At 42.0% G+C, this 144,179-nt stretch overlaps 1 protein-coding gene across 1 annotated transcript; it reads left to right on the top strand.

Moving 5' to 3' along the window:
- Window positions 1–32,112: 32,112 nt before the first annotated feature.
- FLRT2 (fibronectin leucine rich transmembrane protein 2) lies at window positions 32,113–139,754 on the top strand. Its single transcript, XM_086318901.1, has 2 exons — window positions 32,113–32,509; window positions 132,301–139,754. Exon 2 carries the CDS (start codon window positions 132,663–132,665, stop codon window positions 134,643–134,645), a length of 1,983 nt encoding a protein of 660 aa, XP_086175027.1. The 5' UTR covers window positions 32,113–32,509; window positions 132,301–132,662; the 3' UTR covers window positions 134,646–139,754.
- Window positions 139,755–144,179: the final 4,425 nt, after the last annotated feature.

Raw genomic sequence — 144,179 nt, 5'->3', positions numbered from 1 at the left:
CATTTTTTTTATTAAACAAATAATTGAAAACCAGCAGACTTGCAAAGGAATTTGTTACTTAGTTCTTAGTTATTCATTTTCCTGTTATCATTGCTTGGTATCTGGCGTATCTCACACAAAACCAGGCAAAACCCTTGAGACTCTTTTATAACATGGAAGAGTGGCTACTGTGAATGGAGAGGTTGGAAAATCCCATCTCGTGCTGGTTAATCTCAGGGAAATATGCAGATGAAGTAGACTGTCTAGACACTGCTATCTGTAGAACTCTCCAGTCCCTCTTATCTGCCGTGGAAGTCTGCAAGTCCCCAAGGGGCACAGCCTGGTTCAAGACCACTGCTCTAATAGACACCACTAAAGTCGTTACATCCATGGTTTTCACCACTGGCATGAAGTGGTGAAAAGGCGGGCATGAAATGTGTGCAATTGTGTCCCATAAATAGAACTTGGAGCAGTCACTTACCTAGTTGTATCTTAAAATTCTAGCACTCATCAATATATACTATCTTCTCTCCTTGTTATTCACAGACAAGCCAGAAACCTCTAAATTTCTCTGCTTTTTAAAACATTCCCAATTTCTCAGCTTTCAAAGACATAGTTGTTCTTTGAGAATACCCTCTGAAGAAATGCAGTGCCATGCTTCCAGTCCTTTTGAAAAAGAACAAGAAGCCTTGGGTTCCATGACAATACACTAACCTAGCCTTTTAAAAATGCACGGCTATTGAAAGAACGGATTAATTAACACTTCTAGAGGAGGTTATATTCACAAGGTAGAGCCCTCAACAGAGGTGGCTTCCGGCCTAAATAGGAGCGATAAGTTGCTAATTAGCTTTGCCTATTATTTGCAGGAAGAAGTTTATTCTGTATATGAGAATAAAGCATATATTTGAGCTACCTAAATAATTAAGAAACTTGATACATTGCAACTTGCTAAAAATAAGGATGGAATAATAGAAACACCTGAATAATTTCATTCTCTAAAAGAACTTTGTGTTCCGCCTTTTTTTTTTCCTCTGTAGCTACCTTTTTCTATGTCCAAAAATTGAAGGAGGGGTAAACCACAATACAGGATTTCTCTTTGTTATGTAGCATTTTCCCAGGGACTTCTTTCTTCCTGCCGAGCACCCCTTCACCTATAAAAGCAAAAATAAAATTGATTTCATTCAATTTCTTCTAAATCCAGTAATGTAGTTCCAGAAGATGGGAAAACCAAGGTCAAAGCAGTCTGGGTTTGCAGCCCTACAATGGTAGAGTTAGCTCTGGCTGACTTTGTTTTTATAGGTCTACCATAAATTTCCAGACTGGCCTTTCTATGTCTATATTTCTGTATTGGCACTTCAAGGCTAAAATCTCTGATCCCCATTAGATCTCTTGTTCCTAAAGAAAGCATTGAGCTGGTTGCTTTTCCTTTTTATTTTCAATGGCAACTTCTGCTTTTGAGAATCTTGGTTTACATTCCTGAAATGTAATTCATAGGAAACCCTAGACCATACTGTTGACAAATGGGTCTAGAATCCTGAGACCCATGTATTCTGAGGTTGGCTTCATTTCAGGGGAAAGTTGACCTAAGTGTGGGCCAGACAAGCACAGTTTCAGATAATATTTATAATGGCACGTGATATTATCTCTGTTGTACACATGTGAAACCTGAAGGCGAGAGATATAGCAGATAATGAGGGTTATAAGGCTGGTAAAATGCAGAGCTGGGCTTGCTGAATCCAAATTCAACGGTCTTCCTCATATTGTTGCCATTGTTGTTTAGTTTCTAAGTCATGTCCAACTCTTTGGGAACCCCACGGACTATAGCCTGCTAGGCTCCTCTGTCCCTGGGGCTTCCCAGGAAAGAATACTGGAGTAGGTTCCTGTTTCCTTCTCCAGGGGATCTTCCCGACCCAGGGATCGAGCCCACATCTTCTGCATTGGCAGGCAGGTTCTCTACCACTGAGCCACCAGGGAAGCCCACTGTGTTACAACAGCCCTTTACCTCCTGAGAGGAGAACTCCGGGAGAACAGCATGTACCTAGCTCCAGGTAAGCAGATACTTTCTTAGTATTAAAAAGTAGCACGTGACAATAATAGTTTGAAATTCTCCAAAGGCATATAATCAATCAAGTAAATCAACTATTGACATATTCATTCAGTTCAGTTCAGTCGCTCAGTTCATGTCTGACTCTTTGCGACCCCATGAATCGCAGCACGCCAGGCCTCCCTGTCCATCACCAACTCCCGGAGTTCACTCAGACTCATGTCCATCGAGTCAGTGACGCCATCCAGCCGTCTCATCCTCTGTTGTCCGCTTTTCCTCCTGCCCCCAATCCCTCCCAGCATCAGAGTCTTTTCCAATGAGTCAACTCCTCGCATGAGGTGGCCAAAGTACTGGAGTTTCAGCTTTAGCATCATTCCTTCCAAAGAACACCCAGGGCTGATCTCCTTTATAATGGACTGGCTGGATCTCCTTGCAGTCCATGGGACTCTCAAGAGTCTTCTCCAACACCACACTTCAAAAGCATCAATTCTTTGGTGCTCAGCTTTCTTCACAGTCCAACTCTCACATCCATACATGACCACAGGAAAAACCATAGCCTTGACTAGACGAACCTCTGTTGGCAAAGTAACGTCTCTGCTTTTGAATATGCTATCTAGGTTGGTCATAACTTTCCTTCCAAGGAGTAAGCATCTTTTAATTTCATGGCTACAATCACCATCTACAGTGATTTTGGAGCCCAGAAAAATAAAGTCTGACACTGTTTCCAGTTTCCCCATCTATTTCCCATGAAGTGATGGGACCAGATGCCATCATCTTTGTCTTCTGAATGTTGAGCTTTAAGCCAACTTTGTCACTCTCCTCTTTCACTTTCATCAAGAGGCTTTTTAGTTCCTCTTCACTTTATGCCATAAGGGTGGTGTCATCTGCATATCTGAGGTTATTGATATTTCTCCAGGCAATCTTGATTCCAGCTTATGCTTCTTTCAGCCCAGTGTTTCTCATGATGTACTCTGCATATAAGTTAAATGAGCAGGGTGACAGAATACAGCCTTGACATACTCCTTTTCCTGTTTGGAAACAGTCTGTTGTTCCATGCCCAGTTCTAACTGTTGCCTCCTGACCTGCATACAGGTTTCTCAAGAGGCAGGTCAGGTGGTCTGGTATTCCCCTCTCTTGACATATTCATTACCCATCCTCAATGAATACAGTTTAAGCACCTACACATATGGCAATTACATACATTTGAATTGGAGTGACTGTAGGTAACAACCCATACAAACATTTCATAAATATTCATTTTTTTAGGATCCACAATAATAAAAAAGCAGAAGTGCCATGCTTATATCAGTGAATGCTACATTATTGTTATATAGCAGAAGTGTATATTATAATATCTAAAAGTGTCCCATAAATAACACACATTTGAAATGCTCCAAAGAATTATACAAACCATCACTTATTCTTCACCCACCTCCCCACCCTCATCTCAGTTTCTCTGTAGCATCCAGCAGTTCTGTTGTCTCCTCCAACCTCATGAGCATGTGCTCAGTCACCCAGTCATGTTCAACTCTTTGTGACCCCAAGGACTGGAGTCCACCAGTTTCCTCTGTCCCAAAGTCCAGACAGAATAAAAGCAGAAAATTCTCCAACACAGGAGGTGGTTCATTCTTAAAATAAACATCTAGCTGTACTTTTTTCTTCCTAATTATATATATAATATATAATAAATGCATACAAAAGATATATATATATATACAAAATTAAAATCTCTCCCTTCCCTCTACTTCTCTCTCCACGTCCACCCTCATTTCTAGATTTCCCTTAATGGCACCAGCCTGGAATTTTTCCCTAACCTCCAGACCTAAATATCCAACTTAGCCTGTGTGTGTGCTAAGTATGTCCAAATTCAGTGTGTCATTTCAGTGTGCCCAACTTTTCGTAATACCATGGTCTGTAGCCTGCCAGGCTTTCTGTCCATGGGATCCTCCAAGCAAGAATACTGGAGTACGTTGCCAACCCTCCCCCAGGGATCTTCCTGACCCAGGGATCAAACCTGTGCCTCATGCACCTCCTGCATCGGCAGGCAGGTTGTTTACCACTAGTGCCACCTGGGAAGCCCCGGCTGTAAAACATCTGCACCTAAATGTTTAACAGGCAACTCGGATTTAACATATCCCAAACTGAGCTTCTAATAAACCACCACCCCTCAACTACTGTATGCCTCCTACAGTTTTTCTGTCTCAATTAATAAAAACTCATTTCTGCTGAAGCCAATTATATTTTATCCACAGCCCAAATCCTGTCCATTAGCAAATCTCTTGATTTTCCAGTGTCTGGGGAGGCCCACTTTCCAGCTTACAGACGGCCATTTTATCATCACATACAGAAAAGGAAATAATCCAAGTTCTCTTGCATGTCTTCTCAGAAGATCACTAATCCCATTCATGAAGGCTCTACCTTTAGTATCTCCCAAAGGCCCCATCTCCAAAGTCCCTTACATTGGGAATCAGCCTTCAACATATGAATCTGCAGGAGGACACAAATATTTAGTTGGCAGCACATCCATATATGACCATTCTTCTAAGGGGACATGGGCTTCCCAGGTGGCGCTAGTGGTAAAGAACCCACCCGCCAATGCAGGAGATGTGAGAACCGTGGGTTTGATCCCTAGATTGGGAAGATCCCCTGGAGCAGGGCATAGCAACCCACTCCAGCATTCTTGCCTGGAGAATCCCATGGACAGAGGAGCCTGGCGGGGTATACAGTTCATAGAGTCACAAAGAGTCGAACACGACTGAAGTGACTTAGGACCTCTCTTATCCACACAGCTCTAAAGAACTGGCGAAGGAAGCCATATTTTATTCTGCATAAGCAGGATGTGCTTCTTGGACCTAAATGTAATTTAGACCAAGAATGAGCACAACTCAAGGGCAGTTATATCCACCATCTTATTAACTAATATCTCATCATGGCAACTTTGTTCTACAAAGTGAGGTGAATCAGTAAGAATCTTCTCCCTCAGCAACTGGTTTTAAGAAGCTTAGAGACAGCAGCCAGATAGAAGTAAGGCAGAGAATGACCCAGAGATGGCAGTGGGCACCATGGAGGGCCACAAGGGCAGCAAAGATGGGAGGGAACAGACAGCAACATGCAAATGCAGAGGAAGTTAGTTTCCAGGGAAATGAAACTAGGGCCAAAGAGAGCAGAAGCTGTGATGGTGAAACAAGGGGCTTCCTAAACATACCTGTCTGTCAGTTATTGTTTTTAAGGTGACTTGAACAGATCTTTTTGTTGTTGTTCAGTCACTAAGTTATGTCCGACTCTGCGACTCTGTAGACTGCAGCATGCCAGGCTTCGCTATCCTTTACCATTTCCCAGAGTTTGCCCAACTCATGTCCACTGAGTCAGTGATGTCATCTTAACAATGCAAATAAACTAACAAATTTATCAGCTAAGTGCACAATGAGGTTATATTTATCTTAACTACGAAAAAACTGTATCTTACTCATGCATTTGAGCAAATGTTTCGGGTTTTTGATTTCTTGTGTTTTGAGCAAATGTTTGTTAATCAGGTGGATTTGCTTGAGGCCGTTGACAAACAACGATGCACAGAACCACAGTTAAACGCCGGCACGTTTCAGTCAGTTAGAGACAACAGTGTTCTGTTGAGTGACATTTTTTTAAAACAAGTACATTTAATGAAACTATGCTCTGCAGGTGATCTCATCTGTTTAAAATCTAGTGGAGCTCAGAATTACGCAGCCATAACTTAAGTTGAAGTGGAAGTAATAAGTATAGCACCTTTTGGTCTTTCCTTTTGTTCTTAATTTTCAAATGCACCAAGCTGAAGATCAACCATAACAAGGAAAGATGGAAGGTGATTTGGGGAGAGTGACTGAAAGCTCCATTTTGATTGGTGACGCTGATTTTGTGGCATCTTTTGTGTGAAGGGGACAAAGGAAAAATGATACTAGAGACATTAATCACACAAAAGCTGTCACTAGAGAGGGACACAACCCACAATTTTACCATCAAAATGAAATCCATAATCAGGAGAAAAGGGAATTGCTTCTCTGTGGGACTCCGCCCCTGATAACTAATTAATTAGATGCCAAGTGCTAAATACTAGAGCCAAGGCAAACTAAGAGTCTATTTTCTCTGTTTCTAACAAAGGCATTTATCAATGATATATCTTCAATTCTTCAATTTTTCTTTCTTTTTTTTTTTTTTTGGTTGGTTTGAGTTTTGAAATAAATCATTTTTAACTCTAGAAATTAAAATGCCCAAGTCTTGGGTATAAATGTGCTAGTTGAAATTGTTAAAATAGTATTTGTTCTATACATCTTTGAAACAGCATGGTGTGCTGCTTAGAAAATTCTAAACATTTGTTGTTACCTTGAATCGAAATTCAAAGAAGTTTCAGGCCAAGAGAAACAAGTTTAATCTACAGGCCAAATTGACATGAATTTCTGTATACACATGGTTTACATTTCCTGCTGAGAGTGACAAAGGAAGTAGAATATGAAAAAGAATGGAATAAAAAAGTAATGCTTGGACTTCAGACTTCAAATCCATTAAAAGATAGGTTTTAGGGAGGTGGTTGGTTTATCTGAATTTTTTTTCTTCTTTCTATTTCTATCCTGGTTATTAACTAAATTAGAGTTATTACCCAAAGAATAGAGGTCCTAGAATTAGGCCCAGAGGGAATGTAGGGGGAGCAGCTTTTGTGTATGAATTTCTGCTGTTCTGTTCAAAGCAAGCCATTCAGGCTTTCAACACTTTATTTTATCAATGTTTCAGGAGAAACAACCAAAAAAGAAAATAGGATTAATAGTGTGTGTGCCTAAGGGAGGGTGTGGGTAGGGTAGTTGGAATGTGAGTGGTCTGAAAGCAAAGACAGAGGCACTGGTAGAATTTATACTTGGTGGTTTCTAGGGAAGTAAATGTTAGACCTAGTGAGATGATGCCACATCTAGTGCATACAACTCAGAACCTAATTTCATAAATCTGCAAATCAATTGCCATAACTACTCTGTACAGGGACTCACACTTTCTTTGATTCCTGTGCTCTCTAGATCTTGAGCTAAATTAAAGCCTTTCAATCAAAAACATTAGTCGTTTCTCACTGAATACAAATCATTTCAACCCTCTTAGGCACAAGCCACTAATTTTTTAAATATTTATTTAATTATTTGGCTGCATTGGATTTTAGGGCAGCATGCAAACTCTGGTTACAGCATGTGGGTTCTATAGTTCCCTGACCAGGGATCGAACCTGGGCCCCTCACATTGGGACTGCAGAGTCTTAGCCACTAGACCACCAAAAAAGTACTGCTCTTTTATTGAGGATCTGCCATGTAACAGCTATCCTGTGCAAGGCTTTCTGGAAGATGCAGTGTTTGCAAGGCCTATGTTCTGATCTGAAAGAGGTTTGTAATCTACAAGCCAATTTGTAATCTACAAGCCAACTTGAAGACAGATCTAACAGCAAGAAGTGAAGAGGGGAACAGGGGTTGGCATGGGATACATTGTGATGTTGACTTAAAAAAAAAAGAAATTCCCTCATTATTGACACCTTGGTGAATTATGTAAGGTAGTTCATATGTAAGTGCATATGTGATATTATGATGATAAAATATAAGTTAATCCTATCCATGTTTACAGTACTTACTAGAAAAGCTAAAAATAGCATTTTTTAAATTATAAAAAGAAGCAAAAAACTGTTCCATATTAGTTGATGCTAGCCAATTTTCCTTGATATGCCACCTTCTGTAAAGGTCTCCAATATTGTTTAGTGTTAATGATATGGCCATGGATTAAGAGTGAATTAGCATCACTTAGAAAAAAAATATTTTTTAAATTATGAAAGTACAACACATTTATAGGAGAATTGGAAAATACAGAACAAAGTTACATATAATTCTACTATATAGTGCAATTAAATTTTTAAGTAGATAAATTAAGATTTTTGGTTGGAATTTCAATATCAAACTCTCAAAAATTAATAGAATGAGTAGACAGAAAAGTAGAAAGATACGGTAGATCTGAAAAACACTATGAACCAATTCAGCATAATTCAGATTTATACAATTGTCACACAACATCTGGGTACAAATTTATTCAAGTTCCCGTAGACTATAAACCAGGAGACACTGGCACATATTCAGGGACTTAAAACCAGGTGCAAAAATGTCATGGTCCAAAGGTATTGAAATCATACAGAGTCTATTCTCTTATCACTGCGGAATTACGTTAGAGATCAGTAACTCTGAATCTTTTTTTATTGCTCCCTTCTCAGCTTCCAAGAGACCATCAACTGCTTGACTTGCCATTGAAATATTCCCAAGGTTTAAGGTGAATATCTTATTAAAATTTATTTTTCTTTATAACATACTACATAGTGGCATATTCAAATAGACTAAAAATACACCTGCAACATTACTTGGCAGAACGTGGAAGTTTTACATTGTTTTTATGGCATTTAATGAATACTTCCTGTTTGGGTACAAAAATAGCATTTGTGTTTTAAAATGTATGAAGACAGCATTTGAGCTTACGATGCCAGTTCATTCATTAAGGGCACTGTAGCATCGTAATAAATGGCCATTTTTTCAAAGATGTTTTTAATACATTTATTTGTTTCCACAACAAGATTAAAAGCCTAATCTTACACTTAGAATCAGGAAACCTAAATGTGCTGTTCACTATGCTGCTGACCTGCTTTCTGACATTGGGCAAATCACATCAAACTCTTTAATGATCTCATATTTCTTCATAAAAACAGCAACAACAACCATAAAAGTTAAACATTTATTGAATGCTTACTCCACACCAGATGCTCCATGTCTTAACTGATTTAATCTTCACTAAACTCTAATGAGGTCAGCACTGTCATAATCCTCATTTACCAATGAAGAGACTAAAGCACAGAGAGGCCAAGTGTCCCCCAGTTAATAAGTGATGGAGTCAGGATGTGAGCAGTTTGGCTTGAGAGCTCTTGCTTTCAACCAGACCCCTGAAAACAAAAGTCGTGAATAAGCCACTGATGTACTTCCACCTCTTGCTTTAATCTTACTCTCCTCTTTCTTTCATCTTATTCTCTTCTCCTTCTGGTTCTCTCCTGTAACCTTTGGCTCTAGACAGATGAAATTCGTTCTGTTCCCCATATATCTTCTCATGTTTGCAGGCTGTGGATTTTCACTAAGATTTGTCTCCCTGACTCGAAAGGACACTGCTAACTGTTCTAAATGCCCTGCTAACCCGTCAAGAACAAGACATTCCTAGCAATAATCAACTAGAAGATAAATGCTCTTTATAACAACACCATAACTTTTAGCTACCAACTAACCAAAATCAGAATCATAGGAGGAATTCCAGAATCACAGGAGAAATCATAGGAGAAATATACAGAATCACAGGGAAAAATTTGGAATAAAAAATGATAAACTGTTTATACAGAGGAGGCAATATATCAAGATGATGATGTCAATTCTTCCCAAATTTTTCTACAAATTCAAAGGAAACAGTAAAAGCCTTTGGTCAATGTTTTCAGAAAATTGATAAAATGCCTTCTAATGTTAACACATAATAATAATGGTCTCTGTGTAAGTATGTCAGTTTTGAAAAAACAGAACCAAGGCTGAGTTAGGTTGAATTACTTCACCAAGTATTAAGATATATTATATTGTTATAATAAGACAAACATTACAGTGCAGGAACAAAAATGTCAATGAAACAGAAAGTATAGCTTATAAATAGTCCTATTTATACAAAAAACCTGTGTCGTGCAATGAAATGTGTGATAAGGATGGTATTTCAAAGCAAAGAGGACAGAATAGGCTGTTTACTACATGGGGTTTAGAAGATAGTCTCCCTCTATGGAGAAAAACTTGATACAGTTTTTTACCTTACACAAAATGCAAAACCACACTCCATAAAGATAAAAAACAAGGCAATGTGATTGTTACCAGAAGAAAATGTTCATGAATATCTTTGTATTTCTCAATTTAGCAAAGATGAGAAAAACATCTTAAGAATTTGTATCTAGTAAAAGACAAGGTAAACATTTAAGTTAACAGACAGATAAGAGACTGGAGAAAGGTATGTTAAATATCTAAAATAAACACACTATTGCTATCTTTAAGATATAAAGAAATCCACACTTTAATGAAAGACAGAAATCTAAATGTTTGAAAATTTCCAAAATAGGAAATTCTTTAAAAAGCAAGTTCAAATACTAACTCTAAACAGAGAGATCAAAACTCATTAGGAAGTCATCAGATAAATTAATATTATAATAAATAATGATGTTACTTTATATTCATTCAAACTGCAAAATTTAGTAAGTATTGATAATATGTGTAGTGATGCACGGGTAGGTGCAGAAACCACAACAGCCAATCTGGAAAGCAGCCTATTAACACGCGACTAAATAAACTGAGTCTAGGACACAACTGAAGTGACTTAGCAGCAGCATACCCTATGAAATGTAGCCTCCCTGGTCCTTCCCAGAGTTCTTTTTATGACATCATTTGAGGTCATGATTTGGGAGACTTAACTAGGAAAATGCACATCAAAATGTCAAGGAAGCATGCTGTGGGTTACTATATATTGGAAATAATAAACAGACATCTATACCAATCTTTTTGCCATTAACTTGTGTTTAAATTAAAATTACATCTGTACATCTGCTCTGTGTGTGTGTGTGTATGTGTGTGCGTGCGCTCAGTCACTGAGGCGTGTCCGACTCTTTGCAACCCCGTGGACTGGTTGTAACCTACTAGGCTTCTCTGTCCATGAACTGTTCCAGGCAAGAATACTGGAGCAGGTTGTCATTTCGTATTCCACGGGATCTTCCTGAGCCAGGGATTGAACCTGCGTCTCTTGCATCTCCTGCATTGGCAGGCAGTTTCTTTCTTCTTTTTTTTTTTAATCTTATTTTATTTTTAAAACTTTACAATATTGTATTGGTTTTGCCAAATATTGAAATGAATCCGCCACGGGTATACATTACCACTGACCCTCCTGGAAGTCTGTGTTTCTGCTGGTGCAAAATCAAATGAAAAGTGCCTTATTGTCAAATCTCACTGATTTGACAGTGAGAAATGTCAAATGTCGGCCTGAATTTGGAGAGTCAAGTTAGAGGAGTAAAAAGCATTTTTAAGCTTTATTATTTTATACTTGATTTTAATCTTTCTTTTAAAATTACAAACTGCTTAATGCCTCTTGACCAATGTTTCCTTATTCGTGGATTGTAGACTTTCTAATGGATCTTAACTTTAGATTCTTTCTGGGTCCAAAATATATAATGTTAAACAAAGCCAAGTGACATGGTGTCTATTGTCATTTTAATTAAATACCAGAAGCCCATGTACAGAAGTGTACAGAAGTTCCCATGTATGAATGCTCAGTCACTAAGTCCTGTCCAAATCTTTGCAGCTCCATAGATTGTAGCCCACCAGGTTCCTCTGTCTATGGGATTTTCCAGACAAGAATACTGCAGTGGTCGTCCTTTCCTCCTCCAGGTGATCTTCCCCACCCAGGGATCGAATCCTTGTCTCCTGTATCTTCTGCAATGGCAAGCAGATCCTTTACCACTGAGCCACCTGGGAAGGCACAGAAGTCCTTTGCATGTACCAGTTTCCCCTGAATTAGCCAACTTTTTTTAAAAGCAGGAAGTCAAGTGAGAAAGGTTGCTCTCTAATTTTCAGCTCAATATTTGAGATTCATGATTCAGGAAAGAATCTGATTATTCAGATAAGTTTCAGATAAAGAACCAAACATTTGAATGCATTTGAACATCTTAAATTCATCCCCCGCCTCTAAAGTGGGAGTTGGGTATTTGTGAATAAAGCATAGAAATTGCCAATGCAGATGAAGAAAGTAGACACACATCAAGGTTAATGATAAGTAATGTCATTTAGCAATTTTTATAAATAAAATTACAAATAGCATCATCATTATTTTGCTCGGGGACAGTTAGAAAATTATAAACAATCATCTTGTTATGGAGCCAGGAAAATTAAAGACAGAGAGTGCCAAAAGTAGTTCATACTCATTTACAAATCATCTCAGATTCGTAAGTGACTCAAAACAAAAAAAAAGACTGTGGTGCAAATGCAGAAAGACGCCTGCACGCCAGGCTCAGATGCTTATACAGATGACAGTTCAATGCAGACCAACAAAATGTAATTATGACGGTGATGAGTCTTCATGCCACAAGACAACTCTTTGTAAGAAATGAAAGATGAGGTTTTTTTTTTCCTTAAAGGATAAAAAAAAAAATTAAAAAAAATCTCTGGAGACAAATCACTCTGTACCATTAATGAAAGAGAAACAGAAAGAAGACAAATCAGTGTAGTTAACGAGTCTTAATGGCTCAATTGTGTATTCACGTCACCAAACCTGCAGACTTGTGAGAACAGAAGACAAAAGACAACTTCTGCACAACAAAATTCTACATGTGAGAAATACACTTCTAAGGTCTGGGTAACCTTTGAATGGGAGAATCCATTCTGCCAGCTCTCAGATTTGACTGATAAATCTAAAATTAGAAAAGAATAATGCTCATAAGATTTCCCAAATAACAGTATGCCTTGAATGTGTTATTTACTTTTTTTTAAAATGTTTTTTTCTTTTTTTTTTTCCCTGTCAACTACAATCAAACCCTCACAGGACAAGTAAGAGCAATTGAATTAGGTTGAATTCAGAGGCTACTTGGTGGCCATGGGACAGAGAACAGGGTAAGGCAAACATGTGATCTAGAACAGTGGTTCCGACTTCAGGTAATTTTCCCTCCAGGAGGTGTTTTTGATGCCACGACTGGGAGGAAGGTAAGGGTCCTGCTGGTATCTAGTAGGTAAGAGGCCGGGATGGGGATAAACATTGTCCAATGCACAGAACAAACAGCCATCCAGTCCAAAATGTCAGTAGCACAATAGTGATCTCTGAGCTATATTTTAAATAAGAATTTGAGGGACTTCTCTGGTTGTCCAGTGGTTAAGACTCCCTGCTCTCTATCCAGGGAGCACAGGCTCAATCCCTGGTCAGAGAACTAAGAACCCGCATTCCACATGACTGGCTTAAAAATAAATAAATATGTATTTTTGATGACAGAGATAAAGAAAAAGACTACCCTTGCCTGAGGGAATGATTTAATCCAAAGCAGAAATATGCAAACATGAATGAGAATGTTGGGGATTGCTGAATGACAACCAGGAAGACTGGGGATGAGGAAAGGCAGATTCATTCTGCAGATGCCCAATGTTTGCAAAATAATACTCTCTACCTTGCCACTACAACTGACAAAAATAAATTTCAGAGGAAACCTCAGGCTTTGAACTCAATAGTCAAGGGTCTGAATTTATTTTATAGCTAAAGTAAAACCACTTAGGGTTTTTGAACTCAGGGATGACATGATCAAACGTGTAATTTTAGAAAGATAGTTTTGGTGGCAGAAAATCAGGTGTCTTGAAGGTAGAAGTTTGAGTGAGGAAACTGACCAAGTAATTGGAGAATTTCCCAAAATGTGTTCTCAGTGTTTGTTAAAAAGTGTCATTGGTTTAAAGTTTTCCATGGTTAGATAATTTTGGGAAATGCTTGGTTAAAATACATCAGACAGGATTCTCTACTATAGCACTTAGAATCTTTTCTTAGCTATTACACATCTTTGCTCTTCACAATGAGCTATAGTATGTAGAAATGTCCAAGTATATTCGCCTAAGGAATATTGTTCATGGCATATACAACAGAAATCATATTCCAAAGATCACTTCATAGAAATGTAAGGTACTAAGGGCTTCCCTGGTGTCTCAGTTGGTAAAGAATCGCCTGAAATGTAGGAAACCTGAGTTCAATCCCTAGGTCGGGAAGATCCCCTGGAGAAGGAAATGGCAATCCACTCCAGTGTTTTTGCCTGAAAAATCCCATGGACAGAGGAAACTAGCAAGCTATATTGTCAATGTGGTTGCAAGAAATGGACATGAGTTATCATCAGCTAAACCACCACCACCAAAATCAGCAAAAAAAAAAAAAAAATTAAAGTCAACAGATTCATCTAATTATCTATATTTTGATAATACAATTAAATGTTTAGACTTTCAGCTTAAGACATTGAGCACAGAATAAACATATTTTTGCACATCAAGATAGGCCTGGAGCTAGGAAGTCAGGAACTCTAAGAGAAGGCTAGATTAGGGATGACAGTGCTTTGAATTAAACTGATGTGCTGAGATATCACTTTACCTACAAAGGTCCATACATTTAAAGCTATGGTTTTTCCTGTGGTCATGTATGGATGTGAGACTTGGACTATAAACAAAGCTGAGTGCCGAAGACTTTATGCTTTTGAATTGGTGTTGGAGAAGACTCTTGAGAGTCCCTAGGACTGCAAGGAGATGCCACCAGTCAATTCTAAAGAAGATCAGTCCTGAGTGTTCTTTGGAAGGACTGATGCTAAAGCTGAAACTCCAATACTTTGGCCACCTCATGCAAATAATTGACTCATTGGAAAAGACCCTGATGCTGGGAGGGACTGGGGGCAGGAGGAGAAGGGGACGACAGAGGATAAGATGGCTGGATGGCATCACCAACTCAATGGACATGAGTTTGAGCAAGCTCCAGGAGATAATGAAGGACAGGAAAGCCTGGCGTGCGGAAATCCATGGGGTTGAGAGTTGGACATGACTGAATGACTGAACAACAAGAGGTGTGGAAACTGACCAATGACTGTAGCCGTCTCAAACGTGGGCTTATGAAGGATTCTGAGACTCATTGGGAATCAGTGAGGATAGAATGAATGTAGTGAAAACTTCTGGAAGGAAGGACGTAATCAGCAGTCCTCGTGTCGTGTTTGTTACATGTGAATCAGAAAGTAGTTAACTCAACATGATTCGTGTCATGGTTTAAAAAAATTTTAGCTTGTGAAAATCTTCTTCAAAGGAAACCTCACCTAGAAATGTAAATAAACAGAATACATAAAAGCAAAACTGTCTAAGGGATGTCTAGAAACTCCACCCACTCTCTTCTCCGTCCCGACCTTCCTCCCCGTTGAGATCACTACCCACAAGAGTTTCTAGAGCTAATTAACTAGTTGAGTAAGATAAGGCTGAAAGTGAAGTGAAAGTGAAGTCACTCAGTTGTGTCCAACTCTTTGTGACCCCATGGACAGTAGCCCACCAGGCTCCACCGTCCATGGGATTTTCCAGGCAAGAATACTGGAGTGGGTTGCCATTTCCTTCTCCAAAGATAAGGTTAGCAGATGCTAAAGGAAGCTACCTGCTATAGACACAAATACTTCTGCCTTATCAAGGGAAATATTAATATTTCTGTCATTTAATATTTCAAAGGAAATATTAAAATTTTCCTTTATATTATACATTTAGTTCCTATTTGTTCTCTATTATGGAGAAGGAAATGGCAACCCACTCCAGTTCTCTATTAATACTCAGTGAAGATTTGAGAATTTCCAGACTAATTCAGTTTTACCAGTAGACAATCAAAAGGAGGGACTTTGGTTTACATGGAGACATTAAGGTAAAAGGTCAGAGTTTACAGCTGAGGGACTCAGTGGGTTTTAGGAAGTAAATTGGCAGCAATAGTTGAAAGTGGGAAAACCCAAGAGAAAGATTTATCCGTGTCAGGCACAGTCAGCCATCTCTCTCCTTAACTATTACCCTTGCTGAACCCTAAAGGTTTTGAGATTTATTAAATTACTGGGAAATGAGTTCTTTGCAGCTTCTGTTGGTAACTTAAAGGTTTGTCATGTAAACTCACAGTGAAGTGCAAAGCACAAGGACAATATATTTTAAAACCATATTTTGTTCTGGAATCAACAGAAAAGTTCTACAAGAATAATGTGTAATTTTCACAAGCATTAGATGGCTAATGAATTTAGGAGATATCTGTTTTTAAGAAGATTAGATGTGGAACAGAAGCAAACTGATACTTTGAAGTTGGACGTCCATTGATGGGCTTTATTTGATCCTTGCATAAGATTCTTGTCAACTAAAGCATCTTAACGTTGTCTTTTCCAGTTTCAAACTCTGAAGGGTCACAGCTAGGAGAGCCTCCTATTCAGCTTTGCATCCCCAATGTCAATCACAGATGTCTGGTTCCTGTGGAGTAGTTACTATTTGCTGAGGTTAAGTAATTGCTTTTGTAAGTATCTCAGTCATGTTCAATAGTAATCGGGGTGCCACATCTGAGAGACTCAAAAAGGAAGAAGACTGAAAAACTCCACTCTTGTTTTTGGAGACCTAGTAGATATCTCTGAGGGCATAAGCTCTATGTTTAAGAAGGTGCAAGGTCTGGGGCAAACCTGCAGACTATGCTTTCTGATAGCTTCTGAGCAATGGGTCTAGCGATAGCTATGCATTTTCATTTATAGATTGGTATAATTAGCAAAGCTGACATGAATGAGGTGATTTTTGCTGCATTAAAAATTCCAACCTATTGTAATATCAATTAATAAGCATATTTTAAGTAGTGAATCTCTGAACATTATCCAATGCCTTTGGTCATAATTTCCTGAGATAGGACTTAAAAAGAAATTAAGCATTGATTTTTGCATTTTGAATTCTCTAAAATGTATTCCATGTACTGTGGCTATGAACTTTTGAAGAGTTACAGTCTTGGTCACCTACTGTGGATTTGTTTCAGCCAAAGGTAATAAGTTTTTACAACTAATTGTAAATATCGCCTTTCAGTGGTTTTAATGAACCTAATAAAGAAATATGGTAATTTGCCTGCTCTCTGCAGACACTTAGCTGTGAGAAAATTAAATTAGGATTAAGCCATATTAACCTTCATTACTTAGTCAGAGTAATGGATATTTCAGTGTAACTTAAGACAATAAAACAATGCTATAGATGAATCTTTAGAAATTTTAAATTCAGTGTATGTGATAGTCTTTATAGCTATATTTTAGATGTGATAGAACTGAAATATTCTTTACACTTTGAATACAATGAAGCACCATCAAGGAAAGATCCACCCTCAGTCTAACAATGTACTTGGTAGAAAGCTAGCACTTTTTCTTCCTTTAATAAACAAAACAGCAACAAAACAAAAAATCTATTCCTTGTTTTATTAAAATGAACCACATATTTAAAGAGAAAAGCTCCAGAATGAATTATGAGACTGATGTACTTATTTCCACATGATGGACAATATAACTAGGAGGATCTTTCAGTTCAGTTCAATTCAGTCACCCAGTCGTGTTCAACTCTTTGTGACCCCATGAACCACAGCATGCCAGGACTCCCTGTCCATCATCAACTCCAGGAGTTTACCCAAACTCATGTCCATTGAGTCTGTGATGCCATCCAACCGTCTCATCCTCTGTTGTCCCCTTCTTCTCCTGCCTTCAATCTTTCCCAGCATCAGGGAATCTTCAAATGAGTCAGTTCTTTGCATCAAGTGGCCAAAGTATCTTTAGAAGTTGATAAAAGTTTTTGAAAATGTAGGTCTTAGGATCTGCTTTTTGGAACATATATATATATGTGTGTGTGTGTGTGTGTGTGTGTGCATACACACACATATATACCTATATACATGTATACACTGAAAGTTTTTAAATGTCATGAGATCCAATTTGTGCCTTTGCTACTCAACTGAGCCATAGAAAATGTGTAAACAAATGAACATGTGTGTTTCAATAAAGCTTTATTTACAAAACAAGGCAGCTGGCAGAAGTTGACCCACAGGCCACAGTTTGCATAACTGCTGAAGTAAAATTGCAAAAGTTGCTCACTGGCTGGAAATAAGGGAAAGGAGGATGCCAATGAAACATTTCCTTTTCATGTACATTGAGCCACATCAATGTGCTTCTTAGATCTTGTACACAGGCTCTGAATAAACAACTTTCAATTGTAATCCTCCAGGTTCTTTTTCTGGACAAGTTAAATGAAACCTTATCTGCAGACATCTGGATATAGTCAGGGCTTGTCATGCTGGAATTAAGAACTTGGGATGGCATCAACCCTGCTGTCACTGGCTTTTGACATTTGTATCAATGCTTTCCTTTAAAATGGTGGCATTTAGACAGTTCTGGGAGGGGTTCTCAAGATCTAAAGCACACTGACATGACTCAACATACATGTAAAGGAAATGTTTCATTGCTTGGTGGTGGTTTCCATGCCAGAAGTCTCTAGACATTGAAGACACTGACACCCAGTTTCCAAAGAATGGGGATTGGGGAGGTGGCAAGGAGGAGGAGTCCAGGCTGGATATCTGGATCTTGGATGCTAAAACCAATGAAATGTTGATGTTCCCAGTTATATTTGCCAAGAGTTTAAAAGCTACATCTTCTTGCATTGATGGTCTAACTGTGATTGCCCAAGAGGAGCATGCCAAAAAGGAGGGGTGAGGGGATTTCCTTTACTCATGATATATAATATCTCCCAAATGTCTTGCAGAACCAGCAATTAGGAGTTGCCAAAATATCTTAACTTCACATTATAGTGCAGCCTCACTGACTTCATGCTCATCTGCAGAACATATAGGATGGAAGCAAAAATGGTGATGGAGAGGGTAAGAAAAATAAAATGGCATGAAAATCTTAAGTCTTTAAGGTAACAACGGTGACATTAGATGGGATACTGATAACATTCCAATCTTGAAGAAAGATGAATTACAGAGGAAATCACTCCCAAAAGGAAAGAAGTGGAATACAAAATATAAGTAATGTAACTTTTTAAGGAGAAAAGGCAGACTCTTCACTGGTCTTATCTCTTAAGAATGAGATATTGCACCATCTGCTCCCCAAACAGTTATTTCATCTCACTCTGGATTTCTCCTTGGTCTCCTCCCTACGTTTCTCTGAATTTTCAGATTGGCTCTCTTCCTATGAGTCACATCCTTTCTTTAACTGTTTCCATATTTATTCCCCTCTCGGCAGCTTATGTATGACTCTTTGTTAAGCTTTTCAAAATATTGCATGTTCCTGCGTCATAATACTTTGCCAGTATCTAGCACCTATTATTCTTAGAACTCATTGGTGTTCAAATGCTGTCTTCCTAACTCCTATGTTTAAAAATGATTATTCATTTTACAGGTATAAACTTGCATCACAGTTTTTTACAAATATAGTTACTAGCTTACACTCTGATTTTACAGTGCTTAATTTAACTCATGTTTGTATGGCCATTGAATGATATCTTCCAAATTGTAATCACTTCTACTGCGTCATTGCCTTCTTCTACAATATCCTACATGATATGTAATTTCATATGCCTCTAACCAATTTTTTGTCATCCACTGGTAGTTCTCTCTGATACATTGACTGAGCCAATATCTTGTTGTCCCCTATCCCTTATTTCTAGCCAGTGACCAAACTCTTGTAATTTTGCCTCAGCAGGGGCACTCTAGTTCTGCAAACTGTGGCCGTGGGTCAGTTCCTGCCAGCTTCCTTGTTTTGCAAATAAAGCTTTATTGAAGCACACATGTTCATTTGTTGGCATGCTGTCTATGGCACGGTCGAACAGCAAAGGCACAAACTGGATCTTATGATTTATTTAAAAACCTTCAATGACTCCCTATTCCCTTCAGTATAAAACTCAACTTTTTAAACACAAGTTGCAAGCCCTGTTATTAAATTCTTTCTCTTCTGTTTTTCCTCTCCTTGACAATAGATATCCCAAGCAAAGTAAGCAGCTTCATATTTCTGCCACATTTCATACCCTATCAGAAAGCATGCTTGACTCCAAAAGACTGAGTTAGGTGCTTACTTATTCTATGCTCTTACACAGAACATCACGTTTCCCCTGGCTAGCACTGAACACAATTGCACTGTAATTCCACTGACTTGTCTGAATCCTCTGCAATAATCTACTTCTTGCCACTGTTGCCAGGATCAAATGAAGTGCCTGGCACACAGTAGGGCTTCAGAAGTATTTAATAACCTAAGCAATAAAACAAGGACGCCGTGCAGATACTTACCAAAAAAAAAAAAAATCTATGACAGGAAGCTTGTAAAAGTCAAAGAGAACAACCAAATTTAGAGCAATGCAGAAAATATCCAAGAGTAATAGAAAGAATATAGACTCTTTTTTTGTTGAGAAATTAGCTACATTTGTACAGGTAATATTCTATGAGAAAGTATGATGGAATAACTCAACATATTTACTGGGTTATAATATACAAGGACCAGCAGAAAATTCCATAGTTGTAATTCACAATGCTCAGCCATTATTCTAAGCATGTTGACATTATTACATCCATTTATCTTGTTATTAATGATTCTAACTTACCCTCTGCAAATTATTATTACTCTTAATAATTGTTTAGTTTGAATCTCACTATTTTGAAATAATGCAAAGTGTTAATATGAAAGGGAAAAAACATTTAGAAGTCAGAGAAGGAGAAATATTAGGAGCACTGATGACGACGAAAATCGCTGTTATAGGGAAAGTAAATACATGCTTCATTTTTCATAAACATTTTATTAATTATGGGAATATCTTCTATCTTGAGCTGTGCTTATAGACGATCTTAGATCCAGCCAAATGCTCTTTCCTTATGCAAAATGTCACCCTAATGTAAGGCTCATAAAGTTTTCCATGTTACCTATAATGAGGGATAATGTCTTGCTTATTATGTAGACTCCAGCATTTGCCTCATTAAACCAGTGTCTAACCACCATAGTCATGGCTTTTCCTGGGATATGAATGAATAGTGGGCATCAAAGGCAAGAAAATGAGCCAGAACTAAGTGTTTTTACTCAACTTACTGTATTTGGATCTCCAAAACAAGTTGGAAACTGGGACTTCAATGAATCCTTCCTCGACTAAATTGTAAAGCTAATAGTATTAAAATATACATTTCTATGTATTTCTTTGGGTTTCCCTGATGAATCAGTGGTAAAGAATGCACCTGCCAATCCAGGAGATGTATGTTCTCAGTCTCTGGGTACAGAAGATCCCCTGGAGAAGGACCTGTCCACCCACTCTAGTATTCTTGCCTGGGCAATCCCATGGACAGAGGAGCCTGGTGGGATGCAGTCTATGGGGTTGCAAATGAGTCAGACACAACTTAGCATCTAAACAACAGCGTTTCTGTACCAGTTTCACACAAAGAACTATTTAGATGATCTTGTTTGCATTAATTCTGTTGGGTTTTTGCTTTCACAGCTAAAAAGAACTACATTCCAATGGATAGATATGCTTTAAAACATTTCTGTGAAGGAAATTATTAATAAAATATTAATTAATAAAGAAACCATAAAATCTTTAGAAACAAGAGGATTTTACAGACTTTGGAAGCTAAGTGTAACCAAAATATAATAAGGAACTTTGAGTGGATGAGTCCTGGAACATACCTCAGTGTTCTCTGATTCATAGTCCCAAAGGTGATCTGAGTTTCTATATTGTTCATAGTCACTCATTTATTTGAAGAAAAGACTTTCCCAATAGACTATATAAATCTGTAAGAAATGGCACTTGCCTTTTAATCTTACCCAAAGTATCTGTAAGAAGGATGGTCAGCATTCTTTTTCTAACTGTAGCTTTGTGACATGAGTTTTCAAAGGCAATAATAATGTGGAATATTATGGGATCCGCATAAATGATTTGACTTATCCCGAGGAAGGAAAGCCCCCTACTGTTCCCAATGGTGATGTGACGAGCACAAGCCATGCTTGTACTGTTTGAATACATATCCCCTTACTCCTGCCTGGTGGGGTTCAGAGTCACCCACCAGGCAGGGTTAACTAATGACTGAAACGAAACCCAGCTATTTGAGGAAATCTCAAAGGCTTCCTGGAGCTAGGTTGGAAAGATGTCCCTTGCAAAGGGCTGTGCTTTATGCTTTTGCACTGTTTACAGAACTTACAGCACAATGGAGCATGATTAATGAGGCTCTCCAAGCACCAGGCCAAGCATAGGACTTTGTACTTGTCACAGCTGAGGATCAGCCCTTTATTCCCCTTATAACCTAAGAAGTGCAAACCAGAAACTGATCATTTCCTAGAGGAGTGACCCTGGGTTTCATCTCCAAGCAAACCAAGGGGTTAAAGAGAAGACATTCTCATTTTCTCTTAAGAATGATGCCTTAACTTAAGGAAATGCTTTTTCTCTGAGATACTCTTACATTTATCATTTTATTCTATGCTTACAAAATGATGTAAAGCAAGTTTGCCAGAAATTATTATCACCTATGAGATGAGACATCTGGGCCTTATGAAAATTGAGTGGTTTTCCTAAATACTCAGCTAGTTGGAAACATATTTGATACCAGAACTCAGCCTGGTTCTAATCCAAATATGCTGCAACCCGCTCTTAGACTTAAACACCTCCTATGAGGCATTGGCAAAGAATCTGGCCCATTAAGAAACATTCTTAATACCTTCAAAACCTAGGCTTTTCCTAGAGCCTGAGAGTGCAAAATGTAAAATAAATAAATAAATAAATGTGATTCAGAGCCATGATAAAATATTTTAAATATTTCTCATTGCATCCATTCAAGAAGTCGATCTCAAAACCCTCAGACTTGTGTTTCTCTCCCTTCAAAGCTCAGACCTCATTACATGTGCTCATCCTCACCTCCCTTCCAGCTGGGACGCTGTTGTGAACGGGTGATGGATGGCCCACAGGTCTGGGGATCTAGTCACAGTTCTAACCTCCTTCACTCTATCAACAGCTTCCTGAGGCCTGAAAAACAAGGTCTTCCTGGCTGTAAAAAAAGGCCATTAGAGAGAGTACACAGACTCAACTTCACCACATCTGGTGGGCAAACTCCTGTTTGAGCAAAATGAAGGCAGAATACCCGTCAGGGCCCGTTTTCAAGTGAGAGCAACTACGTCAGCTGTCCTGAAGCTCCCCACGTGAAGATTATCTGTCCTTTGGATCCTTTTGTATTATTCGGGGTAGATTATTTTTCCTGAGCATGTTCATCAGCAGTACCTGGAAAAGCATGATGACAATTTATCCCAGTGTAATGCACGTGGCGTGCTCTTGTCCAATTTTCTTCTTTTTTCTTTGTGTTTCCTTTCTTTCCCTTCCTATATCTATATATATATCCACCCCCACCCGCCCCCCAGTAATCCTCCTAGTAAAATGACAGGTGTATCTATTCCAGACATTACAGTGGAACCCATGGAGAAACACTTTCAGCGGTTTTGCTTATTTATTTTCTGGTTGAGCACAGGTCTGGAGCTGTCACCATTTGAGAAAAGAGAGACTCTTGATCTGAGCTACTTGATGGACAAGATGTTGTCTTTATTTTCTTTTATTTTTTTCTTCCCTTTGGCAGCTGATACTGTGTCTGACTTTCTTCTTAACCCATCTGTCTTATGCTTTCTTGTTTTGCCAGAAAAAAAGAAAAATTTGACATCTCCACAAAATGATATTTATGTTGCTGCAACTGGACAGAGAGAAACAAGATTCTTGATTGACGAATATCTGAAGGAATTTAGCTGTTAAAGAGATATGTTAAACTAATTGGTAATTCTATTGTGGAAGATAGGTTTTTATTAATAGAAAATCATGTTTCCTTAAACCATAGTAAACAAATGTATTATGGGTTGTGAAAATAGAATCTTTTGGCAGAGGAGTCTGTAAGCAGAGAACTTAATACAAAGAAGAAAATTTGTTTTTCCACAGTGATTCATAGACATTTTTCAAATGTTAGTTGTTGTTTTGTTTTTTTTTTCCCAGAGAAGGGAGTGGAGAGGATATATCACTCAGCATTTTGTTTTTTCTACTTCTGAATTTTATGGACCACATGCATAGATTTACTCAGATTGCAAATGACTTGCTGTTTTAAAGAAGGAAGGAGAATGAATTATTGAAGCTTGACTATTAGTTCGCTATTTCTAATACCATCATGTTCTTTATTTATCACTCGAGATAATTCAAGTCCTATTTATTGGTGATGTTTGAGGATCTAACAAGAATATTTATAAGATTAAATATTCATGGATGTTGACATCAACCCTCTTAGCTTTTAAAAAATAATTTTATTGAGACATATTTGCATACCACATAATTCACTCTTTTCAAGTGTACGATTCATTGATTATTTTCAGTAAATTTACCAAGTTATGCATCTCTTAACAATGAATCAGTTGTGCATTTACTGCCAATCTCCATTTCTTCTTCTTTTTTTAAATCTTAATTTAATCTAATTTACTTGGCCGCACTGCACAGCAAGTGGGATCTTAGTTCCCTGACCAGGGGTTGAACCCACGCCCCCTGCAGTGGAAGGGCAGAATCTTAAGCACTGGACCACCCGTGAAGTCCCCAATTTCTTCCTCCTTCCTCCAGTTCCTCTTCATTCTGGAAACTACTAATCTGCTCTCTGCATTCATCAAATTTGCCTCTTCTCTCTATTCATTATAAATTAAAACATGGAATAGGAGATCTCTTGAGTATGGCTTATTTTACTGAGCAAGATATTTTTGAGGTTCACTCATTCATTAGTATGTATCCCCACTTGGTTCTTTTTATTGCCAAACTGTGTTCTATGGCTTGGACGTGCCACAGTCGGGCTATCCATTCACCAGCTGATGGACATGCTAGTTGCTTCCAGTTTGGGGTTATTGCAAGTCATGCTGCTAAGGACAGTCATGTGAAAGTGTTTGTGTGAACCTATGTTTTCATTTCTCTTGGGTGGATATAACTCAGAGTGGAACTTCTGGGTCACATGGTACATTTATGTTTAACTTTTTAAGAAACCGTCACACGAAACTGTTCTCTAAAATGGCTGTCCTATTTTACATTCCCATCAGCAATGTATGAGACTTCCAAATTATCTGCTTGTTCACCAACTGCTTATTGTGGGGTTTGGGGCTTGTTTTTTAGGTCACACCTTGAGGAGCGTGGCATTTTAGTTCCCCAAACAAGGATGAAATCCACACTCTCTGCATTGGAAGAATGGAGTTTTAACTACTGGACTGACAGTGAAGAATTGGAATGGGGGTAGGTTGCTTTTTTTTTTTTTTTTTGCTGTTATAGTGGGAGTGAAACGGTATCTCACTGTGGTTATGATTTGAAATTCCTTAATGATTTGAGGATTCTTTAGCTTTTATAAGTTTACTCCTGCAATTTTAAGTCTGTCTGCTTAGGACAGATATGTGAGGAATACACTGTGTCTTTAAAGGAATCTGGCTTTTAAATCATAGGGAAATTTTTTAATAATCTTTGATTTTATCCAAAGTGACAAGAAAAAAAGTTTCCTGCTTATGAGAGAATATAGCATACAGTTGGGCTGGACTAGGGGCTAAACTCTGAACAGGCTTCTCGAGACCTGAAATGTATCAATAGGTGCTTCTCTGGTTCTGTGACCTGGGACATGGGTGGGAGGTGGGGAATTCTCTTATGCAAATAGTTAATTTAGAAATGCTGTGAGGGATAAAGGGTTAAGCAATGAAGGTATTCTTTATGCTGACTGCTTGACTTTCCACCAAGTTGATAATCTTTATTCTTGTATCTGTTGCACTTAATAATCTAATGCTGTAACAGTTATAAAGCACTAAAGTGAAAGGGAAAAGAAATCCCACTATATAAATGTGAAAATACATCAGAATCCCTAAAAATAAAAATTAATACATTATCCAAGAACAGAAGAATTTAGGTCTTTCTGTGGTTTGACATCATGTCTGGGGTTTACTAAACATCTCATCAAAATGCCAAGGAATGGGAAGACCTTTCAAACTCAAGCTCTTAATGACTTCTTTGGAGAAACTAACCTCATGGCCTTTGAAGGCAGGAGGAGAAGGGGACGACAGAGGATGAGATGGTTGGATGGCATCACTGACTTGATGGACATGCGTGTGAGCAAGCTTCGGGAGTTGATGATGGATAGGGAAGCCTGGCGTGCTGCAGTCCATGGGGTCGCAAAGAGTCGGACACGGCTGCGCGTCTGAACTGAACTGAACTGAACTGAACCTCATGGCCTCTGTGCTGTTGTTGAGTTGCCAAGTCCTGCCCATCTCTCTGCAACGCCATGGACTGCAGCAGGCCAGGCTTCCCACTCCTTCACGATCTCCTGCAGTTTCCTTATTGAGTCGGGAATGCCATCCAACCACCTCATCTTCTGTCACCCTCTTCTTTCACCTTCAATCTCTCCCGGCATCAGGATCTTTTTATGACCTTTGTCTACCTACAAAACGGACTGGTGAACCACGATGGCTCTTCAGTTTTTAGGAAGTAGAATTTATCTTCTGTCCCTGTACTATTGATAAATAGTAAAAACCAAATTCTGATAAATTTACTTACATTCATGATACATGATTTTTTAGTTTTATCTGTGACAAAGTATTTCTTTAAATTTGTTTATGATCAAGTTTTATTGTTAATTTTATATTTCAAGAATGTTTTAAGTGGAAAAGTGGAAACATGAAATCCAAGTTGTTCCAACTGAATAAGCAGATGAGATGACTAAACCCAGAAAGTCAAGAACTGAAATAATCCAGCCATAAAATGTGTGTGGTGGGGGGAATGACTAAACAAAAGAATCATTTGAAAAACTTTAGTTTACCTCTATTAGTTAAGTGGGGAAACTAACAACTCTGAAAGAAAATTGGCCAACAGAATTTTATGGAAACATTTTAATGATACAGTGCAAAGATAAGCTAAGAATTTCCTAGGCTGAGAAAGTTTATTTTCTGAGTAGTTCAACTCAGTAGCAAACAGTCGTACCAGAAAGTATTGTTTAGAACAACTTTACGAAAACTTAGCAGTTCTCTATGTTGAAGCTCGGAGACAAGGCTACCAGAAAAGCAAAAATTACAACACAAGTAAAACTCATGGCTTAAGGCTATACAGAGTAAAATATGAAGTGTAAAATGAAGCGTTAATTTTGTCAGACTCTTTACTACCCCATGGATTGTAGCCACCAGGGTCTTCTCTCCATGCGATTCTCCAGGCAAGAATACTGGAGTGGGTTGCCATTTCCTCCTCCAGGGGATCTTCCCGACCCAGGGATCAAACTCCTGTCTCCTGCATCTCCTGCATTGGCAGGTGGCTTCTTTACTACTGAGTCACCTGGGAAATCTGGAGGCTTAGAGTATCATCTTACAAATCCAAGTTCAGGGCTGTTGCAACTATACAGAAAACTTAAGCAATAAGATATTTGTTCTCATAAAGACCCTCAGTCTTAAAAACTGTCTCTGACCTTCTAAAGAATGCAATTTTATTTTTCTAATATGTTACCAGACTGTAGGAAGTACACATATACGTGCATGCATGTATATGTACAGTGTACCGGGAAATTATATGTAAGAAAATACAAATGTATGCAAATATATATTCCAATCAGAATCCTATATACTCATTCAGTTAAGTTTGTTTTCTCAGATTAAACTAGCACCTCTGCCTTCATCAAGACTACTGTCAGATATGGAAGGCTGGGGAACATTTTCCACAATGGTTGTGACCAGGTTTGAATAAATCCCTGAGTAGATCTTTCATCTCTTCTTAAAATGGCTTATATCTTTACATCACTCCTGTAGCATTGCTAAAAGGGCGTCTCCCTCACTCTATCCCAGCGTTGTTGGAGAGTGTTTGCTTCAGGGTGTTTGCCAGCTTCCCTTTGGAACTGAGAGCAACTGCTTAACAAATGGCAGGTCTTTGTAAGAGGAAATCTCTGTGGTTTAATGTACTTTTGTTTCCAGTCAGTATGCACCTTCTGTTTTTGTTCACTTATAATCATCTTGTAACCCACATGGAAAGTCAAAGAAACCAAGGCTTGGAGAAATGGATAGTCAATCAATTACTTCCACACTGCTTTTTCAATTCTTGGCCCAAAGAGTTTTCCATGAGACACGAGAGTCGAGTTGGTGCCTGGGACTGCTGTATGCAGACAGCTGGATATAAAAGAAAGACAGAGAATCCCCTCTAAAATCAAGACCTTGTCAAAAGATCTTCCTCATCACTTGCATGAGGTCTTCCCTCGAGAGAGAATCTCTTTCAGGACACTGAAGTACTTTGCATATACCTCAATTGTTATATTTACCTCATGAGTGTATAATTATTTGGCAATGTGTCTCTACCAGACTGAAAGTTTTGACAAGTTTGGAACTGAGTCTACTCAGCATATACCTGCTATCTGTTTTGTTTTCTACAGACGTCTGTAGGATGAATAGACGAACTATATACTGTAGTGTGGTGTTCCAAAGTCAGAAAGATGTTCGTTTTATTAATGTCACTGAATCACAAAAACTAAGCCACACTCATAAAATATGTGTCACACACTGCTGTGCTGTTCTGTGCTTAGCTGCTTAGTCATGTCCAACTCTTTGCAACCCCATGGACTATAGCCCACCAGTCTCTTCTGTCCACGGGATTCTACAGGCCAGAATACTGGAGTGGGTAGCCGTTCTCTTCTCCAGGGGATCTTTCCAACCTAGGGATCAAACCCAGTTCTCCCACATTGCAGGCAGATTTCTTACCATCTGAGTCACCAGGGAAGCCCAAGAACACTGGAGTGGGTAGTCTATCCCTTCTCCAGCGGAAATTCCTGACCCAGGAATGGAACCAGGGTCTCCTGCATTGCAGGTAGATTCTTTACCAGCTGAGCTACCAGGGAAGCTGCCACAAGTTAGGAGTATTTTATATTCATGAAAAAAACGGAAAGTCACTTTTTTTGCAGTATGCGAATCATGGATTTCCTTATGTTGGTTCTCAACATAGGAGAAAGAATGCATTTCTGTCTACCTGCTGGAAGAACTAACTCATAAAGTCAACACAGGTATTCTGAGTATTTACCGGGAAAATAGAAACCTAATACCAACTCAATTTTTGAGACAACTAGATCTAATCCAGAGACCAATATGAAGATAGCTACTGTCACTCTGAGGGAGAATGAAATGAACACCATACTATCAGAAAACCATGAAAGAAAGATAAAAGTAAGAAGTCTTGAGTGTCATCTTTCCATAGGGAAGTTGGCATTCTTAACCAACCACACGTGGCAGCGAGGATTGAAAAGGAAAGGGACGTTAGAAAAGAATAGGATTTGGAGAATGACTAAATTTGGAAAGATGGGTTAAAAATACGTTCCCAAGAGGAGATGGTTGAACACTTTTCTAAGGACATAGACACAGGAAGAATTTTTCCTGGGAGATAATTCCTGGGTGAATTTGATATTTGGGGTGTTGATGAGCCCCCTGCATACTTTTTTTGCCCTTTCAAAAATTCTAAATTCATGAGAGTGGGCAGGAACTAGTAATTTATTTCCAAACAACAGAGCATGGAAATGAACAAATAATCCTATCGTGGGGAAATCTTGCACACAATCTCTTAAGGAGTAGTGACTTTTTCATCAGTGATGTCATGATGATATCTTCTCCCCCCTGATGTGATGAGAATGACATTCCACCTCCATGGTATTCATTCCCCAAAGCCATAGAGTCTAGTCTGGGGTCTGGTCATGAGAAAACATCAAACAAACCCAAACTGAGAGATGAAATACCTGACTTACTCATTCAACACTCTCAGGGGCATGAAAAACAATGAAAGACTGAGCAACTGGCACAGACCACAGGAGATGGGATTGCTGAGGGCAGCTTGGTACCCTAGCTGAGATTCTGAAACAAAGGACATTAGTGGAAAGACTGACGGAATAGGAATGAAGTCTTGAGTTTAGTTAGTAGCAATGCAGCAGTGTTGGTTCTTCCTTTTGATAAATGGGCCAAGGTGATCTAAGACGATAACATCAGAGGAAACTACCTTTAGCTTGATGTAACTTTCCTATGTTCTGAAGGCTGACACTGTGTGATGTAATGATAGTACTGTTACCAACAACAGCAACTGAAATTTCTGAAGCACTTTCACAAACACTGACTCATGATTTGACAGTATTATAAGGCTGGTAGAACAGGTGTTGTGATGTCCATTTCATAAGACAGTGGCTTGAAGCTGAATTTACCCAGGATCAAAATTTTTAGTGCCTTTGGGCTTAAACCATGATCTTATGAATCCAAATTCTATGTTATCTTTACTTTAACAGAGTATCAGAAAGAAAAGTCAATGCACAGGTGCAGGGGGGAGGGGAATAAGAAACATGGAGAGGAGGCACTAACGGATTTGAAACCATTAAGTTTCAATTGAAAACTCTCCTGGAGATTGAAGTCCTAAGCACAATTAACAGCCATTCTGGTTTTTGAAGCTCACAAATTTGCTTTTTGCTTCTCTCCATCTCAATACTCATGTATTAGTGATAGTTTCTCTATAAAATATAAATATAAAATATAAAAATAACCTAATTATCACAGTTTTGTTAGTCTGCAAAACTACTATACTCTGGAGCCCCTGAACCACATTAACTTTTTTTTTTTTTTTGCTTCCTCTGGCCTCACCATCATACTTTTCTAGAGCTGACTCATGGGTCATGTGCCTAAGAAATTTCATATATTTGGTGTGGTATTTTCCATACTTCATTTTCCTTGTCTGGATTAAACAGCACCAGCAGTCTTTAATGGGAGTATGTTCACAGGACAGTCTCTTATACTTTAGAAACAGCAGTCATCTATATGCAAATTCTGGACATCTGCAAGCATCCCCTCTCCCTTTCTCAGTCACATTCATTTTCCAGTAGCATACATCAGAAAGTAAAACCTGAACAGGGTTCCGTTTTGCCTTGAAACAAAAATGCATCCTTAAAGATGAAATAATTATACTGTCATATCACACTGAGGTTTCCAAAGAACCTCGAGCGGATACTTATGTACACTCTCACACACGAAGATGGCTGTTTAAAAGCAGGTAGATGAATATTCTTCCTAAACTGTGGTCTCCCTAGTTGCTGCTGCAGCCTGAGGAGTTATTCCTATGCTTTGCTGCCACCTTGGCAAACTAGAAGGATTTACAACGGAATTCTGTACCCAGCGGGCTGGAAACAGGGTTCCCATTGACGAGGCGGGGTGGCCTGGCTCAGAGAGGCGGTTGAAACGGCCTTTATGCAGCAGAGAGAATCTGGGAACATCTATCCTCCGGTGGATTTCCTCTATTTATAATAACTCGGGTTCGGCAAGATTCAAGTGTTCTTCTCTGAATGGCTTTTAAAGGCTCGGTCTCTCTTAGTTCGAAATGGAGATGGGGAAGGAAGGAGTCGGTTGGGGACGTCTGAGTGTGCGCTCTGAGTGGCCCTTTGGGGGCCGACGCTGACAGCGAGGCGCTCTGTTCTCCGTTTTCTCTCGTCTAACCTTCCATTCCGCCTCCATGGGATGACTCGCCTCCAACTTCAGTTAACTTCTTGGGAGTCCGGAGCACTTACTGGAAGATGTTTACAAAATGCGAAGCATCTGGGTGGCCAAGGCGGAGGCTCATATTCCCTTTTTATCGCTTCCAAAGAAACTGGGGAAATAAGCATTAAAATCCAGGTTCTCAAATTTGACTGCTTTCCACGTCGGGACTCATATATTTTTTGCTTCGTCATTCTCTTCCGTGTTTGCCTTGTTGATTCCATTTTAAGGCGCGGGCTCTCTTGTGTCTCCCCGCCACCCCCACCCCCCACCTCTTTCCCCATTCAGGCCTCAAAAATCCCTCACCACCCCCTCGCCCCCACCTTCCAATCTCTTAATCTTATTTGAATATGTTGTGGTCTCTGGGCTGCTGCAGACACTGGGTGACTGGGAGACCCTTGCGGCTTCGTTTCAATTTGGCGTGAGTGGGTACAAGCCTTCTACAATTCGTCTCGCACACGCCAGTTAAAAAGCCAGAGTCAGAAGGAGCAGAGAGTTCCACAACTTCAAAGCACGGTCTAGGAAAGGAAATAATCCGGGGGTCCCGAGTAGGAGAGGGGAGGGGGCAGGAAAAAAAAGGGGGGGGGAATAAAACCCAACTTCGCTGGCAACTCCAATAAATCTAGTAACTGTTGGCAAAAAAAAAAAAAAAAAAAAAAATTAGATTCCGAGGGAGGGCTGGGTCTGGTCCGGATGAAACGCTAGGGCTCCTTCCCATGCCGGAGACGGGCGCTGGAAGCCTGCCACTGGCGTTCTGCCACGCGAGTGCCCCCAGACAGGAACACACCCACTGGAAACGCACGTGAACAAAGCTCGCTGCCCGGGAGCCGCCGCCTGCGGTTTGCTCGTGGATCACAGCTTCTCCAGGGAGGAGAGCAGGGCGTGCACAGGGTTAAGTTAGCTCCCTCCCCGGGAGGAGGGACAGGCGGCGGAGGGGGAAGGCAGCTCTCAGTCTCAGGCTGGGTACCTACGAGTTAGTTGTACGTTCGAAACCCTTCGCCGTCGCTTGCGAGGGTGGCATCTTCCAGTCCTACCGCGGAGGAACCGGGGAGCCGGGAGAGCATTCCAGCGGCCGCGCGGTCCCTGCCCCGGGGGGATGGTCTTTGGCCTGCGGTCCCGCGCGTCCAGAAGCCGAGACGCGTCAGCTCCGCGCCCGCCGCCGCGTCCACCCAGCCCGGGGATCGGGTTGGCAGTTCTCAACGATGGGCAGGAGGGACCTTGGCGGCGACCCCTAAAATAATACCATGCCCCGGGAGCCCCGCTGCTGTGGAGCCAGCTCCTTCCCTTCCCACCTCCCCGACCCTGTCGGATTCGGATGAGCGCAGTGCGAGGAGCTGCGGCCGCCAGGTAAAGGGGCTGAGGTGCCAGGTGGACTTTGCCAGAACCGACCTGGCTGCCGCTCTGCCAACACCACGCGGTCTCTTAAGGGGGATTGTTATTATTATTATTTAATCCGCTGGGGGTGATCTTTGGGATAGGATGCTTTAAGCTTTATCTTTCATCCGCCGAAAGAACAGACTGCTTAACTATCCCCCGATTTCAGAGAAGAGAAATCTAGCTGCAGGTCGAACCTCCCTCCTCTAAGGAGTTTTATAACTGAGCTCTGGGTCAAGACGCAAGTGAGCTAGTCCCCCCGGAGCATCGATCCTAAATTGGGGTTTCTAGATCCACTAACCTTGCCTGAATACAACCTCTCATTTCGCCAGGATGAACGTTAACTTCTGAGAGAGCAACGCTCCCTTAGGCCCCCACCCCTGCGCACGCTCCGTCTGCTGGTACTGTCACCAGCGTTACCATCAAGCCGTTGCATCTAAAACCACCAGCTTGCCCCCTGCCCGCAACCGGGGATCCTTGAGTGGCTAACAAGATGCGGAGGGCGCTGGTTCCTTTTCCTTCGAGTTGGGCCATAAGTTACTCCCCCACGCCACCCCCACACACACCTAAGCAAGTCTTTTCTCCAGCCGTGCTGGACTTCAGCGGTCTGGCACTGAGTTCCCTCCAGCGCGTCTTCTAGGCGCGCCAGTGGGGACGGCGAAGGCGGGAGCAGCCCACCGGGCTGAACTGGGATTGTGTTCCCGACTCCGGCTGCGCGGGGCGCGGGGAGGGGAGCGGTTAACGCCTCCCAGCACTGGGTTGAGAGGCGAATCGGACAGCGAGGAGCTCGCGAGTGGAGCCTTGCCAGCCGCCACCGCGCCCCAGGCTGGAAAGATGCCTCCTCCGCCACGCCGACCGGTCTCGGGCTTGTCCCCGCGCTTTCAGCGCCGGCGCGGTCACTTCTCATTTGTAATCAGGCCCAAGATCAAGGTTGTGGGTTGAGGTCGGGACAATAACCAAGGAAAGGAAGTATCCGGAGAGGGTGCCTGGGACGGGCTGAACCCACACTTGATGTCCGGTAAACTCCTGGAGCGCCTGAGGCTCCGGCCGGCGGCGGCGGCGGGTGGAGGAGGAGGCCACCGCTGCTGTGGTCCCTGGGGCTTTGATGCTGGCACCTCCCAGCAAGATGGCACTCACTGTCAGCCTTGGTTCACTTAACTCCCCCAGCCAACCCCCAACCCAGGCTGTGTATGAATCACACACTGAGTTTGGGGGAGGAAAGCGGCTTTGTCATCTGTAAGGCAAACGCATTTTACGGGGCCACCTTCTCAGAAGGCAACGCGGGAGCAGCGGCCCACGGGCACGACCTGGGGTCGTGTGTGCGTGTGTGTGTGTGTGTGTAAGCGCGAGTGCCAGCGTGCGTCTCGAGCATGCGTCTGGGTGGATCTCGGCGCGGCTTGTGCTTGCGAGGCACATTGGGCCTTCCTCCAAGTCTGCTTAACTCGATGGAGGCGCTCACCAAACGTGAAGGCGGTAGACACAACAGGGATGCGAAGGAAATAAAAACAATTAGGAAAGTGGTGCCAAGTGACTCAGACTCCGAACTGAGGACGGGGAAATCAAACCCGGGTTGGCGGTGGTCACCGCCCCTGCCTAACTCTTCTGCCGCGATAGCCGAGCGGGTCCCTCGGGAGCTGTTCCTGGGCCGCCTTCTAGCTCGCGGGCTGCTTCCCGCCCGGCCCCACCGACGGCGCGTCTCGGCGCAGCCCGGCGCTTGGCGCGAACTCGTTCTCCCTCTTCTGTTCAGCTTGAGCCTCTCTCCAGACTTGTTAAAACATGACAGCAACTTACTGGAGGCAGGAGGAACCTTAATGAAGTGAGAGGAGAGAAGCAAAAGCTTCCCTTCCCCCTTTTTCCAAGAGAGACGTGGACCTGGTTTTCTTACATTCCTCTTTAACCTTTGCAAAGAGATCGCCGAGTGGAAACTGAGCCTGTGTGCAAATCAAGCTCCCCCCGCCCCCCGCCCCGTTGTCAAACCTGTTCCCTAAACCATGTGTCTGAAAGTGGTTGTTTCTTGTCATCTGTGGGGGCAAATGAACGAGCTCTTTCCAGCGGCCAGGGTGTAACGAGAAAATGGGGGTGTTTGAATTAATTATATTAAACTTTGGATTATTTTCCGGTTAAATTATTTAAGAAGATCCGGGATCAGGGAACTAGGGGTGGGGTAGGGGGCAACTCACCAAGGTTGCCTGCATTTGAAATTACGCCATCTTGGTTGAAAGATGTATTTTTTTACCCTCTAATCTCCCGTTTCGATCATTCCTCAGCGTCTAAATCCTAGATCAGCTGGTTTTAGAAGGACCACGCCGGGCGGGCAAGGCGGGGAGTGGGGGGGAATCAACTTTCGGCCGTTCCGACGGTGGCCACATCCTTCAGAGCTGGGGTAGGAGGGTGCAGGGAAGAAAGTGAGTCGGGAGGGAGGGCGCCGTCCGGGCGGCACCCGCGGGGTTGGCCCCGGCGCTCGCCGTGCCACGCGCTCCAGGGAGGACAGGGTTAACGGCCGCGGCTGACTTTGCCTCTTGGAAAGCTTGGGGTTGCAGCCGCGCCTCCCGAGCATTCTTTAAACCAGAAATGTGGGAGGGACTCCGAGAGGGAGGGCGGAGGGGAGGGAGGGAGGTAGGGAGAGAAAGAGGACTCGAGGAGGGGAGCGCGCCAGAGCGCCGGGGACCGAGGCAGAGGAGGAGCGCGGCAGCGGCGGAGGCGATCCCGCGAATTCCTTCCAGTAAACACCTCCTGGGGGTGTCCGGAGGGCTGGGGGTGGGCGCCGCGGCGCCTACATTAGCCCGGCCGGGCTGCGCCCAGGCGGCAGTCGGGTCGGAGCCGCCGCCGGACTCAGCGCCCCGCGCGCCCCGCGCTGCGCCCCGCGCCCGGCTCTGCGCGTTCGGCTCCCCGGCGTCGGAGGCGCGCCCGCCCGCCCGCTCGGCTCTCCGGCCACCCTCCCCCGGGCTCCTCCGTCTCCGAGGAGCCCCGGGCGCTGCGGGGCCGCTCTCCGCCGCGGTGCCCCGCTCCCCCGCCTGCTTGCGGGGCGCGTGGGCTCGGCGGAGGTGGAGAGGGGGAGGCAGGCGGGGAGAAGAGGCGGGGGCCGCGGCGGCCGGAGCCCAGAGGAAAGTGGCATGCCCGAGCCCTGGAGGCGGAGGTGGCGGAGGCGGCCGCGGGGAGACGATGCCGCGGCTCCGTAGGGGAGGAAGGCGAGAGCGAGCCAGGCGAGCCGGGCGCCCGGGCGCCCGCCGGCTGCGGGGAGACGCGTGTCGCTCCGAGGGTCCGGCCTCCGCACCCCCGCGCCCCGACGCTGCGGGCGACAGGGCCGGGCTCCGGCAGCCGCCGCCGTCGCCGCCGCCGCCGTCGCCACCTGGAGGACGGAGCAAAAGTTTGGATTTGGGGAAGGACGCGGCGCCGAGCGGAATTCCTACCGGGGCCGCCAGGAGACCTCCAAAACCTTCGCAGGTAACGCTTACCCCCCGACCCTCTCCTTCCCGGCAGGTCCGCGGGGCTCCCGCTCCCTCCCTCAGCGCTTTTTCAGACGCTCGCCCGATCCGCGGAAAGTCAGATCCAGGCGAAGTTCTAGATCCCCGAGAGTGGGCACCCAGCGCGGGGAGGTCTCCTGGAACGTGGGCGAGATCTCTGGCGCTTCTTCGCGCCGGGTGGGCAGCTGGGCTGGGAGGCCAGCCTCCCCTGAGGACGGGTGGGAGCCCTTGGCCCCAGATGGTGCCTCATTTTGGAGCCCGGAGGACATTTACAATCTTTCTTCAATGGCTTTTAGTATTCTCCAGTCCAGGGAAATGCTGCGTAGATTTCACTCAGTCCCATCTTCACCCTCCTACTCTCTCACCCCAATTTAGTATCTTTTAAAAACGGTACGAGCCCATCCTCATTCGCTTGCCCGGTTGAGCTGATGCCAGAAAGCTACTTGGCAGGGAGGGGGCGAGGTGCGACAATACGAAGCAAAGGGAACATGTATTTTTCACCCTTTCGCATACCCGGAGCCCTGCCTCCCTCCTTCCATTCACCTTCTGGCGTCATAAAATAGGAACTTTGGAAGGCTCATTTTGATTGCAGAAAGGTGAGAGGAACCATGTTAGCCGTTGTTGGTGTGGATATGCAGTGATCGTCCGCCCGGGTGTGTGAGTGTGTGTGGAGGGTGAGTGGCGTTGCAGAGAGGCCGATTTTCCTCGGTGGCCTGATGCACAGTGGCGTGGAGGGTAGTGAGTGGTCGCGTGTGTGCTCCGAGCCGCGGGAAGCGGACTCACGTTTCCTGAGCTGCAACCTCTCTTATGCCGGTCAAACAGCTCCTGCGTCTCACCCTGAGAGCAAAAAGGGTCCAGACCCAACTCCCCGACGTCCCTTTTCCCCTAGTCGAGTTTCCAGTTTCCAAGCATCTCGGCGTTTGTTGTTCCATCATCTTTATTATGATCCTTATTTATTCACCTGGAAAACTCCTCCTGCCTTCTCTTGTAAATGGAAAACAGTCTCCGAGAGCTCTTGATTAATTTTAGTGGAGGGAATCTCTTGTAAAGCTTCCAGTAAGCTAATCAAGTACAAGGCACAAATCCGTGTAAATGCTCTCGCAGAAGTGCAAGGTGCTGATTAGATTTCTTTACATGCTGCATTTGGTATGCAAAGCCTTTTCTAAATGGGAGCTCTTGCTCCCCCCTCAGCTGGGAGACTCTTTAAACACCCAGGGTCAGGGAGCTTTGGGGCTAGTCCACTGGCTCACAGGATTCTTGATAAATTTATTATGCCTAACTTCTCCCAGCCAAAAGCTAATATGATGGCGACCTTCTTTCTCCCGCCGATATTGTCTATGGACTTCAGCTGTATGACCTTATTACATCTCCAGCTAAAAGATGACCCCCCCACCCCCAAACATTTTGAGATAGATAGAATGCAGGTTGGCATGTGTCTGGGGATGTATTTGGTCCTTGCAGTATGAATCAGTATGAAATGTACAATTTTAGGTTAGTATCTGAAGTGTTAGCCCTGGGCTATTTTTTTTTTTTTTTTAATCACTGAGCAACATGCCAGATGCGTAAGATTGACAGGCCACCATATTAGATGAGAATCAGTCTTTGACTGAAGAGTCTTTCAGGCATGCCATGAAAAGTTGCTTATTCGCCTATAATGTCACTAGTCCCCCAGTACAAGTTTTCTGCCTCCCCTCATCAGAAGCCCCACATCAGAAGTGCAGGAGAGGGTTAAACCATTTATGGATTATTAATAATCACATGAGTGACCATGCAACACGATATTGTCATGCTGAATTGCAAGTGTCTGTGACTGGAGGAGGTTGGAAAATGCATTTTCAAGCATCACTCCATGTCTTATGGCAGTAGGCACAAGAAATTGGAAAAAGAATTGAGCTATCTGCACTGTAGCAGACCTATTAACAAACCTAGCATGGAAGAAATGCTGGTTTTTGTTTGTTGGTTGGTTGGTTTAAGATGCCTGTGTCTTAATACTTCAGTAGCTTCATTGCAGTTTTAGAAATTCCTGGGGACGCTTTTAACACCAGAAAGTAGATTTCCAAATGATACCCTGCTGGGCTGCCTCAGGTTCCCCCAAACAGGCATCGCTGTTCCTGTATGCCGGGTTTCAGATACTATGATCTTATCCGGGTTTGCCTTTGACCGCCTGGATCTAATTTGAACCTCCTTTGATACCATTACATTTATATTCTGGCCTGCTGGAGAGTTTGATTTGGGATTTAGACACATCTCCCGAAAGCAACTTTATATCTTCCAAGTCTGAAGCTTGGTTTCAAGAAAGGCTTAAGCATGTAGAAGTGCAGAAGCCTTATTCTGTAGAGACCCCGTGTGAACATCTCCTCTTCCTGACTCTTCAGCTTTATGCTCTGCAAGGAAGAATTGCCACTTCCACGGTCCCCAGTGTCTGAAGTTAAAAAACAGCAAGGGTGCCTGGCGGCTCTCTTTTGGTTTTGCTCTGCTTAGAGGATGCAACAAAGGTCAAGGTGATGTGATTTCATGTCCATTCAGGTCAGACCTTTCTGGATAACTGTCTTTCAGTATTTTTAATTTCTATTCAAGTTCATTTTTCACTAGATTACTTTAATAACTTTGTGGTTTCTGCCACAGCGATTCAAATCCAGGCCATTAGTGACCTCTATCTGTGAAAAGTGAAAACTCATTGTTTTCCTTTCTTCTCATCGGAATCTACAGATTACATGGGTGTGTTGGGGCAGGGGTGGGGGGTGGTGAGTAACAGCTCTGTAGTTCTCAGTTTTTAGATTTTCCGACTTGATTTTTCTGTTGCACAGTTCAGTATGGGTAATGATATTTAACAACAGTAATAAAAATGTTACAGGCTAATAGGCTACTAAATGGTTATTCCATATAGCATCGACAATGTGATCAATGTAAATAAAACACCAGTGCTGTCCATTGCCAATAAAAGAATTGTACAGTTAGGTAGACTAATGTTTAGAGACTCACAAACTGCTGGATGTAAGTGAAGTTTTATTGCCCCGGAGTGCTTACATAACAAGGGAAACTTGAGACAAGCTCAGAACATATATGTGGGAACTAGGCTTCATAGTAGCAGTGCGTGTATGTCTTTAAATTCAGCGGTGCTTCTGCTGTGAACTTATGGTCCAAATCAAGGGCGAGGTGTGGGGTGTGAGAAGGGTGTCTGTAAACAGATGGTCTTTCAAGGAGACTTTTAAAATCTGGTTTCTAATCCAGCTTTGTCTTCTGAGCATTTTCAAATCAAAATTTCCATTTGAGCTGATTATCCTCAACAGTAATTGAAGACAAAGTTTACTGACTTTCTTAGGTGGGTGGATACCATTATCCGACATTTTCCAGATGGTTTTTGATCTTTTGGTATTTGGGAATATAGAATTTTTAGGAGGCTTTCTTTCTTTTCCCCTGGGCAGGTTTTATACCAAAGACATTTTTAAAGACCAATTATTATTATCATTATTATTTTTAAAGTTAAACAACTATTATAATATCCCAACTTTATTACTTTTCCCCACCCTCCAAATTGCTTTGCTTTTTTAAAAATTATTCTTTTTTTTTTTTCAAAACTGTATGTTGGGGATCAGAGTAAGGTTATCAGTATCTTTTTACTCCTTTCATCAACATGACTTCCATTTAAATATCTGTTTTAGTGAAACATACACAGGTACACGTCAAGGGCCGTTTTAAGACAGAGATTCTTTTCAAGGTTTGAAATATGTTTCTTTTTAAAAGACTCTGACACAAATATTGTAATAAAAATATCCTGTGTTCTGATGAATACAGAAACTTATTTCAGTCGCACGGAACAGTAAAACACTGTATTAGTAAAATAATCAGTGGTATTTTCAGTACATGGTCAAATCTGTTAGAACCTTCTTGGTTTTTTTTTTTTTTTTTTTCCCTTTCCCCTTGGCGAATTTCGCATCTCCTGGTCTTTTTGGTTTACTTTGATTCTTTCTACTGTGGCTCTTTGAAGTGATTCAAAATTAAACAGTAGCTACTTTTTTGGGAAATTCATCATGTTATATTCAGGATTCCAGAGGAGTTAATGATGCAGAAAAAGTCCTGTAAAACATCTTTCTAAAAGAAGTCCTTCTCTTGCAGGCTCCCCACTTACTGGCCTCCTGTACCATTTGCAGTGAGTTGTAACTCCGATATTTATTTATTTTTCAAATACCACCTCTAACTTAATTTAATGGGGGTGGGGGGTTGTTTCTGCAGAAGAGTGCAGCGCCATGTGTCGTCTGAACAAAGCTGTGTCATTTTCATGGACCTGTCATAAGGGAAGGTCACCAAAAATATTCCTGTATAATTTGGGAGGTCAAATGGACACAGCCGTGTTTCTCAAATACCTGTCAATTATTCTGCAGATACTTAATAAGGGCACACGTTGTTTTTCCAACAGTTTAGTGGCTGAAAACCTCAGCCATTTTTTTTTTTTTTTAAGGCATTTACAAAATCAGTCTGGGATGCTCTTATCCGTTCAGCGCTCATTAGAACTGGGCAGTTTTTCTCACTTTCTTCCCAGGTTGCTTTTAAGGGAATGAGTGAGAACCTTGGCAAAAGTTCCTCTGTTTCTGCTCAATTCACAGGTCACGTGCTGTATTTCAGTTCTCTTTATTAGAGCTTTCAAGACACAGATAAAAGGATCTTCCAACTGAACCTTTTAAGGACCCGAGGGCTTTCCGATTTAAACCCACCGAAAAATATCAGGTCTCCAGGTTCATCAGGGCTATTAGATCTCAGAACACCTACCCCTCCTTCCACGGGGAGCGACAGAACAGCGGCTCCTAAAATTGGTTCACAAATACACGGCCCATTGGAGTCAACAGAGGTCATAGGGCTGAATGGAAAACTTCAGACTCACATCGGTCCCAAAATAGGCCCACGTGCTGGTGTCACTCTCAAGCTTCAGCTGCCCGAGCGCGTCACTTTCATGAAAGTCCAGTGTCAGGATAACCTGTGTGAGTCCTCCCTTCCACTTGGCTCCAGAGCTTGGACTCGCGTGGTTTGAAGACGGAGATGATGCACGGGCTTTTAATATTCCTCACGGGCATTAGGTTAAGAGATGGTGAAGGTCAGGGGGTAGATGGACAAGCATTTGCTATGGAAGTTCCAGAAAACTCTGTTTAGACCCTGAAGCATGATATTGATTTCTTTCTTTTTTTAAGGGTTTTGTATGGTGGTGAACGTCACGTAATACAAAGCGTGCTACTTTAACCATCCTTCACTCTACAGTTGAGTGGCACTAGCCGCAGTCTCTCTGTTGTGCAGCCCTCACCATCATCCATCTCCGTGATTTTTCACTTTCCTAACCTGAATCTCTGTGGCCATTCAACACTAACTCCACCCCCCCACCCAGGCCCGTGTCATTTACTAATGTACTTTCTGACACTATGAATTTGAATATTCTAAGGTACCTCTTCTAAGTGGAGTCAAAGCAGTGTTTATGGCACTGATTTTAAAACACATTCTTCCCAATCATTTCTCCCCCTCCTCTGTTATGTTTTCCAGTGCTCATATAGAGGATTTCATTTCTTCTCCACAACTTCCTCTTCTGTGAGTTGGTCCCAGAAAGCCTCACCCACCTGGCTTCTCATTGGGTAACAGGAGCCAGAAGGAAGTTGAAGGCTACCTCAGGTTGCACAGACTCCTCCCTTAAACCATTTGACTTTGTACAGAATCATGAAGATTACGTTTAATTACCTAGATGTTGAACTCTCTGATACAGTTCAGAAACTTCCTTCTCTACAAACTCAACCAAAATGATCAGAGGTGGATTAAAAAAAAAAAAAATTAAAACTCTTAAAAAAAATCTTGCAATCGTGTAAATATTTAGATTTAAAAAGAGCCTTTCACTGCCTCTCCCCCATCATGCTAGATATATGTTTGCCTATTAGCCCAGGGGTAATTTTATGATGTCCGCTTTGTGTTTTGGGACTTGTACTGTGATGGGGAATGAGAAATAGGGAGGTTGTTTTGGAAGAAAGAAGAGATGTATTAATAGAAAGAAAATCTGTGTTCTCATGTCAGCACACTCCTTTCTACAGTGATGACCTTGGACAAATTACTTCATCTTCTGGAGACTTAATTTCCTCTCTGCAGAGTTCAACAGGGTTGTTGTGGGGTCAAATAAGATTAATGGGTGTGAAAATACCTTACTAATAATTCAGTGTTATATTCCCATGAAGAGGCATTAGTCAAATTGATAACATTTATCACTGCAGGACTGTCAGGTGCTAGGATAGTTCTAAGTTTTATGCAAATAGGAAGATAACCAAGACAGAGGGCTTCCTAGGTGGCATGGTGGTAAAGGATCTGCCTGCCGATGCCAGAGATGCAGGAGACACCGGTTCTATTCCTGAGTCAGGAAGATCCCCTGGAGTAGGAAATGGTAACCCACTCTGGAATTCTGGCCTGGAGAATCCCAAGTACACAGGAGCTTCATGGGCTACAGTCCAAGGGATGACAAGGAGTTGGACACGACTTAGTGACTGAGTGTGCATGCACACAGCCAGGTCAGAGTGCCCTGCCCTCCCGGAGCTTTTGCTTTTTGAGAGTTCTCTGAGATATCACTCACCAATAAAGTGCCTGGTGTTCCTCTCCATTACTCCATCCCTTCGTTTAATGGTGCATCATTTCCATGGGTGAGTTTGCTCTATTTTAATGTAAGTATTCTGATCAGGGTGAGTTGGGCGCAAAGGCCAAACTTTCCTTCCCTGACAGCTTGGCTTGTTGTTGGAAACTGAATTTATCACAAATGGATTCCACTGGGGATCTTTTGGGGGTGGGGAACAGAATTCCCTGAAGTAAGGTTGTTTCTTTTTGTCTGGCTTTATACATTAGCCATCCAAGTTAACCTTTTGCAAAAACACAGTCATTACTGGAATAGATGATGCCTTTTTCAGACTTTGGTTTTGCACAATAAGGCTTGTGCAGAGCATTTTCAGTCAATAAGTTGTGACTGACTCTTTGCTTCCCCGTGGACTGCACCCCACCAGGCTCCTCTGTCCATGGGATTCTCCAGGCGAGAATACTAGAGAGGGTTGCCATTTCCTCCTCCAGGGGATTTTCCCGACCCAGGATTGAACACATGTCTCCTGAATTTGTAGGCAGGTTGCTTACCACTGAGCCCCCAGGGGAGCCCAGGGAAGCTCTACATAGATAAACACACACTGTAATGAGGGGCTATTCCTTTGTGTGCATGGGATGGTACTCATGGAGGAGGTATTGTTTTTGTAGAGGCAGAAGGTTTATATCCAATGATGAAGAAAGCTTTTCCATACATTCAGGAGATGGTTTTTACCACTTACCATGGGCCAGGCATGGAGTAAGACCGGAGTGGTCAATGTAGATAACGCACAATCCCTCCTGAGGCTACCCAGGCCAGCCAGGACAGAAGAAGACATAAGACCGAACGGCAAAGCAATTTTATACATGATTGAAAACAGTGCCAGGAACCCAGAATATTAATGAAAAAAGTTTTACATTTGAAGAGAGTCTCAGGTTCTAATGCTGGCTCTGTCCCTTGTGAATTTTGCAAACCATATTTTGGGGCTTCCCTGGTGGCACAGATGGTAAAGAGTCTGCCTGCAATGGGGGAGACTGGGTTTTGATCCCTGGGTCGGGAAGATCCCCTGGAGAAGGGAATGGCAATCCACTCCAGTATTCTTGCCTGGAGAATCCCATGGACAGAGGAGTCTGGTGGGCTATAATCTATGGAGTCACAAAGATTCAGACACAACTGAGTGACTTAGCACATTCACTTTGGGGGCACATTTTAAACATGCTTTTTAGTCTTCACCTTTTCAAGTCGAAAAATAGAAGGGAATTCTTTCTATTCCCAGAGCCGTTCTTCTGAGGATTGAGATAATTATGTAAAACGTCTACCTGTCTGGCACACAGTAGAGGCTTAATAAATGCTGACTGCAGATCTTTCTCCCTGAAATGATAATGATTCCATTATGTTATTCTCCCCCTCTACAAATACCTTTGCATTTCCCTGGAATCCCAAAGAAGCCTTGTGACCTCTTGAACCTGTTCACTAACAGGTTACAGCTTCTTCTACAAAAGAAAATTTTGTGATCTATGCAGGTAACAGCGCATGAAAGGGACGGCAGAGGAAAGGGCCCGCCACTCAATGGCAGAGTGAGCTCATAGCTAGCGGGGTACAGTGTGGACTGATGGTGTGAGAAGGACCAGAGAGAAGGAACAGAGACAAAAAAAAAAAAGAAGCCTGTCCCAGGTTGGGGAACCGGAAGGTGACATCAGTGGGTCCTGCCTAACTGGTAGTTTTTTTGGTTATTGAAAGCATCGCCTTTGGCACGCCAACCCTGACTCACCTCCATGTCCCTTTCCATGGAGACGGTACCTGCAGCTTGCAACAAGTCCTACGTCTAGACTGTGACCCTGGATGCGGTGAACCATGGCTATGATATCTCTGCCGGTCTACAAAGATTTTTATCAGAAAGCATTTTAAGCACTGGCTTCCCACAACTCATCTCACACATGACTCTTAGCAGAGTCAAGAAAATATTTTATTGCAGAATATTAACACGTCAATCATTGCTATGTTTATATCATGCTTATTCTGTGCTTATAGAATGATTATGCCTTGCTTGTATAATGATGGATGTTCAAATCGGAATGATGCCTCTGGGTAAGCACTTCTGGTTGGAAATATTTCTTTCAGAAAAGCCATTTTCAGTTAATTTAAGTAAAGGAGCTTCTGTGCCTGTGTTGGAGCCTCCTAAGAGCGCTCAGAAAGACTGGTCAAAGTACACACTGCTGGGTTATTTTGCACTTATCATTATGATTGCATGTATGTATAGTATAATTTCTGCATTCTACTGAACAATGGAGACTTAGTTCTTTTTTTTTTTTTTTTTTTGACACTCTGAATCTGTAAATTAATGTAGGAAGGTTAAGATGTTAGGAACCCCTAACTTCCAAGTTTGGAAATGCAGAAGCTTTTCCTATTAAAATCACATCCTATATATGTAATATGTATACATATAATCAATCATATTGGAGCAGAGAGAACCAGGCACTCGACTGTACTTGGCAAGCTCTTCACGTCTTAGTAAGTAGCTTCTGAACCAACATTCCACCCAACATAAAACAATAAGACCCTGTTTTGCTACTTTAGAACGTATTAGAGAGATTAAAATTCTTTGGGAAATGGTTTAAAATATTTTTTCTTACCCAAGTCCAATAGTGCTGAGAGCAATGGAATTCAAAGCTCAGTTCTCATAATCTCTGAGTCCTGAAGGAATGCAAAGCAGACATCCATTCAAGTCACAAGCCTGTATCTGGGGATTTGACACAGGTTAATTTTTTTTTTACCACATGCCAGGCACCATGCTAAGTTTTGTACCCAGCTTTGGGATACTCTTGCAGAGAAGACCTTGTCCTTCCTCACCAGGAAATCTGATGGACCTGACCTAGAGTTCTGCCTTCCCAAACTTGACTCAGCCATGAGTGAACTGAAGGGGATGGTTAAAAATGCAGGTCCTCAACCTGAGACCTGGAGATGCCGATATCCTCTGTCTGTGGTGAAGCCTGGTAATGTGGATGCTCCCGGTACTGGAGATCACTAACTGATCATCTTTAGAACTTTTCCTAAGCCAGAGGCTCAGTGGTTTTATAGTTGTCTGGCTAAAGTCACTTGTGAATTTCTGAAAGTATTTTTTTCTATATATTCTGCCACCTAGGAAATGTCACTCCATTTAACCCAGCTCTGCCAGGAGAACCTTTGAAGTGACCAAACATCAGGGCAGTCTCCTGTGTGGTGTCTCCACCATCTATCTACCACTCTTGCTGTCCTCAGAATTAGTGCCCTAAAAAAGCAAATCACATCATATTGCTGTGCTCAGGTGCATCAGGTGCTCAGCCATGTCTGACTCTTTGTGACCCCGTGGACTGCAGCACGCCAGGCTTCTCTGTCCTTCACTAGCTCCTGGAGCTTGCTCAGACTTACTAGTCACCTGTGGCCTGGATTTCCTGTGCCTCTGGATAAGGCTTATCCAAGCTTGTTATCATGACATGAGGTCCATGACAGTCTGGGTCTCCGACGATCTCTCAGGCCTCATCCTCAGCACCCATCCTCAGCACCAATGCTCCAAAGGTGGTGAGGCCAGGCCTCTTGATACACAGCCTCGCTCGTGCTGTTTATCTCGTACATAGCATATTACCTGCTCATTCTCCACCTGGAAAACTCTTTTCCCTTAAGACCCACAAGAACGACACATTCCCTCCCTGTCAAAATTCGTCATTGCTTTCTCTGTGCTTCTAGAGTATTTTGTTTGTCCCACTGTGAGTTCCCCACTGAGGTTGTATTGTAATGCATTTGTTCCCATATCTGTCCTCCCTTCTGGACTCCAAAACCTTGGCTCATTTGTTCCTTTGTCTCGCCGGTATTAAAATGAACAATGGTGCTCAGTGCCCCAGGTTCTGCATAAATGTAACTGAATGAATACATATGTAATGATGCTGTACCCTCCTGGAAAACAAGAAGATTCCTCATCTAGTAATAGGGCCCTCTTCCTCAGAAGTGCTTTTCCATTCCTGTAGATGTGGTTGCTCAATGGGGGAAAAAAACGCAACCACCACCGTTCTGCTTTACTCTAAACAGGTTTGTCAGGCAAAAGCTTTCTGGTTAACCCAACCTTGATCTGCATCAAGTTTTCCAAACCTCACACGAGGCGATTTCCGATGTCACACTGGAAGATCTGTTTAAAGAAGGAATGCTTTTGCCTGATGAAACATCTTTCTTGGCACCGAGTTAAACCATCAGTTAAGTCGATATCCACGCAGATGTGGTTTCCATAAAATCAGAAATTTAACTCACAGTGCTAACTTTGTGTCTCTTTCCTGGCAGAATTAAAAAGAGCAAAGAACTTGTGATGATGTTTTGCATTTGTTCTTTTTCAGGTTCTTGCTCCTTGTTTATTTTGTCTTGGGCACTTTATTTCCTGATGGTGATATCTGAGGAGCAAGGGCCCTCCAGAGAGGAGAAAAGAAGACTAGAAATCACAGAACCTTAGTCGCTCTACCTTCACAAAGTAGGACCCACCCTTGTCCTCACGATTTGCACACTGAATGGAGCAAAGCACGTGCAAAGGGTACAACACATTCTAAATGTGCGTGATTTAACGTGGTCGTGGCAGGGACAGAAAAGTCGGACTTCAGGGACTTCAGGTCCTTCTTGTTGGCCAAGAGACAGCTCTAACACCTTGCCGCTTTTATGGTGGATAATCGATTGATGGACAGAGAGGACTTGCTTGCCGGTGAGGCAGGTATATGCACATAGAAACATATCTGGTCCCTCTTCCCCCTTTTTAAGCAAAATTTTCAGTGGCCGACAAGATTAGAAGATTGTGGAGCACATTTTCATATGCCCCCACTTTAGCCTTTGGTTCCCCCTGGGCCATTTCTAGACTGGCAACACTTTGAATGCTGCCTTTGCCCAGGGATTTTGCAGAGTTAATTTATCGGGCTGTTTAGAAAAAAAATACCCTTTCCTGATTCTTAAATCATGCTGGGTGTCAGTAAGGCCACGTTCTCATCTAGGGGGATTAGTAATAATAGTAATAGTAGTGATAGTTAACAGTGGTAATGGTAATGGAATTTGTTTAGGGTGCTGCTTATGCAGTTCATGTATATTATCATGTTTAAATATTCACAAAAATCCTGGATAAGTAGTTCTGTTTTAGAAATTCCACTAGTAACTCCATTTTATGAAGCTCTAATACTTTGGGTACAACGAGCTGACTCATTGGAAAAGACCCTGATGCTGGGAAAGATTGAGGGCAGTAGGGGAAGGGGATGACAGAGGATGAGAGGGTTGCATGCCGTCAGTGACTCAATGGATGTGAATTTGAGCAAACTCTGGGAAAGAGTGAAGGATAGGGAGGCCTGGTGTGTGGCAGTCCATGGGGTTGCAAAGAGTTAGACAGGGCTTAGAGTCTAAACAACAACAATATATGGGGAAACTGAAGAAGAGAGAATTGCATCAGATCGCTTATCTGTGTGTGTGTGTGTGTGAGAGTTGCTCAGTCATGTCCAACTTTGGCAGACCCATGGACTGTAGCCCTCCAGGGTCCTCAGTGAATGGAGTTCTCCAGGCTAGAATTCTAGAATGGGTAGACATTCCCTTCTCCAGGGGATCTTCCTGACCCAGGGGTCGAAGCTGGGTCTCCTGCATTGCAGGCAGATTCTGTAGCATCTGAGCCGCCAGGGAAGCCCATCTTATTTTGTAGTTGCTGTTAGTTTTATAGAATAAGTAAGCACTAGGTAATTTCCAAAATGCACTCCAAATTTATTTTCCTGTGTCTTAAAATCAAATTCTCGGCTGATTGCTCATTGTCCCCTGGGCAGCGTGTGGGCCATCTTTCCACAGTTAACTTTGTTACAGGTAATTACCTAAGAAGTCACTGTTTGTTCTTTGCCACTTTTGAATGAAAACTGTTCTAGTGCCAGGCAGTATATTTTTATAAAATGAGAAAAGAGTCATTAAAAAAAATAGTGTGACAACTTCTAGCATGCTTTCAGTAGTAACCAGTGTCTGTGTTAAGTATCTAGGGATGAAGGAGTCAGTTATTAGAGAGCACAGTCTCCATTTCTTGTCTTTACCCTGTTCCCAACACTGCTAAAACATAGTTAAATGGATTGATGTGAGACGCACCTCTTTTTTTCCCTGTGGAAGGTGATAATGGGCCATAGAGTGACCAGAGGGCAGGTAATAGCATAGAGTCAGAGGCTTCTGAGAGAGCCTGGAAATGATGAGCAATTGACTGTATTATAAATAGGTCAGATTCCCTCCTTTTCTAAATCTATGTAATTGCTCAGGTGGTCAACCCTGTTGGGTAAAAAAAGGACCCAGAGATGGGCTGGAAAAGGCTGTCCTGCATTGATAATTTGAAATAAGCCCAGCGCTTACAGTCTTCAACCAGCTGAATTTGATTTTTGACCATCCGTCCCTTTTCACCCTTTTTGCTGAGTCCTCATCTCTGCGTGCATGCGCATCGTGTTTTATGAATTTGGGAACTATAATTAAGACTCTCCAATTATGTGTCCTTCCTAGTTCTGTATATTGCTGTTTAGTTGCTAAGTCATGTCCTACTCTTTTGTGACCCCATGGACTGTATCTGCCAGGCTCCTCTGTCCATGGGATTCTCCAGGCAAGAATACTGGAGTGGGTTTCCATTTCCTTATCCAGGGGATCTTCCCATCCAGGAATCAAACCTGAGTCTCCTGCATTGCAGGCAGTTTCCTTACGGCTGGGCCACCAGGAAAGCCCCTGTATATTCTTAGCTGTCTAAATTAAGAGCTCCCGAGCTTAATCTAGACCGTGGCTGTCGCTGTTTGGATGTTCTTTTGCCACCCCATGCCCATCATCTGTCATGAGACCACTGTGGATGGGGCAGCATAAAATGATTTCTGAGTTGGGTCAATCTGGATGGACTTGTCGATGGGGTTGTTTATGCAGGCAGGCTCTGTCCACTTTGGTGAGTGGCCCTCAGTTCCAGGACTGCATGAGAACACCAGCTCTGTTTGGCTCTCTGGTGGATTCTGTATTATTTCTGTCTATGACAGTGGGAGGTCTAGCTGGATCCAGTGGAAGCAAAACATTTGCTCTCTGCAGTTGGCGACTGAGAAGAGATCAGGCCGCATGAAAGACGCTGAAACATACCTGTGTCAGTCCTGCTGAAAATGGCTGCCTGGTCCCTCTGGACCGCCTGCATTTCTAAAGCATCCACCTGCAACCCTGGGTCCCTTATTCCCTCTCCACTCCAAGTGCTGCATTCACTTGGATTTTCTGTTAGACTTCAATGTCGATATGTTTTAAGGGGAGCTGCTCATTTTCAACACAATTTCATTCTGTGTAATTCCTATTTCTTTATTAAACAAAATGTACTGTCTAGAACCAGGAGTTTGACTCATCTTTGATTACTTCCTTTCTCTCATTTTCAGCTGTTCCATCACCAGTTTTATGCATCTTTTAAAAATGCTGTCCGTCTTGCCCTGACTTTGGCTCCATTGCAGTTGAACCTAGGTGTGTCTTTCCTCCCCTGACCTGCACACCGTAGCTACTCTTGATTATTCTCCTGCAGATGATACTACTTTTCATTACTCACGAGGTCAAGGCTAAACTTTTAAGCTTGACACTCAAGGTCTTTCTTTCTGTGGCTTTCCTTTATTTTCCCAAAGAAAAGTTCATCTTCTCTTCTGAACTAAATTTAGGATGAGCTCTCGCTTTTATCTTTATAATAGTCTCATTGCGCTGTGAAATCTTACCTAATGCTTTGTGTCCATTGTCTATGAACTCATTTAGGGGAAGGCTGTCCCCAATAAATGTTTGAGGAACTCAGTTGAACTCAGGTATCCAACTGCAACTTACCTCCAAAACTCACAGGACAAATCTCCTGTCTCCCTCTACATATACTGCTCTCCATCATTTTCAGTATTAAGCAGATTAATATTAGCAAAGTTTGCAGAAGTAACTCTTGCTTATTAGAATTGTAAAATTGTCAAATAGAAGCTTCCTTTGTTCCCTCTCTGGAACACTCTGTCAAAGCAGTGCTCTCTTGCTTTGAAAACAGGAAGGTAGAACATTCCACCAGCATCACAAACGCTCTGTTGATATTTGTAAAATCTGTAGTCTTTCCAAGCCTCTAGGCAAGAGCAAATAGAAATAGTCGGAGGCATCAGACTTGATGATGTTGAATTGGATTCTTATAACTGAGGCTTGATAGCCAAAATGAGTGGTGTGCTGGTTTATACTGAAAGAGATGCTTGCAGCATTGTGAACCCCATAGACTCCAGCTTGCTGGAATCTTTGAAGACATCTGGATGTTTTGAAAAAAGACAACAATCACATGCATTTTATTATCTTCATAATTGTATTCTTTTAGAAAGGGAGCCGTGTAATGACAGAGGGTGAGGGTAGTATAAAGGCCATGGGGTTGGATTCAGATGGATGGATTTTTTTGTTTGTTTTTTCTAATTTTTTAGTATTTAAATTAATATTTATTGGAGTATGGTTTCTTTACAGTGTTGTGCTAGTGTCTACCATACAGCAAAATGGATCAGCCATTCATATACCTATACCCCCTGCTTTTGGGATTTCTTTTCCTTTCGGGTTACCGCAGTGCGTTAAGTAGAGTTCCCTGTGCCATATGACCTAGCAATTCCACTCCTGGGCATATACACAGAGAAAACCATAAGTCAAAAAGGCACAGGCACCCCAGCATGCATGGCAGCACTGTCTCCAATAGCTAGGACATGGAAGCAACCTAAAGTCCATCAGCAGAAGAATGGACAGAAGACGTGGTACATACATGCAGTGGAATATTATGCAGATGGATTTGAATATGGTTCTGCTAGGGTAGCTTGAGTGTGTTTCTTCCTCTTTGTTTCTATTTCCTCAGTTTTTAAATAGAGGACAAATAATACACATCTTATAGGATCACTGTCATGAATAGATTAAGTGAGGCTTGCCACACATCAAGTGGGGCTTCCCTGGTGGTTCACATGGTAAAGAATCCACCTGAAATACAGGAGACCTGGGTTCAATGCTTGGATCAGGAAGATTCCCTGGAGAAAGGAATGGCTACTTGCTCCAGTATTCTTGGCTGGAGAATCCCATGGACAGAGGAGCCAGGTGGGCATGGGGTCACAAAGAATCGAACCCGACTGAGTGATGGAGCGCGACACACGTCAAGTACTAGTAAGCATTAGCTCTTTCCTTTTTGCACTCCAACCTGCAACAACATGAATGCTGTGGTTTATACATGGCTATTTTTGTCCTGCATAGACAAGTCAGTTCTATAATATTGTGTCATTGTTTCCCTAAAGGATCTCTCTGTGCAGTCATAGGACTTCTTGCCCAATTTCTCCTTAGCAGTATTTATTTCTGGGGTCCAGAAGAGGAAACGAGATTTTAGAAATAGTTATCACTCTGTCTCAATTAGGACACTCACTGTCGAAGAACTCTTAAAATCATTTTGCTTTCTGGGAAAGAAAGAAATCTTTCCAGCAGTCTTATCGCCTGAAAAACAGTGGGGATCATGAATTATTAGAAAAGAATTACCCAAAGAGAGTGCTCTTAAAAACAACTGCCCGCAGAGGACTCTGGCTTATCAACAGGCAAAAAGAAGAGAATCTTTGTACTAAATTTGATCTTGTCACTATAAGCACGAAAATAGCAATGCTCATAATATATTCTGTGGGGATGATGCTGTGAGTGTTGCCGCCATGTAAAAATCTCAGCTAAAAGCTTCTAAGAATGAACGTTATGAACTCTTCAAGAACTCCAGGGACCGTCTGTTAGGAAGCAGGTAAACAGTGAAATGAAAGCTATTACAAAGAGGGACGCAACGAAGGCAAACCAAGTAAATAATTCTGTTGTGGCCAGTCTACCTTGTGGAAAATATGATGGATGCGAGGCATTTCATTTAGCACGAATGACCAGTGTAATTATAATTGGCTAATGAATATGTTTTCTTTTGCTGCATAATGCTGTTTAGTTCCAGAGTTACGAAGGTGCTTTTCATATCAAAACCCTGTAGCCATGTGAAATTATATGAGTAGACTTCTTATCTGGTAAAAAGTCAGCGTTGTTTCAGCTTTACTTAGATTTCACTTTAAAGCCTTGTCCATAGTCTGGAAACACATGTTAGCAGATAAAGAAGGATCTATACAACATTTTTTACACTTAATAAACCAATATCTGAGCTTGCCCTTGATTATGTTTTTCTTTGTGTGGAAATCTTGATCTTCTTATATAAAATACTTTGGACATTTGGAAGGAGTTTTATGGGAAAATTGTAGTGTTTCCTTCATTAGCAATTTTTCAGATAGCACAAATAATTATCTTGATATCTGAGCTTAAATTTGATATTCTTTGACAGGCATGCACACAAGCTGGCTTGTCACTGCCCCCTCTCTTTTTCATAATTCTTTATTTCTAGATCATTAATGGCATTTCTGTGAAGACACAAGGCAAATGAATTCCAGAAGAAATGAGTATTCAGATGATTATTCATCCTTAAGTGACAGACAGACCTGTAAATAATGAAATGAAGAGGGAAATCTCTAATTTCATTTAATGGTAGCTTGGGTGTGATTGAGGTTCTACCTTTTTATCAGAACTCCTAATAAGAAGATGAAAGGATTGAAGCTTCAAGTCCCATATCTCTCTTCAAAATTTAGAGCATGTTGCTGATGGTAGAGAGCTAGTTGGCATCTGTGAAGTGTGGTGAACAGAACCATGATGCCACAGTGGAAGTGATACAAGGAATGGGGTTGTTTGGGAACAGTAGGACGTGGAGGTGGGCTGGAAGCTTTAGAAGAACATGGGCATGCCCCTGGTAGAGATAATCGTCTAGAATCTCCTTTTCTGCCTGCAGTAGCTCTTAGCCTTCTCCAATGGAGAGTTATTGAGAATTGGTTTTCAAAAATGCAGTGCTTGCTTTTCTCATGTCACTTTGTGATTTAACTCTCTGGAGCCCCAGTGATAGCAATAAACCGCCTGTGTCACCTCCACTCGTTTAATTAGAAGGAAGGGGGAGGAGCTAGTTCTTTGTGGTCATAGGCATGACTCAAGATAGAGGGAATGTCAAGGATGACACAATTGTTCAGTGTTGGAATTAGGTGACCCTGAGTTTGAATCCCAGCTCTGCTACTACCTCACTGTGACACTTTGGGCAAATGACAAATTTTATCTCAACCTTTTGTATAAAATGGAGACGTTAAAATTTTATAGAGTTTTTATAAAGATTAAATAAGTTATGCAAAATGTTATGCATAGTAGGATCTTACTGTTAGTTTTGTGTGTGTTTGGTTAATCACCACTGTATCTTAAGTTCTTTAATGAATGGATGCTTGAGTGCATACATGGATGGATGCATTTGTATACTCTGCCTTGAAATCTCTAAAGATTCATTTTATTTAGAATTGCAGTGGACCCTAATGGAATAACTAAAGATTTAATTTAATTATTGCCAGAAAGAAAGCATGGTGTGAAATGTAAAGTTGAAGATGGGAATTGTTTTTCTTAATACTTTCCATTTTTGTAATTATGATTTCTTTAATTTCTTAAAGCCTTCAGTTTGTTTTATCATTTTACTTTCTGATGTCTGTAGTTGGTGTGTGCAGTTACTGCTGTATTATAGATTCCTAGAGAGGAAGATGACTTGGGAAACTCATGTCCATTTCTGTTTTGTGTAGCTGGGTACCAAATAGTCGTCAACAATCGGTGCCATGAATTGGACTAGACAAGCAGTATGAGATCATCAAAAGATCAGTAGGTTCATCTGGACCGCTTTTCTAGATTCCATATGCATGTGTTAATATATGATACTTGGTTTTCTCTTTCTAACTTACCTCACTCTGTATGACAGACTCTATGAATTGGGAGGTTGGGATTGACATTTGTCACTGCCATGTGTGAAAAAGATGGCCAGTGGGAACTTGCTATGAATCCCAGGGAGCTCAGCTTGGTGCTCTGTGATGACCTGGAGGGATGGCAGGGAGGTCCAAGAGAAAGGGGCTGGATGCATGCATATAGCTGATTCACTTCGTGAAAAACTGACAGCAAAAACGAACACAACAGTGTAAGCAACTATACCCCAGTTTAAGAAAATAAGATCAATAGGCTGGTGGGCAGAAGGTCTGAATTCTAATTTTTGTTGTCTTAAAAAAAAAAAAAATCTTTGATCTCTGTCAAATTACTCAGCCCTCTTGAGCCTCAGTTTCTTCATTTGATTAAGACTAGGTAGTTACATAAATCTCTAACTCTCAGATCTGGGAGCCAGCATTAGAGGTTAGGATAGGCTTTGCATCTTGTCTGCTTGGGCTTTTAGCTGGCTTCACAGCTCTGGCACCTTGGCATAGTACTTCCTCTCTATAAGCTGCACCTTTCTCATCTCTGCAGTAGGGAAACTAAATCCCCCTTTAAAAAATTGCCGTGAGGAGAAACAAGGCCCTACCGTATAGGACAGAGAACTGTATTCACTATCCTGTGATACACCCTCATGGAAAAGCCTATGAAAAGAATGCATGTGTAACTAAATTGCTTAGTTGCACAACAGAAATGAACACCTTATAAATCAACTGTATTCAATAAAATAAACTGTCAAAAAAAGGCCAAGTAAAAAACAAACCAAAGAAAAAGCATGTTAATAAAATGCAAAATAAATATATAATTAATCGAAATAAATGTGAGTAGATTTAATTTACACATTAGAGATTCCATGTTTGGTAAAGGAGAAAAGCAAGTATTATGCTATTTACAAGAGACATCTCAATCCTATTAAAAAACTATACCTGAAGTTCTAAAATAAAAGAACAGGAGATTATGCTACACAAAGAGAAAGGAAAGAAAGCAAACGAACAACAGTAACCCCACCATTGACAGCAACAGTAAAACAGAAGGATAGCAAAGAAAAATAATTAATAGAGCAGTTGCAACTTCTGATAATCCAGAAAACAAACTAAACACTTGGAATTATAGAAAGGAAAATATGTCATGTATAATCCCAAATACTGGTAACAATCACTAATATTTGCACGTGTTTTTTCAAATTTGCAATTCTATTAAATATGTCTATTAAAAAACGAGTTTTCATGAGGATTAAATGAGGTAATGCACATGGAACATAGTGTTGGCTAGAGTTAAGTGCTCAGTAAATATTGGCGAGTCTTCCAACATGGCTTTTTAAAAGAAAAAGCCAAGTATCACTTTGGAAGTGATAGTTTGGAGGTTTGGGGAAAGCAGTAGACCTTAACGTGTCTCTGTGTTACTCACCCAGCAGACCAAGTCATCCTCTTCAAAGCTACCAAGTAATCAGAGGGTAATCAGAGAGGAACTTCTCATCGCCTCTTCAGGAAGAGGTGTGGTCCCTCTCGCTCCCTCTAGGAGCTCAGCCGATGTTTCACAAAGATAACAGTTGATGATTCTGCCGTAGCATGGAATTTCCTGGTGCACACAGGTAAGACACAGAAACATTTTGGTTTATGAAGCAATTTGGAAAAGGAAATGGCAACCCACTCCAGGATTCTTGCCTGGAGAATTCCATGGACAGAGGAGCCTGGTGGGCTACAGCCCATGGAATTGCAAAGAGTTGGACACAACTGAGAAACTAATACTTGGAGGGCTGATCATGAAACCTTTGATGTGAGGGAGCTATTCCAGAAATCCTTCCAAGAGGCCTGTACTGCTGTAAGTAATGAGTCTTGCTACTCGTATATCTGATGCTTCTGCCACTACATTATGTCTGACAATTTTACCAGCCTAACCTGTAGGATCTCAGTTTAGAAGACCACAAGGGAAATAGCATTTCAGGGTGCAGTGCTCAGGCTAGGACTCTCACATTAAATTTTCAGTATGGAATTTTTTGTGAATTACTTTCAGGCACCACAGATGGTAAAGAAGGCAGGGGATACTGGGAGGGCAGCCACCCCCCACCTGTTAGCTCATTCCTTTGATTTGGGTAAGAGTGGACAGGTACCTGCGCCGGTCATTGCTGTGAAATGCACATCCGCTCTGCTTTGCAGCATTCAGACAGAGCCAAAGCATGCAGTAGGCACTGCAGTGATAAAGTCTCTCAGTCGTGTCCTACTCTTTGTGACCTCATGGACCACAGCACGCCAGGCCTCCCTGTCCATCACCAACTCCCAGAGTTTACCCAAACTCATGTCTATTGAGTAAGTGATGCCATCCAACCATCTCATCCTTTGTCGTCCCCTTCTCCTCCTGCCTTCAATCTTTCCCAGCACTAGGGTCTTTTCAAATGAGTCAGCTCTTCACATCAGGTGTCCAAAGTATTGGAGTTTCAGCTTCAACATCAGTCCTTCCAATGAACACCCAGGACTGATCTCCTTTAGGATGGACTGGTTGGATCTTCTTGCAGTCCCAGGGACTCTCAAGAGTCTTCTCCAACACCACAGTTCAAAAGCATCAATTCTTCAGCGCTCAGCTTTCTTCACAGTCCAACTCTCACATCCATACATGACCACTGGGAAAACCATAGCCTTGAGTAGATGGACCTTTGTTGGCAAAGTAATGTTTCTGCTTTTTAATATTCTGTCTAGGTTGGTCATAACTTTTCTTCCAAGGAGTAAGCATCTTTTAATTTCATGGCTGCAATCACCATCTGCAGTGATGGCCACAAAATGTGAAATCAGGATGAGATGTGATGACACGATGTTAAGGATGCAGACATGATATTTGGCAGAGTGGCTTGCCTCCAGGGATCCTCATTCTGTCTCTTCCTCTCCCTCAGTAGGTTCTGCCAGCAGGAGCATCTCAGAGTCCTCTCCCTTACTGAATCCTTTGAGATGAAGGCTGTCTGAATCTCCCGTTTATCCTCAAGTTGGAGCACAGATCAGGGATATAGTAGGGATTCAACAAATATTTGTGGCAGAAAGGAGTGAGAAGGTGGAGGAAGGAAGGAGGGACATGGTAAAAATCAAGATGGTTTGAGCTTTCCTTCAATAAGTGATGATAAGAAGTTTCGTTGGCCATGGTGGTGGTTTGGCATTGTAGTTTTGGAAAGTGGATTGAGTCCCTTTATCCTATTAAAGGCACAGCATAATAGAGGACCTTTGGAGTGAATTAAAGTACAGCTCTGCCTATGCACTTGACACAGTTATCCAAAAACCAGCATCGACTCAATTTTCCATTCATCAGCTTGTAAAGTAGGGCAGATAGTTTCAAATGTGATTGTGAGGGTTTCCATTGAAAGGAAAATCTCATCAAGAACAGAAACTCTAGCCTCCCTTCCTGTTTTCACTTTCTTCTGTAGAAGAAAGGGGAAAACATTTTATTATTTTTTTCTTTTTCAAAGGGGTGAACTTATTAGGGGGCTTCATCATGCTCTGCATGGCACCACATATGTTTAAGTTAAAAAAAGAAAATTCGTGATGGAGACAGTGATCAACTATTATTAATTAAAGTCCCAAATACTAGAACATTCTAAGTACTAGTTTTTAGTGTTCTCTCTGGGGTGATTTAATAAATTGTCATCTAGCAAAAAATACGTTGTAGAAGATGAAACAGTCGTCAGTGAGCCATCACAGGGTGAAGACGCCCTGGCTGCAGAGTAGAAGTATTACGTGCTTTATTTCCTGATACATTAACGCGCCTAAGAAACACAGTCCAGGATGTACTACATTTTCATTTCTTTTTTCAAAGCTTGCCAGTGGCATACAGATAACTCAGGTTTTATCAGACCCCTTCTATGTGGTTTGAATACCTATGTTGAATCCTCCACCTCTTTTCTTAAACTGAATCCTGACTTCCAGTTAGAGCTGACAATGAATTCCACTCACCTAATCGGGCTGAGACTCTCTCCCTCTCAAGATTGTGATATTTCTACTTGATCTATTATTTGTAAAATTTAATTCATTGGCTTTGACCAAACAATTAGCATGGTGAATATGAGTGTGGTGTTTAACTAATCCGAGGCATGGTTACGTTTCTTTAGCCATTCCTTTCTGAATTCAAAAATGGAGAACTGCTGCTGTGAATTTCAATCAGCTCAGCCCAGTTAAGAGAACGGTTCTTCATCACTCCTGGTGCCTGCTGAGGTCTGATTCTGAGGTGCTTTTTCCCTGAAGGTGGTTTGCTGTCCTGCAGTCAGAGGTATTCCTTGGTACCACACCAGATTCACATGCCCTCACCCATCGGGTATACATCACCACCACGGAATGCACTGATGTGGATTAAAGACCTATAACATCATCTAATAATGCCTTTCTAATGGAGATAGGCATCATCCTGGTAATGCAATTTTGGTCCTTAGAGACGTGGTATGCTAGTTCAAAATTTGATTTTACTCTTTGTGTAAAAGCTGTCTTTATTGAAAGAGAGGGAGGAAAAGTCTAAGAGTGGCAAGGTATTGAAGTCTTTTCACGTCAGATTTCACAGTAGATTCAGATCTTGAGCTAAGGCCAAAGGAGGTTAGCAGTCCTAATAATCTTGCTGCACCTTCAGAAATGAACTAATCAGTATGTCAGAATCTGCCTACACTCCTATGAGATGCTACAGTCAGCAACATAAGTATTTCTTCCCTGTCTAAAATCTTAAAATGTATCTGGTGAGGAGAGAAGCACAGGAAGAAACCCAGCTATTAAAAATTAGAAAGCTGATAACTATTAACACTTTTAATAATTAGCAGAAGAAATAGGAATAAAGATATAAGCATGGTTTTTGTTTTCTAGTAGTGAGATGTTACTATAGTATAGATAGAAAGCATGTAATTAAAGAAATGAAGTTGCTAAATATAGTCTTGTGAATGTAGAGGACTTGTACTTCCATAAAACTCTCTAGAATATACAGGTGATTTCCTTAAAGTTAAAGCAATCATAAGCAGCGCTCTCTGGATGTTTATAATTTTTTTAAAAGTTTAGAATCCTAACAGACTTCCCTGGTATCTCAGAAGTAAAGAATCTACCTTTAATGCAGGAGATGCAGGTTCAATCTCTGGGTTGGGAAAATCTCCTGGAGAAAGGAAGTGGCAACCCTCTCCAGTATTCTTGTCTGGGAAATCCTATGGACAGAGGAGCCTGGTGGGCTAAAGTTCGTGGCCTCGAAAGAGTCAGACACAACTTAGCAACTAAACCACCACATCCTAGAGATAGCTGTATGGATTTCGTCTGCAGTATTCAACATTCAAAGAGGATGCCTGCTGGCTGGTTGAAAATTACGTGTACATGGGTGTGTGCGTGGCATAGTGTTATTGGTAAAGCTTAATTTTAGACATTTAATTTACTATTTGATAAATTCTAGTCTAATATCCCTTATGGCAGAAAGTGAAGAAGAACTAAAGAGCCTCTTGATGAAAGTGAAAGAAGAGAGTGAAAAAGTTGGCTTAAAGCTCAACATTCAGAAAACAAAGATCATGGCATCCGGTCGTATCACTTCATGGCAAATAGATGGCGAAACAGTGGAAACGGTTTCAGACTTTATTTTTTGGGTTCTAAAATCACTGCAGATGGTGATTGCAGCCATGAAATTAAAAGACGCTTACTCCTTGGAAGGAAAGCTATGACCAACCTAGATAGCATATTGAAAAGCAGAGACATTACTTTGCCAACAAATGTCCATCTAGTCAAGGCTATGGTTTTCCCAGTGGTCATGTATGGATGTGAGAGTTGGACTGTGAAGAAAGCTGAGCACTGAAGAATTGATGCTTTTGATCTGTGATGTTGGAGAAGACTCTTGAAAGTCCCTGGGACTGCAAGGAGATCCAACCAGTCCATCCTAAAGGAGATCAGTCCTGGGTGTTCATTGGAAGGACTGATGTTGTAGCTGAAACTCCAATATTTTGGCCACTTGATGTGAAGAGCTGACTCATTTGAAAAGACCCTGATGTTGGGAAAGATTGAGGGCAGGAAGAGAAGGGGACAACAGAGGATGAGATGCTTGGATGGAATCACTTACTCAATAGACATGGGTTTAGGTGAACTCTGGGAGTTGGTGCTGGACAGGGAGGCCTGGCATGCTGCAGTTCATGGGGTCGCAAAGAGTCAGACACGACTGAGTGACTGAACTCAGACTGAGATTTAGATATCTGACTTAGACCCAGATATCCTGCTAATTTTTCCCTTAATTCACCTGCAAGTAGTGCTCTATTAATTTTAAAAGCAGGTGATAAAATTCTATTGCTAAAAGTAGTGTAGCTTTAAAAATGGAATCAGAGCTTGAGCTTGGTCTGGGGACCACACATGTTTCTTGGAGAAAATCCATTTTCAACCCAATATGTTGTGTGTGCTCTTCACTGCAGGGGTGTGCGGAGGCTTAGAGGCAGTTCTAGGAAATGATTAAGCTAGTCCTGGAAGCAAACTCCCTAGGATTCACATCCCCTCTCCTCCTTGTACTTGGTTGCCTTAAATAAGTTGCTTCTCTCTCTCTTGGCCTTAGTTTTCTCAACTTGGGCATGGAAATAAGGGTTTACTGCATAAGTTGTTGGGAGGATTAAACGAATTGGTACAGTATGCTCGTAACAGTACCGGGCACGTAGTTTATACCCATTAAAGTAAGAGCTATGATGATTGCTTACGAATAATGCTTTACTAGCTCAATTCCTCTACCTTTTATAATTTACCTAGTAAATGACGTGAACTCTGTCTTCTAAGTGATAAAACTCGTCAAAATACACAGACCCTCTTACTCAATGGGAAGCCTAAAGCCGTAACTATTTTAGAGTGCTCTTTTTAGAGCATTTTTACGAGGAAATTCTGTTACTAGTTTTCGGATTCTCTGAGAGCAAGTTCATATCATATGCATCTTGAAATGTCTCCACATCTCCTGACGGAGTATTGAAGTGAGGAATAAATTTGCTTAAATGATTTCCTCTTCAAGTGTATAGCCTTATGGATAGGAGGTATTATTAGAAGGGTACCTCAATTTTGAAAAAAGAGATAGGCGAATTAATGTCCCTACACAGACCCAGAAAGTATAAAATAAAAGCAAAGTATGAAAGATGCTTCTCAGAACTCATGTATAACATGAGCTCATATTAGAAGGAAAGTGGTGATTACAGAAATAGTAAACTTGGAATCCTTTTTAGGAAATAAAGCACATAATGGAATTTTGTGGGGGGAAAAAAAAATCTCTTACTATGTTATAAGCACAGATCAGAAGAATAAGGAAGCCTCTGTGTAGTCTCTTTGGTCCTCTTTCTTGGAATGTGTGTATCCTCTGTGTGTGTGTGTGTGTGTGTGTGTGTGTTCAACTGTGTGTTATGACTTTGTCATTTTGTAAGCAGAACAGGAGGCAAAAGACTCTCCTTTGCCTTGAGAGTTATACTCAGATCTTTCAGGGAATTACTGTTTTCAGCATGAAACATACATCCTTGCTTCAAAAATTAATTTAAAAAGTAAGTAAATGGGAACAATCAGAGAAAAGCAAACTGGATGGGTGGAGGTGGTGGGGGGGTGGGGGGGGAGATGGGAATGGACAGGTGCTTAGCTGATTAAAATGAAAAGTAAAGCCACGGCCGATGCTCCTGGATAAACGTCAATCTGCATTATTAAATGAAATAGGGGTAAAATATAGACTGTCAGAAGCGTTTGTCTTCCAGAGACACGGGGAGAATTGAAATGCACTTTCAAAAGAGAAGTCTCTCTCAGTGTTTCCTCAATCTTTTTCTGTTTGAAGCTTTAATTACAGGGCTGCTTGCTACCTAATGCTTTCAGTTTAGAATCACATCACAAAGGACAGGGGGAGAGGCAGCTGCTCAGAACAGCGGCCGGAGCATTGGTGTCGAGGTGTTTAGCGGGGAGTTCCCGCTGCAAGATTCCCTTCTAGATCAACGTTTTGATTTTTGAGTGCTTTTGGCTCCTGATTTTGAACACCGTCTTCTTATAGAGTGATGGCTATGATGCTGCAATTGCCAGAGCAGTCTAAGACCTTTAGGAAATAAGGTGATCTGAAATAAAGGAGCTGGTTATTCCCACCGCTTTCTCTGGATCTGGCAATATGGGTGGCTAGCAGCTTCCTAAGCGGTTCTTGTCCTCATCAAAGAAACCTGTGTTTAAGATATAGTCATGTGGCCAGATGAACACACATCTAAACACGTAGATGTGTACACGTGCCTATGCATACACATACACACACATGTATATATGTATATGTATATGTACACATGTGCACACACACAACTGTCGTAGTTACTCTTGCCGAAGAACTTGTTATTCAGCCCAGCCACCACATGCTTTCTGAACACGTGCTCAGCCTAATGGTACAGACGTGCTGGGGACTCAACCCCCGTCTCAAGCTGTTCGCAGTCTGGTGGTGGTGGATGGTCAGGGGGGCAGGCTGTGATGGCTGGGGAGGTACACAGAGGCCTGGGGGCAGAGGAGAAGTGGGGTTCACCTCCCCTCTGGGAAGGCTCCACAAGGAATAACCTTTGAGCTGATCTTTGATGAACAAACAGGAATTTAGTTAAGCAGATAAGCACTTTGAGGTCTACCAGGCAAAGTAAGTGAGCACTCTGGGGCTAAATTTATACCAAAATGAGTATGAGTTCGTTTCTAAAATGTTCAGCTGTCCTTTGAATGCACTGCCCCAAGGAAAGGGAGTCAGGGAGCTAAGCCATAGTTGCACACAGTAAATTATATGTGCTATGTCATATATGTATATGCACATATATGTGTAATGTAGATACATTTGAGTACATGTAATACAGATGTCTTTTTACACTTCCCCCCAACCCCTTTTACCTCCTAGCAGCTCAACAAGTTAGAGGGATAGGGTCATTATTTTCCAGATGAGGGAAGGCAGGCTCATAGAAGTTCTGTGTCTTGCACGGGATCTCGTGGCCCAGTTTCCCTCCCAGAACATTCTTGGGACCAGCCACCTTTCCCCAGGTGTGTACTGCCCGCTGCCACCCAGAGGTGGGATGGCAGGTTCCAGGTTCCCTCTCGGATCCCAGGCTTCCCCTGACATCAGCACCATTCAGTGGTTTTCCTGGCTCCATCGCTATCGCTTCATGCTGAATGGACAGGACTGTTGACCTGTCTCAAGAAGCCCATAAGATTTGAGCAGAAATGTTGACTTCCTTGTACCTCTGCCAGAGCAGCTCCCTTCTCCCCCCCAGGAATTTCACCAGATCTCTTCATGCTGCTCCTTCATTTCCGTACTTGAAAGTGTTTCTGCCAGACAAACAGCAGACTTTGTGTGTCCCAGCTCTGACTCTGCAGGGACGGGTAGGTTTCTTTCTTTCTAAAGTTTGACTCGTGTCTCTTTGGATGTGGACCTGTACCCGCCTGGGTGAAACAATGGTATTTCTCCTCGTTTTTATAGGTGATACAGGGTGAACATACGATTGCTTGAAACTAAGTCCAGAATTGGGAAGCACGAAGGAGAGAGACATCCTAACCCATCAGGTTTAGAAATGATCTCACACAGCCCAAAACCCGACTCCCAGTAAAGACAGTCTTCACACATAGAATCCATGCTATGTGACAAGTAATTTGTAAAGGCTAGGAAAAAAAAAAAAGTGGTTCAAGAGAAGAAAACTGAAAGGTGCTAGGTACAGTGTTTCTAGACTACCTGCTCTTGGGTTCTGAGATGCTCGTGAGAAATTTTAAAAAATGAGTGAAGAATGGTCTTTTCTCTTCTTTATATTTCTGCAGTGTGATGTTTCTGACTGTGAAAAAATGCAGAAGAGCAATTACTCCTGTGCTTTAATTACTCAGCTAATTATCACAATAACCTTGTCACATTATCACAATTCCCCAAACAGAAAATGCCAGCTCCAAATTGCGCCAATATTTGGTAATTTTACCTTGTTAACGGCTCGGTGTCAGTGAGCTGAGCACTAAATTTTTTTTCCCCGTTACCTTGCGGTTGCAGAGTGGCTATGTCTTTGCCTCCAAAGCTGCTATTACATTCTGCCTAGCATCCTTCTGCTCCACCACTCTGTGATTTCAGTGTGGCTTTTTAACATCTCCTCATCGTTTCAGAAGCCATCTCCTGAGAAGTATGTAATTCTCCCCTGGCTGTTGGATGGTAATAGGAGCTGCATGTGTCTGGAGAGGGGAGTGCACAGCCCGGGGTGAGAAAGTAGCTATTTATCAAGGTATCTTACAATCTCAGTTTATGTTGTTGTAAAACGTTACCATGCATGTTCTGCAAGATTATATCCGCTAGGAATTTGTCAGCCATTGTCAACATACCGTAAGGAATAAGGATGCGGTTTCTTCAAGTCAACGGAATTTTTATTCTGCATTTCTTTGCCCTCATTTTTGAAGAGACTGACTGCAAGGGATGCTTGCTTAATGGTGCCATCTGTTAGATTATGTATTGTGCAGAATGGGTGCTGGAAATATACTAGAATGCTCCCAGAGCCCCGGCAGGTGGAAGTCAGGGCATCCTGATATACGGTCCTTGCCTTCGTGGAAATTCTCCTTCCGTTATTACAGTGGATGACATTGTTGACAATGAGTAAAGTTTCAGAAGGCTGCCTAGTGTTCAATGATAAAGTAGGAATGAGATCACGTAGGATCACACCAGAACCTTTCCAAACAGAATAGTAAATGTCCGCTGTTGTACAATGAATAGTAATGTAGCCCCAAGAATCACTAGTTCTTTATGACAGCCCCAGACTTGAGTAAAAGTACCGTTGTTTCCATCGTGATTCTTGTTTTCTCTGTATTAGCAGTTGCTTGTTTGGCTTTAGTGCCCCTGTGATTCCAGAGCTGAGCCTCACCTCCGTGGAACACTTCCATCACCATATTTCTTTTCTGTCTTCAAGCTATCTTACCAATACAACCTGTCTCAAGAAAAGCTGGAACTCACTCCCACTACAGTAAACATGACAGACACTGATGTTCAACATTCATTTCCTGAAAGGATTTGCATTTTCAGACTATAAGTAAAGCCTTGGACTAAATGCAGGTCATTGGAGCGGCTACTGAACGACTGGGGAAGAGTGTTCATGGGAAGAAAGGTACCGTCTCCTTCTGAAAGTTCTGCACAGCTGGCCAGCTTGTTGAGTCCCACTGACTCAGGTCTCCAAAGGGATATTTCTGAAATGCAAGCCAAAAGAAATTGGAATGTAACGTAAATAAGGTAAATATTTAATGTGATTCCTGGACTTGCCACGGAGGATGTGTGGCAGTTGGCATCAAGAGGACCGAGTTTGAGTGCAATCTCGACCATCTTTTGGCTGGGAGGCAGATTATTGGCTTTCTGGAAATCCAGTCTCCTCCTCTGTAAACTGACATTAATAATACCAAGTCATGCCTTGTTCTGAGAGTCAGATGAGGTGATACAAGGATCTGAGAGAGAGAGTAAATGGGTATATAATGTCAGCTACTTGAGGCTAGTTCCCAACTCCCGTCCTTACTCCACCTTTTTTCTAAATCAAGATGCAGGCTCTCTAATTTATTTCACAATTATCATAATGATTGTGATACTTATAGGCATCAATTATTTTCCTGTTCTTTAGGACATTCTTTGGGCAACAACAGGTCAATAACAGGAAAGAACGCCATCACATGATTGCGTCATGTTCTTCAAAATGAAATCTATTGAAGGTTGAACAGTATAAACAACAAGGAACATAAGCGGTCAGAGTGACCCAGGGGAAATGGCCCAATGAAATTAAACAAAGGAAATGTTATACTGTGAGGAAAAATCAATGGATTGTAATAGAACCCGGCAAGAAGAGACAAAGCTCTTGAGTCCCAGAGACCCAGAGGTGATTGAGAAGATGTGTGTGGACTAGAACTCCGGCTTCTTGTTTTGCTTTTTGAAGGCTGTTTCCACTGTGTTAAGTATAAAGATAAATAATACAGACATGTTAATTTGTTTTCTTTTTCTTAAGTGAGTTTCGATAGCTTGATGCATCTATAGGACATCAGGTCCTTAAGAGAAACACCTGCCATTGTTTTTGAGAATTATGGTTTTCTGGACACTGTTGCCTTACTTAATGTATCTACCACAGAAGCTTCATGAAATATGAATTATCACAGTTACACCCCAGTAATATCACAACCGTTACCTCTGTCACCAGGGCTACACAATCAGGAAGTCATGAAGTTGGAATGGGACCAGCTCTATGTGACTGCAGGCTATGCTGTTTAACAAATGCCAGATGAATTAAATGTCACTGCCCTCCCTGCCAGGGGCAATTCTTTTGTGACTGACATGGTTCAAATTTTCTGTTACCTCCAAACCCCAGTACTCTATATGACCTTGAGGAAGAAAAACAACAGAGCAATTTGGACTTCTCTCTCAAAAATACGAACTATTATATACATTTATTCCTAGGTGGAGGATGTGTCTGATATTTGTGTATAACTTCATAGATGATAGTTGACTCCAGATCTCAGTGAAGATACTAGAGTTAAAAGGAAGACAGTGTTGATGCAAGTAAAAGTCTGAGCGTGATAAGGTCCTTAAAAAAGGTATTTCTACGTTTGACACTAGAATACACAGCTGCAAGTCTGGCCATTGATTTCTTTCCTCGAACTGCTCCGTAAGATGATGTTATCAAGGGCAGTATCAGGTAGGCAGGGGTTCAGTCTTCAGTGCATTTTCAATACATACATGGTTGAAAACCAAAGTGGTGCTTGGCAATCTGCGCTTTTCTGCCTTTTTATGGAGAATATTACAACCAAATGACTTTCTTTTCATGTCTCATGAATTGATGTGACTGATGACTATGCATTGCTTGAGTTGGATGGATAGGTTTAGAAGCTTTACTGATTTTTTTTTTTTAAACCTTTGGTGAGTACCGATTTGGGAGTATTAAAAAAACACTGGTTTCCCTTGTTTTCATACAAAATGATTATCTTAGAGAGATGTAGGATAATCAGAAATTCAACAACAAAAACCATCACTAATGACCTGGTTTAGAAACATGCTTAGGTAATTAAGAGCCTGAATCATTACATGTCCATTGGGCCGAACATGACCGTTTGAAATGCACTTATGGAAGACCTATGTGAAGACATTTTGACTTTGGAAAAAAGGGCTAGTTTTCTGAATGTCCTTTTAGACTCACAGATAATACAGAAAGTAAGCATTTGTGAGTTAAGATTCTGCAATATGAACCATTTTTCTGAGTCTTTTGTAGGCATGGTTAACACTATCACAGGAAAATATCACTGAACCTATTGTGATTGAAACAAATGATATGTAATTTACTGTAACAGTTCTAAACTGTGTAGATCTGCAAATCAACTTCATCTATATGATGGGCATTATAATAGTGTTGATCTCAAAGGTTTTTGTAGTGATCAGGTGTGAGATTCTATCAAAAAAATGACTTGCAAGTTGATGAGCATTATTCATGTAAGTCCCAGTGGTGTCTGTTATTCTGATTCTATGGGATAGTTTGTACATTAAGACATATTTCATGTGGCTTATCTTGTCCCGTCTTATGATTGCATAATAATACCCATTTACATTTATTTCCTTTTGTTTCATGAAATTGTTCTCCTCATATTTCCTGTAGAGTCATGAATTAGTTCTCGATTGCATTCCTGGTCTTACCAGAAAGCAAACAATTTAATTTTATGATTCAATCAAGTCTTTGGGAATTTAAAATATTACTTCCTCTATGTGAAAGAGAATATAAACTCCTGAATCATTGGGTTCCAACCAATTTATATGATATTGAAAGGGAAATTGTTGAAGTTTCTCTGATTGTTTCATAGTATGAAGGAGATAAGATATTTATCATATGAACACTGGTTTTATCTTGTTTCTGTCTCACCATTTCTATGACAGCAGGAAAAGAGTCGTGGAGTTATGGACTATACCAGTCTCAGAAACAGAATTTATAAGATATTATATAGACCATGCAAGGTACAATGCCACAGAAATCCTGAAGGCTTATTTTATACTAGATTTCCATTTCTGTCATTTCTATTTCTTTCAGGAATCTTAGGAAAAATGAAATGAAATGAAATGCCCTACTTTAAACACTGTTTTGTTTTTATTTTTATTGAGATGAAGAAAACAAAATTCTTCCAGACCCAAAAGACGTGCAGTCCACAGTGTCAGACAGTTGTTTTTGCAAACGAGAAGTGATATTAATATTCCCAGGTTGTATGGAGTCATAAAAATAGCTTTTGTCATAATGTCACTTGTGTGCTATTACTTTTCTCATAAGAAATCTGTCATATCCATTTTCAGTTAAAATGTGGATATGAGACAAAGGGAATCTGCAATTGTTTTAATGGGCTGGGTGTAAAAATAATGACCTTGATGGAGCTATTTGCAGTGTTATGTAACATCTGGAACCCTGATAGTTTCCTAATCTGATAAATAGGAATGTCAGCATTTCTCCCGTACATGTGCAGTTAGTGACCAAATTTATTTTTTTAAATTTTCAAATGATTTCAGGAGCCAAACTCACAAGAGTTATATTAAGGTGTATATGCTTGAGGGTCTTTGTGCTCAGATTCTTAGTTTTAAAATACATGTTGTTAGCTTAAAAAAAAAAATTACTATTTTGGGTTGTCATGCTTAAAAGACACTGGGAAATAGCATAAAAAGATCCTAGATTGAAAGAGCCGTTGCAAATCATGAGGGAAAGTGTACTTGACGTGTGACACTGATGTATTCCTACTTATTGAATCCATGGGGCCTTGGGAAGGTTTAGAACCTGTAATGAAATTTATTATAATATGCCTAGCGACAGGCCATATCTTAAGGGAGAAAAGCCACTGCTTTGTTAGTCCTCCAGACAGAAACTTCAATGCTTTCAGTAGAGAATGAGTAAGCAAAATGCTTCAGTTCTTGTAAGATTCTCCCATACCTCCAATCATTAGCAGAAGAAAGATGGGTCTCTGCTTTCTGCCGGACTAGGCCATGCTGACAGATAAACCAGTAGAGGAAAACAACCAGTTTAGGGAAATTTGCTGCTGCGCCAGCAGCAGTCTTCTCATGAATTATCCTGATGATTCTTACAATGGAGATTAGAAGGCAAAGTTGAATGTACCTGGACAGAGATCCACTTTCCTATTGGCAGTTGCCCAGGTAACTCTGGTTGAGGGCCCTAGCGAGAGCACATGAGTCAGCAAACAGTAGTCTCTAGACAGATTAGAGGGGAAAAAAAAAATCAAAGGATTGTGGCCTTAAGTACCCTGATGAGCCACTCACTCTTGGGTCAGGGAAGATGATATTCAAAGAATGAATACCGCACATTGTTACTACATTCAAGACTGAAGTTGGGGCAATTTTCCAAGAATGAAATTGCTTTGTAGAGGTATCTAGAGGATCATTTTGATTTTTAAACCCATAAGATAGCACCTGGCAGTTTCTCAAGTCTAATTCTAAAGAAACCATCCTTACTACTACCATGAGTGTGTGTGTGTGTATGTGTGTGTGTGTGTGTGTGTAAGATGGAGATTTCTGCTGCTATTTTGGTGAAAGCATTTGGGAAAATGCAACATTTAGAATTGTTCCATAGCTGATTCAGATATGTATGGTAGACTCTTCAGGGTTTATATTCCTGGCTTCATTGCAGGGAGAAAAAATGTCATCCGGTGGCTGAAAAAATAGTTTCAGCGTTGCATCCTATCAAATCTTTGGCATGACTAAAAAGGAACAGACCCCTTCGGTATATCAACTTCCCAGGAATGAAGCAAACGTAAATATGTTTCAGTTTGGTCGTTTGTGAATTAGTCAGGATGAAAAAAACAGTCTGTTTCTGCCAGATGAAGGGTAATACAGTACAGAACTTTCAGCAGTATTAATATTTGTGTTGGTCTAAAAAGTAATGAAAATAGTTTCCACAGGTCACCAAAATTCCTCATGATTCAACCAGTGTCAATGAAAGTTGGAAGAAGGACACATCTCTTGGAATCTATTTAAATGAAAACTGTGTTGACGCCCTGCTCAGGGGTAATCTTTTTCAGAGGAACTGGGGAAGGTGTGTGCTCACACATACATTATTGGGAGCAGGATAGTAGATTTGAGCTTTGCAGAAGTGGCTGCAACCAGCCCGGGTTAGCTGCCATGTTTGATAATGTCCCCTCAGAACCACTTGGGCATCTGGGGAATGTCTTGAACGTTATGGTATTCCCGTCACTGGCATGGTGCCTGCACATAATAGAAACGCCAAAGGTATTTGGTGCTTCTTTCCATACACTTCGTCTTAGACCGAAATGGAGCTTTCTAGGAAGCGATACACTGTGTCTATGTCGTATGTATGCTGCCTTGCTGCCATATTATATGGATTGAGAGTATGGATTCCAGAACCAGTCTCAGCTCACCATCCTGGCTTATACCTTGGCTCTGTCACTACTTAACCTAGGAGCTGGGCACAGCCCCTTCTCTCTCTGCCTCAGTACCTGTCTCTGCATCATGCTCACATGGTTGTTGGGAGAATTGAAGGACATCCTATCTGTAAAGTGCTTAGGATGGACTCTACACCTGGCAGAGGACTTTTCAGTAGATTCTGTTTTCCTAAAGCAATCAAGAGAACGTGATCAAGGGGACGGATCAAGCAGCCAGTCAAATTCTATGAACAGCATGACCTGCCCTTCTTTAGCGGGTGGGCTGCAGAAGGCTTGCACAGCTCCTCTGTAGAGCAAGGGGCCTTCCTACTTATTTGGAGAGTCATCAGCTCTGTTCTCACGGCGGGTCCTTTGAAACTTTGCCCCTTTTCCTGTTTCATCAGGGGACAAATAAAGACAAAGACGTGAGAGGGCAGCAGACACTGTCTCTATTCACAGAACCTTGCTGACTTGGGGAAGGGGCTACTGGGGGAGGAAAGTGGGTCTGTGAGGCAGAGCACTCGGTTTTTGTTCCAGGTCATCCCTAGGCTGATCACTTGGCTTCCTGTTGAAGGGAATGAATTGCATGGGCAATGGAAAGGGTTATCGTAAGGAGGATGAGCGCTGAGATCCAGATGTCTGCAGCTCGGCACTGACATACACTACTGTCTACTGCACGGGTAACTAACCGGGACCCACTGTCTCACACAGGAAGTGCTACTCAGTACTCTGTGGCACCCTATTGAGAAGAGACTCTGAAAAAGAATGAATCTGTATATACGTATAACGGAGTCGCCTTCCTGTACACCCCAAACTAACACAGTGTTGGAAATCTGTGTGAAAGGGAACGTGTGAGTCGCTCACTCACGTCTGACTCATGGTCTGTAGCCCGCCAGGACCCTGTGTCCATGGGATTCTCCAGGAAAGAGTACTGGAGTGGGTTGCCATTCCCTTCTCCAGGAGATCTTCCCGACCCAGAGATCGAACCCAGGTCTCCTGCATTGCAGGCAGATTCTTTACCATCTGAGCCACACTGGCTCTAAAAAATCAACTATATTCTAATAGAATTAAAAAAAAAATGATTGAAAAACTTTAACAACTACGTGTGAAGGAGACCTTAGTACTGAGTAGTGGTCAGTGCTAAGTATTATTTCCAACTGAATTTAATTTTCCTTCTTCTTATGATATAGATGGGGACTTTTTCTTAAAAATGTTCTCAAGTATCAATTTACATTTCCCACCGCAGAAGGGTTTCCTTTTCTCCACATCTTCTCCAGCATTTTCTGCTTGTAGATTTTTTGATGACGACCATTCTGACTGGTGTGAGGTCATACCTCCTTGCAGTTTTGATTTGCCTTTTTCTAATAATGAGTGATGTTGAGCATCTTTTCATGTGTTAATTGGCCATCTGTAAAATAGGTAGCTAGTGGTAAGTGGCTGTGTAACACTGGGAGCTCAACTTGGTACTCTGGTGAGGATCAAGAGAGAAGGAGAGGCAGGGAAGTACACATAAATGTATACTTATAGCTGATTTCCATTGTTGTACAGCAGAAACCAGCCAAACACTGTACAGCAACTATCCCCCAATTAAAAATAAAAAAAGAACAAGAAAAAAAAAGTATCCTCATGTTCAGGAAGCTTGGAGCGACTCTGGAGCAAATGGCACACAAGATGATAATTGAGCTTCACACTTGGTTTACCTGTCATTTCTTTTGTCTTTGTTTCCATGAACTTCCTCAGGGATCCAGTGTCCTGATCCTGCCATCCAACACCCACTCCCCACCAATTAATGAAGATATCCCATCGCAGGCTCCACCTTGGCTACTTCCTCCTCTTCTCTTTACCTCTCACCTCTTAGTTACTTGACTTTTGAAACCCATTTTCTTTGTCTGTAACATGGAGAAGCCTCGAATCATTTCTGAGGTTAATGGACATGGTCCGTGTGTCTAGCACCGTGCCTGCTGTGCTAGACACTTCTCTCTGCTTCTCCTTCTTTCCATCCCTTCCCGCCTCCTCTTATCCTACTGTCTTACGGATTTGCAGTTCAATTTTGATCTTAGAAATTCCAGCCATGACACCAGTTGATGAGCAAACCCCATCATGAAAAGTCCTAACATTGTGACGTGAATTTCCTAGCAACCACGACGCTTCACTGAGAAGAAGGGCTGTATTCATGAGGCACCTTTGGGACATGGTGACAAACCACTGAGGGCTCTGCAAGGGGAGAAAGAAGGCACTTCAGCCACTGGAAGAGGTTATCGTTTTGCCTCTGGGCAATGTTCTTGAATTCCCTCTAGAAAGAAAAGAGGAGCTGTGTCTACCCAAGCAGCTCCGCCATTATCCCACTTCCTTTCCAGCTGAGCATCTATTGTTAAGGAGACCCTTGTTAGCACAGGTTTCCTTTTATGAGCCTGGGGAGGTGAGAAGGGCACAACTGGGCTCGTCTGTTTCTTGAACTGACCAAGAAATGGCACCAGGGGCAACAGGGAGCGTGGAACCCAGACCTCTGTGCCAGGACTGTGGGCTGGAGCAGGTAAGGTTAGCAGGAAGAAGGAATCATTTCCTGCAGCAAGCACCACCCTGGATGCCCTGAGCTCAGCCCTTAGAGCTGAATGCTGGAGACAAGGAACCAGGAGGAGCCAGGACAACAGTGAGTGCACTTTAGAGTTCTCATAAAATTCTGCAGAAAGTCACAACCAGGAGTGTGTTTTGAGAATTTCCGATGAAGTTTGTTTAGTCTCTGAGCCCTTTGGCTGTAGCAGTTTATTTTGGTCTTATCAGAGCTACTAAAAGATACATTTATCTTGCTGAACACCAGTGAGACAATGGCAGGATACCAATCCTAAAATAAGGTTTTTTAAAGCATCTTTTTTTTTTTTTCCTGTCTCTTTGGAAGGATTTTGCATTAGCGATAAAAATCCTCACAAGTGCTGCCATTACCAAGATGTTTTCTTTGAAAAGTTTTGGCCAATTCAGTTTGGGGATCATGCTAATGAAATGTGACAGAGAGTCTTAGTGGCATTGATGGGATGTTGGTATGTCCATTTAATCTATACTTTTTAAACAGGCTTTCTCCAAACGGACATATCATCTTTCAACCTTAGGAAAAAATCAAGAAGAGAAAGTGACAAACTTTCACACTATTTAAGACTGTGTATCACCTCCTTCCTCATTCTCTAGTTTCTGGTATTACCAGTCATCACCCACGAGAGTCAAGTTACCCTCTTTGTTCCAGATTATACCTTGGCTTCTTCGAAGATTTTCTCTCATTCCAAAGCCAAGTTTGTGTTGAATATTGAAAGTGAAAGCCCTTGGTTTTGTAGGTTTCAAATTCCAACTCCAGGTTGTAATCTATGTGAGGATATTCTGAATAGCTAAGTGGATACCTACAAAAATCGAACGTGCAATAACTGAACTCTTTCCATTTTAGGCATTAGAATTCATAGCTGGACTTTCTTACCTCAGCCTGACCACAGTATTGGAAGCAGCTAAATGAATTTGCATTTAGAGGTTTTGTGTGTGTGTGTGTGTATTTAGCATTGCATAAATGTGCTTTAATTTACCCTCTTAATGAAAGAGCTTAAGAGTGAAGCGCATGGTTTAAAGGCATTCTTTCTGCTTGTGTTTTCCTTTAATTTATCATTTCCTTGAAAACTGTCCCAATGTCTTAATATATACCATTGCACTTATTGCAGTCTGCAATGAATCAAGAGTTTAGATTTTAAAGTGTTTGTGGCTTCACGTGTTTGTAAGAACTATCTCCTAAGAAAATACCTGCTTACGGCTCTCAGTGGTCCTGGGTTTGGGTGGTGTAAGGTGATTACAGTGTGTCTTTGGCCCTGCTGACATCCTAAGGATTTGGATCTCAGGGCTTTTCTTCATCTGATTTCAAGGCTGAAATTTAAAATGGATATACTTTTATTTTATCACAGAACGCTTTCTGCTAAGGTTTTTTTTTTTTTTTTTTTCTAGAAGAGTGCATGATTTTAAGAGCCAATGATGTTAGCTTTAGGGTTGGCTATAATGCGTGTGGGCTCCCCAGGTGGTGCTATGGTAAAGAACTCGCCTGCCAATGTAGGAGACATGGGTTTGACCCCTGGGTCTGGAAGACCCCCTGGAGGAGGGCATGACAGACCACTCCAGTAGTCTTGCCTGGAGAATCCCATGGACAGAGGAGCTGGTGGGCTACAGTCCATAGGGTTGCAAAGAGTTGACACAACTGAAGTGACTTAGCATGCACAAACACATAATGTGTTTATATTTGGACCTGCTGTAACAGTTTTATATTCTAGAATTTCTTTTTAAAATGGAAATTATCACCCTCCTAAATATTAGTTTCAGAAACTTTAACAAACTATAAAGAACCCTATGGGGCCTAAAGGATATTGAAAGATGATGGCCAAATAGTGCCTATTATGACATTTTAACTCAAGGATTCACAGTTTGCAGTTTAAAAAGTATAACCCAATGGCTGGAGTGATTGATCTGGGCCTAAGAAAGAAGAAATGTCTTATCTAATCTCTGGGCTCTTCTCTTTCACTGAAATTTGTAGAATTTCCATCAAAGTGTAATTCCAAAAAAGAGAATCAAGTGTTCTCAGTTGTGTCTGACTCTTTGTGACCCCATGGGCCGTAGCCCGTCAGGCTCCTCTGTCCATGGGATTTCCCAGGCAAGAATACTGGAGGGTGTTGCCATTTCCTATTCCAGGGGATCTTCCTGACCCCGAATAGATGGACCCTGACTCCTCCTATGTCTCCTGCATTGGCAGGCAGATTCTTTATGACTAGCGCCACCTGGGAAGCCCACTCTTTATTCATCTGGTATTGAGTATTTCTGGAACTGTCTTACCACTGCAGAGTGAAAGAAATTGTAACAAGGTACTGGGGTGTAGCCACGGGGGCAGAGCCGTAGAAGGACCCTCTTCTGACTCAGAGTGCTTGATGTTTGAAGAACACAGCATCTCTATTTTTTTTTTTCACCTTCATTAGACATTTTTGTTAGTAACTTTAAAACAAAAATTTCCATTACTCTGTTCAGGCTTCTGGGTCATTCTTTTATTATTAAGATGTGATATGGACATTGTGACGTCCATTATTAAGATGTGATATGGACATAAGTATACAGATCTTCCCTCTTTTAATTTAAAAAGAAAAACTTTTTAATACTGGAGTAAAGTTGCTTAATAATATTGTGAGAGTTGGTAGCTCAGGTGCTCAGCAGAGTAAGTCAACCGTACATACACATTTCTCTATTCTTTTGGATTCTTTTCCAGTGTAGGTTGTTACAGAATATTGAGCAGGGTTCCCTGTGCTACGTGGTACATCCTTGTTGGTTAACCATTTTCAACACAGTATTGTGTACATAGCAGTCCTGAGCACCTTCTTGCCATATCAAGTGTCTCTTGACCTGGCTGAGCAAAGCTCTTAGAGGCTCCTGTCCTAAGACAGCCAGTAAACTATGTGTTGAGAGGCCGTCGTTTTGCTTTCAGTGAAATGGAATTTGTGTGTGTCTGTGTGTGTTTGGAGTGGGGAGGATACTAGCGTCAGTTTGCTAAGATTTTATTTAATTTGTAATCAGTCTTATCTATGCCACCAAAATATTTTTGGATGGAGCCCCAAGAATGTAGAGTGGTAAGACAAATAATAAAATGTTGAAACCCACAGGCCTGCACAGCAGCGGTCCAACTTTCGTGTCCTGAACTCAGTGCTGCAAACAGCATGGATAATGGACTGCATATCGGTAAGGCATCGCTTTCAGGTCAGTTCAGTCGCTCAGTCGTGTCCGACTCTTTGAGACCCCATGAACTGCAGCACACAAGGCCTCCCTGTCCATCACCAACTCCTGGAGTTTGCGCAAACTCACATCCATTGAGTTGGTGATGCCATTCAACCATCTCATCGTCTGTTATCCCCTTCTCCTCCTGCTTTCAATCTTTCCCAGCATCAGAGTCTTTTCCAATGAGTCAGTTCTTCGAATCAGGTGGCCAAAGTATTGGAGCTTCAGCTTCAGCATCAGTCCTTCCAATGACTATTCAGGACTGATTTCCTTTAGGACGGACTGGTTGGATGGCTTATCGCTTAGCCCTGTGTTTTCTCATTTCTGTGGCTTTTCCTGTGTCATGCATGTGTGTGTGCTCAGTCACTTCAGTCGTACCTGACTCTGTGCGACCCTATGGATGGTAGCCCTCCAGGCTCTTCTGTTCACGGGCTTCTCAAGGCAAGCCTGCTGGAGTGGGTTGCCATGCCCTCTTCCTTGTGTCATAACCCTAGGATTTCCTCTTCTCTGCTTATCTAAATCCTACTCTTCTCTCAAGGCCAGTCTCAAGTGACTTATCTTCCATGAAGAATTCCCAGACTGTTGTGACTCACAGCAGCTTTCTTTTCCTCTGAGGTCATCAGGGGCGTTATCAGTTACACCACTTGTCTGAAGGCTCATCAGAGATTCAGCTACTGCCTTCTGCACTTTTATGTTGTCCTTTTGTTGTTATTATCCAACCATCATTTTTATTAACTTCTTCAGGAGATGTATGTTATCTCCTCAACCAAGACAGGGGCACAGGGCAGCGTGTTTTAGGATGTGTTGTATTGGTTACACCAGTTAATCAGATCCCAAGTTCATGGCCGGTGTTGTTATTGAGCAAATACTGGTTCAGTGATTATAAGACAATGCAGACATGTAAGTAGGTTGAATGTAAGTATGTGTAGACAGTAAATAGGTTTTGATGTTCTTGTGTTTCTCATTTGTCCTGTATGTAGCTAGATTGAGTCTGTGCCTAAATGCTGGCGAATACATGATTATGGGCTGACCCATTTGGCCCACAGAGACTCACACCCTTGCTTCTCATTCTTCCCATTTAATGAGAACATGCCCTGCCCTGCGGTAGGTGCTTCACAAATTCTCGTGTATTTAATCCTTATAGGAGCTCATTGAATTATCTGCTGCCTTACATTTTCCAGATGCCTAGAAGGCAATGGCACCCCACTCCAGTACTCTTGCCTGGAAAATCCCATGGACAGAGGAGCCTGGTAGGCTGCGGTCCCTGGGGTCGCTAGGAGTAGGGCACGACTGAGTGACTTCACTTTCACTTTTCACTTTCGTGCATTGGAGAAGGAAATGGGAACCCACTCCAGTGTTCTTGCTTGGAGAATCCCAGCGACGGGGGAGCCTGATGGGCTGCTGTCTGTGGGGTAGCACAGAGTCAGACACGACTGAAGTGACAGCAGCAGCAAGGGGCACAGAGAATTTGAGTGACCTGCCCAAGGTCTCAGGGCCAGTCAGGACAGAACTCGGACTTAAATGCAAATCTGAAAAGCTCTAAAGACAGAGCTTTAACCCCTAAATTTCAGTCCATTGAATTTCTCCTGCACCCAGACCCATGCTTCAGTTCTAGCTTTCCAGCTCTTGACCATCCTAATCACTGATGCACCAGAGTTTCTGTGTTAACATCTTTCTTTAGCTGAGTCATCCTTTTGGTCATTTGGACCTCACAGTTAGCAACCCAGGATTGTCAAACATAGCTTCGCTGGAAGGAAAGTTTCTATGTATTGTAAATAGAAGGATGGGAAGGGAGCTAGTGTAAATGACCAGTATATCCCCAGAGAAGGTTTCCCTGCTGTCTCAGATGGTAAAGGATCTGCCTGCAATGCAGGAGACCCAAGTTCAATCCCAGGGTTAGGAAGATCCCTTGGAGAAGGGAGTGGTTATCCACTCTAATATACTTGCCTGGAGGATTCCACGGACAGAGAAGCCTGGTGGGCTACACTGCATGGGATCACAAAGAGTCAGACACAACTGAGAGACTAACACACACATACACACGTATCTCAGAGGGAAAAATTCTGATGGTAAGAGAAGGGAACACTCCCTCCTCCATCATTTCTGTCCCTTCATAGGCAACACACACACATACACACAAACGGCATATCCTTGGAAACAAAAAGTAAGTAATGAAACTTTATTTTCAGCAAAGAACAATTTGATTTTTCTTTACTTGCTGTTAACGTTGTGTTAGCATTTACTGATACAATGAAGACACGTCTATTGAACTAGCTCCTGATTCGTGTGTGGATATTATTCTGTTATACAGCGATTGGACATATTATACGGGGGCGAAGGAGTTCACACATTAGCTCAGGGGAGAAGAATGTCTCAGCTCCTTCTGTTGGGTGTGCCAGCTCTTTCAGCTGTCTGAGAAAGACGATGCAAGGAGGAACTGTTTAGAAATGACAGCATGGGGTGGATTCTGGCATCAGGTGTCAAAGATGCTATTTTAGGTTGTGCTTCTGGGTTGCTAATTTAGTGAGTGATTTTCCCTCGGTGTCCTCATGTGGCTAAGGAAGAAGTGGTTTGTGACAGTATTTTCTTAACCAGTATTTGTTTTACATTGTAACCTTGGCTATTCTCAAGTTCATACCATCTTAAGATTTAGGACGTCTGAGCCACCTCTAAAGCCATAGTGGAGTGATGTGAGCCATCAGAGAAATCTGGCTTATTGTGTCTTCCTCATTTATTTTTATTAGTCTGGGTTAAAACAGTCATTCTCAACCCATAGGAGAATGCACCTCTAGGGCAAGGTCCCAGGAGTCTGCATTTCCAAAGAGCTTCCCAGGAAAGCATGAAAAATGCCACTGATTAAGGACTTCTGGTTGTGCCATTACTCAGCTTGAAAATAGTTCATTCACAATTTGCTCATGACTTCTTGATTGTTCTATTATAGGGTTGTGTGCTCAGTTGCTCATCCCTGTCTGACTCTTTGCAACCCCATGGACTGTAGCCTGCCAGGCTCCTCTGTCCAAAGGATTCTCCAGGCCAGAGTACCAGAGAAGGTTGACATTTCCTCCCCCAGGGGATCTTCCTGACCCAGCGATCGAACCTGCATCTGTTCCATGGAAGGTGGATTCTTTAGCACTGAGCCATCTGGGAAGCCTTGTATGTGTCAGTGGCTCAGTTGTGTCCGACTCTTTGTGACTCCATGGACTGTAGCCTTCCAGGCTCCTCTGTCCCTGGAATTCTCCAGGAAAGAATACTGGAGTGTGTTGCCATTTCTTTATTACAGGGTTAATAGATATAATAAACAAAAATACAGGATGCCCAATTAAATTTGAATTTCTGATAAGCAGTGAATATTTGTTCGCATGTCTAAGTCCCATGCTCTATTCAAAGTATCTTATTTTACCTGGCAACTTTTCATGCCATAGAAAGCCAGGAGAGTCTTGACTCTTTCACAGGTGTTAATACCAGGGGGTCAAAAAGGATCCCTGTACAAAAATAGATTTGTGGAGGCTTTGGTATAGCCTGCAAACTTGTATCTTAAACCTTTGGAGGATCATTGTATTAGAAAGAAATTTGAAGGTGACTTTTTAAAATCTTGTATTTGTTTCCTTCCCTTAATGCTGCATTTTGCCAGTGCTGCATTCACTTTTACTCCTGAAATACATTGAAGAGTTTCTTTTCTAGTGCAAAGGAATGTAGCCACACAGCTCCTATTAAGCCATCTTTTCATGTGGAAATCTGTTTCAACGTTTCACATATGGATACAGCTACAGTCTCCTAAATTTCAGAACTTTATTTTGATGAGACATGTGAGGAATCTGAGACCTCTCCATTGACCAGTTTGTTGTCTATCCAAATAGTTATTCTTCCAAGTGGAATATTTTTCCAGTGTTTGTAAATTGCATCTCTTTAGTCTCCTTTGGAAAAAAAAAAAAAAAATTACCCAAGACATACTGGGTAAGGTAGGAAAAAAAGGCCTTGGTCATTGTTAAGAGCAGATCAGGTCATGGTCAACACCACCACCACCGGGATTCATTTCCACTGAAATTGATCTCTGGGTACCGTCCATGCTTCGTATAGACTGACTCAGCAAAAAAAAAAAAAAAAAGAGGAAGAAAACCCTGCCGTCACTAGGTGAGCAGATGTTTTCACTTTGGCTTTTATTTAATAAGTTTTCAGGTACAGTTACCGGGCATACCTGTCTTATGAGTATGGCAGTACTAGCGTGGTGCCTTTAGCTGCTGTGATTGCCGAGGCGGTGGTCCAGCTGTGTGGACGCAGCCTTCACCATCTGAAGGTTGTTTATCCCCAGCCTTTGCTCCTGGACTTCTATCATCTCTCTCAGATTTTGAAACCTGGACCCAGATCATCCTACACATTCCTTAGTCTAAAAGAGGCTCAAGGTAAATATTGAATGTGTATATCTGATACTCCTGGGTAACTCTGAGTGGAGTGAATGTGGGTAAAACAAGGGACTCTGTGACTTAGAACTCCGTTTCCCACTTTCTGGAGCTGAGGACAATTTGTTCTTAATGAAATATTTCTTGATACTCAAAAAATATCCACCAATACCTCTATTGGTGGATATAAAAAAAAAAAAACACAAATTTTAGAATTGATTCACTGGATCTGTGGGCTTTCTCAGTGGCTCAGCAGTAAAGAATCTGCCTGCAATGCAGGAGACACAAGAGATGTAGGCTCACTCCCTGGGCTGGAGAAGGTAATGGCAGCCCACTCCAGTACTCTTGCCTGGGAAATCCCATGGACAGAGGCTACAGTCCATGGGGTTGTAAAGGAGTCAGACACGACTGAGCAAGTAAACAGTGCCACAACAAGGCGCTCTGCAGCTCAAGAAAGAGAGATGTCCTCACACCGACTCTCCTTGTTTGTAAGTATATAGAAGTTAGGTTGGAAGTGGGGAAACAAAAGTTCTCTCTCTTGAATGGGCTTATCGGGCCCCACAAGGGTAATCTCCTGCTGCCGTGCTGTGCTCAGCGGTGTCTTGACTCTTTTGCGACCCCATGGACTGTAGCCCACCAGGCTCCTCTGTACATGGGTTTCTCCAGGCAAGCATACTGGAGTGGGTTGCCGTTTCCTCCTTGAGGGGATCTTCCCGACTCAGGGATCGAACCCATATCTCTTGTGTATCCTGCACTGACAGATGGATTCTTTACCACTGAGACACCTGGGTAGCTAAATGGAATAAGGAGAGATGAACAGGATGAATGCCTGAGGCTCCGAATCAAAGCTGTTTAGAGCTCGTATTGGAAACCCTGCCCTAGACTGTGCTTCTTCCCACGGGGCGGAAGAGCTAATGAACAACCTGCAGCAGCAATTTGCAGCCTCTCTAAAGGCTGTGGAGAGCAAGAGGGTGCAGGAGGGAAGACAGAGGTGGCCCCTTTGTTCCAGAGAACCGTTTTCCAGCCATGGTTCTGCTGCTAAGCGCCTTCACTTTTGAGTGTCAAATTGTTCATCTGTAAAGAAGGGACGATACCGCCTCCTTGGCTGTACTATCCAGAAGATTAAAGCGAGGAATATATGTTAAGTGCTTAGCACAGTGTCTGGGAGGGACGTGGCTTTTAAGGTGTTCAGTAAACCTTCATTCTCTATTGCCTGTAAAACTGTTTGGGAAGGCATTTTCTAGAATTGGGAAGGAGGCTTATTGCACTAAGTCTTTAAGAGATTATTCACAGCCTTGTATGTTCATACTCTGTACTTCCTCTGATTAATAATCTGCCATTGAGTTCAACAGTGACCAGACTAGAGGTAAAACAGTCTTTCTTTTCTTGCAGTCTATGCTGTAATTGAAACTCTGGCTGTCAGAGACAGTCTCAGAAACTTAAGAGCAAACCCTCAGTTATTCGGATTGCTTTCAGGTTTGCTACTATCTTAAATATGCCAACAGCTATGTATTTTCATCCCCATAGTTATCTTCTGGTGCCTCGTATTTGGTTGTTTTCCTCTATCTGGGCATAGAAGCGGGGATGTTATAATTTGTCTACAAGTATCTGCTGTCTCCAAACAGTAGAGAGAGCCCCTTACACTTATAAAGTGATAAAACATTATCATTGTTTTGTGTTCGGTGCTTACAAATTCAGAATTGTACATGTTATTAAAAGCTTTCAACACTTCCTTTTCCTTCTTTGAAAAATAATCAGCATGTTGCCTCTAGCATTCTTTCAAGGAAAGTCAAAGACTATGCTTTCCAACTTCTGAAAATCTAATTCCTAAAGCAACAGCAGTGCAAACGGCTTGTACCTTTTGTGAGTAGCCTAACAACTCATTTGTTGATTTTGTTTTCAAACATGTTTCAGACGCAGTTTGCCATATTAAAACGATTGCTTGCTTGGTGGTGGAAATATTCTATTGCATCAGAGAAAAGACATTACAGACACCCCTCGAAAGCCCTTCACATGTACCCCCAAGAGCAATGACACACTACGCTTAGAGGAGAGCAAAAATGCTGATAACTAATCCAAATCCTTGACGTGAAATTCACACAATGCCCACATGTTGTGTATTTCTGTTTAGAAAAGTGAAAAGCTAAATCTGTCCATGTGAGCTCCTGATCTTAAATACTGTTATTCCTCTAAATATAGCTCAGGACATTTGTCAGCGAACTGTGAAGCTCTTGTTAAAAATAAATGGAAATTCAAATCTCGAAATAAATAAGATGCGATTTGTAATGCATTGCCTGTTTTTCGTTTGGGGTTGGCCCATCTGAGGCCCTCGGAATGTCCGTTGTGGGTGACCCCATTTAAATAATTATTCAGAGACTATCAAGTGTTATAATTCTGATGTCTCTTTTTGCTGTTGGTGTAGAAAACGACAAAGGCGAATCGATTTTTTAAAATGTATTTTTATATTTTGTCAATATGTATAAAAATGGAGGAGAGGAAGTGAAATGATTCATTTTAAATGACGTATGAATCCATTTTCTCCTGCAGTGCTCTTATAGAACTCCTGTCCATATCGAGGGGAGGCGAGTGCATGACTGAAGAGGTGAATTCCAGTCACAGCCCACTGCTGCTGACTTTAAAAAGATATGCATGGAGTTTTATTAATTTCCTGCAGCCACACTCCCTTTTGAGACTCTGCTTTCTGGCCAGTATACCATTTTTCAGTTTATTAGCCTCTGAGGACCATGCTCTGTCTTTAACATGCCTGTTCTACATCCCCAGCTGTCAGTAGGACTTGGGCCTTGATTCAGCAAGTGGCCGTCACTACCGTCAGAGTCTGTCGCACTAAGTTGACGAGGAAAGGGCCAATATTTTTAATGTTGCATGCAGTGCTGACTTTCTCACTGTTACACAATTCATTGTTTAAAATATGTGTGTGTGTATGTATATACATATCTATCTATCTACAGATATACAGATATCGATAGATGGATAGATAGGTACATAGGCACCTGGTTTTTTTTTCCCCACCAGTTTTACAGGTAACCATTTTGAAAGCTACGAAACATTCCACTGCAGCAGCTTTTGTAACTTGTGCCAGAACAAAAAAATCACAGGCACACCGTGTTAACTAGGCAGTGTGAAAGCATATTGCAAACATTATTATCAGAGAAGAACATCTTTATAAGTCCATAATCATTTTGAATAAATGGCAGCAGTAACAATGATAACCGATGGATGATAAACCAAGAATAGATGGCTACGCGGCTGTCTCTGAAAAGTCACCTTGTAAATCAGAGGCCCGAGCAAAGGGAAGGATGCGCTGGCTTGACTTGCAGGCAGGGGCTCCAACTCCGATCACGGGACAAAGACAGGGACACTGCAGCAAAGTGAGGGGAGGTGGGGGTCGAGCGTGCTACAGACTATCCTAAGGAACTTTCATTTCACGTGTTTGGCTTATCTAGCTCAGTTCAGGAGCATTCTTGTACAAAGCAGATTGCTTTAACTCACAGGAATGCTCAGCCACAGACAGCTTTATTGGTGGGTGAAATTCCGCTGCCTTGTGGTGGGGATGAAATGAGTCTGATGGACACCTTGATGGCCGCCCCTGCTTCTGAAATCCAGCCTGGCGCTCAGAATCCCGGAATCTCCTTGCAAACCTGGCATCTGAGCAGCAGAAACACATCCCTCTCAGTTGGAACCTCATACCTTCTGATCTGCCCTGGCAGTCCTGATAGAAATCAGCTTTTGGAAACCCTTTGAATTCTTGGCTTTGAGCTGACCGACCTCTGCGGTGAATCTCCGCTCCTCTTCCACCCTTTCCGAGGGGTGCGGTCCCCCTGCCAGCTGGGCCTCTGAACCTCGGGCTTCTGTTCCCCCGGAGCTGTCTTTGAAGGCAGAGGGCGCCCTGCAGCGGCTGATGGCAGCCGGGAGGTGTGTGGAGGGGAGGACAGGGGGCCAGCTGAGAGCCGTGTTGCTCTGTGGGACTGCAAGTTTCTCCTTTGCCTCTTTATCCAGATAGATCCTCACTTTTATTTTGAAATGCATGTCTTCCCTTGGCTAAAATAAAGAGAATTTTTCTGGTTTTAAAGAACACCACCAGAGCCAGCCTGTTCATGCAAAGTTGACTGTGACAAGCAGCTGCCACCGAAGCCGCGAGTGCCAGGACTTGGAAATTGGACATACACCCATTCCATTTAGGCTGAGGTTATTTCAGGAGTGGAGGGAGGCTGGGGAGGTGCCAGAAACTTTCGAAATGAATCCTGATGCCCTCTCTTCTTTAGTCTCTCATTTTTTCAGTCACTTGGAGAAAATTACCTCTCAGAACCTCAGCTTTCCTTATCTGTAAAATGGCAATAAAACTCTTAGCTCATGGGGCTGTTCTGAAGATTAACGTATGCAGTATTCTTAAGCACTGTGAGTGGTTTCTGGTTCTTCGGAACAGCTTCAGAACCTTTGTCGTGATCAGGAGCCTATGGACGGTACAGCAAGTTTCTAGTGAAGACTCACAGGGCTCTGGGGGCAGAAATGGCAATCCTCTTTGAAAGCAGCACCTGTGGAGCAGGAATGAAATGCACTGTGGGTAGTGATAGTGCAGATTCGTCCAGGGTGGGTGTTCGGTTGCTCAGTCATGTCTGACTGTCTGCAAGCCTATGGACTGTAAGCCCACCAGGCTCCTCTGTCCGTGAAACTCTCCAGGCAAGAATACTGAAGCGGGCTGCCATTTCTTACTCCAGGGGATCTTCCCAACCCAGGGATCGAACCCAAGTCTCTTGCATCTCCTGCATTCTCGGTTGAATTCTTTACCAGAGCCACCTGGGAAGTCCCATTCAATGCGGTGGCTGTTGGAATGTCCTAAAATCGGTAGTTGTCAAAAGGGGAAGCTGGGTCCTTTGTTGATTTGTCCTTGAGCTTCTACCGGGCTGGTTTGGGTTGTCTCAATTTTGTCACTCAGATTTGCATCTTGTCTTCCTTTCTGTTTTTAGTTGTTTGGATTTGTCCCAAAGTATTTGCGGCTAAAATTCCTTTTGGACTCTGAGCTGACTTTTTTTACATAAGCTTTGGATTGGAATCAATAGAATGTCAAGACGCCAGGCACATTCAGCCTAATAGCAGGTGGGTGTCTGCCGGACAGTGTGCCTGATTTGCCTGACAGTAGCAAATTTAGGCCAGAATTAATGAGCCAGTGAAGATGCTGTTTGTGTTGCAGGATTTTTGCAGAGTTTTCACAAGTAGTTGTGTTTTCTCCTTCTAATGCGGCTGTGTTTGCTCAAGAAATTATGTGTTCATATATGTGTGTGTGTATGTGTTTATTATAACATTAAGCAGATTTATTCTTGGAAACCAGTAATCATACACACTCTCAAAATCTGACTCATAAACCTAGAGTTTAGTTTAACAGTTTGTCCTTTTAATGTTCAAGGAGAAGAAAACACTCAAATACTGAATGAATCACCAGTTTTTGTTTACCCTTATTAGGACACTTTTCTGTTGTATTTTGGGCTAATGTCAGAAAACCAAGGGTCAGTGGAAGAGAGGGGAGCTGCGGTGATGTGTGAAGGAATGAGGTCACAGCCAGACACTAGTCTGAATGTTGCTTCTTCTGTTTAGAGGGTGTTTAACATTGAGAAAACCTCCTTGCTTTTGGTTGTCATTTTCCTCTGGATCTTTCCTTGTATATTTGAGAGTTAAAAAATGGTTAAATGTGGAAATGCAAGTAAAGAGCCGGGTGTCATCTTAGGCATCCCTAAATGGTGGCTTGCTAGCTCATCAGTAGAAACGGGTGACCTTAGCAGCGGTTTCTGGTTTCTGCCACGTTTATCCTTTAGCTGGTCCTTTTGTTTTCCATGCTCTGTATCTGGCAACACACTTTCTCTTGTTTCTGCTTTTAATTTCAAATATAAACCCACATCTGGGAATCCAGGCCTTCTCATCGTTGACCACGAATGGCCTTTGAATTCACGAGACCTCCCACAGTGGGGATGATATTAAACATTCTGATCTAGATTTGGGCAGGGGATGAATAAAATGGAAATGAGGTTTATGCAAATCAGCTTCCCATTTGTTTGGAGATGGTCAGGAGGCAGCGGCAGGCGGGGGTGTTCCAGGATTCTAGAACAGAGCCAGCAGTGCCCTGAATGGCAAGCCGGTGGGTTCGCTTGGCTCCTTACAGGATGCCACTTACCCCCAGAGAGGACCAGCCTCTATGCTTGGCGGTCAAAGAAAGGAAAACAATAGTTCCACAGGACCATTCAGTCCTAGTTCAAACGGTTTAGGAAATTCTACCACTTTTCCTCTTCCTGGGACAAAATGGTGGCTGTTCCCTTCCTTTGTTTCAAAGATCCAGTCAGTCCTCGTGGGTGACAACTGAAGTCACAAATCCAGCCATGGTTGGTGCTGAAGCCTGACCCGAGGGTGAAGACCTCCATTGTCTACTGGGGCGAAAGGCTGACCATTTTCCCTCTGCAACAGTGACATTACGTGTATTTTATAACGTTTGTTTTACAGTATCCATTGTTTTTAATGTGCAAAAATAGATTTTAAATAATAAAATTCTTTATTTTTATTCAGAAAAAATGAGGGTTTTTTGTTGGGAGAGTGGGCTCAAGGTTAGAGGATAGGGTCCAAAGATCCCTTGCCACATTTCATTTGAGTGAAAAAAGGCCTGATATTTGCGATCTTTCTGCAGTTCTGTTTTTCCATATCATCTTGTTCACAATTAGGATGTGTGATAAATATGATTCTGTTACTTTGTTTCAACCCGGGCCATAGTCTTTGAAGGGATGAAGACTTGGTTACAGATGACAGCTGTACCTGTGAACACAGAGGCAGTTGGTGTCAACTTAGGTACTTACTATAGTGGACTTCTCTGCTCACAGAGTTTATCGTTTACACTGGCTGCTTTTTCTTGGAGGGGGTGACAAGTGGGGAGCTTACCCTGTCTGTTCGTGGAAAGAGTACCAGCTTTGGAGGAAGAACTCATCTTAAGTATTTGTGTGATTCATTATTTTTCTGTGTCTAAGTTTTCATGTCTCTAAATTGTACAAAAGAAATCTTTCTGCCATGTTCTGATGAAGCTTAAAGAAGCTACTTAGAGGAGCCAGTAACTAACAGTGGAAGATATTTACTTAATCACCTACCATCCCATTTTGTGAGGCATCTGCCTGTTTAAGGTGACTTAGGTCCTACTCTTAGATCCACAGGCTGGTAGTAAAGCAAAATAAAATAAAGTTTTTGTATTCTTATCAACAGCAAGATGAGCATTATTTTGATACATATGCCTTATGACTGTGTGATGTGTGCGTGTGTGTGTAATGGGTAATCATAGTTTCTTTTGATTTAGGAACCTCTGTGAAAGTGACAAAGAGCCTGAAACTGAAATCACTCTAGACTTCTTAACCACTTTGACCTACTGCCTCAAACAAAAACTCGTAGAGATGTTCCTCAATCCCACTTATTGATTTTCATTGTACTTTGTGTTTGTTTGAGACAATAGATCAAAGTGATTAAGAAGTCTAGAGTGATTTCAATCTAGGTTGAAATGCTGGCATTCATTGGTAATGATCTTGGTTAGTTCCTTAACCTCTGTGGGTTCAATTTCTTCATTTGTACAATGGAAACAACCAGAGAATTAGGTTCGTAACACTACTATATGGATTAAATAAAGATGATTAAGTAAGGTGTCAACCAGTCGTGTCCAACTCTTTGTGACCCTGTGGACTATAGCCTGCCATAGTTTTTGGGGATTCTCCAGGACATGGAGTGGGTTGACATGCCCTCCTTCAGGGGATCTTCCCAACCCAGGGATCGAACCTGGATCTCCTGCATTGCAGGTGGATTTCTTTACCATCTGAGCCACCAGGGAAGCCCCAAAATACTGGAGTGGGTAGCCTATCCCTTCCCCAGGGGGACTTCCCAAGCCAGGAATTGAATCAGGGTCTCCTGCATTGCAGGTGGATTCCTTACCAGCTGAGCTACCCGGAAGGGGTCTAGCATGTAGTTAAGCACTAAGTAGATAAATCCTAGCTGTTGTTGCTGTTCCAGTCATTATTATGATATATGTAATGGGGATAAGAGTTACTTATCTTATGTACTCATTGTAGGGATTACATACAATTGTTATGCATTAATTTGTCTTGCAAAGAAAGTGCTCAGTAAGGTCTAGCTGCTTTTTATTATTAACTTAGAATGAAAACACCTAATTTTGAGAGATGTTAAGTGGTAACTATGAAAAAAGGGCACCCTTCCACAGGATTCTGTCTCTTAGATCAATCTTATTGTTTGTTCTATATTCCATTATATTCTGCACAAGTTTTCAGAGTAAGAGTTACACATTGTCTCACTGCATGTCTTTGGAGGTTAAGCTAAGCTTCTTCCATATTCCTCTCCTAGCCCTTTTCTAAAATAGAAAATCAGCCGATCCAAAAAAAAAAAAAAATAGACCTAGAGAAAGCTCCCATGTGAGGAATGAAATTGTCCTTGTGAAGGTAAGTTAGGGCTCTAGAAACTGTGTGCAGAAAATCATTGAAAGATACTCTCTATAAGACTCTGAAAGTTATTGAGAGGGATCAACTCTGAACATTAGAATGTCCCAGTCCTTCTGGTAGTAAATACTTTGAGAGCATTTATTTGTTTTTAATTTTGATTCATTTAATTTTTTATGCTAAGTCATACTACTGAAAGAAGTAGAAAGGTGAAAGTGTTCATTGCTCAGAAGTGTCTGAGTCTTTGTGACCCATGGCCTGTAGCCCGCCAGGCTTCTCTGTCCATGGGATTCTCCAGGCAAGAATATAGGAGTGGGTTGCCATTCCTTTCTCCAGGAGATCTTCCCAACCCAGGGATCAAATCTGAGTCTCCTGTGTCTCCTGCTTTGGCAGGTGGATTCTTTACCACTGAGCCACCAGGGAAGTCCTCAAAACCAAGGACCATTTTTGGTTAGCACCAAAGTAATGCCACACAAGAAGTTCAGTTTCAGTTGGAGGTACCGAGGATTGAATCCGGGGCCTCGTGCTTGTGAAGCCTGAAATCTATGCTGCTGGTAAACTGGAGTGGGCAGAGTTCCCCAGTGGTAACAGTCAAGGAGCTAATCCCTGGAGTAACTGAAGGCACTGTGTCCGATGAACAGGATTCAGATATGGGCTAAAGCAATGAATTCTGGGAGCAGAACACTCCTATTTTGGCAACAGTGGCTCAAAGCCCTGGGTACCCCCAGAATCAGGCAGTATATGCCATGAGGAGAACCTCCCAGCACATCCCAGGGCTCCTAAGGATACAGTCTAGATCAGCGCTCCTGGCTTACTTAAAGAATATTTCCTCAAGGCATTGTACAAGGGACAAAATACAACTTACTTTATATAACACAGGCGCTGCCTGTTGATCGTACTGTGCTGTGAGGCCTGGAAATCGGTGAAAAGGAGGAGAGAAAGGCGCCTTTCTTAAGCTAATCAGAATCTGACCATGGGTATATGGAGGTTTTAAGAATGGGAAGAGATTGGCTCTAGGTTGTTGCTATTGATGGGCTCCTGTGGTTCCCAGGACTGTCTTTTCCCCTGTAATAGGATTTATTTATTTATCCCTCAGGGTATATGGACTTCCCTGTCTGTTACCTGTGAGTTTTCAGTCCGAGGAAGCCTCCACAATTACATTACTCTCTTGTCCTAACCCCTGTTTAAACATTGATGAACTGGGGCTTCTTCACTACTTGCCTCACAAAATGCAGGAGTTGATTAGTATTTGTACAGGACTGGGAAATGCCTTTTAGGAATGGCGTGAGCACGTACCAGGCCTTACGGTATTGACTTGGGCATTGCACTCCTTTCTTCTTTAAATAATTAGCAGGAGAAATTACACGAGGGGGAAAAAAAAAGCTGGAAGTTATACATGAAAAAAAAATGTGACGGTCAATTATAATCATAAAAGGTATTTTTTATGAGGTCTTGATTCTGTGTTTCTGTCGAGCAATAGACTTTCCGTGCCAAAATCGGTGGCCGGGTGCAGGAGGGCTTGGAGTTTCGTCCTAAGCCATCTCTGCAGCTCTCTCTCCCCTTTGGGTCTTTCAGGCCAGGACGGTGTGCCCCACAGAGCCATAGAGGACAGACGTCCTTCTCTGGGGTCTGTGCAGGCCTGCCCAACTTCAGCAGAGACCCACTTGCTGTGCAGGACCTAGCCTCCTCCTCAGATGCTGGCTGACAGGGGGTTCTAGATGGTGCTGAAACATGCTTTCCGAAGCTTCACGGAGTCAGTGTCCATGCCTGCAGCCGCTCATCTGCGAGGATGCTGGTGGGTGCAGACACCTCTGGCCCTACCTTAGGCCTTCTGCATGGGAGCAATATGAGGCTTTTTACTCCTATGGACTCTTCACTGCAAATGAGGCCACATCCCAAAAGCCAGGAACAGGGTGGGCATGAAGGGGCAGTGTGGTAGGGGCAATGACAAAAGGTATCAGGGCTGAGGAGAGGCGCAACGCAGACGAGGGCCTCCGTGGTATCCTGAAAGGGTAAGTAACAGAGCTGGGGAATGTGACTGGCCTTTTGTCATGGCCACTGACAGTCGATGTGACCTTGACTTCTGGTTTCCATATTTGGAAAATGGTCTAAATAGCGACCTACCAGGTGGAGGTGAGATTGAGGGAGATAATGCTTGTCAAGTTATCCGTCATCAATATTCAATAAGGTCTCCAGCGCCCAAGTGTTTCCAAGCCACCCCTCCTCAGGTTTGACTCGAGATCTGTCCTCTGCATTCAAAGAGCAAGACATCACTCAAATGTGTTATTTCTTTTACTGTTCTTTTTCCCACCTGCTTCATGCCAGATGATTATGTTTTCAGGGCAGTCTCTGTATTATCAGTTTGCTAACCTTGCCTCCCTTACTCAAACAGGGTTCGGTCTTGTTCAGTTGTAATGAGAATTCCACAACTATCCTCCTTTGAAAAATGTGAACCTCTTTACTTCCAATTAAAGAGGTGAGGTGAGCTTATTTGTAGATAGTTTGGAAAATTCGAAGTTAAAAGAGTGAAATCATCAGCAATTATAATCTCAGTACACAGAATCATTGCACATGTGTGTGTGTGTGTGTGTGTGTGTGTTATAGGTATGAGACTATGTATGTGGTGGGTATTTTATTCAGTGTTCTGGATTCTGCAATGTAAAGTTTGTTGAGATCGAGGATGTGTGGATTTTGTTCATTTTAGAATGAGAACACAAAGGCATATACATTTTCCTTTCTTGATGTTCTTTAGGTGTACCAGTGCTTCAACTTGCTGATAGTGATAATGATTGCAAATGTCTTTATGTTATCTATCTTCTTGGCATTAGTTCTACATGCCACACACATACCAATATATTCCCACACATATATGTTATGTGTGTTATATACATATATATATGTGTGTGTGTATATATATATAGCATATACACAATATGATTTATTTAATTCTTTTTACAGAGGAGGAAAATGAGGCACAGAGAGGTTAGTAACTTGCCCACATACCACACAGCTTCCAACAGCAGAGCCCAGCTTCAGCCCCAGGTGCTGTGGAGCGTGAGCTTTTCATCTGTTCTGCTCATTGCACTGATAATACTGGTGTAAGAAATAGTGATCAAGGAGCATGAAGTTTCATTTATGCAAGATGAGTAGGTGTTAGTGATCTGTTTACAGCACTGTGTCTATATTAACAATTGCTGCATTTTGCACTTTGTTTGCTGAGGGTCATCTTGCTAAGTGCTCTTACCACAATAAAATAAAATAAATGAAATGAAATAATGCCCCAAAGCAGCATTTTACAGTCTTGGTAAAACTCATCTTTATGTGTCAATCTTTCCACAGTTTAGAAATTGGAAATATGATGTTCATTATATATACCTATATATTTATATCTATCTATATGTGTGGGTATCAAAGTAAAAGGAGGTCTTCGTTTAATTAAAAAAATAAAAGCATTTGAAGCTAGAACACCGGTAGGCAAATTCTCATGGGCATGGTAGACATGGCATCAGTTTAGTAATGATCCCAACATTTATATAATGGGGACGTGATATTTCTCAAAATCAGAAAAAATGTTCAAATCCAAGAGATCAACACAGAAAGGTATGCCGGTTCTTATGGAGTTTAGATGAGTCAAAGACTTTCCCAGGTAGCATATGAACGTTAAAGACAGTACAGGTTTTCTGAGTTGACTTTCCTTTACCGACTAGTATTCTCCAGTTTGGCTATAGGCAAATCTACACTGTGTTATATAAGCAATAGCTTGTTTGATATTTGACCCTTGGTTATGTGCGAAAAGGTGATGCAGTTCCCAACTGGAGGTTTTTTTGTTTTCATTTTCATTTTTTTTTTTTTTGAGAAGGCTCTTTTTTTTTTTTTTAATTTTTTTTTTTACTTTACAATATTGTATTGGTTTTGCCATACATCAACATGAGACACCAACTGGAGGTTTTAAGAGATAATTCAAGTGAAGTCCTTCAATTCTGTTATTGGAATGTTTAGAGAACTGGAAGTATTTGTAACCATCAAAGGAGGAAGCTCACTTTTACTTTGTTTTCAAAATGATATTAAGAAAGAAGCATGTTTGCATTTGTTCAGCATTTCAGGACATGGGCACAAGTAACCCAGCCTTGAACCTGCTTCGTCATCTAGTTTGTATCTGGCTAAGGAATGAAAAGTAGCAGACCTTCTCTTGGTCTCTAACTGTCACTCACAGCAGACGCCAGTGTGCCAACAGCACCAAAGGATTCCCAAGGAAGAGCTTCTTCTGCCATCCGAGATTTTCCAGACTTGTTTTGTTTGCTCATTTGACATATAATCTTGTGGTTTCTGGCCCCTTTCACCACCTAAAGCAGAAAAACATATTCGATTCTTAGGTCTCGCTCAGCTTCTAACTGTTTCAACAAATTAAAGGACTTGACTGTGGAATTTTTTTTTTTTTTAAGGGAACACTTTGTGTTACTCAAACCCTACGATGAGTTCAGCAGACAAACGCAAACTGTCTCTTTAGATGTGCTCACAGTTGACAGTTCAAAAGAATGAAATCAAAACCCTGAAGACTTGAAATAAAAAACCATTCTTGGAATAAAAGCTCGGATTTCAAAGATGATATTAAAATGATAATAATTTTAAACATCCCCTTTTAGCATAAATTTCTCTCGATGAAATACTCCCCACAAAACTGTAAGGCTGGGTTGTCTGAATCATCCTTTTAGGGAAATCTCTAGAACTCTCACAGAGTAAATGATGAGGAATGTTCTGGGGGATTGATTCCATTATAGTTTTTCTTATTGGTGGAGATGGGATTAAATTAAAATAGTCTGCTGCTGCTGCTGCTGCTAAGTCACTTCAGTCGTGTCCGACTCTATGCGACCCCATAGGCGTCAGCCCACCAGGCTTCCCCGTCCCTGGGAATCTCCAGGCAAGAACACTGGAGTGGGTTGCCATTTCCTTTTCCAATGCATGAAAGTGAAAAGTGAAAGTGAAGTCGCTCAGTCCTGTCCGGCTCTAGCGACCCCATGGACTGCAGCTCCTCCGTCCGTGGGATTCTCCAGGCAAAAGCACTGGAGTGGGGTGCCATTGCCTTCTCCGTTAAAATAGTCTAAACTGAACCAAATGAGACTGTTTGATTCTGAATTTTATTTTTTAATACTATCTTTAAGCTTAAACTGTTGCATTATTCTAGTGCCCACATATTTTCCTTTCTTCATGTGCTGTTACATGAAGTGACATGGGCTTATTATTAACAAAAAATAATTAAAAAATACTTCCAGTTCTCTAAACATTCCAATAACAGACTGAAGGACTTCACTTGAATTATCTCTTGCAGTAGCTCACCCATCCATCAAGGTAGGGGCTGCTGTATTATTAATAGTATTATACAGATAAAGAGACTTGCATTTCCCGAAGTTCAATAACTTGTTCAATGTCGTGTCACTGGTTCAGGGTTTCTCCACTGCAGCACTATCCACAGTTTGAACTGAAATTAGCTCTTTGTTGTGGGAAGCTGCACTCTGCCTTCTTGGAGACTGAGCAACATCCATGGTCTCATCCACCGTCTCCTCCCACTAAATGCCAGTTGCAGCCCTAACCATGACTAGTAAAAAGTCTCCAGTATTGCCAAACGTCCCCTGGGGAGGGGGGCAGAATTGCCATACTGAGAATCACTGTACTAGTTACGTGGCAGAGCTTGGGGATGTTTTAGATGGATTCCCTTCCTCTTAACTCTTCGGGGGCCTCCCTGATAGCTCAGTTGGTCAAGAATCCGCCTGCAATGCAGGAGACCCTGGTTCAATCCCTGGGTTGGGAAGATCCCCTGGAGAAGGGAAAGGCTACCCACTCCAGTATTCTGGCCTGGAGAATTCCATTGACTGTACCGCCCATAGGGTTGCAAAGAGTTGGACACGCTGAGCAACTTTCAGTTTCACTCTCATTCTTCTTCCTGTGTTGCCACTCCCTGTTCATATAGGATATAGCAACAGTGATCAGCTTCTCTTCTCTCTTCTCTCTCCTGTCTTTCTTCTGAACATAGAGATTTAGCCCTTGGCAAGTGAAGGTTAGCGTCTGCTTGTTCATCCTGAGGATGGACTGAGTGCATTGACAGACGCCTTCCTGTTCTCGCCGTGGGTGTGGTCAGTGTGAAATGGTGGCGGGTCTGTGCCTCGTGCGGGCAATATCATGGGCGTAGCAGCACGCATGAAGAGCCACACACTAAATGTTTAAGTGTTCATCTCTCTTGCTTGCTGAGTGTGTGTCTGCTGAGTCAGACTTCTATCACTGTTTCTCTGAATCACTAAGTGGCCTTCAGCAAGTCACTGAATCATTTGTGCTTCCTCTTTGTTTTTTTTTCTTTTTAAGAAAATGAGAACCATCCTTCCATCACAATGCCTTTTACCTTTCACTTGGGAGAATGGTGTGTTCACTCCTAAACCTTTTGGGAGGAATTCTAAGACCTCTGGTTCATTGAAAAGTAAATAAAGTTTTTGAAAAGGAAAAGTATATTCATTCACTGAGATAACTGACTTTCAAGATGAAATAGTCCACTGGTCAGCCATTAGAATAAAATACTTTAAGAAGAAAGCCAAGAAGTAGCCACGCACACCTTTCCCGAGTCATCGCTGGTTTCAGTTTCCTCAGGAGTAGACGCTTCCTCAAGCTTTCTTGTAGCTGAGGATTTGGGTATAAATACAAAACCATTTTGGAAAAAGGTAGTAAAAGCACACATTGGTGGTGTCCTGATATCCCTGTCTGTGTTCATTTCACAGGAGCGGAGGGTGTGTCTTGCCCTCTTTCAGTGTCGGTGCATTTGAAGTGCATATAGTCCTGTGTAAATTTATTCTCCAGGTTAGAAAGTCTGCAGTGAGAAAGTGCTTGGGGGCATCCCTGGTGGCTCAGTGGTAAAGAATCCACCTGCCAATGCAGGAGACAAGGGTTTGATCCCTGATCCAGGAAGATCCTATGTCCTGCAGAGTGGCTAAGCCCAGGCACCGCAACCACTGAAGCCTGAGCGTCCTAAAGCCCCAGCTCTGCAACAACAGAGGCTTCCGCAAGGAGAAGCCCACACCCCACAGCTAGAGAGTGGCCCCTGCTCTCCACAACTGGAGAAAAACACGAGCAGCAAGGAAGACCCAGCGTGGAGGAAAATAAATAAATCAATAAAATTATAAAATGCTTGCACCCTGAGGGTCTGAAGATACGCTGGCAGAGGACAGACCAGACCCCCGCCTCTGGCTTGAGGAATGTATGGGGCGGGTTCCAATAGCTCCTAAAAGGTAACTCAGGTGAAGGCTTTACTAAGTCGTTGCTAAGTCACTTCAGTCGTGTCTGACTCTGTGCGACCCCATAGAGGGCAGCCCACCAGGCTCCCCCATCCCTGGAATTCTCCAAGCAAGAACACTGGAGTGGGTTGCCATTTCCTTCTCCAATGCATGAAAGTGAAAAGTGAAAGTGAAGTTGCTCAGTCGTGTCCGACCCTTAGTGACCCCATGGACTGCAGCCTACCAGGCTCCTCCGTCTGTGGGATTTTCCAGGCATGAGTACTGGAGTGGAAGGTAAACGCTTAGGTGATGAGAAATCCTATCATCCCAGGCTTCCAAGATAGCCATCAAATTGTTTTTGCCAGTGAGCACATAAAATAGTTAGGTGAGAGTAAAGTAAATCTTTATAGATTAGCAGGCAACTCAATGTAATTCTTTTTAATTGATTTTGATTTATTGTGTGACAAGTATACATGGGTATCTAATTTATAAATGAGGTGGAGTTTTGTTTGCTGAATATATAGCATTTTTATTGCTAATAAATATTTCATGAGCTAAATCCTGACTCTTATGGATGTGGAAAGTAAAGGGGTGTTATACGTACATAGAATGCTATATAAACTTAATATGCATTTATCTTAGCTTTTCAAACACAGGAACAGTCAAGAAATGAATGAGTCACTCCAGTAAACTGAAACAGCAAAGTAAATTGCAAATCGACTTTTAAGTGTCAACTTAAATATTTCTCTACCCCTGCCTGGTAGTTGATTTCACCTTGTCTGAGATATTTAGTTGCTAAGTTGTGTCCCAGTCTTTTGCAACCCCATAGATTGCAGCCTGCCAGGCTCCTCTATCCATGGGATTTCCCAGGCAAGAATACTGGAGTGGGTTGCCATTCCCTTCTCCAGGGCACCTTCCCGACCCAGGGATCATGGCTGGGTCTCCTGCTTGGCAGGTAGATTCTTTACCACTGAACTCTGTCTGAGATGGGTCATTAAAAACAGATGTGATGCAAAGAAAGCAAAAATATTTTGTAAGACTCTTTTTAACAGCAACAGCAAAGTGGTAGGATGAAGATGACTTTCTGGTTTCTTAGAGTTTATCGATATTTTCTGTCCTCTGATGGAGGACACAATAGAAAAGGAAGGAGAGAGCCCTAGAGAAAGACAGAGGTGGCTCCGTTCTTCTGCGCTGCTCACCCTAGTAGCTGCGTGCATGGTTTCCTGCCCAACTGTATAGGACATTGGGCTGAAGGACACATGGTGGATGGAGACCTCCTCCTTCCCTTGCTTCTTCATCAGATAAGAACGGGTACATCCTTTAACCTTTCAGGATAAAAGTGCATCAGCTCTGAAAGTAAGTGGAATCTGGTGTGTACAGTGAAGGACTGGTATCACTTGCTCAGTCAGAAACTGTAACCACATTAATTCTGCGCCTGTTCTGCAGGTTGCCCTTGCTGAGTGCTGTGGGGGCTCCAGACGCACAGAACATGCTCCATTGGCTGTCTACAAAGCACAGGGTTCTCTTTGTAGTCATTCCATACTGTTTACAAATTACATAAATATTTTGCATAACATTTTCAAATCAGTGGGTGGAAAATACACAAAATACATCTCCATCTACTCTACACTAAATCTCAGTACACATCTGGATAAGGGTAACTTTTTCTTTCCCTCTTATATTTAAGAACTTTAGAAGTGATGCCTCTTCAGAAGAAAGCAGAAAAGGGGTACTTGACTATATGTATGTATACTAACTCTAGATTAATGCTTAATTAATGAGTTATTAGACTTTTCCTTTTTTTATTGGTGTATAATTGCTTTCCTATGTTCTGCTGTACCACGAAGTGAATTAGCTGTATGTGTATATATATATCCCCTCCCTCTTAAGTCTCCTTCCCACCCCCACCTGCTTCCTACCCATCTAGGTCATCACAGAGCATGAAGCTGGGCTCCTTCTGCTATACGACAGGCTCCCAGTACCTAATTATTTTAAACATTTCTAAATTTTTCTGTGATGTCTGTGTGGCCCCATTCTGTGCTGCACATTCCATGAAACTCAAAGCTGATTCTTCCTATGATGTTCAAGCTCTATTTTTCTGCAGCTCATCTTTGGACTTCATGGCCAGTAGGTTAATTTAAGGCTTGTCGTGCCTTTCATATAATGTCTTTTTAAGTACAGTTGAAACCCTGTTGATTTGATAAGGTTAAACGTGTTCAGTCAAAATCAGTAGGTGCCAGTAGGATTTTAAATATGTCGTGTATTTTCTGGGGATTGGAACTGAGGGATATTGTTGAATCTTTTATAGTCTATCTGAAAACCAATTAATAAAGTTTTATAGATTGTGAACTCTTTACAGCACTGCCAACCCTTAACTGTGTCTTTTGGTTGTTTAGCAGTTGTTTAGCATTGTTTACAGGGCTCTTAGTTACCTGTGTTTTTTTGTTTGTTTTTTCTTGATTTGAAATTATTTTATGCCTGGTTCTAAACATTAAAACATCTCAATATCCGATTTCTAGAAATAGTATTTTAAAAGTTTCTATCCATCTTATATACTATAGACCCTAACATCCATCTGCTTGTTAAGAACATGCCAGTCACAAGTATCTGCTATTAATTTGTTTTCGAGTTCATCTAAAAACAGTATTTAATATTAAGTATATACTACTTATCCTGATGCTGGGAAAGATTGAAGGCAGGAGGAGAAGGGGACAACAGAGGATGAGATGGTTGGATGGTATTACTGACTCAATGGACATGAGTTTGAGCAAATTCTGGGAGACTGTGAAAGACAGGGAAACCCAGCGTGTTACAGTCCATGGGGTCACAAAGAGTCGGACATGACTAAGCGACTGAACAACAACAATATACTACTTAGATATGACTATTTAAATAATATTAAACAAACTAATAATGAAACTTTATCAGTAGATGAATGGCCATAATGTTCTTTAACCCAAAATAATTTACCTAAGCTAAAATTCAGATTTTCAACAGAAATGAGATTTTTAGTCTGTGCAGTTGTGGCCTTCTGAATATTTTAATGAACCAATATTAGGTTTAAGCTCCTCAGGACAGTTTCTCTAGAAAATTCAAATTACACTTGGTAGGCCTAGGTAATTCCACAGCCACATGAAAAATGAACTAGGTTCTGCCTAGATGTGACTGAGATGAGCCTCTTTCTATGGCTGAGAACATGAAATGTGGGCTGGAGGCAGGGGACACAGCGGGCTGGATGCCCCGTGTCACCCATCAGCGTGACTTCCCTCCTGTGAACCCTTCCAGGGTTTTTCTTCAGATAAGAATGCATTTTGCAATAAAAGTTTATCTTTGTTGGAGGGGGTTCTCCTACTACAAATAAACCCTTAAAATGGGACGAGGTTGATTTCTAAGAATAAGCCCACAGACGTGATTTTAGAAAGGAAAAGACAGAGGGAACAAACCATCGGACTGAAGGAAACAGAAAAGAAATGAAAGGAGACAAAATTCCACAAACATTCCCCACGTATGTTAAGAAGCAGGGGCTTAACCCTAAGGCTAGTTGCAAGTCTATATGAGGAAGTTGCACATCTGTCTGGGGATTGGAGATGTGGTTTGTGTGGTGGAGTGACTTTTTAAATGGGTGCAAGAGTTTTGCTCAAGTTCTATCTGTTTCTAGCTTGTCCTCAGTAGAGGGAGAGACGGAGAAATGCAGATGCAATCGCTACTCCGGAGAAGTAGAATTTGTTGCCTCTGGAATGGAGTGTGTGTGAATGTGTGACTTCAGAGTGTGGCTTTGAGTGTGTATGTGCGTGTGAGAGAGACAGCAGAGCGTCCTTGAATCGCTTTCCCCAGGTGGCTGTGTGTCCAGCTCCTTCCCTCCTGCAAGCCTCAGCTCAAATGCCTTATTTAAAATTGTACCCACTCAGCCCTTCACCACAAACTTAAGTCCCTCTCACCTTAGCAGGTGCTTGATAAGCAGTGAGACATGTTCTTCCTGAGCTCTGAAAGAACTTGAACCCTAGAAGTTGTCCCTGAGAGTTCCCTGGCTATCCAGTGGTTCAGACTCTGTTCCGCTGCAGGGGATCATGGCTTTGACCCCTGGTCAGGGAACTAAGATCCAACATGCTGTGAGGCGTGGCCAAAAAAGTTAATTAATTAAAACTTATTTGCTTCTGGTGGAGATATTACACTGAATTTGTACCAAAAAAAATGTTGTCCTCATCTCGGTGATTTTCAGTCTGTAAACATACAAAGGTTTTTAATCTTCTGGCACATTGGATTCAAAGCCCTCCCATTCCATTTTCATATAATCTTGCTAAGAACTCAACCGTTTTCTCCACAGCTTCATACACAGCCCTGGTCATTACCTAACGGAAAGCCTGTGATATGTCTGAATGACCCTGGGATTTGGTATTCACATCATCCTAGGTTCAAAACTGATGTGTGTAATCTGCATGAATTTGATCAAATTATTTCACTTTAATTAAGTTTAGATTTAAAAAAAAATCCCAGTAATGAGGTACCTGTACGGGTTTTCTGAGGATTAGCGATAAGATGTGAAGAAATGCCCGACAAGGTGCTTGGCCTGGAGACAGTGTCTGTAGTTCCTAGACACATTTTGAATGTATATTCATGCTTATTTATTTCTGTATGTGGATATGCACAGAGCTAGGAGAACTCATGGATTCCTTTCAAAGATAGGGAAGAAAGAACCTTTTGAAGTCTGTATGAAAAGAGCTTAGGAATTAATGTCCTGCTGCTATCCAAGGTATAAGTGCCTACCATGTTCAAATAGCGTCAATAGGATTAATATTCCGAATTTTCTTTGAAGTCTTAATGCAGAAAGGCCTGGAAGTGAAACCCGTAGCTATTTCTAAGGGAGATAAGTTCTCAATATCAAGTAACAGGCCCTGTGGGACAACTCGTCCATATCTGTCTTGCTGTATTTTTCTGTCTTCACGTATATATTCTCCTGGTGCCTTAGAACGGTTCAGTTGACTGGCAAGAGGCAAGCATGTTCCTTGCTTGGTCTGTCGCTTGGAGTCAACTTCTGTGAGTCTCCTGGGAAGGATGTGGAGGGTTTTGAGAGTTCTGCTGTCGGAACTGGCATTTTTTTTTTCATTCATCTTCGGACAGGCTTGTGGCTGCCTCTCTCAGGAAATTACAGTTCGTTTTTGACTGTTCAGGAAGGGCCTTTGAAAATACTGACTTCCAACAAACAAACAGCCTCTCCCTGCACGGGGCAGGGAGGCCACATCTCACCCGGGGCCAGGAAACACACTCCTCTGAACTTTCACCACGGTTTGTTTTCACAGGTTATCTTCTCTTCCAGATCTGGAGACTGACACAGAATCTATCCTCTCAGATTTGGGTGGGGTCAGTTCAATAACCACCAGCCCTCATCGTCACAAGAATCCTCACAGGAGTCAGATGTTCCTGCAAATATTAAAGACGTCCGACGCGCGCTTTTCATGTGGTTTTTTGTTTTTGTTTTCTCTCTATGGAGAAGCTCCCTCACATTTATTTGCTCTTTGTCATGTTTATGCCTTGTTGAGCCATGGACCAAACTAGAGATTAGATAGGAACACAAGGCAGGCTTTTTTTGAAGTAACTTTTTTCTTTTCTTAAGGGGAAAAGGACTTTCATGTGAGAATTTATTTTCTGGATTTGTCCAAGGTGCAAGAAGATAAAAGAACTTCAGATTTAGAATTTCTAAAGTAACTGAGCCCGTCATCTTTCGGGAGATTTTCTTTCTTTCTTTCTTTCTTTTTTTTTTTTTTTTTGCTTCTCTTTTAAACATTTTCACTGTTTAAGCTTTTTCTGTCTCTCACCATGATACCTGGGAGAATTCAGATGTTTCATAGGCAAGCAGTTATCCTGCAGCTGCACAGATCAGAACATGTTAGCTGGGCCTTGTTATGTGATGTGTTGACTTTCAATTGATTTTAAGCACACTTTAAATGGTAATGAGGATGCCAGGCTGGGAGATAGCATATGGTTTTAACGATTTGATTCTCAGAAAGCAGGCAAACATTTTAAAATGATAGAGTTCCACTAGTGTGAAACTCAAGGTGAAATCGGAGGGTTTGAATGACAGAAACTACTTCCTCCATCTTTATGATTATTAGCTCTGCCTTCATCATATTGTATTGTGCGGGGAAGAAAAACAGGAAGAGGAAAACCAGAATTTACTATCAAAGTTTGGATCAAATTAAATATGACATAAGGCTCTGCTCCAAAGATACAGCACTTGGTGCTTTTGAACTCAGATCAGCCTTTCCAGCAAAGTAGAAAATGAAAAGTCAATTAAAATATAATAAAAAAAAAATGTAATTTAAGGAGTTGGAAAATGAGAGAAAATGTGGCAGGGTGTGAAAGCAAAATGAAGAGAAATATTAGGCATTTAGGCATGAACAACAGGTGTGTATATGACCCACTACACCGTCTCCTATTAAGTGAGAGAGAGAGATGTGGGTCAATGAAATGAGTCATTTGGAGACATTTGATCTCTTTATGGGAAAAGACTTGGAGGTACCATTGGAAGTTGTTTTCTTAATCTCTTCTGTTAGATTTTGCCGACTGTCTTTCCCAGCTGGATGGCAAAAGCCTATTGGACAGCATTCTGTTGTGCTCATATGTGCCCCAACTTCTATCCATCCCTTGGTCAGTGGCCGTCTTGGTTGCTCCTATGTCCTGATTATTGTAAACAGTGCTTCAATGTGGGTATCTTTTTGAATTACTCTTTCTCAAGGTGCTCTGTGATGACCTTGGGTGGGGGGGGATGAGGGGGTGGGAGGGAGGCTCACGAGGGAGGGGATGTGCGTGCACTTCCGGCCGAATCACAGTGTTGTTCTATAGCAGAAATGAATACAGCACAGTATAGCAGTTATTCCCCAATTTATTTTTTAAAAGCCTACGGGGTGATATTTTTCTTAAATCACACTGTTTTCATTGTTAAAACAGAATGCTGGAGATGCTAAAATGCAGTCAACTTAAAGATATTTAGGGAGTTAAACAACCTGTGAGAAGTCTGGTCTGTTCACAGAGATGCTGTGTCTCTATGCTTCAGTCACTGGTGAATTACACGGTAAAGTGTGTGACTTAAAATTACTTACTGATAGAATGTGACCGCTGAGTGGGACTCCAGAGATAATATGCTCTGGTGGCATATTTTGTTTTTACACCAGCAAAACAGACTTATTTACAGTCATAAACACAATTGTCTATGGTTAGAAAATAAACCTTTGATCTCCTGAGTTTTAGACTCTCTTTAATGGCTTCTCGACACTTGTCACTATTTCAGTGTAATTGTTTCATTCAAAACTGTTAATTTGGTTCCTTCATATAGACACAGTCTAAGTCAAATGATGAAAATCATGAATGCCATTTATTGAGCAGTTATTCCATTCAGGCCATTTACTAAGTAAAAGCTTTGCATAAATGCCCTCATTTAATCTTTACAACCGTGTTGTAAGGAAGTTTTGGATTAGAGAAGCTAAATGATTTGCTGAATATTTGCCTACAGCTCATTAATGACAGGGAAAGTGTTCGGACACACAAGTCTCTCTGACTATGTGTATTCCTCTTGGAGCTAAGCAGGTTTCTCAACTGAGTAAAGATATTTTACTGGAATTCTAAACCTCCTTAGATTTTTCACGTGATTTTTGGTTGTAGTACACAGATGACGCTTACCAGAAACAGAATTCAGAAATCAAGTCTTCTTTGTCATCCTCCTCGATGCTTTATGTCCACTCTATTCATTCTCAGCCCTGATTTCTTCTGGGGATATTCAGGTGCTCAGAGAAGTCCTTCAAATCTTGAAACCACATCCCAGTTGCCAATGGATGGCACTCTATCCAAGAGACGTATGTGGTTTTCAGCCGGAAAGAGACCTTAGGCAATATAAAAACCCCCTTCCCATTACGGTTTTAATACTCAAGCCTAGAGAATGAAATGACTTTCCCCAAGGCCACACAGCTAGTTAGTGACAAAACAGTGACAAAGAGCCAGGTTTCTGGAATCCATGACTTTACCTCTTTTGACTGTTTAGACAGCCTCTTGTTAAAAAGTAGTGTTGAGTAATAGATTTAGTCATATACATCAAGTTTTATGCAGCTATGCATTAGGATAAAATGCAGACATGGGTTTGTTTGTTTGCTTTAAATTCAAATGACAAATGCAAGTAGCTTTTGACTTCATGAAAGATTCTTGAATCTATGGATGAAAAATACTTCCTAGCATTATAGATGGCCATGTTCTAAATATCCCTCCTTAAACCATTCTTGAACTAGCCTTAGTAGCTACCACCGAATTGGTAGTTACCATAGATATAATGTGATGCTATTCCTAATTCTGGAAATAATTCTGTAGGGTTAGTATTGTTATTCCCAATTACTAGGAAAAAACTATGACTCATGACTTTCGCAATGTCATACAAATACTCAATAGAATATTTAGTAATTGAACACTGGTTTCTCTAACTATAAAGTTTATATGTTTCCCTATGTACCACAATGGACCAACAAAATTAAAAATAAAAAATTAATTTTATTTTATTAATTAAAAATAAAAAAAATATTAAGTAGTCTAATGATGCCATGCACAACAACATGAATTTCTCCTTCTTAATTTGCACCTTAGACATTCAGTTTGATCATTCATCCTTGCTTTCTTTTATCAGAAACAAACGCATGAGCAGTTTACAGATGAGGCAACCATAGGAAGTTTAAATTAAACTTCCCCAAGGCCACACAGCCAGGAATGGCACATCTGGGACTTAAAGCCAAGACCCAAATATAAAGACTGCATCCAGCTGCAGAAAAGTTTAAATTGTAGTATCTGCACAGGCAGTAGAAATAAAGTTTTGAGTAGAACAATACAATGATACTTTCAGGATATTCACCTGTAACTAGTTGAGGGTGAATAGAAAAGAGAAGGAAATGGCAACCCACTCCAGTGTTCTTGCCTGGAGAATCCCAGGGACGGGGGAGCCTGATGGGCTGCCGTCTATGGGGTCACACACAGTCAAACACGACTGAAGTGACTTAGCAGAAAAGAGAAAGTGGTGACAAGAAGATATGAGGCAAGTGCAGTTTGGCTTATTTATGGAGTTAGCAGTAAGTATCGGGAGAGGGAGATGTAAAGCTAGACCTGACCTCACCAGTGACTCATTTGCCTGGTAAGTTAGGAGGAAGCAGGAGGCAGTGGTGACCTCTTCACTGTGTGTAGCTAAGAGGATGCTGATGCCACTGGTCAAAATGAAGAAGTCAGAGGAAGGTCCTGATTTGATGTGTGGCTGTTGATGTCTGTGGGCATGGAAATGTAGGACTGGATTTCTGATGGGGTGTTGGAACTGTTTTGGAGACTGGGGATCCAGACTCATACGATTGAAGCAGTAACATTTTATTTATTTTTTAATCATGCACCAAATACAAGGTGAATGAGGACAGAACTGTAAGGACTGTCCACATTTAGAGACTGGGACAAAAACAAATGGGTTCAGAAAAGTAACAGGAAAACTGATGGGATATCAGAGAAACTGAAGAAGGGGGGAGTTTAGGGAAAGGAAAGGTGGTCAGGAGTATTGCTCCTTGCAGAAAAGTCAGGGTGAAGGAAGACTTTTGGGTTCTATATTATGAAATCATAATGTGGACTTCTGAGAAAGAAGTTTCAAAACTATTCAAGGATAGTGTGAACTGAATTATAAAGACCCAGATGGTAAGAAACAGACGCAAGATAACGTACAAGAAGGCAAGGAGAAAGATGGACTAGAAGTTTGACAGACTCCCAGTGCTGGGAACGAGTTTTTGGAATCATGGAGACCTGATCATCTTTGTCATCACCGAAGACCTAGTTCAAGATGCTATTCATGGTTGCATCCACCCCAGTTTGTTGAATGACTAATTCGACTTTTTATCCAACCAGAAAGACAGATATTGCCCTCATTTTATACATTTGAAAAATCATGGTCTCAAAGAAGCAAATGGAAACCATGTCCTGTGGTAGGCAGGATGATGGGGAGGATGTGGGATAAAGGACACAGGTTAACATCAGAAAGGAGCAGGTTCAGCTGATGGCCAGGTGCGGATGAGGCTCAGAAAGGCAGTGAGGCTGCAGGGACAGAACAGAAGGACTGGAAAGAGGATACGATGAGCCTGGAGGGAAGAAAAATGTGGAAGAGAATCACCGACAGAATGTGGCCCAAGGTGGGCAGGGTACTGGCAGCCCAGATCCATCAGGACTGGGTCGAACTTGCGTGGACTCAGAGACCATCAGTAAGCCATTTTGTCAGCATTGCTCACAAGCCCTACTGAACTTTGAAGGACACAGTGTGAGCCTAATAAGAGGTCCTGGAGCACAGCCAGACATCCAGGACTAAATTGGTGATGCCCCACATCACCCATGCCCCAGGGAGACTGCAGGTCTCCGGGTAATGGAAGGCAGCAGGCTGCTCTAGCAGCTGCGGAATGACAGGCTGCAGTAGATTAATGGCCTGGGGAGAAAAGCTCTAAAGCTCTTCCCACCCCAAAGCAAAGAGCACAGCTCTGGAAGCAGAACACTTGGGACTTAAACCCCAGCCTTGCTACCCACTACCTAGATGTGCTTAGTCACTCAGTCGTGTCCAACTCTTTGCGACCCCCTGGACTGTAGCCCACCAGGCTCCTCTGTCCATGGGGATTCTCCAGGCAAGAATACTGGAGTGAGTTGCCATGTTCTTCTTCAGGGGATCTTCCCAACCCAGGGACTGAACCCAGGTCTCCTGCATTGCAAGTGGATTCTTTACCATCTGAGCCCACCAGGGAGGCCCCCGCTACCTAGATAAGTTTGAGCAAATCTCTGAAACTGCCTGAGCCTCACTTCTGCATTTACAAAATGGGACTAATGATAGACTTGCCTTATAGAGATGTTGTGAAGATCTAATGAGATGTATGGGAGGGTCTCTTATAAATTTTAAATTGTATCCAAATGTTAATTTTTTTAAACAATCGTCATTATTGTTGGAAAAGCCACAGAGATGTGAATGGCTAAGAAATATTGCTAGCAAAAGGCTTGCCCCATATCCGACATACAGTACTCACATTTGGGAGTGGTATCCTTGAGTCTACTGTGGAGTGTTCTGAATACCAGGCTATACACGTGGTTGCTCTGGGAGTTCAGGTGGAGGATCTCTTTGTCCATGAAAAAGAGGATCTCTTTGTCTGTATAGAGGAAGGCCCTTTCTGCAGTACACACTTTTTTAAAAGCCACATCTGAAATTTGTCATGAAATATTTATAGGAAAGGATAGGGAAGTAGATTTTGAGGGTATAAATGTATTTTGTGTATAAATACATATACACACTCATCTTGATTTTGTTCAGTCACTAAATTGTGTACAATTCTTCTGACCCCATGGACTGCAGTGTGCCAGGCTTCCATGTCCTTCACTATCTCCAAGAATATGCTCAAATTGATGTCCACTGAGTTGGTGATGCTATCTAACCATCTCTTCCTCCACCACCCCCTTCTCCTTTTACCTACAGTATTTCCCAGCATCAAGTTCCGCCCCCCCTACCCCCCATGAGTTGGCTCTTCCCATCATGTGGCCAAAGTATTGGAGCTTCAGCTTCAGCATCAGTCCTTCCAATGAATATTCAGGATTCATTTCCTTTAGGATTCACTGGTTTGATCTCCTTACTGGCCAAGGGACTCTCAAGAGCCTTCTCTAATGCCACAATTCGAAAGCATCAATTCTTCAGTGCTCCACCTTCTTTATGGTCCAACTCACATCCATACATGACTACTGGAAAAACCAAAGCTTTGACTATATGGACCTTTGTTGGCAAAGTGATGTCTCTGCTTTTTAATATGCTGTCTAGGTTTGTCATAGCTTTCCTTCCAAGGAGCAAGAGTCTTTTAATTTCATGGCTGCAGTCACCATCCACCGCCCAAAAACATAAAATGTCTCACTGCTTTTACTTTTTCTTTCATCTATTAGCCATGAAGTGATGGGACCTGATGCCATGACTTCTTTTTTTGAATGTTAAATTGTAAGACAGCTTTTACATGCTCCTGTTTCACCCTCATGAAGAGGCTCCTTAATTCCTCTGCACTTTCTGCCTTTAGAGTGGTGTCATCTGCATATCTGAGGTTATTGATATTTCTCCCAGCAATCTTGGTTCCAACCCGGCATTTCATATTATACTATGCATATAAGTTAAAAAAGCACTGTGACAATGAACTGTCTTGATGTACTCCTTTCCCAGTTTTGAACCTGTCCATTGTTCCATGTCCAGTTGTAGCTGTTGCTTCTTGACCTGCATGCAGGTTTCTCAGGAGGCAGGTCAGGTGGTTTGGGACTCCCATTTCTGTAAGAATTCTCCACAGTGTGTTGTGATCACACACTCAAAAGCTTTAATGTAGTCCAGAAAGCAGAAGCAGATTTTTTTTCTGGAATTCCCTTGCTTTCTCTATGAGCCAACAAATATTGACAGTTTGATCTCATCTTGCAAAATGCATATAAAAATTTATATGTCTGTTGCATGAACATACATACATAACTACCTTATTTTCTTTGTTCTCTCCTACAAAGTTGTCTTTTCAAATAATGATACATTTATTCCAGTTTCTCGAAGTTAACCATCTTGCTAAAACAACCTTGAAGTAGTCTCTGGGCGCAGATTTGTTGTTATCATTCAAGAGTCATCCCTGGTCCACTCTTGGCTCTTCTTTCTGTCTACCTTCCTCACTGCAGGGAGTTGGCATTTCCGCTTTCATTACAGCACCCTGTAGCTCAGGGAACAAACGGGAGAAATCAGGATTGATTATTTTCTGTGCTCTCTTTGTCTTTGTCAGTATTTGTTCAAAGCCACGTTAGAGTTCTCAAAGCCAGAGTAGCTTAATGGATGGAGTTCTACATTCAGTACAGAAAACTGTGATTTCACAAAACCTCTGATTATTATGGAGAGTCAAATAGAAAGAGTGGGCATAATTTTGCTTTAGGAACTTTACCTTCACATCACATTATTTGCCCTTTAGCTGAATATATCTGGCAAATTATTTATTAGGTAACAAGTTGCTTGAATATTCTAAGTTTATAGCATATCCTTTGATGCATGTGAATTCTATGTGGGGATTCTTCATTCCTGTTTAAAACAAATTAATAACTGTTTTTAAGATACACTGCAGAGAAAAATCTGTTTAATCCCATATTAATTATTATCACTGTGCTCAGGTTTATTTAGGGAGTTTTCTTCTTTACAACTCAGTAAGGAGTTAGAGCTAGAGCTAATCTCAAATGCCACTTACTTCCCAAGTCTTTCAGATACTCCCAATCAAATATTCCCTTTCTTTTCTGCCTGTATATAATTGTGTTGATACCTCCAGTTATGGCATTTATGACCTTCTGCCTTCAATTATTCATTTATCCATCTTCCTTGTCTTCCGGTCTCCTAAGTAACAGGCAGGCAAGGACTTGGACTCATTCGTTTCTGAATTCCCTGAAGGCTGTTAGTCTCGAGCCCTGTGCTTCATACAAGCTCACTTGGTAACTGCTGCTGCTCCAGTGAGGTGAGCTCCAGGCAGGGGTGATGGAGACCCCTCTACTTGTACCCATAGAGGAGAGGAAAGCTGAGGATCTGGGCCTTGATTATTAAGGAAGGAAGGAAAGAAAAAAAAAAAAAAAACGACGTGTCATAATTCTTTCTAGAAAAAACAGGGTTGACCGAATAACTGATAAGCTTAAAACTGGCAAATTAAAAAACGCCCCTGTCTTTCTTATTGTTCCTTGATGAGTGATACTTTCTGCTGAGGACAAGATAAGGACAGATAATTTCTGATAGAAGATGAAAGGGTTCCCTCTCTATTTTTCCTTCTTTTTCTTTCTTGTCAAATCTTGGCAGGTATTTGAGTCCTGAATGAAGAAGGGAGAAGGGATCGGAGATTAAAACTGTACAGGTTTCTGGGTAGCAAACAGTAACTTTTCATTGTGTCTTAATGGGACCATTTTAACAATGTTAAAATGTGCTGCTTTGGTTAAAACCCCCATCTGTTGCTTTCAATAGTGTATTTCTCTGAACTCAAGAATGTCAAAGCTGGTCCCACCTAAATTAACCCTGCCTCAGTTTATGAGTTTTTGAAAACATTTTTGTGAAGTTTTTTGTTGATTTTTTTTTGGGGGGTGGGATGGACAGAAAAAAAGGAGCTTAGATATAATGGGGAGTCCATCCTTTTCCATAAAGATGCCTGGTAGGATGCCCAGGGAAACTAAGTGACTTGCCTGTATCAGTGGAATGTTTAGGAGTAAAGTCATGATTTATCTCCTAACACTTATCCGGATCCTCCTTCACTTATACCTTATTTCGTTTATATTTCACGTGTTTATCTGCTGCTTGGTAATCTCCTTTAATGTGTATATTTTGTTTATGGAACTATAATGTACATGGTTCAGGGACTCAGATCATTTCTTTGACTTCTTTTGACCTCTTACCACCAAGCCCAAGTCTTTGAACATTATTATTCACAGTAGGTCCTCCTTTCAGGATTAATGATTGCTATGGGCAGCATTTGTTTGCACAAATTACTGTGGATGAAGAAATTGAGTGAGAGGTGGAAAGCTCCACCAAAATGAAAAAGAAAAATCAGAAGCACGACAAATAAGCCTAAAGATTGTTTTTAAAACTGAGAAGATTTTTGTTGTTGTTGTTCTTACTGTTTTTGAAATTGGACTAATGGTAGCAGGAATCAAGGGATGCAGATAAACTAAATTGCTCCAAATAGCTGCGGTTCAGAGCAGTCCTAGGGAAATGCCTTCAAAGAGTGCTTAGAAAATGGGAAGAAATTAGTCTTTCCTGCTGCTTCTGCCCAGAGGGGGGGGATGCGGGGATTAGGAAAGAAAATGGGAAGACCACAGTGGCCCTCTCAGCCTCTTCTGCCGTGACTGCTGTTCAGCGAAGGTGTGACTCTTAGCAAAATTTCTGAATCATCACAGGTTACAAAGAAGACACCACTAAGAATTCACAGCCCTTTGGGGGCCTAATTGCAGTGAACCTGATAAATAATTCAGGTAGTCGGAGTGCCTGGGTATTGAGGACTTGGTGCGTTTTCATCCTTTCCTTTCGTGTTATCCCTGGCCTCCTTTCCATCTGATTAGCGTCTTCCCCCCTCACCTGCTTCCCTGTTTCTCTCTGTCACTCCTCTGTCTCTGTCTCTATTTCACTGCCTCTGTCTCCAGCGGTCTTTTGTCAAGAAAGTCCCTTGTTTTATCTCTCTTGGCCACATTACTCTTTCAATAACTTACAAATATAACTGGAAGTAGGGAGCATCATTTATTTCGGTAATGGTAACTCTCTCCATTGGATGGTGCTCAGCTCCTCTGCTTAAGCTTTTGCCTCAATAAGTTGTTACAGGTCTTCCCACCTCCACCCCCCACCCCCAGATTATAGGGCTAATAGAACCATGTTATACATTTGAAAATGTATATACTGTACAAGTAATCTAATATTAGACATAATTTTGATAGTAATTGCAGTTAAAGAAGTCATAAAAATATTTGATCAGTGAAACACTAAACTATCTGAATGGACACTACCTTGCCAATCTTTTAATGTAGGGTCCAAGTTATTGCTTGCCTGTGGACCCACTGATTGAATTAATCTTATTTTCCTTCCCCTAATGCATCAACTCTGATTTCCAGTTTCTTATATTAAAATATAAGCAAGTAGGCATGTGGAGAGTAATCTGAGTGTAGAATTATTCCAGATTTTTAAGATTCTGCCCTCTCCTTACTTCTATGTCCCCTAATTTTCTAGAAACTTTGACTAACTTGTTTTTCATGAATGTTTCTAAGCCATTCAAGTAGTTTTTCATACACTAAATAGCTCCTTTTTGTTTCCCTATTTTATTGCATTATATTTTTTTCTTATTAATTATAATACAGAGTTTGAATAATCCCTAATTATTAGAGAAATGCAAATTAAAACTCATTCCAGTCAGAATGGTCATCATCAAAAAGCCTATATAAAGTGCTGGAGAGGGTACAGAGAGAAGTGAGCCCTCCTGCACCGTAGGTGGGAATGGCATTTTGTGCAGCCACTGTGGAGAACGCTATGGCAATTCCTTAACAATCTGAACACACACCTCCTGTATGACCCAGCAATCCCATTCCTCCACATATGTCCAGAAAAGATGAAAATGGTGATTCAGAAAGATATGCACCTCAGTGTTCATAGCAACACTCTTTATAATGGAAGCAACTTAAATATTAATCAACAGATGAATGGATAAAGAAGTTGTGCTATAAACATACAGTAGAATATTACTCAGCCATATAAAAGAATGAAATAATGGCATTTGTATCAACATGGATGGACCTAGAGATTATCATACGAAAGTATGATAAGTAAAGTAAGTCAAATAGAGAAGGACAGATATCATATATATTGCTTATATGTGGAATCTGAAAACAGATACAAATGAGCTTATGTACAAAACAGAAATAGACTCACAGACTTAGAAAACAAATTTATCGTTGCCAAAGGGGAAGTGGGAGTATAAATTAGAAGGGTGGGATTTACATATGCACACTACTATATTTAAACTAGATAACTAACAAGGACCTTCCGCATAGCACAGGGAACTATATGCATCGTGTTTTAATACCCTTAAGGGAAAATAATCTGATGGGTGGATTCTTGGATCTGCTGGGGACATGACCATGGCACCTGGGAAAAGAACGTTTTCAGCTCCAAGAATCAGAAATCCTTCTGGGGAGTTCTAGAAGCTGAAATTAGGTTTAAAGCGGATGTCTAGAAGAAAAACCTTCCTTCGGCTTACAAACAAGTCTGGTTTGCAGTCTTGCTCTGAGAGTTGGATGTAAGTGAGCTGTTTTTAATCACCTTGTCTTACGATTAGTTTTGGCATATCTTTCTTTTCCACTGTATTATGAATCATCAAACTGAGCATATCTCTGTATTAGTTTGCTTGGACTGATGTTACAAAGTACCACATACTGGGTGACTTAAACAACAGAAATTTATTTTTTCATAATTCTGGAGGTTAGAAATCCAAAATCAAGGCAGGGTTCTGAGGCTTCCTTATATCATGGCCTTCCTTCTGGGTGTGTCCATGTCCTATAATCTCTTGTTATAAGGAGACCAGTTGTATTGGATTAGGGCCCACTGTAATGACCTCATTTTAACTCAATGCCTCTTTAAAGACCTTATGTCCCATTCTGAGGTCCTAGGAATTAGAACTTTGACATTTGAGTTTTAAAGGACACAGTTCAGTTCATAACAATCCATTACCAGTTGGGTAGTAGGCATTTGATGATGAATGAATGAGTGGATTTTGTTTTGTTTGGTTGGTTTTGGCTGTTCCATGCAGCATAGGGATCTTAGTTCCCTGGCCAGGGATAGAAACCATGCCCTCTGGAATGGAAGCACAGAGTCTTAAACACTGGACCACCAGGGAGGTCCTACAAATGAATTATTTATTCATATTTCTGCTACTTGAAGAATTAGCAATTCTAGCAATATGTGTGAGTTATTGATAAGTTTCTTAAATTTGTTATATTTCTATTAACCTGAAGATATGCTTAGGAAGTAAAATCCCAAGGTGACATTCATATTTATTCAGTAACTCTTCACCACTCTTCACACAGGAAGCTTGTCTCATCATGTGAAGAGCCCCTGCGATCAGCAGGCTTGCCCCAAACATTCGCAGGCCCCTGAGCAAGGGTTAGAGAGAAGCTGGCCACAGATCTAATCTTTGAAGTTATCTCTTATTAACACACTGTTCATAAAGTGTGCACAGTCCTCCTACCTCAGACCTGTGATTGATCTGTCTTTCAGAATGTCCTGGAAGCCCAGGCAGGTTTGACTTTAGAAGTCTGTCTCCACCAGTGCTGCGTGGAAAGTAGCAAAAGAGAGAGTTGGTCCGAAGCCTCTTCTGTTTCCACTGGGGTTCCACCCTGAACCACGAGGGGCTTGGCCCATGCATACCAGCTCTGCACTCTCCTCCCCGAGGGAAGCAAGCGACACCTAGAGGTGTCAGAACCTCGAGAGGACAGACCCATGAGAGAATCATCCAGCCCTGGGAGAAGGTTTGGGGCAGGGAATTCTGGACCTTGGCTACAAACAGCGCAGCTTGGAAGATGCTGCCCAGCCTTCAGGCGGGCATGGTGTTTGGCCCTGTGCACTCCTTGCCCTGATGGGAGGGTGCGGGTCGTAGTCTGAAGGTGGTTCTCTGATCAGTTTCAGCTCCTTCAGGACCTCACACGAGCTTTGAGATTATCCTCATACTCTGGCTTCCTTGAAGCATGAGCAGGAGAGTCAGGCAATCAAAATTATCTGAGAAAACACCAGGGTCAGGGCTTGTGTGTTAGTCACTCAGCTGTGTCCGACTCTTTGTATCTCCATGGGCTGTAGCCTGCCCGCCAGGCTCCTCTGTCCATGAAATTCCCCAGGCAAAAATACTGGAATGAGTAGCCTTTCCGTTCTCCAGGGGATCTTCCCAAGCCAGGGATCAAACCTGGGTCTCCCGCATTGCAGGTGGATTCTTTACCAGCTGAGCCACAAGGGAAGCCCAAGAATACAGGAGTGAGTAGCCGTTTTCTTCTCCAGTGGATCTTCTCGACCCAGGGATTGAACCCAGGTTTCCTGCATGGCAGGTGGATTCTTTACCCCCTGAGTCACCAGGGAAGCCCAAGGTCAGGGCTTAGCTACATTCAAATGAAGCAGACAGAAGTGGTTGTTTCATGTGGGGATTTGCTTCATTACGTCCTGACGCCAAACACCCACAGTTTCTGCACCTGTGAAGTCTCTCCAAAGACTGGCTCGCTCCTTGTGAGGAGATTCAGGTCTGGAAACGTGTGAACAGATTTCGGGTAAAGGCAGGAAGCGGGGTGCCCACGTCGCCTGCAGGGAGCCGGGGCAGTGGTGCACATCTGCACTCCCTTGAGATGGCCTGACCACTCGTGGATGCCAGGCCTGACCACAGGAGCCACTCGTGTGTCCCTGGGGCTGTGAAAGGCCACGTTTTCAGAATTACCTATGGTGACTTGCCGGGCTATGTTCATAGTTTCAGGAAAACATTTTAAAAAGCCAATGCGTTTCTTCAACACATAGGATAATTTATAGTGAGGGACCCATTGGCTTGCTCAGGAACAGTGGGTGGTCTGCATCTTTCCCGGTGGAAGGGATAGTCTGCCAAGCAGGGTGAAAGGCTTCAGGGATCACGATGAAAGCTGGGGGGGGGGGGATCTTTCTAATTAATGACTGGGGAGAGCTGTCTAATGAATGGCGTGGTATCTTTACGCCACATGGGTACCTCGCTTGGTCTTCCAGATTCTTCAGGCTAAGCCGTGTTTCTTTTATTTATTCATTATGTAGGCAGCGTCTATTTCCAAAGAGAATTGGAGATATGAAAAAATGGGAGCGGGGCAGCCTTGGGGGGTTCTCTGAAAAAGGACGTTTGCGGCAACAATTCAGACGTTAGCAGGTTGGAGGTGCTTTTCTCCCCCACCCCTCCCCCGCCCCTGGCTCCTCCTGTTGATAAAACTGCCTCTTTTGCTTCATCCTTACTTCCCCTCCCCCCAGACTTCTTTCCACTCCAGGCTGTACAGCGTCAGACCATCGGTTTTCATCTTTACCTTCAATCTCCCTGGCTGCTCTAGTCCATTTAATTTCAGTCTTTCCATTGCCCTTAAAATAAAAATCCAAGTAGTTTACCAAAGCCCCAAGGCCTTGTGTGTCCAGGCCTGTCAGAACCCTTGGCCCCCCCTACACACCCCATTCTTTCCAAAAACATCCGCAGCCACACTGGTCTTTGACTTCCCGGGAAAGAGCAGACTTCTTCCCTTCTGACTTTGCCCCTGCTCACACTAAGACCTGGCCTGCTGGGTTAACCTCTGCTCTCCCTGGTCCCAGTTCCCCCGTGGGTATCAACTGCTCATTTTTGGAAATCCCATTCTCCAAGCTGCCATCCACGTGTACCATATTTAAGTCCACACTCACAGCCCCCAAGTGTTCTTTATCATACTTCCTTATGTCCTTCATGACATCGCTCGTGATTTTATCATTTCCAGTCTCAGGTTTGTAGTTGTTATTTGATATTTCTTTTCTGTCTTGCCTTTGAAATGTATCACCTTTCTGACTGTAGGGACTTTATCTGTCTTGTTCATCTTTGTATCCCAAGGGCCTTGAGCTGTGTCTGGCACAGAATAGCCACTCAACACTTGTTTGATGAATGAATGAATGAGAAATACTAGCTTTACGAGGAAGTCTGTACACTTCACTTGATTTAGAATGTCTACCAAGGATATTTGGATTTCTAGAGAGGATAACATTCTAGTACAAAGAAATTAGTTTGTAATTGTGAAATTGTGTCAGAGAGCTGGTGTAAAAAGGTTTTTGAGGAAACAGAGGTCCCTTGGGAAACCATGTCGCATTAAGTGGCTGCCCACCCACGAGTATTTTTCCTTGATCTGTTTCTTGAATGTTTTGTCTAAGAGACAGACCTGCCATTTAGATGTAATACTTTAGAAGTTAAAAGTTGTTAGACCCACCACAGTACTCCCAAGGACCAGGGGCCCCTGCATTTCAGTCAAGTGTGAAAGTGTAGCTAAGGGAGGAATGAGTAATACGATCTGATTTCAAACACATGATGCCCTGCTTCCCATTCATGATCTTTAAAATCTGCTTTATCATCCCAAACTTCACATTACTCTCTAGTATATGGGATTTTAGTTTTATTTACAAGGGAAGATAGGAACTCTTTTCTGAACAAATATAAAGTATCTGAGACAAAGATGAAAAGCCAGTCAAAACTTTCTTTTCCTGTGGCTCGTGTGTGTGTGTGTGTGTGTGTGTGTGTGTGTGTTTCACTGGGGTCATCTTGCAGCTCCGTTGCCTCCCTCTGGTGCCAGCTCTGTTCACATGGGCTGGGTGGCATGGACCAAGTCAGGCTGTGGCTTGCTTTTCTTAAAAAAGAAAAGAAATGTTACCAGGTTTTCCTAATTTTTTTTTTCTTTTTCTTTTGGTGGAAGCTCTTTTATTTATTTATTTATTTAAACAAAGACTAAAGTGTTTGAAATTGTTTGGCAGCATATACTTTGGAGAATACAAGCTTTTTGCATGTGGGGTAAAGTTGGAAACCTGCAGAGTTTATAAATGAAAGCAGGACTCTGACTGTGTATAAACCTATAAAAGGATCTGCTTGTATGTTTCAATTGCTAAGAATTGGGGATGGGGTGTGGAGAAGGCAATGGCACCCCACACCAGTACTCTTCCCTGGAAAATCCATGGATGGAGGAGCCTGGTGGGCTGCAGTCCATGGGGTTGCTAAGAGTCAGACACGACTGAGCAACTTGACTTTCACTTTTCACTTTCATGCATTGGAGAAGGAAATGGCAACCCACTCCAGTGTTCTTGCCTGGAGAATCCCAGGAACAGGGGAGCCTGGTGAGCTGCCATCTATGGGGTCGCACAGAATCGGACACGACTGAAGCAACTTAGCAGCAGCAGCAGCGGGGAGGCGGGGGTGGGGTGCATATTTCAAAATTCATTCAGATGAGAAAGGCCACCAGTATAGATTTTTTTAAAGGTAGCTTTCAAAATCTGTTGTGTAGGTTTTTTATGATTGTTGCTTTCCTATGAACTGTTTCTTATCTGAATTCTGTAGCCGTAATGAACATGGTATTGATGCCTTTCATTTGAGGTTTTATTTTATGTCTCAGAAATCCCTTGATTTAATCTTAGCCCCTATCTGAATGTGATCCAGGGTCAGGGGCAAGGGAGAATGTCCTTGAGAGAAGGAGAGGGTCAAGGATAAGAAATAATCGTCTTTCTGCTGTTTCTTGTCCCTTCTCATCTCCCAAATCCAGAAATAGTCCCCTGAACATAGCCTGACACATCTGCATGACAGGTATTCTGAAGATGAGAAAGTGCATTGTAAAGCCTATTTATTCAGTGAGGAAATTTTACACCATTTACATTCAGAGCCATTCCTATCATACTGAAATAGGCTTAAGCAATGAGTGTTTCATTTTTTTAGACTCAGAACCAGATAACTTACCTGGAAATACACACTTTATAATTTCATTTCACATGCCTAATCAATATCATGCCTGACATCTGCATTCTCCTTGTGAAGGAGTCACGAGATTTTGTCTCATTATATCTGTCACATATGGGGTGCAGTATTTTGGTGGGAAAAGAGGCCATGTTTATACTTTTGGATTCAGTTTATTTTTTTCATAAGTGTTTTTATAGCTCTCAAACTGGCCTATTTCGTGACGATGCTAACTATGTGAAGTGGTAAAGTGATGCACAATTAAAACACAGTTGAACTGTCACACCGAATGTATGTAAATATTTATAAGCTGTTGGTATATATGAGCACAAACACATATTTGCTTAGACTGTAAAGACTTACCTGCGTTCAGATCATCACCATTTTAGAACTGAGGTGTTAAGTAGCTAGCATGATCAAACATGCCTTTCATCAGAGTTTGTAGTTATATAGATCACACTGATCTTATGTGAGTGGTACTCTTGCTGAAGAAGAGCAGAGAATTTGATGTCATTTTGTAAAACAAGCACAGTGCTGTAGTAATTACAATTATTTTCCACTTGCGTGGTCTATGTCTTTTCCTAAGGTCATTTAGTTCCTTTGTGTTTGGGGACTATTTATCCATCAATCTCTCTAGCTAGGTTAGTGTAGCATAAAACTCTTGAAGCCAGTTCTGAAATATTATCTCCACGATTCCTTATGGGACCTCAGATTGAAGATGTGGAAGAGATTTTACAGACTGCCTCTTCAAACAAAGTAATCATCTGAAGGTCGCCCTTTGATATGTCCATTTATTCTGCAGACACTTCTTGAATGCCTGCCACGTGCTGCTCTAGACTCTGGGGAGGCAATAGTGAGCACAAGCAGACCATTCTGTGACTGTGTGGAGTTTACAGGGAGACAGAACACAAGTTAGGAGCAAGGCCCAGCAGACCATGCCTGAGTTCAAGTCCGTCTGTGTCTCTTCTCTGCCGATCTGCTTTGGAGAAGTTACTTAATAACTTGGAGCCATTCCCTCTATGGGGATCATAGCAGTAGAAAATGCATTGTTTTATTGTGAGTGGAGGTGTAAAGATACTGAAGGTTAATGCCATCTTTGAGGAGAATGGGAGAGGGTGCCTTCCAGAGAAGTATGAATACAGTAAAATTGCTAGGTGGGGCATGGGCTTCTCTCGAGTTGCAGCACATGGGCTTTTTTAGCTGTGGCATGTGGGCTTTGTTGCTCCATGGCGTATGAGATCTTAGTTCTCCTATCAGGAATCAAACCTGACTCTCCCGCATTGGAAGGCAGATTATTAACCACTGGACGACCAGGGAAGTCCCCGGGATTTCTTCTTGAAGACAGACCTAGCCTGTGGTGTTAAGTAACTTTCTCTGGTGGGACTCTGAAACTCAGGAGGACATGGGAGTCAAGTGCTTGCTTGATTAGTGTCATGAAAGAATTGAGGATAAGAGAACCTGGGGTGTTGGCAGAGGAATTTTTAAATGAGAGATCATATATCCTAAACTGGTAAGGAAAAACGTGGTGTCGTGGGTGGAGCACTGATGTTTTTTAGCCAGGAAAAGTGAGTTGCATATCCCAGTCCTATTTCTGAGATATGCTATTATTTGAACGAGTAGAAGACACCGATTTCTCCAAGCTTGTTTCCTTACTTGTAAATTTGTGATGACTTATTTCTCAGGCCTCTGTAAGGTATTTCACGAGGCTAGTAGTGGCTAGCCGTCAGTAGGTATTAGGATATTTAGCTGAATCTGAACTCAAGTTGGCTATATACAGGAGACTAGTGAATAATGCAGGTAGAGTTATTTGCTTATTCCTTCTTTTGAACTATCAGGAACTGTTTTAAAATTTAAGCTTGAATCTTTTGTTCTAGCACTGCACAGCTTGCCTTCGGAAAAAGAGAGAGGCAGGAATCAGGATAAGAGGATGAATTCTCATTCTCATCCGCTCCTCCAGGTCAACGCTGGCAGATTGCACCTGGGTGACGCCATGGGAAGGGGCACACGTATTCAGAATGAGCGCTGCATGCTGAGTTCTCCGGTGGAAGGAGGGGGAGGAAACCTTTTAGACTCCCTGGTGTCAGGTGCTTTTATGGGATTGTCTGAACACAGCCTCTTGTAGAGTAAAAGAAGACGGAGCAAGATTTTCCCTAAAAGTACTGTTTGGTAGCTTACATTTCCCACTTTCTACAGATGTTTTCACTTGGAATTCAAGGAACTCAAGGCACCTACAACATCTCATTTAAAGAGTGTACATAAGGTGGCTGTATGACAGACAGTTGTCAATTACTTTATCGTTTCAGTGGCTTTTCCTGCAGCATGTGCTTGAATGTCCACTAAATCACTTCAGTCGCGTTCGACTCTTTGCGACCCCGTGGGCTATAGCCCACCAGGCTCCTCTGTCCATGGGATTCTCCAGGCAAGGATACTGGGGTCAGTTGCCATGCCCTCCTCCAGGGGATCTTCCTGACCCAGGGATCAAACCCACATCTCTTACGTTTCCTATAGTGACCCCACATAAAGATTTTCCCAAACTGTAGACTGTAGTGGTGACAGATTTGGGACTCTTGTCTAGGAAGGGGGCAAGGAGCTTCCCTGGTGGCTCAAACAGTAAAGAATCTGCAATGCAGGAGACCCGGGTTTGATCCCAGGGTGGGGAAGGTCCCCTGGAGGAGGAAATGGAAAGCCATTCCAGTATTCGTGCCTGGAGAATTCCATGGACAGAGGAGCCTCGTGGGCTACAGTCCATGGGGTCGCAAAGAGTCGGACACGACTGAGCAACTAACACACAAGGAGATTTTGCTGTCTGTCTTGCTACCAGCTTATCAGTAGCCACTTGACCTTCAGTGCCTCCAATCCTTGGCACCTTGCTGCTGCTCGTCAGCTGGGCAGCCCTTGATTTCCGTTCCCGCTGAGCACTGAAGCCACTTAGGGAGAGCAGTAAAGGGCCCCCTGGTGTAATTATCCTTTACTTATGTCCCAGTGCTGCTTGCCAGTGGTACCTACTTAAATGCCAGGCTGCTGCTAGCTTTGTACATTTCAGCACTGAGGAGGGGCTTTAGATTTGCAGGAAGGTGGGTACTGGTTTCAATACCATTGTAACACCATTCATAAAATTATACCTGAAGCTTGCATTTTCACGTAGAAAATTGATCATACTGATTTTCTGTCCTGTCTGTGTGGCTTCAGGCAAATTATGTCATCTCCGTGGATTTCATTTGAGGTTGATAAAAATATCTCCGACGGGTTGTTGTGGGATTAGATAAAACAAAACATATTAAAATGCATTGCATATTAAAGAGTCTATGTTTTGTTTTTAGTCGCTAAGTAGTATCTGAGTCCTCTGCAACCCCATGGACTGTATGTAGCCTGCCAGGCTCCTCTGTCCATGGGATTCTCCAGACAAGAACACTGAAGTGGGGTGCCATGCCCCACTCTAGGGGATCTTCCCGACCCAGAGATGGAACCTGTGTCTCCTGAATTGGTAGGCGGATTTCTTACCACTGAGCCACATGGGAAGCCCCATAAAGAGCCTATACAAAGAGTTACTTGATCTGACATGAACTTTTACTCACTCAATAGTAAGGTCTGTGTCAGAGTTGTCTTTCTGGTAACCAGCTCTGTGCCTGGCAGGGAATGGTTGTTTCATGAGTATTTGCTAAGCTGTGCTTGCTGCTTGTCAGACCATTATGAGTCTTGTCTTCCATTCTGAGCAATGCATATCAAGAAAGGCATTACCAATGAAGGCATCAGCATTGCTGAGATCCTGGAACACTTGAAATAGAAGGGACATTTACACAGGAAAGGAGAAGAGCTCAGAGACCCAATAAATATCTTCACATATTTGTAAGGTTAATGTATGGAAAGGTGTATGTATCTAGATAGGAAAGAACTATGGTAAAAATAGGGAATGAAAATCAGAGGAAAATAAAACTTGAAGAATTCAAAAGAACCTCCTCTCTACTAAATTAGGGACAAAAGCTCCCTGAAACAAGGGCTTTTTGCTAGTTTTCAAAATGCTTATAATAGGAATGGCACACTGAATGCATGTTTTCCATATGTTAGATAAAATTCTAAGTGATTTATAGTCCTACAGCAACCATGAGATTAGTATCATCGTTTTCCCCATCTTGCATATGGGTGAACTAGGGCATAGGGAAATGAAGTAATGTGCCCAAGTTAGCACAGCTAGTCTGTGGAAAAGCTGTCCAAGTCAGCTGCCCCCAGAGACAGGCTCTCTCTCTCTTATATTGGGTTGCCCAAAAAGTTCATTCAAGTTCTTCCATAAGATGTAACAGACTTTTTGGTCAACCCAAAGCAATCTCTACCTTTTTAAATCAGTGTATTGAATACCTACTTAGTGGTTTTGGTTTACTTCCTATGAATTATATTTCGTGTTCTCAGCGATTCCCATGGCTTATTGTCTCCTAATGACATAGAAACAGCCATGTTGAAAGAGGTTTAGTGTCCGCTGTCCTTCCGTTAATGGAAGTGGCTGAGCTGTTGTTTCTTGTTGTCCAGTCACCAACTTCTGTCTGACTTTCCTTGACCTGATGGAATGAACCTCACCAGGCTCCTCTGTCCTCCACTGTCCCTGGGAATCTGCTCCAATTTGTGTCCATTGCGTTCGTGATGTCATCCAACCATCTCATCCTCTGCTGCTTCCTTCTCCCCCTACCCTCCATCTTTCCCAGCATCAGGGTCTTTTCCAACGGGTCTGCTCTTTCCATCAGGTGGCCAAAATATTGGAGCTTCAGCTTCAGCATCAGTCCTTCCAATGAAGATTCAGGGTTGATTTCCTTTAGGATGGACTGATTTGATCTCCTTGCAGTCCAAGGGATTCTCAAGACCCTTCTCCAACACCACAGTTCAAAAGCATCAATTCTTCAGCACTTCAGCTTTCTTTATAGTCCAAGTCTCACATCCATACATGACTACTGGAAAAACCATAGCTTTGACTATATGGACCATCATCAGCAAAGTGATGTCTCTGCTTTTTAATATGCCATCTAGGTTTGTCTTAGCTTTCCTTTCATGGAGCAAACATCTTTTAATTTCATGGCTGTAGTCACCATCCACAGTGATCTTGGACCCCAAGAAAATAAAATTTGTCACTGCTTCCACTTTTCCCCCCTCTGTTTGCCATGAAGTGATGGAACTGGATGTCGTGATCTTCATTTTTTGAATGCTGAGTTTCAAGCCAGCTTTTTCACTCTCCTCTTTCACCCTCAACTAGAGGATCTTTAATTCCTCTTCACTTTCTGCCATTAGAGTGGTATCATCTGCATATCTGAGGTTATTGATATTTCTCCTGGCTATTTTGATTCCAGCTTGTGATTCATCCAGCCTGGCATTTTGCATAATGTACTTTGCATAGAAGATAAGTAAGCAGGGTGACCATAACAGCCTTGTCAGACTCCTTTCCCAATTTGGAACCAGACAGTTGTTCCATGTCTGGTTCTAACTTGCTTCTTAGTTGCTTCTTGACATGCATACAGGTTTCACAGGAGGCAGGTAAGGTGGTCTGGTATTCCCATCTCTTTAAGAATTTTCCACAATTTGTTGTGATCCACACAGAGGCTTTAGTGTAGTCAATGAAGCAGAAGTAGATTTATTTTCTGGAATTCTGTTGCTTTTTCTATGATCCAACAGATGTTAGCAATATGATCTCCGGTTTCTCTACCTTTTCTAAATCCAGCTTGTACACCTGGAAGGTCTCAATTCATGTACTGTTGAAGCCTGACTTGAAGGATTTTGAGCATGAATTTACCAGCATGTGGAATAAGCATAATTGTACTATAGTCTGAACATTCTTTGGCATTGCCCTTCTTTGGGATTAGAATGGAAAACTGATCTTTTCCAGTCCTGTGGCCACTGCTGTTTTCCACATTTCCTGATATATTGAGGGCATCACTTTCACAGCATCATCTTTCAGGATTATAACTAGCTCTGCTGGAATTCTGTCTTCTTAAATTCGTTCACAGAAATGCTAGTCTGAAGGCCCACTTGACTTCACACTCCAGGTTGTCTGGCTCTAGGTGAGTGACCACACCATCGTGGTTATCCGGGTCATGAAGACTTTTTTCTGTGTATTCTTTCCACCTCTTCTTGATCTCTTCTGCTTCTGTTAGGTCCTTATCTTTTCTTTATCGTACCCATCCTTCCACAGAACGTTCCCTTGATATCTCCAACTTTCTGGAAATTTCTAGCCTTTCCCATTCCAGAATGGGAATTTTCCTCTGTTTCTTTGCATTGTTCATTTAAGAAGGCCTTCTTATCTCTGCTTGCTATTCTCTGGAACTCTGAGCTGAGGTCAGATTGAATTTTGGCTCCACTAAGTCCTGACATCCTTTGGTGTTTCCACGCCTCCACCTCACTTCTACCTCTCACTTGTTGGTTTGGTCTGGACACAAGAAGGACCAGCTGTCTCAATTTCCTGAAAGCAGTTTCTGATCAGCGCGTGTCTGGGTGGTCGGACACTGAAGTGATTGATCATCGGACCCATTTGGGGAAAGTTGGCAAAATGTCTCTGCCCAGACTTCGTTGAAGACCAGGCAAACCAGAAACTACAGGGATAGGACCCAGAAACCTAATGGTTCATCACCTTCCCCAAGTGTTTTTGATGACTCCTGGCGGTGGGAAATCACTGGATCAGATGATGGAAAAATCTCTCCAAAAGATGAGTCTAAAAAATACCAGAGTGTTTGTTTTTTTTTTTTTTCCCTGCCTGAACCATGAGATCCTTAGTATCTGAGCAAACGAATGAACGACTGAAATACCTCCCTTTAAAATAGGTTGAAAAGTGTATAGACATGAGCTATGGCAAGATCCATCCTTTATGGACCATATGCTTTTATTTTTTACCCCCCATTGGTGATGCCTCAATGAAATTCTTCTCTATCAGTGTCTGTTCACCATTGCGCTTATTAAATATCCTAAAGACTTAGTCTTGCAGCCCTCGATTATGTAGATTTATATGAACCCCAGGGATGGTCAGTGGGAGCTCCCCAGTGGATTGAGAGCAGCCGTATGGCAGTAATAAATGTGTCCTCAAAGTTTATGCATCTGAGTTTGTAATGTTGTAACTAGTACTAAACTTACCCCTATTATTTAAACCAACTGCATTGAAATCCATGTGAGAACAACTCTTCAAATGTGTTAGAGAATTTTATGCTTGTCAGGAGAATAGTTTTTCTTCTTCTTCTTCTTTTTTTTTTGGTCCAATTTTAATGTTTTCAATTCTAGACTGACTGGAGCCAGAAAATTGTCAACTGTTTAAATAAAGTGTTTCCTTGCTTTCCTTGCCTCCTTTCCCCCATTTTCCCTTCTTTCTCTCTCTTTGTTTTAGCAAAGAAAAATATTTGTCTAATGAGAAAAACTTCAAGGGGCTTGATTAAGCTTCAGTGAATGAGATGGAAAAATGGTTTCAAGTTAGAGGGTAGCTATTGTTATATTTTTCTCCAAATTCCTCTGCTAATCCCTACATCTTGGCCAGCTAACTATAGAACTCTCCTGATTGTTGCAGGGACAGTATTTATAACCTATCTGGAGGAATGTGGAAATGTGCACAAGATCTATAAACTGCTTTAGTGTTTCCAGATTGTAACAAAGACATTTGCAGTGTAGTTGGGCCTATGGATTCTGCACCTGTGTGTGTCTGATTTTTAAGCACAAACTTAACTCCAGAAGCTCTAAATCTGATGTACCCAGGGACACTTTTCCAGGAGAATTCCTTGTCAAGTTAGCTTTTTCACTTGTAGCATCACTTCAGGCACTGTGTTGTCTCTTGGCATGATCCATTCAGTGCCAAACCATTTAAGATTTTATTAGGTTTGGCCTGATGTCATTATACTACACAATCCGCGGTACTTATTGACAATCCCTATTTTCTGTACTATGATTTTTATAGTCTGAGTTTATTAAGGGCTCCTGGAATACAAGCTCCTGGAATTAATTAAAAAAGGAAAAAAAAAAAAAAAAGACACTTTGTAGGTAGGACTAGGAGTGAAACACTTTACAGAAAGCTTTTACCTGATTTATATCTTTTAAGTCTCAGTTTCTATGGAAAGAGTTAAATTACAGGAGCCTGGGATAACTGCTGCTGTTATTGTCATCTTTAACAGACAGGCAGGACCAGGTTCTTGCTATCTCCAAAGAGAACTGGTTGCATGTTGATTTATACTTAGGCTTTTGAAACTGTGTTTTCTGATATAAATGAAAATGTCTGTTTTTACCTAGAATCTTCCATTAAGTCTTTCTTCATAATCTCTCCTTTCCTGGAGAGGAGACACAGTCAGAGCAATGTTCAAACAAACAGCAAAGATGAAAGAAGAAAAAGAAAAGAAGCACAACTTTTGCTCTCAGTATTTTAAATTCATCTTGTGAAGTAGAATCTTTTCATATCCAACCATTATGAAGTGGCTAATGATTTTGAAACATAGGTTTGTTTCTTAGCTTCTAGAAATAGCATGGTGTCAGCGGGAAGCAGATAGAGTTGGAAGAAAGAGCTGTGTGGTTAAAGTTCCATTCCGTCTCTGAGCGGGCCTGGGTTTCACCTCTGGATCCACGTTACGGCCATCCCTGGACAGAACTTCTGAAATCTCTTCCCTGGCTTGCACCTTCCTATCCTGCTGCTGCTGCTGCTGCTGCTAAGTCGTCTCAGTCATGTCTGACTCTGTGCGACCCCAGAGACGGCAGCCTGCCAGGCTCCCCCGTCCCTGGGATTCTCCAGGCAAGAACACTGGAGTGTGTTGCCATTTCCTTCTCCAATGCAGGAAAGTGAAAAGTGAAAGTGAAGTCGCTCAGTCGTGTCCAACTCTTAACGACCCCATGGACTGCAGCCTACCAGGCTCCTCCGTCCATGGGATTTTCCAGGCAGGAGTACTGGAGTGGGGTGCCATTGCCTTCTTCAATCCTTCAGATCCTCACAAAGGCAATCCTCCTGCCACTGCCTTTTTCCTGTCACCCCATGGACTAGACCAGAGCTTTTTACAAGGCACCGCAGTTCCCTGATGCCCTGAGGCTGGAAACCTTTACACAGCACCATAATTCCCTGCTTATTCACTGCTCTCCCCTCATTACATTTTTAAGACTCACAAAGTCAAAAACTGTATCAGTTCTGCATGAAGGTACCCTCATTCCAGTGCCCCCCACCAAATATATTGGCTAAATAAATAGATGAAAAACATGCTGAGTTTCCATGCTTTTTTGGTATCCATGGCATGAAGCACGTTTAGCCTCAGTTTATTAGAAATGCATCTTTAATTTCCTCTATAACATCAGAATAAAAATACTAAGCTTTTAAGGTACTTGTAAGATGGGGTAGGTCACTGGTTCTTAACTGGAGGCATTTTGCCTCCCCAGGGAACATACCTATATCTGGAGACACCTCTGTACATTCAGAGCAGCTCCACAGCAGAATTATCTGGCTCAAAATTTGAATAGTGCTGATGTTGAGAAATCATGGAGTAGGTGTCAGTAAGGAGAACCTGGGTGGTCAAAGGTGATTTTTATTTTACTCTACATTTTGGAGTCCACCTCTTTGGATATCATGAATCATAACAAGTACACCAAGAATAACAGTTTTATATGTTATGTCTTTGTCACGTGTCAGGCCTCACACAGCTTTTCACAAATATTATCCTATTTAATCCTCTCAACAGTGCTGTTGAGTTAGGAACTATTTTATCCTCATTTTTCAGGTAAGGGACCAGAGGTGGAGTGAGGACTCAGAGACTATGCTTTTGACCACTATACTGTGCTACTTTCTCTATAAATTGAGTCTCTATCTTAGGATTTCTCTTAAAAAATTTCCAAGACAGACTTCTCCAAAGAAGGATTTCGCCCCTTAGTATTTAATAGGAGTTACAGCTAAAAATATGGAGATTTCAGCCTGCCTGACTTAAAAATCATTATTGCCTAGGTGGCTGTGATTTAACACTTGCACTGATTTGAACAAAGATACAGTCTACTGGCTGACATAATATATAGACTGTTGTCGATCCAAGAATTAGAACAAGTCTCCCATGCACAGTTATTTTGTGGGAGCCCCAAGAAGCACAAAGGACATCCTCAGAGTTTGTTTTCATTCAACATTGAACTTGTCACAGCTGATCAACACAGTGTGATCCAGACGAGATTTTTCTCCTGTTGAGGGGGATAAACTGTGACAGTTAGCCCCATGTAATCCCGTTAGGAGCTTTCTTCGGGACCACATCCTCTTCTTATGTAATTATACAGGAACCACTTATAAGTAAAGCACACCTGCCAGAGAGCAAGACCTGGGGCAAAGGGTTGGCCTTCAGGGTGTTTTTTCCCCCTTTCAGAGAACACGATTGAAGCAAGTGGAATACTTGCCATTTGGATGCACAGTGATGGCCTCCAGCCCCATTTCTGAATACTTTGTTGGCACCCAATCATTATCACGGTTTTTTTTTCAGTCGCTAAGTCATGTCCCACTCTTTGCGACCCCACGGACTGCAGCACGCCAGGCTCCTCTGTCCTGCAGTGTCTCCCAGAGTTTGCTCAAATTCACGTCCATGGAGTCAGTGATGCTGTCTAACCATCTCATCTTCTGTGGTCCCCTTCTCCTTTTGCCTTCAATCTTTCCCAGTATCAGGGTCTTTTCCAGTGAGTTGATGCTTCAATCATTAGTGCCTTGAGGCTATTCACGGATAAAGTTTCTAAACAAATCCTACTATCTGGAAACATTGGTTTGTTGTTTCTAGGACCTTAAAACTGAGCTTGTAAATGCAGTTAAGAAGCATCTATTATTTTTACATAAGAATTTAAAGGCCCTGGGGAAGTTATTTTTTTCTCCCTTTGAAAATTCTGTTCCTTGTGCACCACTTTCACACTTGGAAGATTCCTGTGGAATCCTCAAAAATGTGTTAGATTCTATTCTTTTAGTCTCACTTTCCCACCTTTTTTGAAGAGGAAATGCTAATAGCACCAAACAGATTTTTGTTCTTAAATAAATCACGCTTTATGAGAGTCTGTTCCTCTGATTACAAATAACTCTTTCAGCTCCTACTGGATATTAGCGTCCGTGATGCAAACATACATTTCCAAGGATCTGTCGAAGCCAAGTGATATATTTGGTCATTGGGGTACTCTACTTATAAGATGTCATTTACATATAAGATGTAATTTGAGACCGTCTCCCCGGGACCAAAGTGATTAGTATGCCTCAGGCTTTTACTCTTCTCCAATCAGTCACTTGATATACTCTTGCATTTGTTTTACATTTAATAAATTAAAGCATTTGGATGATTAAGTAAGACGGCGTTGTGTTTAGGACAGTGTTCCTCAAATTGTATTGTGCAAGCCCTAGGCTCTTGCTAAAGCACACACTCTGTGTTTCCAGCAACTTCCCAGGTCAGGTTCATGTTGTTGGATCAAAGACCACACTCAGTAGCAGCCTGAGGGAATGTTGGGATGATTTGATAATTTGAAACCTAAGCTAGGGATGGCATCAAGCTGATGGCATTGAATTCACTTTTCCCTCACTAACCTTAGGTTTTTTTTTTTTTTTTCCCTAAATTATTCGGTAAGCTTATAGGGAGATTTTTGCTAGAGGGGATTGCTCCTGTTTCCTGTGACAAAACATACATTTGTAATTTTTAACAAATTAAATAATTCCTGATTTTTAATAAAGTATCACACCCATCCTTTTTGCCTGGAAAGAGACTCTCTCGACCAACCTCTTTTTTTTCTTTAACGTTTTCTGAACAACTGAAAATGTATATTACCATTTCTGGTCAGCAAAGGCATTTTTTAGATGGTTCACAGTCTTTTTAATGGTAGAATAAATTTAACATTCTGGACACTTGAGTAGAGGTTACTTTTTTTTTTTTTTTTTTCTTTTTTAACTATGTTTAAAAACATAAACAGCAGACTTCCCCAGTGGTGCTAGTAGTAAAGAACCTACCTACAATGCAGAAGACGTTAGACACGAGAGTTCGATCCCTGAATCAGGATGATTCCCCAGGAGGAGGGCATGGCAACCCACTCTGGTATTCTTGCCTGGAGAATCCCATGGACAGAGTTGAACACAACGGAAGTGACTTAGTTCTCATGCGTGTAAAGACAGCCAAGGAAACAATTTCAAACAGTTCCTCTGTGCATTAGATGCAAGTTGTTTCAATTACTGTGTATTGGTGAGAATTAAGTGACTTCTAGCTTGCCGTGTCCTGTCATGTTAGCTTATTTTATAGGGAAATCAAACCTGACACCTTTCAGTTAATGTCTTTACCTCTCTAGTATACAAATAGATGGAAGAGTTCTGGAGTAAGACGCTTTAATCAGTATCTTCAGATTGCCTTTACTTCCCCAAATGTGTCTCCTGTCATTTCAAAGTTTGCTGAAAGTCCTTTTCTAGAAGCAGGAAAACACTCACAGGTGGGAGGAAGGTTGCGTTGTTGAAAAATAATGTATTCCTGGTCATGAGCTTGTCAGCTCTCAAAGGAATCACAGTGGTGTGTCTCATCTGTACCTAGAGGTCTCAAAAGAGGGGAAAAGTGGAAATGTGCCATGGACTGGAGTTTGGTCTTTCTGGGTGGTAACCCAAGTGTGAGCTATGTGGGAGGCAGACAGAGATGAGAGGAGGCAGGGAGGGGAGGGAAAAAGAAGTCTTCTCTCTGCCTTCACACATGATTCTGTACGTCTTAAATTGCCTCATCACAGTGTCAGATCAAAAGGATGCATATTTCTGTTTTATATATAGTTGATATGTATTCATGTGCTTAGTCGCTCAGTGGTGTCCAACTCTTTGCGTCCCCGTGGACTGTAGCCCACCACGCTGCTCTGTCCATTGTATTGTGCAAGCAAGAATACTGGAGTGGGTAGCCATTCCCTTCTTCAGGAGATCTTCCCCGACCCAGGGATAGAACTCGGGTCTCCTGAATTGCGAATGGACCCTTTACTGTAAGAGCCAGCAGGGAAGCCAAATGCAAAATGGGGACAGATAAAATTATCTACAAAGATGCATCTTTTTCGTTTGTCACTTTTTTACTTGATAATTTTTCATTGAAACACAAGTGATTTACAGTGTTGTTTTAGTTTCAGGTGTACTGATTCCGTTTTTTATATTAAAAAATGGCAAATGAAAAAAGGCATCTTTCCAAAGAACTTTATCAGTCTCCATTTTGCATTTGTTTGTAACTGAAAAGGGTTTCACATTTTTCCCCTTAAGTTGTATTTTTTGCTCTGTCAGTCGTTTCATGGTGAAATATGACTGTAACCAGTTGCATTTATAATAGTCATCCTTGATTCAGCAGACTCAGCCCCAGGCCTCTTATGCCTCTGTTTGGATATGCAAATAGATCTCTGAGAGAAGATGCGGACTGTGATGTAAAATTCACTGCATGATCATTGATAATGAGAGGCAACAATAAGATTTTCTTTTGACGATGAAGACAAATCATTTTCATTTCTTGAATACCTTTTCAAGTGAATTATTATTACTTAACACATTACTTAATGCCAACTCCTAGCCTCTGGGTGTTTAGTCCCAATCACAGCATTTTTGAAAAGCCTACAGTCAGATCAGCACTTATTCCATTGCATACCCTTCACTGACTCTTTTCTCTCTTCTTTCCTACAACAGATTGCAGATTGAGCTTAACCAAGAAGCTCGTGGGCTGATCCACGCTGACCTGCCTGACCACGGAAGAGGTTCTGTCGGCCTGGCTGGGCCCCTCTTGGCTTCACTTGTTGCCTGGATGGAAAATTCTTCCTATTGAAATATTTTTGCACATGGAGGACAACAGCAAAGAGGCCAACACAGGCTGAGAAGACCAGAGACCTCAAGAATATTCTTTGACCTTGGCCTTCAGGACATTTCCTCTAGTTGGAGTTCTGGACTTGAGAACCCTGTTCAATTATTTTGGTTTAGCTATCTGTTTCTATTTTTTATTTTTTTACTTTTCTTTTCCCTACAGTATTGTGTTTGATTTCTGTACTTCAGAAATGGGCCTACAGACCACACAGGGGCCCGGCCAGCGGGCTTTTTTCCTGAAATCTTGGCTTCTCATTTCCCTGGGGCTCTCCTCACAAGTGTCAAAATTCCTGGCGTGCCCTAGTGTGTGTCGCTGTGACAGGAACTTTGTCTACTGTAACGAGCGAAGCTTGACCTCAGTGCCTCTTGGGATCCCGGAGGGCGTCACTGTACTCTACCTCCATAACAACCAAATTAATAATGCTGGGTTTCCTGCAGAACTGCACAACGTCCAGTCTGTGCACACTGTCTACCTTTACGGCAACCAACTGGACGAATTCCCCATGAACCTCCCCAAGAACGTCCGCGTCCTCCACCTGCAGGAAAACAACATTCAGACCATTTCACGGGCAGCCCTGGCCCAGCTCCTGAAGCTGGAGGAGCTGCACCTGGATGATAACTCCATCTCCACCGTGGGCGTGGAAGACGGGGCCTTCCGTGAGGCCCTGAGCCTCAAGTTGCTGTTCCTGTCCAAGAACCACCTCAGCAGTGTGCCAGTGGGCCTCCCCGTGGACCTGCAGGAGCTGCGTGTGGATGAGAACCGCATCGCTGTCATCTCAGACATGGCCTTCCAGAACCTCACGAGCTTGGAGCGTCTGATCGTGGATGGGAACCTCCTGACCAACAAGGGCATCGCCGAGGGCACCTTCGGCCACCTCACCAAGCTCAAGGAATTCTCCATCGTCCGGAACTCGCTCTCCCGCCCGCCTCCTGACCTCCCGGGTACACACCTGGTCAGGCTCTACCTGCAGGACAACCAGATCAACCACATCCCTTTGACAGCCTTCTCCAACCTCCGGAAGCTGGAACGGCTGGACATCTCCAACAACCAGCTGCGCATGTTGACTCAAGGGGTCTTCGACAACCTCTCCAACCTGAAGCAGCTCACCGCTCGGAACAACCCTTGGTTTTGTGACTGCAGCATTAAATGGGTCACGGAGTGGCTCAGACACATCCCTGCCTCGCTCAACGTACGAGGTTTCATGTGCCAAGGTCCTGAGCAAGTCAGGGGCATGGCCGTGCGGGAGCTGAATATGAATCTGTTGTCTTGCCCCACCACGACCCCTGGCCTGCCTCCCCTCACCCCAGCCCCGAGTTCAGCTTCTCCTGTAACTCAGCCCACCACATTCTCCGCCCCGATCCCCAGCAGAAGCTACACACCCCTGAGTCCCACAGCATCCAAGCCCCCCACGATTCCCGAATGGGACGGCAGAGAAAGGGTGACCCCACCGCTTTCTGAACGGATCCAACTCTCCATCCGTTTCGTGAATGACACCTCCATCCAAGTCGGCTGGCTCTCTCTCTTCACTGTGATGGCTTACAAGCTCACATGGGTGAAAATGGGCCACAGTTTGGTGGGGGGCATCGTTCAGGAACGCATCGTCAGCGGCGAGAAGCAGCATCTGAGCCTGGTAAATCTGGAGCCCAGATCCACCTATCGGATTTGTTTAGTGCCCCTGGATGCGTTTAACTACCGAGCTGTAGAAGACACCATTTGTTCGGAGGCCACCACCCATGACTCCTATGTGAACAATGGCAGCAACACGGCTTCCAGCCACGAACAGACGACTTCCCACAGCTTGGGCTCCCCTTTTCTGCTGGCGGGCCTGATCGGGGGCGCCGTGATATTCGTGCTTGTGGTCCTGCTCAGTGTCTTTTGCTGGCACATGCACAGAAAGGGGCGCTACACCTCCCAGAAGTGGAAATACAACCGAGGCAGGCGGAAAGATGACTACTGCGAGGCAGGCACGAAGAAGGACAATTCCATCCTGGAGATGACAGAGACCAGTTTCCAGATCGTCTCCTTAAATAACGATCAGCTCCTTAAAGGAGATTTCAGACTGCAGCCCATTTACACCCCAAATGGGGGCATTAATTACACAGACTGCCATATCCCCAACAACATGCGATACTGCAACAGCAGCGTGCCAGACTTGGAGCACTGCCATACGTGACAGACAGAGGCCCAGCGCTACCGAGTGGACAGACATGGAGACTTTTGAGAACATGCACGTGTGTGCACGTAAAGACACGCGAGTTACATTTGATAAATGTTACACAAATGCGTTTGTGCATTTGAATACTCTGTAATTTATACGGTGTACTATATAATGGGATTTAAAAAAAAAAGTGCTATCTTTTCTATTCCAAGTTAATTACAAACAGTTTTGTAACTCTTTGCTTTTTAAATCTTAAAAAAAAAAAAATAGTTGCTGAAGTACTGTACAGGGTTGTACAATGAGAACCCAATGCCAGGGTGAAAGAATGAGTGATTCTTCCTCCTGATGCAATTTACCACTTTACTGTTGATGCTTCAGAACAAATTCGTTTCCTAGAGTTGGTGGTCAGATAAAAGGGCAGGTTAAAGTGGAGTCATCAGAGTAGGGCAGATAGTAGTCATAAAACAAGAAATGCACCCCAGATATCTTCATACTATTTATATACTTCCAGTTCTGGAAGAAAAGTGAAGTTTTGTAGAATCTAAGAAAGGAGGTAGTCACCGTGTTTTGACCCAAAGGAGGAAATGCAGAAGGCATCTCTGGAGGAAATCAGTTCCTATGAAAGAAGTTAACCCATCCTGGCAGAATCAAGAAAATGAGACAAGAGTTGAAAAAACCTTTGAATCCAGGGGTTGGCTTTCTGACTGGGAACTTGAAAAATCACCCTTCAGGCTCCCCTGGCCCTATGTGAAACAGAAGCCTGAGTCTGGTTTCAGTCATCTTCGGGGCAGGTAGGATACCCCAGCAAGAAAAGTCCCTTTAAAAGTGTTACTGTTCAAATTATACATCAGGTTGAATCACATTCAACAGAGATATATTCTAGAATACTTTTTTAGAAGAGGCTAACAAAATAATGGGAAGAATTATATTGAATGGAATTATTTTTGATAATGAGAATTATTTGGGTAGATTCACTGCAGCTATGTCAACATGATATTTAGACCAACAGGGATCAGTGTTTGGAACATACTAAACTGGATGTTTAAAAACTATTGATACCCTTTAGACAAAAGCATGTAATCAGTGGTCCCATTATTCTATATCAACTAACTTTGTTAGTATCATGTTGAAATAGCTTGAATTAATACCTTTATCCCCTCGGAAATTCTTGTCTTCCAATCACCTCACGTATATTTTCATAATTAGCTGTTGATGATACATTTGTTGGTCACCCCTCTGCTAAAAATTTGAAAGAAAATTATGGATGCCAGTCTTGGTTGCACAAAATATCCATACTCACTTTAAAATGTATACTAATTTTCCCTGCTAATAATCCTGTAAGGACACATCAAAGCTGGCAAAATATCATATTTTTTTTTAAAAAAGCAATACTGTGTTTCCACCTTGAACTGACTTTGATCTGCTTCCATTTTTTAAAATTTCATTTATTCCTTTTAAATTGTGGATGTTCCTCTTCTTTGGGAATTGTGAGGAATAATCAATCTTATATTAACAGGATAACAGATGAAAAATGAACAAGTCTGGGAGGGAAGGCTTGTTCCCCTAATCTTGGCAGCACAGGGCACTGAGCAGAGGGCATGGAGAAGAGAAGGATGTCCAGGCTTAATTCTAGATATTTTCTGAAGCAATGTCTGTCTTCAGAAAGCATGTATAATGTCCTCCTTTCCATCCCTTAGAAGTAGAAGGGCTATCGATCACACACACCTTATCTAAAAAGTACACCCTTGGGAAATTCTTTAGAAAATCAGATTTAGGCATTTCAGTCTGTGTTGCATATTTCCTTGATCACTGGTCATTATTTTAGGAACCTATGACGTTAACGTCACAGTCATGTTTCTTTGGCTTTCTCTGTCCCTCTTACTTTTAACAAAATAGAACTGTGATGTGTCTTCTTTGTAAAAGTTTAGGTATAAAATGCTATGCAAGTTTTTCTTTATAGTAAGAGCTTTATTTTCTTTAATAATATATCCCCAAGTAGTATGTTTTAATCTCCCTTGTCCCTCAGAATAAGCTGAAAATATAACTGAAGTTATAATGTTGCAGGCACAAGAATCGAAACTGTGCAGTCAAGCTGAAATTAACTATGAATTAATTTGAATTAATTCTAAAGTGACTTTGGCTTTCATTTTAGTCTATTAGCTAGCTCATTTTGACTGTTGCCTTTTTAAAGCTAGGTCCACACAGTGAAGGGGAAAGACAGTCTGTGAAAACGATTAGTGTAGCAGTAAGCCATCTGCAATGCAGGACCATGACACGGGGCTTTGTGTATTTAACTGGATAATTCCCTTCCACTGTCCTTTTCTCCTTGGCTGTGTAGATAAAACTATGTGTTCAAATGATGGTACTTTGATTTTTGAAGTTTTTTTTTTTCCCTTTTATCTACAAAACAATCATTCTCATTTATTTGTATTGTGTGTATAACCTCCAGTGGGATATGTGGCGGCTGAAACAAATGTCTTTGCTTTGAGCCAAGAAGACCAAGCTTAGAGAGGTTTCTATAATGTCTTATGAGATTCGCAGAATTCTCTGGAGCTTAAGTCCTATGATGGAGACCTGATCATGTGGAAAGATTAGGATGATCTGAAATGGTTCCTTTGCTCGAAGGCATTCCTGAAGAGATAGAATCTAGTTAGAGGCTTAATTCTAAGCTTGGGTACAACATGACAGAGACTGCTCAAATCAAGACTGGTCTCCCGTTTGTAGTAGCATACCTGGGACTCTCACCCACACCAGAATAGAAAGCACATCATGGAATCTGCACTGCCTTACCTGTCTCAGGAAAACCGCTGAAGGACCGTCAGTGACAGATTCTGCTTTGATTGGTGCTTTTGTCATGGGAATGTTTTGCTGATACATCATCTCTATGTTGGACCTCTCTCGCGCTCATCAGTATTATGCATTTTGAGGTTACCAAGAGTCAAAACTGAAGGTGCAGGACAAGACCATGAACAAAGCCATGCTTTCCAGTTGATAAAGAGCTTGATGCTTGTGTGACCCAATGGGGGTGATGTCAGATACCATGTGTCTACTTTTAGAGATAGTAACTGTTACTGTGCAGAAAAAATTCCAAAAGGAAAAGGCATAACTGGGAGCATACAGATATTGCCGACCATTATTCATACCCAGGGTTGTCATGGATACCTACTTATTTAGGGAGATGTGTTTGAACGTGGAGAGGCCCCTAGCTTCCTTCAAACTGTCAAATGCATTAGCAGCTCATCACAAGGGACAAGCAGAAGCAGAGAGAAAAGGGTGTTCCCCTATTTTTCTTGTGTGAAAAGTGGAAAAAAGTCTATCGTGAGAAATCATGCAGTTTCTAGTTATCTGGATGTTTGCTGAATATTTATTGGATGTTTTCCCTGAGATTTAAAAGAAGAAGAAAAAAAAAGGTATAATGTGACCAGTCTGGTAAAAAGGATGAATAAAATAGCTAATATTATGGCTCCATTTCCTACTGGATCATAAAGGTCCTAGTCATTCCACAGGAATCGGAACTTCTTCCCCACTGAGGAGGACAAATTCCGAATGTTGTGAGCAAAGTATCCATTCCAGACACAAGATGATATGCTTGCTGTCCACGGGAAGCAGATGGCTTGGTCAGCTAATCTCACTTGCAGCATCCATTGCAACCTTAGACCTAGAAGTCATCAATTTCCATTACTTCTTTGCTTGTAACATTTTTCTCACTACCCTAGGAAAAGGAGACAGTGTTTCACTTTAGAATATGAGCATAATGATTTTGTTCCTGATTTACCTGTCCAACTTCATGGGAAAGCAGAACAGAAAAGAGCTTCCCAAAGAGGAAGAGATACACAAAGAAACCCCAAAACTCCTTCTTTATCAGTCTTGTCCAGCCTTGCTTGATGCACTTTCTTTAAGTCATGTAGGGAGCAGTAGTTTACCCCCCTTCTCTAATTTCTTCCAGGGGTGGGGGGGAGAAAAGTGAGCCGACAAAGGGGGTGCTTGTCCCTGATTATGGGAGAAAGCTTTGTACACATGGGATCCTGTTATAACAAAATATCACCTTCTCTTGCTATAGTTTTAGTTTTTCTAGCAGCACACTCACCAGAAGAGCACAAAGCAAGGCATTTTTAAGCTAGTGTAACACACACTTGCATACACACACACGCACACACTGGGGTGTTTATAGTTACATCCATGGGATGGAAGATGTATAACCTTTCTGAGGCAAGGTGAAGACACCGCCACTGTGTGCCCCTTCTAGGACCAGTATATAGCCACCTACGTTAGTGCTGATGATTTGTTTCGTCTGAGCCACGTGCCGATTTGCTCCTGGTTTCCGTGTAGTGTGTCCTCGCTGACAAGGGGCTGCAAGGCGGGTGGGAGCGTGCATCACACATCCTCTGAGACCCACCGCGTCGCACACTTTGTTAACTAGATGCTTCACTCTACACTATACAGTACCTTGTTGATATATTCAGTAAAGGCTTATTTTAAAAAGAAACCTCATTGTGTTTATCTGAGTAAATTCATTGGGTTACTGCCCATCATTTCTGGGTTCAAGTCAAAGAGAAATGAGAGACGCTTCCAGATGCTGGAGGTTGAGAAGGGTGGAGGAGATAATAAGGTTTTTCACTTTCTCTTTCCTTGAACACAGCTTCTGTGTTTTTAAGGCCATTTGACTCCTGTTTTGCGTGAGGGGTTTATATGAAATCTTCATGTTCTTTTCTACTTCCTGGCTAAATTGTTATGTTCCTATGAATATCTTTTGAATATACACACGTACCTGAGCATATTATTTTATGTTTTTGAAATCTGTGTTTAGAATATAGATAAATACCAATGTAGTCACCTCATCAGAATAGTCATTTTCCCTCTTTCATAATATGTCAATCTAAAATGTCATTTCCCTTAAGAATCCTCATGGTACTTTCTACGTCAGAATTGTTTATGGCTCATCCACCCATACATTCACTGAACACTCATGAAAACGTGTTTATTCCTATGCTCAAGTTCAACTCGGGATTAATCTCCTGATTTTTCCTGGACCCCCTTTCTCTGACCCCTCTTGGCCATTTTACTAATAATGTACTTGACAGAGATGAAACCAGGAAATAAAATGATGACAGTTATAAGTATTAATGATTTGCAGAATCTCTGTTGGGGAATTAACTATGAACGTGCAAGAGGGTGATCCATATTAAATTTGGGAGATTTTACATACAACATCTACATATTCTTGGTTACTTTTTCCAAGAGGTACAGACTTTACTCTATGGAGACTAGATCCTTAGTCAAGGAATACCTTTAATTCAAAAAGGTTTAGGAGACATCGGCCTTGCCCTAGGCACTGGTCTGAGTTCAGAGGTTTGATAGAAGAATAAATACAGGTGTGGCCAAGTCAAGACTGTCTTCCCCTCTGCCATGTTTCTAAAGAACTTCATTTGTTCATCCCATGCATTTACTTCTCATCTACTTTTTACAGAGCACTTTGTTAGGTTCTACTGGGGATTCAGAGAAAAACATGACTCCGCTGCTAGGAAGCCCACAGACTGTGTAATAAACTTGTTTTTTTTTTAACACATCCCAGTGTCTCAGAGCTCATGTAATAACTTGACATTCTCTCATTAAAAACTCAATGGAATATCTAAGATACGAGAGGTGTACATACCTGTTGATAAATGTGATAACACATCAAAGTTATATGTTAGATAGAAAAATGATAGATGACCTTGGTGTTTAGTAGATGAAGCAAAGTGACAGGGCCTTAATAAAATCAGACTTTGAGTTAACTTTTCAAATTTACACCAAGTCATTGAAAATTTCAGAATTGGTGATTACAGACAACAACCTCTTACAGTCCCATTGAGCACCAGAATGGAAATCAATCCAAAATAATAATAATAACAGCGCCTGACTCCATGGATCCTTCTTAACTGTTTTCTTGCCTCTAAATTGTTCAACTAGCCTTAAGACTGGCTAGTCCTCAGGACCAATTCTTAGTGTTTAAAATTTTTAATGATGGAGGTATCACAACTTCACCCAGTGGGCACATTCACTATTTTTGACAAATCAAAGGAATATTTTTACAAACCTCCAAATATCTGAATTTCCTTGGTCTTCCACTCCTAGATTTTAACAGTAGTTCTGTTTTTGTGATTATTTGATGTCTGCACACTGATGTGACTTGAAAGCTTCAGATGGAATCAAGCTCTGTGTATATCCACAGGGTGAGCTGAGAGAAGTATTAAAAGGACTTGAGTCAGGTTATTTTGGGTAATGAATTTGTTTCATACTTGAGAGGTTGCTTTAAATATTTTGTAAATCCTGCTGAAGATGCTCATATGTCAGAGTCTATTAGGGTGTTAGCAAACTGGCTTCTGGAGTTAGACCTGTTTTTCATAGCACAAATATAGAATGTTTGCTTTAGAGGCTATTATACAAGCTTTATTTCATTAGTTTTACAGAAAGTCAAGGGTAAAGAATTTTTAATGTTTAACTCCAAACCGAGTGTCACTGGAACATACACACCAACTGATGATCTCATTTGTCCATGTTCTTGGTATGAGGTCTAAACTAGGTGAACGTTTCAATGTACCTTTAGGGGAATTCTTATCCTTTGCCATAATAAGCTTCCATCATGAGTCCATCTTTCCCCGATCAAATATAAAACTGTGCTGATCAGAGAGTCTATTAAACTCCCTGTTTTGGCTTAGTATGGGTCTTTGTTAGTTTTGTTTTCATTCAGCAAATATTCGCTGAGACCAGGTAAGTTTTGGTGCTGAGTAAGACAGTTTTCCAGAAGACTTAACTTTGCATCATCAAAAATCTTTCCTGGAAGCTGCTAGTGCTCAACTCACAGCCGAGGCTATTTCCCTCTCTTTGCCTTCTTGGAGAGCTCCCCTCCTTCTGTGAATGGAATTCTCCAGGCAAGAATACTGGAGTGGGTAGACCTTCCCTTCTCCAGGGGATCTTCTCTCAACCCAGGGATCAGACCTGAATCTCCTGCATTGCAGGCAGATTCTTTATCATCTGAGCTACCAGAGAAGCCCTTGGAGAGTTCAGGCATCTATAAAACAATCAGCTAACAATCCTAGTTCCAGTACTTAATCTCTCAAATGTGTGACACGGTCAAGACCCTTCCTCTCCTCTCTTTCCACTTCAGCCTTGCCAGAGGGATAAAGGGTAATCTATAAAGAATACCCGGTGTGACACTGTCTGAATTTCAAAATGTGTCATTAATGTGACCTTAAGAGAGGAATCAAACTCTTTACGTAACATATGTGTCCTGCCGCACATTGCTGCCTGATACTCCTTACCAGTATTTCCTCCTCATGCGTTATGGACTCTGGATCAGATATATATATATATATTTTAAAGGACCAAATGAATTAAAATCTTTAAGTCTATCTCCAAAGATCTCAAACACCTTGTCTGGTGACATTTTGCTCCCTTAAGATACAATTTGAATGCACCACCACCCCCACCAAGCATTGACTTGGAAAGCTTGGGTCACACCTACCCAAGATGTGACTTCTCTATGCAGTTTCTCTAGCAGTTACTCTTTTGTTTGTGCCACTGATATTTTTGAACTTTGCATGGGTCTGTTTCATGCCTGTGCTCTGGGTTCTGGGAGACGGAGCACGTATTCTATTGACAGCTGCGTCCCGTCCAGTGCTGAGTACGCTGTCCAGCCAATGGCACATACCCCACACGTGCTTCTGGAGAAAATGTGATTGGAGGACAGGGGGCCCAGCGGTGACGTCAGGCTCTCTGTGGAATCAGCTCTTCACACACAGCAGCATCTCAGAAAATAGATATCCAGTCAATCTACTGTGGCCAAAAATTTTTTTTTAAGCCTCAGAAAGAGCTGTAGAATTGTGAATTATGTAGAATAAGTTTTGCTCAAAAGCAAAACATATTTTCTTTAATATTTTTTGGTAACCCATTGCTATTTTTTGCAGAATTTTGTTTTTGTCATACATTAACTGAAAGCTTGAAATGGACTCAGGATATGTTTAAGAGAACTATTAAAATGATTCGAAGAATATTTTACACACAGCCTCAAAACTGAGCCAGCTTGCAAAAGGGATATAAAGAGCTATCTTAAAGAATCTTCTTACAACAAAATGTCACCACCACGAAAAATATGCAAAGTATTGGGCAACACAGAGTCAAAGAAAAAAACATTTTGACAGTGTGCTAGTCAGAATGAATTCTTCACATATAAAAAACAGAGTTAGATTTTTTTTGTTTGTTTCCATCAGCAATATCAAAAGGGACAGTCATTATTCACTGTGTCACATCCTGTACCAAAAATACAACATATATCATTTAAAGGTTCACATTGTATTATCTTGGTTATTACCATGATAGTAAATAGTCTCTCCTAGAAATTATATTCCCATAAAGAAGGAAGCAGTGGAGAGTGATAGTTATTCAAATTTGTATCAGGCTGATTTTTTTTTTTTTTTTTTGAAACCTGCCTCTGTCACTGACCTGCCAGTTGGCCTTGCTAATAACTTACACTTTGAAGGGTTATCAGTTTCTTTTACCTTAGATGAACACATGTGGTGGCTGACAGAATTGGAGGCATGTAGAGCAGTCAGTCATCTTCCCTAGTGGCTCAGCTGATAAAAAATCCACCTGCAATGCAGGAGACCTGGGTTCGATCCCTGGGTCAGAAAGATCCCCTGGAGAAGGGAATGGCAATCCACTCAAGTATTTTTGGCTGGAGAATCCCATGGACAGAGGAGCCCAGCAAGCCACAGTCCATGGGGTTGCAAAGAGCTGGACACGACTGAGTGACTGGCACACAAAGCAGTTAATGGGCCTCTCAGGTGGCGCTAGTGGTAAAGAACCCGCCTGCCAATGCAGGAGACATAAGAGCCTCAGGTTCAGTCCCTGGATTGGGAAGATCCCCTGGAGGAGGGCGTAGCAACCCACTCCAGTATTCTTGCCTGGAGAATCCCATGGATGGAGGAGCCTGGTGGGCTACAGTCCATGGGATCCCAGAGTCAGACATGACTGAAGCAACCCAGCACACAAGCATAGTAGTTAATGCATCATCTGGGATTGAAATAAATGACATTCAGCCTCTGTATTTTCCAGACACCCAATTCACAAGCACAGGGAGACATGTTGCCAACTTTACGTGGTGAAATGAAGCTTCTTGAGGATTAAGATCAGAATAATTATTAGAATTATTAAAATCAGATTGTAAGGAGTCATCTATTTAGAGGTAGTTAGCATTCAAAATCCCACATCACTGTGTATAACCATTCTCAATACAAGTTTGACAGGCAGTTTGTTTATTTCCTCTGTTCTTTCTTCTTGTACCGGGCTTCCCAGGTGGCTCAGTGGTAAAGAATCTACCTGCCAGTGCAGGAGACACAAGAGACTTGGCTTCAATCCCTGGGTCAAGAAGATGCCGTTGGTAGGAACAGGCAACCCACCCCAATATTCTTGTCTGGGAAATTCCATGGACAGAGGAGCCTGGTGGGCTACAGTCCATGTGGTCTCAAAGAGTCAGATGGGACTGAGCACACACGCACACACGTTCTTCTT

The sequence above is a fragment of the Bos grunniens genome, chromosome 10 (genome assembly GCF_055505025.1).
Source record: "Bos grunniens cultivar Pamir isolate PY7600 chromosome 10, Bosgru_T2T1.0, whole genome shotgun sequence".
NCBI lineage: Eukaryota > Metazoa > Chordata > Mammalia > Artiodactyla > Bovidae > Bos > Bos grunniens.
This window is presented reverse-complemented; position numbering and strand designations above follow the sequence as displayed.

Excerpts from the sequence above, each read along its gene's own strand:
- FLRT2 (XM_086318901.1), top strand. The coding sequence starts at position 132,663 with ATGGGCCTACAGACCACACAGGGGCCCGGCCAGCGGGCTTTTTTCCTG.